General features: G+C 40.9%; 5 protein-coding genes, 1 long non-coding RNA gene and 1 other non-coding gene across 13 annotated transcripts in view; 6 read left to right on the forward strand and 1 right to left on the reverse strand.

The window, feature by feature from the left end:
* The window catches only part of LHX8 (LIM homeobox 8), a 12,685-nt gene extending 11,162 nt beyond the window's left edge, over nucleotides 1–1,523 (forward strand). Inside the window, exons 8-9 of the mRNA XM_064429268.1 lie at nucleotides 12–195; nucleotides 928–1,523. Coding sequence (XP_064285338.1) covers nucleotides 12–195; nucleotides 928–1,004 — 261 coding nt within the window. The 3' untranslated portion in view covers nucleotides 1,005–1,523. The remainder of the gene's footprint in view (nucleotides 1–11; nucleotides 196–927) is intronic.
* A 10,191-nt stretch (nucleotides 1,524–11,714) lies between these two features.
* On the reverse strand, nucleotides 11,715–75,727 carry SLC44A5 (solute carrier family 44 member 5). Of its 6 annotated transcripts, XM_064429262.1 has the most exons (24): nucleotides 74,546–74,658; nucleotides 69,583–69,616; nucleotides 68,984–69,026; nucleotides 45,434–45,482; nucleotides 43,923–43,996; nucleotides 42,049–42,133; nucleotides 38,044–38,128; nucleotides 35,534–35,662; nucleotides 34,712–34,772; nucleotides 32,972–33,095; nucleotides 32,001–32,084; nucleotides 29,324–29,436; nucleotides 28,375–28,506; nucleotides 25,518–25,617; nucleotides 22,609–22,701; nucleotides 21,598–21,685; nucleotides 19,701–19,963; nucleotides 18,573–18,667; nucleotides 18,094–18,197; nucleotides 16,786–16,859; nucleotides 14,862–14,932; nucleotides 14,216–14,304; nucleotides 13,502–13,586; nucleotides 11,715–11,909 (listed from the first exon to the last, which is right to left on the reverse strand). In XM_064429262.1, exons 1-24 carry the CDS (start codon nucleotides 74,641–74,643, stop codon nucleotides 11,797–11,799), a joined length of 2,286 nt encoding a protein of 761 aa, XP_064285332.1. In that variant the 5' UTR covers nucleotides 74,644–74,658; the 3' UTR covers nucleotides 11,715–11,796. The 6 variants fall into 6 exon arrangements, with proteins under 6 accessions (XP_064285332.1, XP_064285337.1, XP_064285336.1 ...); XM_064429267.1 differs by lacking the exons at nucleotides 68,984–69,026; nucleotides 69,583–69,616; nucleotides 74,546–74,658 and adding an exon at nucleotides 75,551–75,727; XM_064429266.1 differs by lacking the exons at nucleotides 68,984–69,026; nucleotides 69,583–69,616; nucleotides 74,546–74,658 and adding an exon at nucleotides 75,126–75,333.
* On the forward strand, nucleotides 39,274–40,436 carry LOC135305505 (uncharacterized). Its single transcript, XR_010366639.1, has 3 exons — nucleotides 39,274–39,800; nucleotides 39,994–40,070; nucleotides 40,324–40,436. It is a non-coding gene; the product is annotated as an uncharacterized LOC135305505 (long non-coding RNA).
* A 10,519-nt stretch (nucleotides 75,728–86,246) lies between the features above and the next one.
* Nucleotides 86,247–101,148, forward strand: ACADM (acyl-CoA dehydrogenase medium chain). The gene is made up of 12 exons (XM_064429270.1): nucleotides 86,247–86,564; nucleotides 89,850–89,949; nucleotides 90,770–90,867; nucleotides 90,990–91,059; nucleotides 92,974–93,074; nucleotides 93,163–93,243; nucleotides 94,068–94,198; nucleotides 95,286–95,394; nucleotides 96,249–96,389; nucleotides 96,468–96,563; nucleotides 97,239–97,487; nucleotides 100,849–101,148. The coding sequence occupies exons 1-12, from the start codon at nucleotides 86,262–86,264 to the stop codon at nucleotides 100,918–100,920; spliced, it is 1,551 nt and encodes a 516-aa protein (XP_064285340.1). The 5' UTR covers nucleotides 86,247–86,261; the 3' UTR covers nucleotides 100,921–101,148.
* A 2,219-nt stretch (nucleotides 101,149–103,367) lies between these two features.
* Nucleotides 103,368–116,985, forward strand: RABGGTB (Rab geranylgeranyltransferase subunit beta). Its single transcript, XM_064429271.1, has 9 exons — nucleotides 103,368–103,403; nucleotides 103,881–103,988; nucleotides 104,979–105,176; nucleotides 107,779–107,884; nucleotides 109,285–109,337; nucleotides 109,465–109,575; nucleotides 112,635–112,760; nucleotides 113,539–113,688; nucleotides 115,998–116,985. The coding sequence occupies exons 1-9, from the start codon at nucleotides 103,401–103,403 to the stop codon at nucleotides 116,136–116,138; spliced, it is 996 nt and encodes a 331-aa protein (XP_064285341.1). The 5' UTR covers nucleotides 103,368–103,400; the 3' UTR covers nucleotides 116,139–116,985.
* On the forward strand, nucleotides 104,147–104,229 carry LOC135305537 (small nucleolar RNA SNORD45). The gene has a single exon (XR_010366656.1). It is a non-coding gene; the product is annotated as a small nucleolar RNA SNORD45 (small nucleolar RNA).
* Nucleotides 116,986–118,828: 1,843 nt separating the features above from the next.
* NAA20 (N-alpha-acetyltransferase 20, NatB catalytic subunit) lies at nucleotides 118,829–123,493 on the forward strand. Of its 2 annotated transcripts, XM_064429273.1 has the most exons (6): nucleotides 118,843–119,155; nucleotides 119,291–119,315; nucleotides 119,404–119,494; nucleotides 120,710–120,845; nucleotides 121,735–121,880; nucleotides 123,168–123,493. In XM_064429273.1, the coding sequence occupies exons 1-6, from the start codon at nucleotides 119,103–119,105 to the stop codon at nucleotides 123,251–123,253; spliced, it is 537 nt and encodes a 178-aa protein (XP_064285343.1). In that variant the 5' UTR covers nucleotides 118,843–119,102; the 3' UTR covers nucleotides 123,254–123,493. The 2 variants fall into 2 exon arrangements, with proteins under 2 accessions (XP_064285342.1, XP_064285343.1); XM_064429272.1 differs by having other exon boundaries at nucleotides 118,829–119,155; nucleotides 121,735–123,493.
* Nucleotides 123,494–144,179: the final 20,686 nt, after the last annotated feature.

Consider the following 144,179-nt stretch of genomic DNA (forward strand, 5'->3'; position numbering starts at 1 on the left):
CTCTTTTTCAGGTGTGGTTTCAGAATTGCAGAGCACGCCATAAGAAACATGTTAGTCCTAATCACTCATCTACTGCTCCTGTCACAGCAGTTCAGCCCTCCAGGTTGTCTCCACCCATGTTAGAAGAAATGGCATACTCTGCATATGTACCCCAGGATGGGACTATGCTCACTGCTCTGCACAGCTACATGGATGGTAGGTATAACAGTGTTGCTGTTTTTCTCCTCATAAAATCATTCTCAACTATAGCAAGACCAGTTTACCAAGTTCTGATTAAAGAAACCTAATGGATATATCAATACTGTACTTGCTATCTACACCTCATTAAGAAAGCAGTAGCCCTTCACTGCAATAGCATGGCTGAAGATCTGAGTATGAAGACCACTATTTGTGCTTCTTCTAGACTATTAAAACAAGAAATTAAATACTTATTTAAATATCTACTTAACATATTTTAATAATACTTAATTTTAATGAAATCTGTTTGCCACCTGCTTCCTGGCTTTTGTCCCATGGGCAGTGAGCATGCTCAATCCAGCAAATTCTCTGAAAGCTTCAGCTTTCCTCTCATTAACACACAATGGAGGGAGGGGGAGAGGCTGGTGGTCAAAAGTGCTTCAGTCTTTGTTTGTCTTATGACCCAGCAAGTCAACAACCTTGGCTCCAGTTTGTGATTAGGAGGGACTGTGAAGGTTTTGGGAGAAGAAGGCTGAGCCACATTTGTGGCCTGAGCTTGTTTTCCTCCTGAGCAGTGGTGTTAAGGGTAGCTTGTGGGTGGAGGAGTGCAGATGCTGGGTTAGGAAAAACACAACATGCTGCATGCTGCAGGATGGGGACAGTGAACTGTCATTACCCAGTAGATTTACTGACTTGTGATTTTTTGCTGCTTTCAATGAAATTGACTGGTAAATATTTCTGTTTTTGTAGCTCATTCACCTACAGCTCTCGGACTTCAGCCATTGCTACCCCATTCAATGACACAACTGCCACTAAGTCACACCTAATTCCTTTTCATCAGGGATCTAAACTATTAAAGATGTAACCTTATGTCATAGTGTATTGAAAATATCATTGGAAAGCTATTAATGTTAACTTTTTATTTAACACCCAGAGCATTTTCAAGAAAATTTTCACCCAGGTATGTCCACCTATTTAGCCTGCAAGATACTTTTATGGATTCTGCTTAAGTAACTATTACGTTGTTTACAAGCCTTATTAAACACTTTTTTGTATTGTCTGGAAGTAGTCTGCTCTAGTTATGTGTGTGTTAATTTATTTGTCATCAAAAGAGCACTTTGCCTAAAAGAAAGGACTGACAATTGTGCAAAATGTTTACAATTTTGTGAAATTGTTGCTTATCATTAGGTTTGTATTTGTAAGTTATTGCTAAAAGTATTATCTGTATTTGAGTTGTATACAGCCTATATGTTAAAACTTATTTCTGTGAGTTTACAAAAATTTTGGTTGCGAATATTTTCAAAAAGAACTGAATAAAGTTTCTGCTGCAGCATGCCAAGCAAAAATGTTGCTGTGTCTATGACTGAACTGTGATCATTTGTCAAGTGCTTAAATTGAATCTTAAATTTTTAGAGAAGGTCCCTGGTATACTGAGGAAAATTACACTGAAGTCCTTCAGGAGGGCTCATATCTATTTTCATTGATAGTAAAAATCATTTAATGGACTTATATGGGTTTTGAAACTCCAAATATGAAGTTTCAATATCTTGAAACACTTGCTATACAAGTGGGTACATGCAAAGCGGTGTTGCTTCTGAGGATGCACACCTGGGGAGGGAAGGGAAACTGGGGATGTGTAGGACAGATTTTAAACTGTGATTTAGCAAGCAGAGAACCTGAAGTCACATTTGCTTTAACATTTTGAATCTTTCTTACTTCAGCTTTTGTTTCCTTCCATGATTTTGTCTTGTGATTTTGTTAAGCAGGGCAATAAATGAGAGGCAATACTTAAATAATCTGCTTTTTAAAAGTAAAATCTAGTTTGCCTTTTAACTGACCAATATCAAAATGCATATGAACAATGACTGGAAGTCAGTCAAATGCACTACAGTCCACTGTGTTTAGAGCTGTTAATGTGCTAAGACTTACTAGTGGAGCATGTTTTGATATATTAATTTGATGCACAAAGGTTACTACAAATTCAACAGGTTTTTGTCTTTAAAGACTAGTTTCCTTCAATGACTTAAGACCGTTACATCCCCCTTGCTCACTCAAACTTTATTTGCATCAGAAGGAAACCATACTTTGGAAGGGTGTATGTGTCCTTATCCCTTTTTTTTCTCTCCCAACTATGTATTAGTGTCTACTCTGTGAAATTCCTTAATGATGCTGGTCAAACCATTTCAATTTGGAAAAGGTAGTGTTCTCTGTTGATTACTTTTGCGAGCAGAACTTTGATGGCAAGCTCTGAATTAATAAAGTTCTGTAAGTTACAAGCTGGCACTGTTTTAAGTGCTGCTCATAGATGTCTGAGCTAATCTGAGTAGCCAAAACAATCTCCAGTGGTTTAAGGCTTTTATTATCCTGCATTTTTTTAAACTTTTTTTCCCACAAAACACTCAATCTTGGGGCTGTAGTGGAACTTGACTGACCTCACATTTTATTTGAGCATACATAACTTCTAAGTTAAATGCCCTGGGTAGAATTATGAATTCCAGATGCCATTTTCAGTACCTAAGCTAGCTCCAGATATCTGCATGCTACCAAAGTATGTGTGTAGCAGTAGACAAACTACTTTTTGTTCATTTGTCTGATATGCTGAAGTTTTACCAGTTAAATGCTAAATAATGTTAATTTAGATGTTAATATAAATTGGTAATTTGAAATGCAACTTGGGCACTTGCACTGAGCCCCTTTAAGGAAAAGTAATTATCAATCTCATTTGAAGAACTGAGTAGCTTCAGGTTGCCTGAAACAAAAGCAAGTTTAAGCTTATTTATGAAACATCTCTTTCTGTCCAGTTCCAAAGTCAGAACAGGATTGAAGTACATGGGGGAGCAATTTTCCTATTTCCATATGAAAATGGGAAGAAGGAGCATTGATCTTTTGCTACTGTTGAGTGCGTGAGCAGATATTTGTTCATTAAAAATCATGTGAGATATTTGTGGGTGGGCCTGGGAAAATGCAGACTGCATTGAAAATAGGAGAATGCAGCAGAGAATCTGGTCTTTGAGTCTTCCTTTGCCAGTGCCATCAGCAGCTGGTGTTGGGCTGACAGAGGTTTTTTAAAACTCTGCCATACTGCAACTGAAACCAATCCCCTTTCTGAATGATGTAACAGCTGCCATCACAAATTGCACCAATATTATTTCCCAAGTTAATCTCATGGGAGAAAGATATCTCCTGCTCCAAGTCTCCCAAAACCAAAGGTTATTACCAAAATAGGGGAAACTTAGGACAAGTAACAGTACACTAGTATATAAACAAATACACATTTTTTAATTTTAAAACTAGGCCATTGTATGTTTAAGACAGCTACTCCATTAAAAAAAAAAAATCACACAGGGAAGAGTTTGAGTTTTGTTCGATATAGGTTAGCAGGTCATTCAAGTAAATTAATCATAAAAATATAATTTAAATACTATGTAAGCTGCAATATGCTGAATACAGGAATCCATAGCAGCCACTTTTCTTTATTATTTTCAGAAACAATCAGCAGAAATACTAGCATTCCTGTAATATGGATACAGGCGTTTAGCCAAAATCTGATTTTAAGATCAAAGAAGTGTACATCTATGTTATGCACAGTTAAATGCATAAAAATGTTACCTTTCAACATGCACTTTGATCTTCAGTGTCTCTGCAGGTATTTGTACAGGTGACTGGGTGGGCTGGGATGCTCAGATATGCTCCACTGATCCATTCAAATATGCCAGTGCAGGTTTATCACAACATCAGTTAGAAAGAGTTGCCACCGCAATACAAGAGCCACTAATATAAAACTTGCAAGAGTTTAACAACAATTTTTTTAAGCTCTGGTGACCCAGAATCACCACAGCTGACTGTTATACTTTGACTTGTTGTCTATTTCGGACCATTGTTAGTGTTCTCAAAAAAGCAGCCCACTTGTGAATTAAAACATACCAATGTCATAACTGTTCAAATTGTCAGTATTTCTGTAAGAAAATGGAACTTTGTAAATGAAAACAAACAAACAAAAAGTAAAATAAAAGCTATAAAACCCTTATGACATTATCATTTGGAGCAAAATAAGTACAAACCCTTCTCCTGGGAGGACTGAGTCTTTTCCAAACTTAGCCTCTTTCAGACCCTAAAATTAAAACAGATTGCCCAGAGAGCCCAGCCAAACCAACAGAAATGAGAACCTGGGACTTAATGGAAGTTGATTCAAGACAGGAAATTGAGTTGGTCAGATGTGTTGAAAATGATGGCAACCAGAAACTACATTACAAAGCTCCATATAAAGCAATCCTTTCCTTCTTGAAGCCATCTGCAGATGTGTGGATTTGCAAAGGAACATGCCAGGTTATTGCAGAAATGCACCAAAAGCAACAGTCATCTGCAAAGTCAAACCGCAGAGATGGTACATATCAGATGCTGGCTCAGACAAAACCAGAAATATTTTCATCCTGTATTTATGACCAGTGTCTGTTTCACTGTAACAGGTCAGTTACGTTACTATTTCCTTCTTTAGCAGAAATTTCAGTCAGACCATACCACTGCTGTACTGTTACTGTGGCCCAGAGTAACTGCAGCACAATGACAACTCGTGGTGCCAGAGCAGAGTGAGGCAGCCTCTTTTCCCCTCTCCCTGAGCAGCTGGCACCAGTGCTGAGGAAGGCACCTCCATGAGTGAGGTACTCAGAACATAGGTGCTTCCCAAAACAAGCCTACTGACTGAAAATGAGTAACCGTGCTGCATTCCATCAGGTGGTGGCACAGGTCACTGGTCCACGTTCCGGAGCTGCCAGGGAGACTTGCACCATATGACATTCCTCTTGGCTAACCAAAAAGAACAAACTGTGGAAAAGTAGGATCCCTGGAAAAGACTGGAGAGCAGACTGCTGGTGCATGAGAAAAAGCTCCAGGTAGGCTTTGAATTAATCTGGATGTGGATTAAAGTTTCTATGGCATGCAGCCAACATTAGATTTAAATGCAATGTGAATAGCAAGAAAACCATGTGAGATAAAAAAACCCCATCAGCCTGAAAACAAATTTTAAAAGAGGCAAGAAAGTAATTTGGTTAGTAAACCTGACATTTTCTGAAGGAGGACAACTCTGCTTGGAATAGCTGCAGTCAGTTCCAACAGGCTGCATGTGTTAACAGGGGACACTGATGTTAGTTCAAAAAATAAAAATGTCCAGATTTTAATCAAAATAACAACATACATATGAGACACATACTAAAGGTCCTCTGTGCTCCAGAATCCCCTTCCAGTGTCTGGGGACACTATGTTAGATTCTGCAAAGCTATCATAATCACTTGAACTCAATATTCTTTAACCTACAAAATGCTTTACTGCTATCGTTACTTTCTGGCATGAAAAAAAAAATTGAGCTTTACAGCAATGCTTAACAGAACAAAATGCATGCAGGTTTTGTTTGGCAAATTTGTATCTGATTTAATGTTAAAAAGAAAAAACACCCAGAACAAATAAAAGGGAAACAAAAGTAAATACGCTTTCATGGAGATTTACCATAGACCAGTAGTGTCTTTTATCTCTTCCAAGCAACTGTAATGTACGTCTTCCCATGTAGCATGGCCTCAGTCAATCTAGCTGCTAACCTGGGCTCAGGGAACACCAATATTCCTCTAAAGATCACTTTTGCTTGTTCACCTTTCACTGTCTAGTTTGGACTGAACTGGCCCACATCTAAACCTCCTAGGCTGTGTCATTCTCCTCACCATAAGCATTTGTTTTCACAGAATCACAGAATATTCTGAGTTGGAAAGGACCTTCAAAGATCATCAAATCTAACTCCTAGGTGGAGAGCCCATACAGGGATCAAACCCACAACTTCGTAACAAGTTTTCTTTTCCAGCAGCTGCCTACTACCCCTTGTGGCAGAAAGTACAAGGGCTGAACAAGTACTGCAACTCATGGCCAGTGACTGGACAGCACAAACCAACCAGTCTTCCCACCAACGCTGATAGCATTTAACCCTTGCTAAAAAATAGCATCATATAGTGTAAGCCTCATACACACTCATTTTCCCTTAAATGATATATGCTGCAACTATGTGTACACAGAGTCTATGTCTGCATGTATTCACTATTTGGCCACTGAATCCCAAACACACAGCCATACCAGCTTTCTTTGCTAACTCAAAAACTTGTTTTGCTAATTCAAGGTCTCATTGCAGGGAATGCTGAATGCCAGAAGCAACTTCAGACAAGGTTCCCCACATGTGGAATGGCTTAAGTCCAAATTCTTCCCTTTTCCCCACTCCAAATAAGTGTTCCACTGCTACGTCTGCTGAAATCTATCCCCATCCCTGAAAAGCTTTTGCACGGGGTTTGTTGCTGGCCTTTTCCCCTTCCTGTCCTCCAGAAAAACATATGCAACAAGGCCCTGGCCAGATTTGGAGTCATCTGCCACAGGTCATCTGCCCGTGATGCGCAGCCAACTCATGGCGTACAGTAAAGGTTTCTTCATTTCTCACAAAGACAGGGGAAAATACGACTGTGATCCTCCTAAACTCCAAAGTTTTCTACTGAGTTCTATGGTATCATTTCAGCCATACACCTTGCTTCATAGATCTCAATTCAGGTTCAGACAAAACTCAGTATGGTTTATTATTACATTGCTTAAAAAAATTAAATTTAAATGATAAAAGGTAACAAACAGTCCTCCATCCTTTATAAATAAACCCGAATTCCCTCCAACCGCGGCAGCGCTCGGCCCGCCTGCCCCCGGCACCAAAAGCGCCCCGCGCCCCGCGCAGCCCCGCGTACAGCCCGGCGCAGACGCACTCCGGCTTGTATCGAAATCTTTATTAGAACAATCCCCAAGAACTGTAAAACGGTGAAGTAACAACAAGAATTAAGCACTTCTGTTATCAAAGATATTTAAACAACAGGATTCTATTTCTGCATAGCAGAAGCAATAGGATTTAGAGCTCAAAACATCATGCTCGTGTTAATTCGGTTTTGACAAAACAATACAATCTTAAGAATCATATTAATGAAACCTACCTTTCATTTCTCAAACCTCAAACAGGTTTAAAGCCATTTTTATGGCTTTAAAACTCTTTATTTGGGACAAATGCATGTGGACATTTTGTAGCATAGAGTAACAATTTTAATACTAATAGCACTAGTGTTACTTGAACATGATGAAACACTCATTTTCTAATTGTTTACAGTGCAGTACAAATTACAAATTATCCCAAAAATCATTGCCTGTATCAAAAGTTTAAAAATGTAGAACTATTTATAAAATGGTTCCAGAATAGGAAATTATCAGTCTTGAAATGGAGAAGGAACCTTATGCTTATAAACACACGAATAAATGCATTACAGTAATATATATGTAATTTTTAGCTTTATTCCTTCTGTTGTAAGTAGCAAGAGCCCAGTTCTACCCACAGTTACACAGGTACAATACACATGATCATTGTAAACAGAAAGCAGAATAGGCCCTACTCAGAAGTCCAATATACCACAAATTAAAGCTAATTTTAAAATCTACTGTATAAAAATGGAACAGTCTTGCATTGTTTTCATTTATTTGCAACACTATTGTCACATTTTCTCCTGGACCACACCATCAATTTTCATAATCTCTCAACAGCAACAGTGTGCTGCATCACACAGTGCAAACACATCTAATATCCTTACTACAGTTGATTTTTTGTTAGTCAATTTGAAATGAAGTGTTGGTTTTCCTCTCTAGCCTTTTCTGTTTTATAGTCTACGCAGTATAAATGAATTTTAAAATGTATGCCAGGTAAAGTAACAGCCAGTAAGGCACTTTGTCTGCAAGGATACAGCTGTCCAGGCTGAGCAACTGGTCAAAGGGAGACATTCTGGGTTACTAAAAACAGTCAGCTTATTCTTCATAACCACTTCTCTGACAGCCCACTTGTGGAAGAACACTTACTGACAATTGAAGAATCAGCCTGACATTGCATCCACCAAAATATTTTTCCTGTTCTACAGCAGAACATGCAATAGTAAAATATTTCATAAAATACTAACGTTTAAAAGAATATTCAGCATTCTTGGATCACCCAAGAATCATCTGCTGAATACTGTTTGGAAAAAAAAAAAGTCCTCATCAGAAGAAATGATCCTATCTTCTTGTTTCTGTGTTTTGTTTCCATGGGTTTTTTTGTTTGTTTTGTTTTGATGGTTGTGTGTGTGTGTGTGTATGTAGTGGTTTTTTGTGGTTTTTTGTTTGTTTGTTTGTTTTGTTTTTACAAAATTTGAAGGCTTGACATTAAAACTTTGGTATAAAACATGTAAATGAAAGCCATTCAGTAATATGCTTTAGGGAGATACAATGAATCCAAACCAAACTAAAAAATGTGAACACATGGATGTGATAGCAAGTGTTTTCTACTGTCTTGGTTTCTACATTCTGCTTGTTTGTGATCTTGAGATTAGTTTTTTTTCTACTCATGTAAAAGGGTCTTTCTTCAGATCCACCTGCTTTTCCACAGCTCCTCCCAGGGAGAAGGTGCCTGGCATGACCCTGAGTCATGCCCCTGACCCTGGCATGCCCTGGGCAGCTCAGGAGCCTGCTGGTTCTGGGGTCTCCCATGCCCTGCATCCATTGGCACCACAAGCACAGACCCAGTGCAACTGGTGGCACTGTGGGCACTGTGTCACCAGCCCTGGCGGGCTCAGCAAAGCAAGCTCATACTAAAGCAAGCAACAAAGTAAAAGTCCAAATCCAAAAATATCAATATTAGTACCTCCTCTGTGGTGCGCATCTGCACACTCTGGCACACAGGATTAATTAGGAACCATTATAATAAGATAGTCTTGAAACATCTTAGGTGAACCTTTCCCAAGTAAATATTTGCATAAATTTTGACTAATTATTAGCAATTTATTTCTAAAAAGCCAATTTTAATATTAAATAGTTAGTACTTACTGAATTTATTGATTATAAAATCTACATGGTATTGCTTTGTATTTTCACAGTTCTCATAATTACATAGTAAGAAAATGGCTTTTAAATTTTCTTCTCAGAAATCATGATCAGTTACATTCTAAATACTTTCACAAAATAGTGAGAGGAGAAAATTTATACATATATATAATTTTTACCATATATAAATAATAATACAATTTAAAACTTTCACTTTTAGAAATTCCTTTAGTAAATGCATAGGTTTGTTACAAAAGTTTTCTAATCAAATAACTGTATACTATTTCTATTATTATGTTTTATTCCTAGTAAACTCTGTGGTTACATTCATATGATAAAAAAGCAAGCTATATTCAGAAATATGTTCTTTCAATTGAGCTCCCAGTAAGACACTCAAGTCCAGTAGAAATATAGATTATGTAATGCAGTTTCTTTAGCTGAAAATTAGTCAGTAGTATTAAAAAAAAAAAAAAAGCTTTAGAACATGGATTGTAACAAGATCAACAGTTTCTTTAATCACAGAATGGTTACACATACCCCCAAAAGTTAATGACTTAATTCTCATAAAATATTAGAATCATGGTGAGGATTGTGTAATCCATTCCATGCACATAATGAGAAAGGAATGATGATGATGATGATGATGATGATGAAAAACTTAATCTCTCAGGAGTCCTTTTCTTCCCAAAGGTGGGATTCTCAGTCCTTTCTAAAAGCCAAGTTTCCTCTAGGGTATCTCAGGAGGGGTTACCAAAATCTAAAGGTGTCTATAACCAGTAGCTACATTTGAAACCATATGCCTTTATTTTACATTATTGGAGTCCTAAACTGAACCCCTTATTTTTGCTCCAGGGAAAAGGGCTCTAGCATACATTGGACCAAACAGAAAGCTTACAAGGATACTCCCACCTGCACCTCAGGTCACTGAATTTCAAGATCTTACCATGCAGACGACTGGGTGGATGGTGGTTGCTTGTGCATCAACATGACCCCAGACCCATGGCATGAAGGACAGTATTACTGCCTTTGCAGTGATCACAGACATCACAAACCAGAGTAAAGTAAGTTAGAGAGCAAAATCCCATTTGGATGTAGATGGTCAGTAAACTTTCCCCAGAAACTTGCCTTCAAATCATCTGGAAAAGAATTTGCACTTCTTTTTGTGACACCAATGGACAACTAGGGTTAGAAAAGTATTTCCAGGTGCTCAACTCCTGTCACAGAACTGGCAAATGTATGGCACATGCCACTCCTGGAAAATGCTGGAATAACTTCTTCAATGCACTGGAATCCATGAAAACCAGGGGCAGGCCGCAGTATGGCTGGGTCCATGGCTCCCCCGGGAGACTAATAAATTAAAATCTTTCTAGCTCTGTCTTGGCAGTAACAGACTTGATAAACTCTCCAGTGTTAAGACCTTTTCCTTCAGCAGAGCTGTTACTTAATGGCAGTGACAGTTCCACTACTGGGAGGGTCATAAACCACACCGACTGTTAATGTGCTTTCTACCAACACGTGTATTAATGACATTGTACTAATGACTGGGCAAATTTAACAATTAAAAAGCAAACTAAATCTTTCAGAGCATCTCTCAGTAGTTGAATAATTCATCCTGTACCATAAGAAGATTTGAGTTCAATGTCCTAGTAGCTTACTGCGTGAACCACTGGGACCATGGAGACATTGAGGATATGCAGCCCTCTGCACCTGCACAGTCATTCCCAATGGCTTGGCAGGAGCCCTTCTAAGCTAGGCAGAGGTAATGGAACTCCTTGTGAACACATACAGAGCAAAGACTTTCATTCAATGCAAAAAAAGGGCTGCATTTAGTTTTTCTTTCAGTGAAGCTCAACTTCCTTGTAACACAGAATGCAATCAGAGACTTGTCAGGGATAGGGGGATATTAACACATGTGCATCTCTCTTAGACATCAGCTAAAAATTATACATTCACCATCTTGTACCAGATGAAACCTCATTTGTGTAAACCACAAATCACTTCAGCCACAGTGGGACCTTCTCCAAGTTATATAATCTTTTAAGCACAACTCCCAGAAAACTTCACTTTAAGCAGTATCAACTTAAGTATTTTCTGACTACCTTCTCTGGGATCTGCAGGGTACCATCATGTCTTAAAAGATGCAGTTGTGGATGTGATTAAAATATCACTACATTTTTCAGTGTAGGGAATCATTAATGCATGTATAATCACAGTTTAAATAGCTGTGAACCAGCTTGTACAAAAAAATACAATCATAGCACCATATTTACAAATTTAGTACCATCTCCTCATTAACTGGAGTCTCAAACTATCTTTTTTTATGGCTAATTAGGTTATATGTTAGTGCTTTCAAAAAATTGCCTGAATTTCTTTTACAAATATACACTTATAAGAAACATTATCAAAACTGCTGTCATCTAAGGCAGCAACTTGTATTACAAAAGTTATTAAAACATCATTATACATTTATAAAAGTTTCAAATTTACATTTTCCTTTTCATAGGCACTATATAAACTAAAATGTGGCCTTGTTTTCACAGCTGTTAGTTTAACATTTAAACTGGTTAAATGTTACCAATGTTGCTCTTTTTCTTTATATAAGCAAAAGGAAAAAAGAATCACCCATTAACCAGAAGCATCATTTACAGTTTTTACTTTGCCTACTTTATACACGTTTTGCTTAAAGTGACACTTTTTGATGTTGAGGTTTAGTGTTCATTATCCTGATGCCTTCTTAGGGCTTAGTTTCTTCTTCCCTAGAATTCGGTGGAGGCTAGCTGACATGAAGTAGGGTTTTGCTGTAGATCCATCATTTCTTTCCAGATCTTCACCTGAATTTACACAGCAAAACCAGTTAAAAAAGGAAACAGTGGTACAACCACACAGACAGAGATACAAATAGAATTGAAAAAAGGAGAGAGCAATAGACCCAACATTAAAAGAAACGCAATCAAGGTAATTTAGCTTTATTATTAAGTTGATGAAGGACATTATGAAATTTCCATTTTCCTAGACCACACGAGGTTTTACATGATGCAGAGACACAAACATCTTGCCATTTTTTAATGATAGCAATATATCCCTTTTATTCTCCAGATCTTTGGTTTGTCAATATATGTAGAAATTTTCAGAAACTCTCATTCCTTCACTGAACCCTGGAATTTTGGAAATCTCTTGCTAGAAAATGTGTCACAAAAACAGCCATAGAGTTAAGCACTTTCTAAAACTGGACCATTTTTTACTGCCTAGGATAAACTTCATTTGAGAACCTGTTGCCGTGAATTAATAATATTCTATCTGATCTATTGTTCATTACTTAAAGGGAGCATGGGAAGCAGAACAGAACATGAATTTAAAACAACAAGGCAGACATTACTTTTTTCCCTACAGAAAAGTAGGAGTTGAGTGTTATTCATGCTATGTCTGCCTGTGATCATGTTTGCTTAGAACCAAAGTCCATAAAATGAGATAAATAGGATGTAGCTCTCAACTAAATACCAATTTTGAGTTTTCTAACTGATCTTGTTCCTGTGATTCTTTGGCAACCCTGTTTTTCAGAATCCCTGCTAACCTTAGTTTCTATGGAAGTGAGGTTAAAGTGAGTGTTTAAAGAATCAGTATTACCATGTTTGCCTCACTTCAGTAACCCATGGTGCATATTTATGAAAGATGAAGCCTGCGACTATTTCCCTCAGTATTATCAAATAATTTGCACATTGCAAGAACAATCACTGCCATGTAACCAACTTCTACTTGTGTCCTGCCACGTGGCAACATACTTGGACCTACCAGAATGGCTTTCATTACAGAAAAATACAACACATGGAAAGTACTACATGCTAAGGATATCTGCTTCTTATAATCATATCCTAATTCAAGAACAACAGATTTCTTTTGTGATTTTAGCATTCTCACTGGACAGCCTGAACAGTAGTCCCTTTGACAGGGCCTATGATTGTTTGCCATTGGGAGTCCAAGGGACAGTTAGCTTCAAGTGGTATTTCACAGAATGTTTGAGGTAATTCAGCATAATACTTTGTTCAGTTATTAAACTGAAAACAAAGTACCACCTATATACCAAAGAATGTATTTGTTACTGTTAAGACACTTAAGCAAATCAATACTATACAGGTCTCTTCACAAAGCACCCAGAAGTAAACTTAATGAAATTTAAGGAACATCTGAAAAACAAAAGCCAGATATTTCCATAAACCATAAAGCTACCTTACACTTCTTAAAGTAATTAAATTTGAAGCATGGAAAACCGTATCACAGATCCAATATGAAAAGAAGAAGCTGCTATTTTTTCATACAGTTTGCTAGTATGTCACCTGACTTCTGTGTCTGGAAGGATGGATAAGGTGATTTCTTACTCCTCTTTCCATGACTTGCAGGAATTACTGAAAGAAAACGTAGTACTTACAAAAGCAGAGGAAGAGCGTGTCGACGCACATTGCATAGACGCTGAAGAACCCATGTGCAACTAGGTAGGAGCCAATGATGACCGTCTACAAAAAACAAACCACAATAAACCCTCAAATTTCTTTCAGCACCACTGTGGTAGTATTAAAATAAGTCAGAAGCCCAGTCTGCTATGCAAATTTAGAAGAATTTAATGTCAGCCCTGTATTTCTACCAAAGGTTACTACTGCTGTGGACAGGGATCACAGGTTCAAGACACTGCATCCTAACATGTAGTAGCTTCTAGTTTTCCAGCTGGAAATAGCTCCAAACTGCAACTATTTCAATCTGTGAGGAGAATATATGCCAAGAATATTCTGAACTCCTTCAAGAACCACTCAGCTTAGAGATGTTCTGAAGTGTAAGGGGGGCCGACGAAAGGAGAGAGATACGCATTCCAAGTCCCTTCCGTTAGAAGCCATACTGTCATCAGGGTCTTGCTGTCTGGGAAGTCTGAGGAGACGTGAAGCCTAATTTTTCTGAAGATTCAGAGTCACTGCAGTGCCACTTCTGCCTGAAGGATCCCAAGGACTGGAGTGCAGCAGCTCAGGCCTCACTTGAGTGGATACCGTGCCGCTGAGACACTGACCAAAGAAGCTGTTACCAGACCATGCCCTGAGTAGTCTGAGCACCTCAAACTAGCCCAAGCATTCAGGAAATTAAATGGTTGCCTTACCAACAATGGTACCCAGTAGTAATTTAGCATTGGCACTTCCTGTGCAAAGACTGGTATTCTCTGTGTGAAGAAAAAGAATGCAAGAACACCTGCAAGAAACACAGGCAATTAGTTATTCCCATGCTAGCTCTGATTTCCCAGGATCTAAAGAATGTATAACACAGACAACAGATCCAAGGCTAGTTTTAATAAAAGTTTGCAAACAATACATTCTTCAATAATAATTATCTAACAGAAGATATTTGCAGGCAACTGTCTGTCACCAGGTGAATCTCATTTACAATTCTGTTCAGTTCTTACAAAAGGAGAACTGACTGTGGCTGACTTATTGGACATGAATTTGGTTTGATTCAACTATGATGCTGTAGCTGCAGAAGTCCTTGCACCAGCCATACATTCAAAAGCTGTAAAAGCAACTATGGAAAATACATTGTCAAGGCAAACCAAGTGCTGGGTAGGGACCAGAAAGGGAAAAAAAAAGGTTTCAGATCAATCTAGCAAATCCTAGAAACACAGAAACAGATTTCCAAATAGTCAGACTGATGAGAACCTCCAGCTGCTAACTAAGGCCATATGAATATGGCAGGCATGCTTGTGGGTACCAGAAAATAGAGCATAGAATTTAGAAAACAAACAACCAGCTTACCTACACCACCAGCGACAAGGATTTTCCCCAGAAACAGAAGAAAGTCTGTAACTTTGTCCAGAACTGCAACCCTGTTTAGCAAAGGACAAATGAGACATAATCATCACAAACCAGACATTCGTATTCTTTCTCCTTAAAAGTATGGATAATTGCAAAACATGACCAGAAGCTGTCTTCTGCTGGTTTTACAGGCTGACAACACAGCACCACAGACAGGCAGTGCTGAGATGGGTGTTGCTACAGCATAATCTCAGAAGGCAAAAAAGAACTGAGCCCTGGTTGGGCAGGGCCTTAATGTAGCAGTGCTGCTACAGGACTGACATGAAGACTATTTATTCCTCAAGTTGCTTAAAAAAAAATCAACTAACCCCAAACTTCAAAATAGTTTTATTTCAGCCTTACTTCTAGGGGCGCAGATAAGCCAGGCCAGAATAGGAGAAGTACACATCAAAACAAAAAGCCATCTTTATGTAGATTGCTGGTAGGCCTCCTTTTCACTTGGTCCTATTTGGCCATCTTTCATGACCTCATAATATGCCAAGTCTATCTATTTTAAGATATCATGGTACAACACGGAAGGCAGGAAACCTCACAAGTGGGAAGATAATCAGAGATGAAAGAAGGTAGACAGAAAAGCTGACAATAAATCTGCAGCTCTCATTGAAGCATAGCAAGGAGTTTTTGCTCAATGTTCTGCCAGCCTGTCTTATCAGAAACTGCAGATAAATAATGAGATGAAAAATGAACTTTGTATCATCAACCTCTTGACAGCACTGAGTGCCATATTACCATTATGGATATGGTAATACACAGTACTGGCTACTGCAAAAAATAAACATTAAGAACTACTGAAGAGACAAATCATAATTAACCTGTCAGAATTCAGACTTAGCAAAATACACAAGATAAAAACATCTTTATTTGAAACAACAGAATTATATGTCTAGCTTTTAACTATTCTTACTGATTAAGAGCAAAATCATAAAGGGCAGAGAGGTGATATTCTGTAAGGAAATGATGGCAGCTTCTCTTTTCTATTGCACAGGCATTACTCAGTATGGACATCACTGTCCTGATATTAGTGCAGGGTAACACAATGAAGATATTCCATCTCCCAACTCCAGTCCTTTCCTTGTCTTTCTTAAGCGTCATTTCCACTTTCCTCTTTCAGCCTTCACCTCCATTTCCCTCCTCCTCCAGTCCTTCACTTAATGCTTTTAAACCACCTAACCAGTTTTCCTGAGTCTCTTGCTTGGTAATTAGATTGTGTTCTATTGCATCAATATGGCCTGCTCCTAAGTTATTCTCCCATTACATTTTGATCTCACAATAGCAAAGCAGGAGCCAGGAGCAATGAAGGGAAAGTATGATGAGAACAGGGAGCTTGGAAACACATTCGGTAGTGGAGAAAAGAGCCAGGAAATTTCCAAGCATCAGAGGATATCTGGCTATGTTAAAGAGAACCTTTTTGAAAGGAAAGTATTCTGTCTTCTTTACTTCCACTCTCTGACAACCTCATAAGATTTCTGAATGAATCTGAAGACTTAGGTTTTTCTGCTTTCCCTTTCTCATACCATGTGGACCAAAGCTCAAAAAACAAACATGACAAATGATGAGCACCCCATTCCCATGTATCTGCAGATCTCCTCTCAGGGCTCCACTTGTTTCTTAGAGGACAATGTACCAGGTATTTGGAATTTAAAGGACCAATAACAACAAAACCATGAGATTGCAACAACTCTGCATAGGTTACTATACTGGCCAGCCTGCTGTTACACACTGAGTGTAAGAAGTGAGGGCCATGTTTGAGGATAGAAGCAGCATTCAACATTTGGAGAAGATATGGGAGAGGAAAGAAGTGTGCCTACAGAGTGCAACAGTAGGAACTCCTGACATTTCCAAGGACTGGGAGATAGTCCCTTACCTCACCACATTCCGCATGAGCAAAAAAAATGCTTCCTTTGCCGAGGTGCAGAAGTTTTTACCATATATGGCAATCTGTAAAATAATAGTGGCTGTTAAGTAATTTAAATAATTAGGATAACTTCTCATATGCCAGGATCTATCTGCATAGTTCTCCCTAATATGTGGCTGTGAAACTCAGATGAACATAAAACACTTTCCTCAGTCACCTGCTGCTTCTCAATGTTTCCCATCAGGCTCAGACAGAATATTATCCATTTTTCCCTTTCAAATCACCTGGCGATGAGCATGACACCCCTTGTGATTTCACAGGTAGTAGACTAAGTACTTAGTTTGCCAAGCAGAGCAAAAAAGTTACTCATCGAGGGCTTCTTCTCCCTTTACTAGTTACCTAAACTAGATTTATAGTCAGTGGAAAAGAACAGGCACTTGTAGAGCTGAAGTGAGCTGAACCCTGTAGTTATCTCCTTGGACCTGATGCTGCTTTCCCTGAAGAAGAAATCTGCATAAAATAAAGCAACTAAAGTTATTCAGGAACAAACCCACTTCTTCCTGGAATAGTGTCCACCAGGGTAAGATATGCTAGAACAGCTCTCAGCTCAGACAGTTTATGAACTGTAAAGAAGATTGTCGAAAATGCTTCAAGATGGCAAAAATTTGAAACGTCAATTGCATCAACACAGGTTGTAATGGACCCACTACGGCCACCACCTTTGAGACAAGAAGGCTGTGACTGTACCACTCAATCACTAAAACTGCTTCCAGCCAGAATATCCTAGGCTGAAATCTGTGTATGTTAATTTATGTGAAGATTTCAAACATCTCTTATCTGGAAGTTAAGAAGGCTTATTTGGGAGAAATATCACTGCTTCTGCTAGTAGAATTTGTGCTTTTAACTTCCAGGTGGAAATACAATCATCACATGCCTTCTGACCTCCTTATTCAAATATTGCCTCCAAAGAGAAATGTCATCAATATGCAATATGAAATAAGCTAATATTCCTGTTGAAATCAGGATATCAATTACTGAATTACAGGGGCAGTTAACCAGTTATTCCATCCCTTCCCACTTACTTTGTCCATCACAAAGTAAGTGGGAAGGGATGATAGAGACAGGGAAAAAAAGAGGTTGAAATCAGAAGGGAAAAAAAATCTTACTTTTTCATAGTAGAACCACATGTACGTACTGAAACTCCTGTAAATCCCATTATCAGCAGATTCAAGTACTGCTAGCTTTTGATGAACTAGTGGTGTCTAGGATATTTTAATGTCCTAGATAGGGGAGAAAACATGCAGACATGGCACATACCATGATGTAGGCATTTCTGTTTATAAATTTTAAGAATTTTTCCAAACACCAGAAACAGCACTTGAGGCAGCAGAGTAGGAATCTAGTGAAGGAGTTCTGAGTACCTGAAAAGAGCAGGAGAGAGTACATCATACACAGAACTCATTAATAGCCTTCAGAATGTAGAAAACTGTTCAGAAGAAGACCTTAAATTGTGACATTATTTTTTTATTTCTGGGTATGGACTCTCTCTCTCAATCTAATTTAACTCACTAGCTTTCAATTAGATCGGACTCAGATCCCATCTGAACTTAGCATTAGGTTCCCAAGAACATAGACTCAGCTTGAGTAAATGAACACAAATTTACCCACCTCAAAAGAAACTACAATGGATAATGTGGCATTAGTCTCTCTTCCTTGCTAAAAAAAAGCTTGGGAAAGTAAGGAAGTAATTTAGCAAGGAAGGTCTTAACAACTTAGGTCAGATTAGTAAATCTCACCTTTCAGTTTGTGATCCAGGTATTCCAGTATTACTCTAATAAGCTGGACAATTGCAAGAATTAAGGCTCCAAATGCCAGCGAACCTGTATGGTATCTAAAAACAAAATATTTGATTGTTATGTCACACGTGTGCCTAGGTACATGGATATATGTATGCATACATATATAAAATCAGAAGTGAAGGAAGGTCTATTAGTGGGAGTTACATAAAACGAACGGACCTTCATCCCGATCCACCACAGAGGAACAGGATGAAGCCATTGGTGCTGTTGGTGTTTGTGAGTGCTGTGTCTGTATCTCAATCTGTGTACATGTGTTACGTACATGTATTCCGTGTGTGTGTCTACTGGGAGTACCTGCTCAGCATTACAACTGGTTGGATCTAGGGGCAGGGAACTGTAGGGCTACAGGATACAGCCTTCCTCATATAACTACATCTTCCCAATTGTGCTGGCTGGATGGACTAGAGTTAGTTTTTTTCATAGTAGCTTGTGCTATGCTAAGTTTTGGATTTCTGACCAGGACAATTATGGTAACACACTCATGTTTTAGCCATTGTTGAGCAGCACTTGCACAGCACCAAGAACGTCTCTGCTCCTCAGCCTGTCCCACTGATAAGCAGGTTGGGGATGCATGAGGAGCTGGGAAGGAAGATGGCCAGGACAGCTGATGCCAAATGACCCCAGGGCACATCACACCATACTGTGCTGTGCTTGGCAGTAACAGCTGGCGGAAGGAAGGGTAAGAGGAGGGCATTTGAATTTAGGGAGTTTATTGTTCCAAGACACTGCTATACATGAAGAAGCCCTTATGTACTGGGGATATGGCTGCCTGTGGGAAATGGGGAATGAATTCCTTGCTTTGCTTTGCTTGTGCATGCAGCTTTCTTTTACCTATTAGACTGTCTTCATCTCAACCCACGTGCTTTTGCATTTTCACCCGTCAGATTCTCTCCCCTACCCCACTGTGGGGGAACAAGCAGGCAGCTGTGGGGGGTTTGACAGCCACCGAGATTAAACCATAATGCTGACTAATCATTTTCTGATGATATTCTGAGATTGGCTTCCCTAGATGGAAAAAGAGCATTTGTCAGATACATGACAAGGCTTACCCAGCTCCAGTCTTACCGTATTGCTCGTCCAAATGAAGAGAAGAGTGGCCACAGTGGAATATCAGCTGGTTTTCGATAGGCCCAGTAATAAGAGGCAAAGGCACCAGCAAGGGTACACTGACCCAGTGCAATTGCAAAGTTCACCAGCCAGAGAAAGACAAAGGCATTGGCTAACTGGAAGATGAAGATGTACTTATGGTACAGGCTTTCTCCTCCATAAAAAGCAAAAGTACACTGAGCGCCTGGGCACAATTTAGTCACATTGGTTGTGTTAAAAGTCTAAATAGAAAGAAAAATTAATAATAAGCAATGAATTCTATACATACATAGCCTCTGAAGTTTAGCAGGCTAATACAAATAACATAACTTTGCTTGATGTTCCATTACCTCATTCAAAACTACAACACTACGTCACCTGTTTACATACAGAAGGATTCAAATCAAGGATTTATGCAGTCTTCAGCAAAGACTTAACTTCAAACTAGGTATTTGCAAACTAGGTATGTGGCTAGTCACCACATCCCTGAAACTTGAATAAATGAAATTTGAATTTCAGGAAGCTACTTTTAAGATATATAAATGCTTTGTTGAAGAAAATCTGCTCAATTAAAACAAAAATAGAATTAGTTGAAAACTACAGGCAAAATTGGATGTTCAGGTAAATTGCCGTGGTTGAAATGAAAAACGGAGCTACACAATTTAATAGAAACTGTGGATGTAGTCACAACTTAGCTTATGTATCTCAGACTATTAAAAAAAGGAGTCATCTTAACATTGAATTACTTGTCCCTATTTCTAGTCTTCATTTCATGTATTTGCTTGGTTTGGACATGAAGTGAAAGCAGATCAATTCTAATTCCTTTCTTTTGTAGTGTTTAGACATCAGCAGGGTGTGCATCACCACTGCAATACAATGAAATTTAATGCATCAGTCTCTGCTCATTGCCTCTTGTCTCACTGCTGGGCCCCCAGAGCAGAGCCTGGTTCATGCTCTGACCCTCCCTGCACACAGGGACAGCCAGGGCTGAGGCCCCTCTCAGCTGGGCTCCTCTCCCGGCTGAGCAGCCCCAGCTCCCTCAGCCTTTCCTGGGCACGGAGCTGCTCCAGGCCCTTCCCCAGCTCCAGGAGCTCCTGTCCCTGCTGTGCTGAGGAGCCAGAGCTGGGCACAGCAGCCAGAGGTGCCTCCAGGGCTGGGCACAGGGGCAGGGTCACCCCTGACCTGCTGGGAATGCTCTTCCTCTTAGCCCCCAGGACAAACTGCTGGCTCAGGGACAGCTTGTTGCCCACCAAGATCCCCAGGTCCTTCTCCACAGAGCTGCCCTCCAGCAGCAGGGCACCTGCAGCCCGTGCTGGTGTGCAGGGTTATTCTTCCCTTGGTGCACAACATTTCATAAGTATTTCTAGCTTTTAAGGAATCCTTAAATTCAAGCCCACAGCCAAGTAAAAAAAAAATTGACTGAAGGAAAAATTTAAAAAAACCCAAGACAAATATTTTTGGAGCTTCATAAAGGTAATTACTGTGCCAGAAGAAGCTAAGCTTCTGCTTCAAACCATGGCTAGTCCCAGAGCAACTTTGAGGTGCAGCTTTCAAAGTTTACCATTGCCTTCAGAAGACCAAAAAACAGATTCCTCACAAATTCAAGAACATCTTTCCTATAAAATTTTATTTTTGTCTCTTCCTTTCTCACTCTGTAAATTAGAATGCTAACATTTACAGGATAGTTTAGCAGAAAAACTAGTTTATGTCTGTAAAATAAAAAAGTGTTACCTGAACATTAGGTAATATTTTCAGATTTAACATGAGGACTCATTACTTAAAATATGCACATTTTTTTACTAGAAGTGCATTAAATAGTGATTAAGAAATACAGTTAGTATAGCTTTCCTTATAAGAAAATATTTGTTACACTTACCTCCGGATCACAAGTCAGGTTTGCATACTTGCACAGTGTTTGATTAGCCATTACTTTATACACAGGTTCTCCTGATGTGGCCAAAAAACTGAATGGAATATTTTAAGGAGGAATCATAGAACTGTGGGTTCTTAGGATTCTGCAGTGGGTAACCACTAGCTCTAAAGAACTTGTGTAGATAACAGAAAAATTGCTCTTGCTCTGCAGAGATATAGCTGAAGGATGACAGGCAAGACCAAGTACTCTCATTACTTAGAGAACTACTGCAAACTCATACCTGGAGCTGTAATCACCCCTGACCAGAATAGGCAGGGGGCATAACACTGAAAACCATCCCTATCTCTCCTCCACATCTATCTCTGACAAGGCAGATTACGCAGTAGTTCTTGTATTTTGGCAGAAGTAGATACAGAGCATAAGGATGAATTAACACTGTGCTGAACAGCAACAACTGACTTTCTTTGCATATGAAATAACAGCTGGTTTTAAATCATCAATTTTCCCCATTTTTAATCCTTACCAAATCCTTGTTGTTGAGGAACAAACAGTGATTTCTGTTAGGCAATTAAGAGGAGATAGTGCACTGTATATTCTCTCACTCTTTTCTCATATTTTTCTGAACAAAACACACACATAACCCATTCCACCTCCAGTTAACTAAGAAACCATTAACACCAAGCCAGCACATTAAAGGCCGTATTCACTTCACTGAGGGCCCTTTTCACCCCCAAGAGTCAACCTCATGCAGTACACAAGGCTTTGCACGATCCCCCTGCCTTGGCCTGACTTTTAGTCCAGTTTTTTGGTTTTTTTTTTACTTCTAATAAAATCACTGTCTGGTTTGTGCATCACATGTAGATGTGCAGTGCAGAAGACCGCATCAGAAGAGTAAGTGCTAAGTGACCAAATAGCCCTCTTAATATTGGTTTAATTAACGTGAAATAGCAGAAAATTATTTAGTCTTGCAGACCAGAAGACTTGCTCCAGATAGGTACACACACAGAAGGATACACAGCTGTCACAGCCCAGTAGGAAATACAAATGGCAATGAGTAAGAAGGTGACGATTGGGTAGAACAGTGTAGACATTATATAGCCAATTGCCCTATAAAAGAAACAAAATATATCAATAAGCTGTAACAATTCGAGAAACTAGCTTTTTATCAGTCCTCTTCTAGCAATTTTGCTTTGAGAACCTTGTTGACACTCATAGCATAACCTAGTACTGGGATCACAGAATACTGCAGGAATTTTTTTCTTATGTGTTCAAACCTTGACTTTGTCATTTCTACCACTCCTCTTTTATCAATGGTACTAGAGAACTTTTTCCACTTGCCATGTTCCAGCCTGTCTTCTACTTTCTCTGTCTACTTTCTCTGATTGCTTCAGAGATCTGTCTCTTTCCAGGCCATTACCTTATTTCCATGACATCTTCTTGCCAATTGCTGCAGACCCTTTACGTCCTTATCCCACTCTGCTCATCCTGTGTTCTTCCTTCACTCCTACAGACCTTATTCTATTTTGTATTTGACAACTCTGTTCCCAGCAACTTTCCTGCCTTAAGTGCCAGCTATGTGGGGGCAGAGACAGTCAACTTGTCTTTGCAATGCCAGGACAGACTGACACCTTCCTGCAACTATGTGACTTTCCTTGCATGTGCTGTAGATAAGTGGTGCTCACCTATCACGAATGGAAGGCAAAATGAGTAACTGCCTTTTCCTGCTGACAGCTTAGAAAGCTTCTTTTAATATCAAGGCATATGTAGGCTGGTATTCTACTGCTAATTCCTGTGGCTAGAATGTGACTAGTGGCAGGAACTTGAGCATGCTAGCTCCCACCCTGCCAGGGACTCATTCTCTGGAAGTGGGAGTTGATACCAGCCCTCCTGGTAAACCTGCTGCTATCCCAGAAGTGAACATCTCCAGCTGGGTATCCCACTGGATGTAAATTCAGAAAGCATGTGCTTTGTTTACTGAAACTTACAGGCTGTCTCTCTTTATCACAAGCCTTTCTGTCTAGTACTATTTCCTACAGTATTTCTCCTATAACTTAGGGCACCTCTGATGCTATTTGTTTTATAGGATGCAGTTTCCAGACAGCAAAAGGAGAAAAATTTACTCAGTTTCTAAAGGTAAAGTAGTAAATGCTGGGGGAAATGCAAGAAAACTGTCATGTGCAATCCAGAGGTTTTGAGCCAAACATCAATTGCTGTCTGACCACAAAGACAAAAAAGTCTATTACGAGTCACACAGGAGGACACAGCTTATGCTGTCTGAGAAATAATCACAACAAATTAGCTGTGTTCAGCAGTTATTGGAAGGCCTCTTAGTTACCATTAAGAACATGCCCTATTATTCCAAAATACTGATTAAGAACTCTTGTTTCTAACTATGGATTTCAAGTCAATTATTGGCATTATAACTGTAATATTTTTGAAAATGTACCTAAAAGGTATTGAAAAACATAATTTGATTTCCAATCATTAGCACCTTATTTTTTATCTTCCTAAATACATGACCTGGTCTGTTAGGTTTAGTAATTACATACAGTGTTTCATCCATTACGCATGAGAGCAAAAAGTTCACCTTCAAGTGACCTTTCCATGCTGCTGGAAAACTACAGAATGTTATTACTAATCAGCAAGAAGTTTATGAACTTTCTAAAATCCTTCCACCTGTCAAGGCTGTGAACAAAGGTTTTGAAGAATGTTAAAAGTGTTCCTGGATTTTAATGTATGGGAATTAAAGAGTATAATTTAGTGCTGCTTAAATTAATTGCTATGCTCTAATTGCATCTGGGAAACAGATACCTGGCTAAATGCAGAACTTCAGTATTTCTTAAACCCATGAAAAAAAATCCCAAATCATGACTCCTGGGAACCACAATGGCAATAAAGATGGCAGAAAACCACAAGCAAGTGCATACAGATGAACTCAGAGGTAACGCTATGTGCTCTGAGAACACATGCTTGCTTTCAGGACCTATGAGACCATAGCCTATTTGCAATGAAACCCAAGGGCCTGACATTTTAAGTCAGTCAGTTTTAAGTTCATTTATCCTTTCTAATACTCCCAATACTCCAAAAAAATCTAAATTTCAAACTAAACCAAAAACAAAAAAAAACCCCAAACCAAACAAAAAACAAACAAGCAAACAAAAAAACCCAAACAAAAGGGAAAAAAAAAAACAAAAAACCACCAAACAGCCCAAAAAAAAACCCCACTAAGTGTTCTGTGTAAAACTATGCAAAACAGTAACCACTGTGAACAAAGCCTATGCAGATTTCAGGAAACACACTACGAAGAGGTCCCTTAGGCCCTAAACTCCCATATCCTGCTTTGCTTTGCTTTCTTTACTCATAGCTAAAAAAACCATATTTTAGACTACACCCTCTTACAATGTCTGCAGATTTATGCCTGTCCACACAGAAGTTCGACTGGACCCAGTAGAATCTCCTAGTCTTTCCCAAATAGAAGCCGCAGCCAAAACAACACCAATCCTCTACCACTAGTATATGACTCCAGGGACAATCCAATGACAGAGAAAAGTTGGCACTTACAGGTCCCAGGCTCCTATAAATAGTGTACCACTCTTATATTTTCTGCTGAGACATCTTCTTTGCACTAAAGGCATATGGTAACATTAACAGTGTATGTATTCTTAAGGCAAGAATGTAAAGGTAAGAAATACCTTATTTGAAAAGAGAAAGTGCTATTAAGCACAACCTCATTAAAAGGTAACTGATATTGCTTGAATGCTTCCCATTAATTCCTTGTTGAACCTGTTTCATTAAAAAAATGCATTTTTTGTATTTTCAACCCCAATTTTCTGCCCTTGGTAGTGCAAGATGGAGTTCAAGAAGAGTGTACTCTAGAGATCATTTAACAAAATTCAACATATATTAAAATCAGACAAACATACCTACTACCTTCCTTCAACAGTGCAATAGCAATCCGAATCCGATTTCTTAGGAAGATCAGCATCAGTATGATTATGACCTCAACAACACAAAGTATTATCACTGTAAACAAGCAAATAAAGAAATTAGATTTATCAAGAACCAAACTGATATGCTGCTTTTGTAATTTTCGACTTGTAATTTGAACTACTGTTCATGAACTCTGTAAAATTCTCTGCCTGAGCAGTTCTTTCTCCAACTGCACCTGCCAAACTTCAATCCCATTTCATAGGCTTTTAAGTCCCATTGAAAAAAAATTCTATATGCAGTGAGTTAGTCAAAATGTATACGACCCTGATATTTATATTTTTAACAGAAAAATGGAACATATAATTCTCAGAAAAAGATAAAAAATTACTTCAATGTGATTGCAGTATCTAGCCTTAATTCAGTTCATCCTTTACAAATTGTACTTTCCATAAACAAGAAATTTGCTCATAATACAAGCATTTGTTCATGCTATACTGTTGCTCATTTGTAGTATTTAGATAATAAAAAATAGGAGATGAAGAGTCAAGTTTTTCATGGAGAGCGCATATTTCTGACCTACATGGTTCTAAAATGTAGTGTACTAAAATCAAAAGGTTTGTTTGAGTATTAACTTGGCATGAGCTCCTTTCACCTCATTTGAGTTAAAACCAAAAAAAAAAAACCAAAACAAAGACTAAGATAGGACCATCCTGGTCAAATTACTTTCACCTTCCAATTGTGTTGCTAGAACCATGCTCTGATACTAGAGAACTGAGAGCTCTTAGTTATAAGCAGTATTTGAATCATAACTCTGATTTCAGTAGTCTGCTTCTGTCTGCTTTCTATTCATGTTGGTTCTAAACCTACTTCTGCAGTAGAAAGTAAGAAAATTCTGGGAACTTCACCTAGAGAAGACTGAGTCTTTAATGCCTGAAGCACACATCCTCCGACTCTGACACATATCCATTTATTTTTGGTGCTTCAGATCATTAGACAACACTTAAACCAGCCCAGTAGGGGCAGGCTGTTGTACGCAGCAGGACCTGTGTCCTCCAGCTGAAACCAAGAAGTTCTGTGGAGGGAGAGGAAGACAGAATGGACAGTACCCTTAAGTATCCAAAAACTTATATGAAGGTTTGCAAAGGAAGATGACATTTGGCTTTAGGTCCCACAGCTTAGACATAGTCTCAGAATATCAGACCAAATAGTCACAGATGATGTTGAATTGCAATCCCAAATATTACCCCAGCAACAGAACTGCAGGTGGCAAGTGACTGCTGTGGTGCTAAGAGCCACAGACCTTGTTCAGAACAAAGTTTTTGTTAAATACATTTCAATGCCATTTTCCCATGAAGGAATACATAAACAGGTTTCTTTAAAGTTGGTCTCATTCCAATTTGGCTCTGTTAGATTAATGTACTTGTCCAAAACATTGCGAAAAAGGCAAGCAACATCAGTACATGAATTCTAGACTAGGACTCCGACTATGTTTTCTTCAAGGATATGTAACTATTTACTTTGCTGTGTGATTTTGGAAAAGCAATTTAATTCCTGAGTACTGAAATTTACTCTTGTGAAAGTGACACTAAACTCTAGGTAAACTATGCACTGGCTATTAAGAATCAGGCAGGGGAAGAGCCTGAAGAGTTACAGGAAAAAAAAACCACATAATAATATTCTCTAGGGAGAGCACACTAAAAAGCTTTGCCTTAACAATATATATATAGAAGATGCCTCATAAGCTCAATGATCCAATACAGAAGTAAATGAAGACATAAAGAAGAGACAGGAGATTTAAGCAGCAAGCTACTGTTCTATTAATTTAGCTACCAATAGGGAGAGGCAGTGTTTTGGTTATGATCCATTCATCATCAGTTACAAGTCTGTGTGTCTTCAAACAGAGCAGTAACAGGAGTGCAAGTAATATTAGAGGGTTTTTTTCCCCTCTTCTGTTCCTGCTTTCTTGCGGGGTGAAATGTATGCTGCAGGTTGTCTTGTTCCAGTAGGATTTTGTTTAAAATAGTTCACTCCACAGTCTTAGATCAGATGCCAAGAAAATTCAGTGACATAAGTGTAAACCGACAGGAGACCTCATTGTGGTCTTCAACATCCTCACAAGAGCAACTGTAAGGGCAGGTACCAATCTCTTAATTCTCATGACCAGTGACAGGACTTGAGGGAACAGTTGGAGCAGGGTCAGGGGATTTAGGTGGAAAATCAGGAAAAGGTTCTTCCCCAGGAGTCAGGCACTGAACAGACTCCCCAGGGAATGGTGATGGCCCCAAGGCTGCCAGAGCCCAAGGTACATTTGGACAATACGCTCAGACGCAGGGTGGGATTGTTGGAGTGTCCTGTGCAGAGCCAGGAGCTGGACTTGATCACCCTGATGGGCCTCTTCCCATAAACTCGGCATATTTTATGATTCTGAGACACAAAAGAAATGTAGTTATTAACGTGACTTATTAATCTCATTTGTGGGACTCTCAAAGAGGGAGAAAAAATAATTTGAGAGAGAAAAGTACCCTTCATCGCGCAACTTCATCATGATGAACTTAATTATTGCCTTCTGCTTTCCCCATGGTGAAGACTGAACACACAGGAAGCAGAATGCTCATAACAAAAGATTTTTTCATTCTTATCACTAGTGTGATTGCTTTATCTCCCCTTACAAATACACTAGTCTCCTTAAAAAAAGCGTATTTTTACACAATACAGAGAAAGGAAATTCTGCTTTCTCCTCTGAGCAACATGTGTAGAGGAGGAGATTTAACAAGGAAGAAAGTGTATTAAGACACTGACTGATTTTCCTGAATATCCATTAACAGATACCAAATGTAAAAGGGCACTTACTAAATGCTAACCATGTTTGCCTCAGTTGCAGGTACACTTTGAAGTCTGTCTGGAATCCAATATCATAAACAGTGAGGTCAGATCCAGGTATTCCTTTAAGATGATCATACTCCCAGTAACAATGCCAGATGCCTTTTAAAAAACAATCAATAAAACAGTAGTGTGTCTGAAAAGGGCAAAGACAAATTTTTTCAAAGAGTCTTACTGTTGAGGTGGACCATCCAAGTGTGGGGACACACGGTTTGACTCCATTTTTCTCAGAAGGCTGATTTATTATGTTATATATTATATTAAAATACTACATTAAAACTATACTAAAGAACAGAGAGAGAAGAAAGATCAGAAGGCTACAAAGAACAAGAATAGAATAGAATAGAATGCATAACAAAATCCTGTGACTGCTCACAGCCTTGGCACAGGTGGCTGTGATTGGTCACTAATTGAAAACAATCCACATGGACCAATGGAAGATGCACCTGTTGCATTCCACAGCAGCACACAGTTATTGTTTGTGTTTCTTTCCTGAGGCTCTCAGCTCCTCAGGAGGGGAAAAATCCTAGCAGAGGATTTTTCATAAAACATCATGGCTACACTTACAAGCCAAATGTTTTGCTTTTGTATAAGCCTGTCAGGTAAGCAAAACCCAAAAATGCATCACTGTGAGACTAACAATTATGATATCATATATATGGGAAAGAAATATCAGTACAAGTGATTACAGACTAAGCATACTGTGCATAGGTAATGCAGGTTACTACATCTGCTGCTAAGTATCAGCACAGCTGGATTCTTACTGCATTTTGCTGCCATTTATGTCCTTCTCACTTAATTGTGTCTAAAACTAGGCATTAATTCACCCAACTGTATCATTTAATTGAAGTAACTACTGATTTTCTAGACTTAAGCAGTAAGAAAAAAATAGTGTCAGAGGCTAGAAAATTACACCTACCATAACCTATAATTCCAATCACACCAAAGATGAAAATCCAGAAGAGAACCCCAGCTGTGAACCTCAATAACACAAGGAACAGCAGACTCAGCATCATTGCAATGAACAGTCCACTAGAAAGTGAAGAAACAGAAACACAGGGAAAATGAGTGTAAGAATCTATTCACTTTCTTGCATTCCTCGTATTCCAAATGAGGTTCACTTCATCTCACATAACAGCATGATTTGTAAAAAAGTATTTCAAAATCTTCATTATGAAATACATTCTCATGTCTGTTATCTGCCATTACAAACAAACGGCTTATATATGATGATCTCACAGGGCAGAGCTTGAAATGTTTATGTGTATTAGGTACTCAGGCTGGTTGAACGGGATTAATAGAATCACTTTTTTTGTCACTTACACCAGCTGAAAAACTCACTGCCTTTTTCAGGCCACAGTCTAATCTACAGTACAGAAAGTTAAATTGGAGGAATACCTATGTGTGGGGAAGTTGCTGGTTTATGTCCTCCACAGAAAATCCCTGCTTGCAAAGAAACAATGTTAGTAAACAACATCATAGAAGCTTCCTAGGAAAAAAAAATTAAATTTAGGAGAAAAACCATCAGGAGGTTAGGAGGACATAATTTCTACTCATCACTGCTTCTACAAATGATCAGGGCACTATGATGCATAGAAAGAAACTGTTAAGAGTCTTTCTATGGAGTCCCTAGGAAAGACATCAACAGTGCCTTCTCTTCATCAAGGTAATAATATAATGTAATGTAATGCAATGTAATGTCATGTAATGTAATATTTGTTTTCATTTCACTCCTAGAAAGAAAGTCAGAAAGGAAAAAAAATTGCAAAAGGCTTTTTCAGTCTGCATGGCTTTCTAAACAATTATGAAGAAAGCAATATGGTTATTAATCCCATCAAACAAATAAGCTCAGATGCTTCAAAGAACATTTCATGTCTCATTATTTTTAGTAGGTGTTACATGCAAATTTTGTATTAATACAGACTCCAAAAAAATTAAACCCCCTTCTCGCCTGTGTTCAGTAACTTTTCCTCTCAATGTTCCCAGCTTATTTAGTCAATAACCAAAGCTAAAAAATGGGGTAGCCTGATCATAAAAAAAATCACATCAGCTTATTTAGTTAAACCTTTGTAAGTTTGCCTTAAGTCCTACCTCTTTAATGGCTTCCTAGCCTGATGTATTTTCTCTTTCTGAATGATTTACTGAAATTCAGAATGTATTCCTCAAGAAAAGTTGTAGTTTTGGAGCTCCATCTTGAAAGCAGTAAATTACCTTTATCTAAAGTTATCTTTAGCTATACATGAGTCCTAGTAACACCAAAACTGAGTACACAGTAGCAACTGTCTTCAGCAGACTAGTTCCGTTAAACCAAGGCTCAAAGCAGTAGTTCGTTTGGGGCATGCTAAAAAGACTACAGCAATTCCATATTTAAATTTTAATCCAGCCTCCCTTCAGTGTCAAGCCTTCACTATCAAAACCTTCACCCAAACTCTGGCACTTAAATATATTTGTCCAGAAATCATTTGATCTTTGTATTAATTTGGTGAAAAGTGTAAAGAAAATTCCATCGAACTACTCTGAAGTGGCAACACTTCCTTACAAAAAAATACCATATTTGAAATGTGGAAACTTGTTCCAATATTTAGAATTTCTGTTCAAAACAATGGTCAGTTCTCTGTCCAGTGTGTTCAGCGGTATCTCCTTTGAAAGAATGTGCACCACAAGCCTGATTTCAGTAAGAGACAGAAAGACCCAAGCTTGCTGAATATCTGTGAGTTATCTAAGTATTGTGAGCTGAGTATCCGAGTATGAGAAACCTGTCTTTCCACCAATGACTGAACACCTTTAAATGCTGACAACTTGTATTTCTGAACTGACTAAATCTCCACATTATTATCTAAAGTATGTATTAAATGCTGCGGATTTGCATTCAGGATTGACTAATGTATGCTTAACATGTGCATGTTAAAGGTTCTCACCTGGCGATGATTTCTGCTCCTGTTTAAATAGATCAACACATCAAAACCAATATTAATAGGCTAGGAGTTCACAAATACTTACATATTTGCTTCAGCAAAGTAGCTACTTCTCTTGTTTTGGTGCTGCATTTTAATTAATTGGTGATTAATTAATATTAATTGCAAGATAAAGTTAATACTGTTCAATAATTTTTGTTCTTGATGTTGCTTTGCCTGCTGCATTGGAGTTATGGATTTATATTGAACTTAGGGATTATAATCGGTTTAACTGTATAGTGCTTGCACAAATCTAGAAACTCTCTCTTTTATATATGTACTAGTGACATTTGGCAACTGCAACTGGCTTGAAAGTTACTTAATTAAGATTTTTCAGGTTTGGAATTGCTACACACATGGGTGCTGCAACAGAACACTGCTCCTCCTGATTTTCTGACTGGCAAGACATTAAAAAGCTATTCCAGATCAAGCGACACTCTATGTATGTATGCTGTACTGTCCTTACCTCATCCACAGAACCATAACAACCTTAATATCATGTGTGATGAAAGGAAATTACAGTTGTTCATTGAGTTTTAAAGTAGAATATGTACCAAATACATACACAATCTATTTTTTTTTATTTCCCGCACATTTCAAAATGAGTTTGGAAACACTAAAAGTACCAAAAAAAATCCTTACATTAAAATCCAATACCAAGAAATGGCATAGTCTTCAAAAATTTTCATTCCAACTGATCTTGCATCCAGGACATTATTGATGCCACTGAGAAAAGAAAAATCAAATAAAAGGTTGCTTCAGGTAGAAAAGGAGAACTTATTTAAACAGCAAATACAATCAGTGAAAGAATTTGAAATATCTTTGGTAGTGATAAGAGTATATTACAATTCTTCAGCTCCAGTTCTGTCACCAAGCCAATATCAATCACAGCTACAGCAAAGAAAAAATTTGCATAAGAATGTCTCTACAAGTCCTGAAAAAAATTAATTAAAAAGGCTTTATCATCAGATTGCTTATTATGTCACAAGACAAGTGTATACTATGAATATCTGCAATGTACCAAGGGACAAATGGTAGTGACTCTAGAACTGCTAACAGCATAGAACCAGAAAACAGGTCAGTAAAGCAACTTCATGGAACTGTTTTTCTATCCTGCAGAATGCTTGCGTGTATAATAGTTTTCTGAAGAACAGCCCAATACAATTCTTTTTACCAGAAGCAGGAGCACTCAGATGAGGTGAGATGCCCAAAGTACTAGGCCAGCCCATGGTGGTAGAAAGGTCATCACAGAACAGTACAGCCAAGGCCATTCCTGGCTAGCCTGAATCCTGCAGCACGAGGATTGCTTTTAGAAACCCATGCAACTTTCCTCGCAAAATTTATTTTTGCTAGGAAAAACAAGAATTATTTCAAAAAATGACTGAGACCATCAAACTTAAGCTTTTTGCACTTTTTTGCTCCTTTCTGCATATCACAGTTCTGGATTTCCTTAATGGAACTTTGGAAGTGCTCAGGCACAGAGAGACCATTTACTACCCAAGTCTTGCTTGGGTACCCTCAGTCATTTGCTACAACAGATTCTGATTTTTTTAAATTACTAAATTATTGTGAATCTCAGAATCCAACAAACACTGAAGAAGGGTAAAACCTACTTTGCAGCTTCCCTGAGATCAGTTACATTTCTTGTTTTCCCTCTTCCATCTTTGAATGTAGTCTGATTTGCCACGGTCAACACACCATTCTTCGTGGAGAAGTCTGGGAAGCATCTCTTCAGAACTATTCAAAATATCAAAACAAAGCCTGCATATTACATCTCATGTCAAGCTCTGCTTTTATCATGTGTGTTTTGCAACATATTTAAATAATTTCAGATTCACAGTCAATTGTTTTTCAACTGATTATCTAGCAATATGTTGACTTTGACAAATCTTGGAAGAGCTATTGCATTCAAGATTATTATTTTTATGCTCTGAGGCTTTTTGTCTAAGCTCAGGCAGGGTGGGATCATAAATTTCAACTGGAGATTCTAGGTCGTACCAAATAACAACAGTACTATACATAGGAGTTTAAGAATTTGTAATAAATGTGGAACTTACTCACTTTCAGTATCTGGGCAGCTTATAAAAAACTACAGCTTCTCAAATATGCCATTTTATGGTAATAATCAGACCAGCCTCCAAGACAGATTCAACTTGACTGGTCATATTAGCCCCAAACCAATAGAAAACAGCAAGTGTCATTTTCCTTATATGCCAGATGAGCTCCAGTACCAGCCACTATCACTAGATATTCTTGGAAATGAAGCAATGGAAAAAAGACAGAAACAACTGGTCAGAGAGAGGGAAGAGGAGATTATAAAAAAACGAGAAAAGGAGATGTTTGCATACTCATTTACTGTGCCCTGTTCTTTGCTGCAAAACAACCTTGGTTTCATTCCAAAGAGAAGAGCAGGTGAGTCCTCCTTCAGAAGTGTACTTCACATAGCCATTTAGTGCTTTCCTTACCAGATTCCAACAAATACTGATGCCAGGGCTCAATATTCAGTCTGATGTATCTCCCCCAGCAATTATTCTGACTAAGTTATTAAGCAACATATCTTAACATATCTTTTCCTCCTGCTGTAATCTTTGCCCATTGATGTAGTCTAAAAGAATATAAGAGCTTCTTTGCAAATTATTTATTTTATGTCTTTTGGGTCAGTACTTCAGTTTTCATACAAATTCAGACTATGTTTTAAAAATTTAATCTGTATCTTCTCCTTTTAATGTCTAATGTTTACAGGATCCCTACTTTAAAGTATGGCAAAAATAAACAGCAATTTCTTATTCTGTAAGAATCTGGGTCAATACTACACTTGTGCAGCTGAGATGAGCTCTGAGATCAGTAGTTATATACTCAGAAACACTTGCTGACCATAGTGACATGTTTTGCTCCTGAATTCCTCTGTATGTCCTGCATAGCCAGCATTGCACTGAAAAGAGAGCTGCATTGTAACTGGGCTGAAGTACCATTTAAATTTCAACACCTGACCATATGATCCTTCCAACATTCGTAGCATTTTCTTTATGCCAATGGCATCACTTGCTCTTGTTTTGGCAGGTACAATTTAAGTTGAAGAGCTTTTGCTATCAGTCATGATTCAAGAGCAAGAAAGAGCTCAGCTTGACCTGATCACACGCTGAATATTCCCAGATGACTGTTAGAAAAAATATTGATAAATATTTATATTTTCAAATTGAATTGATTTATACTTTAAAACTGAATGGATGTGAATGTCAGATAACAAACAGCTCCTCGTGATGTTGCTGCAAAACACATTTCAGACTGGAGTTGAGCTTTAATATGAATGCTCACAATCTGCTAAAATGTGTATAAGAGGTAGAACCACTCACAAGGCCTGCTTGGAATGATCATCGAAGGACAATCTTCATCACGTAGGACTTGAGCAACAGACTAAAAAGAGGAAAAACAGAAACTCTGAATAACAGTATAACAGTATGTTTGTTTTTCACCCAGTCTGAAGGAATGCCTCAAACTGGGCTTTGTAGCCTCCTCCCCTAATTTCACTGATGGAGCTGCAAGATACACTTATATCTAAGTCAGAATCCAAACTGTCATTGTGATTTGGGAAAAGACTATTCTTTTCTTTTCTAGTGACATAAAAGGCCTTTGGATTAGCATCTAAGCCAGAACTGACTGGACAATTGTTCCTTGCCTACCCTTCACCTTTTCTCTAAAAGAAAAGTAAGAATTTAACCCAATTAATATAGCTGAATTGCAAGATGTTTTAAAGATGGTAAAAGTAATGCAGTACATTTGAGTGCAAAGTCAGTTATATGAAGGACAGATTCATTTTCTTGGCTAACTTTCCAAGTAACTACAGATGACTTAGGAGCCTTAAGAATTGATTTGATACACTCTGCTGCTATAGGGTACTTCAGTACTAAAGGATACTGCTTGCCACAGTACTGCAACTGCATGAGTAGCTGTGGGTAGTCTTTTAAGCTAACAGCAATCATTTGAAGAGTGGAGGTTTAGTGTGCATTCAAGACCTTCAGCCTGGATTAAACAACTGTCAAATCATACAAATGGGACATCTCCTTACATGTTGACATCAGAATAATTCAAATCTTAGATGCGGCTCAGTAAAATCACGCATATTAAATACTGCTTGAAGAAAAAATGTACTTTATCATCTACAGATACATACACACCTTGCGAGGATTGTTAAAACCAGGTTTGCAGAACTGTCTGAAGTAATTCCACTGATCTGGTCTATATCTGTAGGAAGCCTGAACATCAATGTAGGTTGCAAACCTGTCTGGGCACTTTGAGACACACAGCTGCAAGAAAAGAAAAAAGTAAGTAAAGACACACTCTGGGTAGAGAAGGGTAAGAATAGTTGGTGTAATGAAACAGAAAGAAAAATGCCACTGCCTTCACTAATGTTTACTGCAGGATTTAGAAAAGATATGTTGTCCTTTTGATTCCCTAAATGAATACTTCTAGAATTCTTTGATAGAAAACACTTTCAAAGTGTGTTCTCCTCATATCTGCCATATCAAACCCCTCTCTGTATCTTCTTGTATTCTACACATTCTGATAGGCAAGAAGAGCTTTCAGTCTGTTGAAAAGAGTATTTTTTTGGGGGGGGGGGGGGGGGCAAGAAAAAAACCTCTCAGGTCCTCCTCTACATCTATCGGCAGCAGTATATATAAGTAAGGTGGTGTGACAGCTACTTCCACAGGATACATGCAATTTCTTTCTACTACATGTATAAGGAGAACTTTACTTAAAGAAAGTCTCACTAAAATCCGAAGTCTCTGGTACTGTTACTCCATCCTTCTACATAACCTCTTCAGTCAATTGCATCTATACAAATATTGTCAAGTTAGGTGTTAATCACTCAAAAGTGACTTTTAACTGTAGACTAAGCATGGAGTTACAAAGCCAGGGGATGCCTATGCCAAGAATGATGCTCACATGACTCAAGGTATAGCTGTTATAAGCTGGATTTATGTGAGAAATCAGGTGAGGACTAGGGTTTATTGAATGCATCCATTGAGAAGTTGTGATTTAAATGTAGAATATGGAGAAGTGGCTGCCCCGATGAACAGACTCTGAAGGTACTGCTGGTCCCTGGAATCACACTAAGGACAGACATTCTGACTCCTCAGCGTTAAGACTGTGAGGTGGTTTGAATTCCATCTTTACAGCAAGTTTCAGCCTTTTCTAGAAGGCATTTTGTTTCCAAAGCTGTGCTATCCAAACACCCTTTGCAAAGCTCTGCTGTCCAAGTACCAGAGAGACATCATGCACCAAAACGTACTTTCATGTCAAGGGCATTCCATCATAAGTAATTCAACAAAAATAATTTTGGGAAGAGGTCTGGTAGAACATGGCAGATACTGCAAGAGGGTCTTTCTATACGAGTATTTAAGTCCTATGGACTACCCACAGGCCAAGGAACAAAGAAAGAAGAGTTTTGTCCTTGCTGGGGCAACAGGTGACTAGCAAGTACACACTTTACTATAAACTGTTTGCTATCTATGAAACAGGCAGTGAAATGTGCTGTCTATGGATCCAACGGACTGTAATAACAGTTTTCAAATCCAGTATTATTCAAGAACTGATGCTCTTCTCATGTTAGTTTATTGGGGGTTCTCTCTCCTAATATTTATAGGTCAGGAATGAAGGACCCTGTTTGCAGTTCAAAAGAGGAATGATAAAAAAAATTTCTTCAGCATTTTTCAGGAAGACCAGTTATTTAACTATCTGCAGTAACAAACAGAATTCAAAACCAGCATTCTTAGTTTTGGAGCTGTTACATATTTGAAAATGAACAAAATAACTACTCTGCTCCCAAAAACTCTCCTTCAACAAGTATTTCACCCTATTTGATTCATGGCCATTGCCAATTTGACCACAGCACCAGTCAAATCTCACACAATGACCTCATATTTCTGAACAGACTGAACTGTTCTAGTAAAAGATTTTAAAGACTGCAGGGGAACAGTGTCAATGTCTGCATGGGGACAGATGGAGATTCCTGAAGCAAATCTGCAGCTGATGGAGCAAGTTTTCATTCTGACAGCAACTAGCCAGTGTTAAGAGAGTTCTTGCTCTTTCTTGTTGAAGATTTCCATGTTTTAAGATCAGGAAAATTGTCTTGCAAGAAAGATCAGGAGGTTAATCTTAACCCACACAAATGCAGTGACTAGGTTTATTTCATAACTTCATGAGGAGCCACAGCACAACAAACAGAGTACAAACTGTGACATAAGGCAAGAACAAGCTTTCAAAATCTTCACTTTTGAAATTGCCACAGGCTCTAATCACACCCAGATACTCCTGTCACTGGCAATATGCAGTTTCTTGAACATGTTTAGCTTTGAAAACCTTAGGTGTACTTTCGGCATGCACTGAATACTACTGGATAGCTGCCTGTGATGAATTCATAAATAAAAAAATTGTTGTATTCAAGTCAGCAGACTTTTTTTGTCTGCTCTTACCCAAAATATACAATCTCATGCATTTCCATTTCATTTTTCTGACTGTCACACACTTCAAAGAGTGTGCTTGCTACAAGTCATTTATAAAACAACCATGTTGTATTTTGAAGGAAATGAACAACAATTTTCAAATCCAAACAAATACATGTCTCATTTTTAAGCACCATGACAAAGATGCAGGGGAAATATTTTATCTCTACATTTACACTCACCTGTGTTGTAGGGCACTGTAGGTTTATTAACACTGCAGGGCTGGCACATTTCAGAATGTTGAAGTAAAACAAAATGGTCTTGTTCCTATGGAAATGGATATTAGATAATAATAATCATAAATATAGGTGCTTATACATCCTACCATTCCAAAATTTGTAGCATACATTGATATTTAAGTTATATTACTGTGAACATCCATATTGCAAACACAAGACAAAAAAGTATCCCAAGTAGACCTTGAATGTTTCACATCAAAACATCTATGAAACCAGAAGTACTTGTTCTAAAGAATGATAATTTGGACAAGTTTTTCTCCGCAGCATGATTTTAAGCTGAAACAATCCATGTACCTGTAGTCCTGCCTTGAGAGGATAAGCTTTGTAAAATAACCCTGCAAAAACATCAGTCTCTGTGCCACCAACATCCTGTGTAGGCAGTGCATGCAAACTCACCATCAGCAAATGCTTCAGTGTAAAAGCTGCCTAATTCTTGTTGATCAGAAGGTGGCACCAAAATCAATCAGAAGCTTTTTATGGTTGGAAAACAAAAGCAGTTGTCCAGAAAACAGGATATAATAGCATCTACTAATAACACTGACAAGATGCCCCTTGATATAAATAAGGGTCAGTCAGTCCCACATATTTGACATCTACTGGAACTTGGAGCCTTGTGGCAGCTGTCACTTAAGTCTGGATTTGTTGGAAACTTAGGACCCCAAGATTTCTTGATTTTAAGGCTTGGGTTTTGAAGACAGCAAAAAGTGATGTTAGTCTTTGTTATGTCAGAAAATTATCAGATAGCTCTAGTGAAGATAATATGGCAGTAGACCTGCTCTTTTTAAACAAGACTTCAAAGCCAGCTAGTCAGGGTTATGCAGTATCCCTGCATATGCACCCCATGAAATGGTGCATGTGCCCCCCCTATGCACTATGAAGGGCTACCAAGCTGATCAGAGATGGAGCACCTCTCCTATGAGGAATGACTGAGAGATTTGGGATTGTCCAGCCTGGAGAAGAAGAGAAGGCTTCAGTGGTGTCCCAACTGTGACTTTCCCTGAAGGGAGCCTACAAAACCTTTAACCTGAAGGGAACCTACAAAAAATATGGAGTTGCTACTTACAAGGGCCTGGAGAGATAGGACAACAGGGAATGCTTCCCACTGACAGAGAGTAGGTTCATATGGAATATTGGGAAGAAATTCTTGGCTGTGAGGGTGGTGAGGCCCTGACACAGGCTGCCCAGAGCAGCTGTGGCTACCCCATCCCTGGAAGTCTTCAAGGCCAGGCTGAACAGGGCAACCTGGTCTAGTGGAAGGTGTCCCTGGCCATGGAATGAGGGTTGGAACGAGATGAGCTTTAAAGTCCCTTCCAACACAGGCTATTCTATGCTTCTGTGATGTGCAAGAGACTCCACAAAGCAGTTTGAGCCCCCACTGACCTTCACCATGGCATTGCAGCACAGTGGGAGCTCTGTCGTGTGAGCAGGATGGCAATACTAACAATGAAGGGTGCTTGGGCTAACAAGGCTGCCCCTCTTCTATCTCTCCTGCTTCAACATCAGCCCTGCTTCTACATCTCACTGTATCCCCAGTCTGGGGATGTATCCTCTGTTCTCCCACCAGCATGTGGCTCCCACCAATTGCTGAATAGGGCTATACCACCAAAGACACTATACAGCACCACTGCACATTCAAACTCCATTTAAGACTGGGATTAACTCAACAGCCTGATATTTTTTACAAGGTTGTTTTCACTAAGGTATATTCTGCTATGCACTGTTTAAGAAAAGATGCATCCTGGCAAAACCAATTCACCACCACTAGTTGTTCTTTCTTTAAATTAGTAGAATACAATTTTGGACTGAAATGTCATCATTCAATAGTTTCTTGATGGTATTTAGGATCTGTGAGCTGCTCAAAAACATTAATGAATTTATTTTTTTTTTCCTTAGGCCACTTGCTGGTATTGACGACAGAAAAGAAAGTTTAAATATATACATAACACACGAAAACACCCACGGAGAATTAGGTCTGTATTCTGTATAATGAAACTGTGTTTATACCATTAGTACATTATGAGCTGTAGCATGCAAAACAAGTTCAGAGATTACACATCAACTAATGGACAGATTACAAGAAGACATGAAGAGGTCTAACAGAGACCTTCATGATGATACAAGAAGAATTTATTTGACTGCATGGCATTCACTGGAGTTCAAATGGGTTTTTGCGCAAGCTGTGAGTGTTAGCTTTGTTTCTAACTTGCCTTTTCTACTCCTCAGTGAGATTGCTGAAAATACTTGTTACAAGGACAAGATTCAAAACACGAAGATTGTGATTACTTTCCAAGAAAAATGTCTCAGACTAAACCCTTGGGGACTTCGGAATACCACAGCTCTGTGTTAGTCTTTCACACTGCTTACTTTCAGGGAATCTGAAAAACAATGGCATTGAGAAAAGCATCACAAGCACATCCTCAGCCCCACTCCAGGGACTAGAGGGTACTCTTTCAGAGGGGTATCCTGGCCTACTGACATAAACACTCTTGCTTTTCTGGTAGATTGTATTATGTGTCCTCTGATTTATATTTTTATAAGAATCTCCTCAATGTACCAAATAAATGCCAAAATGCAGTCTTGGTAGCTGTATTATTTTCCAGCAATCCTATATAGGGAGGGTCATTTGTAATTACAAACCGAAAATCACAGTGTAAGAAATAACTAAAGACTCAAGTAACAAACAGAAAGATGGAATGGGAATGAATGGTAAGAAGCAGAGAGAAACACCTGGCTTCACACTACACAGGATATTGAAGCTGTGTGTCTGAGACCCCCAAAGCCATTTGTCCACTACCTCCTACTGGCAACGGAGGGGACAAGGACAAATTGGCAGTGAGGCAGGGAGCAGAGAAGTAGTGCAGTGAGGGGAGCACACATGCCACTACAATTTTTTCCTCCTTGTTTTTCCTCTTAAGGAAGTTTGACTCTCCAACAATTGCTGTGAAGAGTAGTCTGAACAGGGTAGAACAGGTTTTCTTTCACTAGCCTGTTTCCCCAGTAAAAAAAACTTGAGAGGATATACAGCCCTAGCTCTACTTCTGTTCCAGTCTCTATTTCCTGCTCCTCCCCTTCCGAACTGCCCTTTGGACAGTGGCTTCCTAATTTTTTTTCCACAGAAAACTAAATGGAGAAAGAAAGAAGCAGCAAAGAGTTGTTATCAAACACTAGCATAGCATCCAGCTTCTTGACAGGAACAAGGGCATAAAGCATGCCTAAAACTTACCTTTTGAAAGGAAGACGGTGAGTGAAAAAGCAAACCTTTTTAAAATTCTGTTTCATAAACCATTTAGATTTTCAAAGAAAACATAGATGCAACATCTTTCTTCCCTGAGCAACTATTTTCATGTGTAAGTACTCTGTTGGTATCAACTAACTAATTTAACTCTTACAATTCAAAATGTAAAATGACTGAAAAACAGAGACAAGTAAATGGAGCCACTACCTCCTGTTTATCCAAGGAGGATGTAGTTACAGCTGCCTGTCTCCCAGACTACTTAGTCTCCTTTCTACTGGCACAGGAAAAAAACAAGAGCCTTTCACTACAGAATTTTCTGTTATGTGGTGCACGTTGAGAAAAACTATAGACCAGGCTACAATGCCTTAAGACTTCTCTTATCCCAAGGTGGATGAAGAATTACTCAACAGGTTATGAACTACCCAAACTTTGGCAGCTAGAAGCGGTGCCAGCTAGTCACTTTCTATGCAACTGCTGACACAATCTTTAAGTTATATTGATACCTTACAAAAAACATTCTCTACATGACATAAACAACTGCATTACAGTAATAATTTGGATCTGGATTTGCACTGGGAAACTAATACATTTCTGAGCTTTATTTGGAATAAATACAGTAAGAGTGTCACTGTCTCTTTGACAGAGATTTGAAACCTCACATCTTATTCACAGTGCATCAGTAATAAAGATATGTGAATGGATTTAGTACTCACTGATTGAGGGTATCTCTCTGACCACAGAACTGCCCATAGCTGTCAGTTGGATAAATCACTTTCCTGGGGTCCCCGTGCACCCAAGCTGCAAAATATACAATACCTCTTAAGATATTAGTCAAGTGATCACAGTTAATGATTAAAATTAGCTACCATGAAAATGCATCACTTCTAAAGTACCATTTTATACTTTGCAGATAACATTGAAGAGTACTGATTAGTAGATTTCCTAATGAAATATTAAAATGCAAAGCACAGTAAGTTCTACTGAGATATGGATTAAACTGTAAGAAAGCAATCCAATGCTCCAAGTCCCTTCCAGCCTGACCTTGAACACTTCCAGGGATGGGGTAGCCACAGCTTCTCTGGGCAACCAGGGCCAGGGCCTCACCACTCTCACAGGAAAAAATTTCTTCCTAATCTCTAACCTAACTCTGCCCTCTGTCAGTTTAGAAGCCATTTCCCCATGTCCTGTCATTCCGGTCCTTGTACAAAGTCCCTCTCCAGCTCTCTTGGAGACCATGTAGGCACTGGAAGGAGCTCTAAGGTCTCTCAGAGCCTTCCCTTCTCCACACTGAAGAACCCCAACTTGTCAGCCTGCCTCCACAGCAGAGGTGCTCCAGCCCTCAGAGCACTTCTCCTCTGGAGTCACTCCAATATGTCAATGTCCTTCTTGTGCTAGGGGCTCCAGAGCTGGATGCAGGAGTGCAGATGGGGTCTGACAAGAGCGGAGCAGAGCAGCAGAATCCCCTCCTTTGACCTGCTGACCACACTTCTTTCAACACAGCCGAGGATATGTTTAGCTTTCTGGGCTGCAAGTGTACATGGCTGGCTCATACCCAAACCTTATCAATCCACATTGCCAATTCCTTCTCCTCAGGAATCCTCTCAATGCAAATTGTTTTTCTCTAACTTCTGCTACCTGAAATTTTCCATCACAGTTACTTTAGGATTGCAAACTTTTCAAACAGTTTAATTTTTTTGAACACACTTAATTTTGAGGATTTTTTTTTATCAGTGAACACATGGCTTTGAATTTCTCCCTAATTACCTGCAGAACAGCAGCTCTTCAGAGAAAGACCTTGGGGCCCTAGGGGACAACAAGCTTTCCCTGAGCCAGCAGTTTATCCTTGGGACCAAGAGGCCAATGGTATCCTGCGGTGCATCAGGAAGAGCATTTCCAGCAGGTCAGGGAGGGATCCTGCCCCTCTGTTTAGTCCTGTGAGGCACCTCTAGAGTGCGGGCTCTGGGCTCATAAGGACAAGAGGAACATGGAACCCCTGGAGCGGGGTCAGTGGAGCTGGGGAATGGCCTGGAGCATCTCTGTGCCCAGGAAAGGCTGAAGGAGCTAGGGCTATTCAACGTGGACAGGAGCCCCAGCTGAGAGGGCCCCTCGGCCCTGTCTGTCAGCATCTGCAGGGAGGGGGAAGAGGATGAACCAGGCTCTGCTCCGGGGCCCAGCAATGGCACCAGAGTCATGGGCAGGGACTGAGTCTAGGAAGTTCCACCTGAACATGAGGAAGAACTTCTTCCCTGTGCAGTGATTGTGCACTTGAACAGATTGCCCAGATAGGGGTGGAGTCTCCTTCACAGGGGATATTCAGAACCATCTGGACACAATCCTGTGCCATATGCTCTGAGATGACCCTTCCGTGCAAGGATGTTGAACCAGATAACCCACTGCGGTCTCTTCCAGCCTTACCCAGTCTGTGGTTATGTGAATTCATTATTTGCTTCTATGAAAGGCATTACTTATTGATTGGAAAGCTTTGCACTAATATAAGCAAAAGGGACATTTCAATCAAAAATTCTAACATTCATAAAGCTGCTTCCCCTCTATATGAAAAGGCATTACTATACCTCTATTTACTTACCCACAACTCCTAATGCAATGTAACCCAGAATGACAACTATGAAGATCACACAGCAAATAATGTCTGTGCAGTGCCTAGGGGCAAGAAGAAATTCTTTTTAAAAATAAGGTGTTTAATATGACCCTTCAAAACCACTGGCTGTCATATGGTATTTTAACATCTGAATAATAACAACCAGTTTTAGTCACAAACTCACATTTGAGGTGTAAGGTCCTGTTTTGCAGCAAGACCATCAAATAAATGTGTATGCTTTTTTTCACTGTAGACAACGGAACATATTGAGGAACAGATTTAAACATTGTTGAAACAAGTAATACCTTACAACACTGAACCCATGAGATCGCTTATCATACAAGTGATCATATAAGTGGGGCAAGACATACTACAGGACATCTGCCTCAGAATTTATTTTTAGCATCTGCCATTCTTTCTGTTTTCCAATCTATGTTTCCTCTTACACAGAAAGATTTTTAACATAAAAGAGATAAAGGGAGCAGATTTCTTCAACAATTGGAGTACTTGAAATGTATTTCCAAGCGTGGACACTTCTTTACAGAGGAACAGCTTTATCATCTCACTGAAATAAACTTTTGGTGAGGCCAAGGTGGTACAGGATCCATGGTCAATATGACAGTAACCTAAGATAGCACAATTGCTCAAAATTGAAGAAGCAATGCTAAAACATTGCTTCTCATTTTCTCATCCTCCATTCAGAAGCAGTTCTGACACCACTCAAGCTTGGCTTGATACACTGGCAATATCATAAAGATACTTCACAAATTAGGACAAACTCCCTAAACAAGTATTTCTATTTATTTCTAAAATGATTAGCTTTCAGAGAGGAAGAACTACATCCTGCATAGAAAAGGATAGTGTGTTTGTGTTCAAATGATAGTATGACAAGTCTGCAGTGCTCTTCTCGGTCATGAATTTTCTCCTGAGAATGGTAAACCTGAAATAACTTGTGGTTCTCTAATTTGTTCTTCTCAGTAAGGGCAGTAAATGCTAGTTTAGAACTTAGCTATCTACATCTGGAAAAAACACTGAAAAATTGTCCATGATTAAAAGTTGGACTTGATGATCTTGGAGGTATTTTTCAACCTTAATGACTCTATGATTTTCTTAGATGCTTTCTGAGTAATTTCACTCTGCTTGTAAACTAATGAACCTTCTAAGTGGTAACATGCTTTCATCTGCATTTCATAAAACTAAGTGGAGTCAAGCCAGATTGTTCTGTTAGGTGGCTCTGTTGCAAAGAGGTGTATCAGAACTACTACACATGTTAGACGGCAGATACTAGCCAATGCAAGGCACACAGAATTGGCATTCAAACTAAAAGGACTTAAGAGAACACAGCTTCATACTCTCTAGTAATCATCCATCCTCAAGGGTAGCAAAGATGGTGGCCTGGATTTAGAAGACTTGCAGAATCAAATTCACAAGTTTTGCTAACAAAAATTTTTAACCCCTGTTCACCAAAAAAATTTAACAGAGTAAGTTATGATATTTACCTGTTATGAATAGGTCCTCTGAACTTCGGGTCAAATTTCCTTGGTTCACCTGCATTTAAAATAAGACAGTATAAAAGCATGTTCTTATTTAAAATAAAATTTGCAGAGAGGGGTGTTAACACCAGCTTTTGAAGAGCATCTTCCATATATTCATATTTAATCAGTTTTGTTAAAATCATTTCATATGGGCAATACCAGTAATTCACCAATAAAATTACCTAGGTTTTGTGTATGAGATTAAAGCTTTTTTTCTTCTAACTTAAAAATATTGAGGGCCCCACATTTACCACATAATAAGTTACCTTTAATGTATATCCTATGACTATGCTTATGCACAGGTTCACAATGTGTTTGAGAGACAAGGATTATGCCTCCCACTCACAGGCTAAGTGTGTCTGACAGAGAGTAAATGAACCCACCTCTCTGCAGCTACAGACTATGCGCTTCTGATTTTTCTCCAGAATCACAGAATGTTAAAAGTTACAAGGGACCTTAAATATAATCTAGTGCCACAGGCAGAGACACCTCCTCCTACACCAGGTTGTTCAGAGCCTCATCCAACCCCCCCTTCAGCACTGCAAGGGTTGGGGCATCCACAGCCTCTATGGGCAATCTGTTTTTCATGTGGCTATCCTGGTTAGCACAGTTCCAACTGAATCACTCTACACATTAAAAAACCCCTATATTAAAAGCCTACCAAATACTAGCCCACCAACCTGTGCTTCCCATGTGGACCTGAATAAGAAAAATTAAAGTATGATCTCACTTGGCAAAGAGTAATAAAAAAATATGGTCAAATTAAAATTTTCAAGTTTAGGTTACTGTATGAAGAGAAACAAGCAGCTTTTCATTCAGCAGACCAGAATTTGGATTTTTCCTTTTTAAGCTAGCTATTCAGCTTTAGGGGACTTTTTCCTTACAAAGTTCAGTGATTATGAAAATTTACTGAACAAAACTCTGTGCAATGAAAAATTACTCCCTCATTCAAATGTCAAAGCTACAATACAAATTACTGCTTTAGAGTGCTTTTTCACTGCTTTCTTAAGGATCTCCTCCTCTGAATATCCCTGATATTACATGGTGCTACCAGCCTAAATTTCCTCCCCTGGGCCCCAAAGAAAAATACTTATTTTTATCAATTAGAGAACAATTCAGCAACTTCTCAAAAGCAGAACTTGCTTATTAACTACATGCCAGACTTTGTTCTTGGTTTGTATCAGAAAACCCTTATCAAAATACACACAGTACAACAAACACAGCAGCTAATAAAAGCCTATTTGTCCTTCATCTGAGGTACTCAGATCCACCTTAGCAAGCTCCTGCAACAAAAATATCTTAATACAGAAGAGACCAAAAAATTACATCTTTAGAGAAGTGATGTATGACATCAATGCTGGGGAGGGGAAGAAGCTATGCTGTGATATGTGGTCAGGAAAGCAAATGTACCATACACAATACATAATGTTGGGCCAAGCCCTGAATAATGAATGAACCTTTTTGAACAGAAATTCCTACAAAATAAATATTTCTACCACAAAATAATTTACCACCAGAACAAAACCATATGTAACATCATGCCCTATACACAAGTTCTGGCTTTGAGGCACACTGAAGCTGAACTTCTGTTCTTTGCCCTTACAGGACCTGTTGAGCATATAAGAACAGCCACACCAGATCACACAAAACAATCTACTGAATGCACACCCTGAATGTTGTAAGGGGCCACATCTGAGGAGCAATGCAACACCATAGCAAACTCTGTAGTATTTCCCCAACACTGATATTACAGAGATTTTCAACTGCATTTTTATTAACTAAAAGTACTGACTTTGCATTTAATAGCTGTGAGTGAATTTCTTTTTCATTCATTGAAAAACTGAGATTCAAGGAATCTATATTTATCTTGCATATACTTTAACAATCTGCAATGCTCTACATCACAGAGTACTACAAGTCAATCAAACATTGAAGTATTACGTCCTTTTATCTGTTTTAAGCTTGCAATCAATCACTTTATTACTGTACTGTGTAACATGGCAGCACATTATGCTAACAAAAATGTTACAAATTATTATACTCAAATGTCCTCATCTGCTCAAATGTTTCTTGTACACAAGCCATTTCACAGTTTTGGTCATGCTTATATTCCTTTTCTTAGCCTTTACAGTGCTACTACAGATCTCTAGAAAAGGAGGGGCCAGAACGGCACAGGATATTCACCACAAACATTGGACGTGATTTATATAATCCCATAATGACTCTTTCTATCTGACTTCAGTCCATTCCTAACAATTCTAATGGTCTACTTGCTTTTATGGGCAAACCTTTTTACTGAGTCACCCATTAAGACCCCAAGTTCTCACTCTTGAATTTTAGTAGTTAGCTCAATCCCACTATTGGAGGAGCCTAGTCTCCAAAGCTATTCAATGTTCTCCTTAAAAATTAGTACAATGAAGTAGAATGAACACTTTGAAACTGTGCAGGTGACAAGTGCTAAAATACTTCTGTAGATAGAAGTATCTATCAAAAAGGATTTTTATAAACACTTCAAAGTGATTTTTGTAAAGTAACAAAAGTTGTAAAAACAAACTCTATTCAGGAATCCATACAGAACAACTGATTTCAAAAACAGTGTTGAGAAGAATCCTAAAAGATTACAGCACACTACAAAGAGAGAATGAGTCAGTCAAGCCATGTCTGCAAAAAAAGCACCACTCTTTCAAGCTGTACAAGCATGACTGAAAAAGTCACTGTTCCTTGTGCTTGGGGACACATGAGGCCCCAAATGAATAACTATTTCTAGATCATGGCACTAGAATTTCAAAAGATACAAACAAATTAGAGAGAGTAGAGGGACTTATTAATAAGAAGATACTAGACGGTTTACAGAAAGAAATAAATGAATGCAACTTCAATGCCTGTGATAAGCAAAGGAGGACAAAGTAAGAGTCTGCAGTCACCATACAAAATTTACAATGATCAGTAGTTCTGTTTCCTCTCCCAGTTCAATAAGCTAACCTCATTTGCATCAAGGATAGTTTACATTAGGCATCAGGAAATCTTTCAGGACACAATTATATACTGAAACACACACTGGAATTTTCATCACACTAGGTTTTCATGAAAAGATTATACAAATATCACTTGAGAAGACAACAGGAAAACGTAACATCTCAGCACACAGAGAGCCAAACAAATCTAATAAATAAGATGATAAAAACAAAGCACTAGAGAAAGGGAGCTCTAATTCAAATGGAGACTCTCATCTCCAACAAGCCAGAAGACAGATGCTGTGAAATAGAAGTAACAGCCACTAACAGCTGTATTATTGCAGTACTGCAAACTACTTCCAAGAACTGTTCCTCATACCAGAAGTCTGTATGCTTATGGTGGCACGGTACAGGGCAACATGGCTCAAATTACCCCCTCTGTCACTGAGTTCTTGGTATAAATTCATTACAGAATATGGTAAGAAAAAGTAATAACATTCTAAGTTCAAAATACACTAGAATTCACTGTCAGAAGTAGTCTGGATCCCTGGAACACTCATTACAGCTGATCACAACTGTGATCAGTTTTATGGAACAACAGAAAAAAAAAAGAAAAATGCCTTTTGTTTAATCTAATTTTTCTAACTTAATTCTAAATTAAATTCAAACTCCCTACTTTATTACTACTATTCTTTAAAAATTCAGAAGATTTTTTGGGGGGGTGAGGTGGGAATTATTTATGTTTCTAATATCTACATTGCTCCTGGTAAAAGCAAACCACTTCCTCAGCTATAAAAGCCCAAATATATTTAGAAAGCAAATTCCAAGCTTTAGGAGTTTGGTAGGCATAATGAAGAAAGCAGTGGTGAGGGGGGACTTGCACCTTTTGCGAAGATTAAAAACTGGGATTATATTTTTTCTTTGCAGATGAGACAGATCTATTTTACAGGCTGCCTTATAATACGAAACTTGTGTATGTTGAAGTAAAACATCATTACCGGAAATAACTGACAAGTTATTTACAAATTCTGACTCCAAACAGCATATTACGTTAATTATTACACTTTATCACTATAATAATTTTGAAGAGCAACTTACCTAAAGTAAAAATCGACAATATACACATGTAAAACTTACCTTTGATGTGCGGTTTAAATAAACTAGCAAATGACATGCAGGAAATAATTATAATATTGCTAATAATTGAAGAAGTTACAGGAAACCATTTGAGTCTGCATTCAAGCCCATTTAAGTCAACTGAAATAACACTGTTGAAATAAGTGAGATTTAGATTGGGTGTTTTGAATTGTTCTAAGAAAGCAAGTAAATTACCGTATTTTCCATAGTAGTTTTCCTCATCTCTATCCATGTTACTGTACCTGGATGAATTGAGTAAGCTGTCTGTGTGAGATACCAACTGTGTACTTCTGTGTTGCTGGCTAGCACACTTTCCCCAGCAAGCAAAGATACATAAAAATACTACCTAAATAGATTTAAAAATAAAGATGATTGTCAAGGACTTCTCCAACCAGAACAGAAATTCACAAAGTAGGCAGGCCTTTCTGTGAATAGAAAGTTATCACTCAGTGCCTTGTCCACCTACCCAAGCCAGTCTGTACAAAGAGGAATGACTCTTATCAGCTTGTATTAACCTACACTGCACATGCAGAAAGGGAAACAGCTGCACCTGAATACCATTAATGAAATAAACATATGGAAGTCAATAAAACCGAAAAAAGATTCCTGATGATTTGGGAATTGAAAATAAGGTTAAACACTCTTAGCTGCATTTTTGTAACCTGTGCTACTGTGACAGTAAATCGTCTTTACATGCAACAGATGGCCACATCTTTCCTCCTCTATACATATGACTAGCTCCCCAAAGTTCAAGTCATATAAGTCTAAAATGTAAACTGTCTGCTGTATACTGCATTTCCAGTCTTGTCAAGTAGAAATCGATCTGGAGAAGCAGTCATCATTTACTCAATTATTTCTTAGTAGAATATACTTTTTGTATTTCTGCACAGCACAAAAGTGCAGAACAGAAGAGGTAACGCTAGAAGGTCTCAGCATTGTTACATTGATACTGTAATGTTTTTATAGTGAAACGAAGCACAAGGCATTACACTCAGTAGGTGAATCTGAAAGCCTGAGGCAATCTCTCCTTTGAAGCCACAAAGGAACAGAATCTATATGGGGTGATCCTGAGCAGAATGAAATTTCCATTCTCTGTGGAATATGATTAAAACACCAATTGCAGAATTTTGCAATGAGAAATGTGTACTCTTGTATACGCACTCCTAAGATACTGTACAAGACACGGCTGAGCTACATGCTGGAACAACAAAAACAACACTTTTAAGTCAGCCCTGTCACTGCATAGTACACAATGACAAAGAATAATCTCATATGATGTTTAACCAATGATGCCTGTGATATGAAGTCAAAGCCCATTTTGTTATTAGAGAACTCAGCAGCAATGTTCTAATGTTTACCGAATTAGATATTTAGCATAACCAGTAACATGCTGAAGATGTAGATTGATCTCCTGCAAAATATTGACTGAACCCTGGTACTTAACCACTTCCCAAGACCTCCTGTCATTCTTAGGCATATAGGAAAAAAAAAAAAAAGAAACTAAGTGAGGCTAAATGACTGATTTTACTGTGCTCCTATTCAAGTTTGCACCTCTGTGAAAGGCTGCTTCACTAAATCTCAATATAGTAAAGGAAGAGAAGGCACTGAACAGACAGTGTTCAGTGCAAGCAAAAATGTACACTAACTAGCATCCATTTGGTCAGCAATATGTTACTCAACTCCAATAAAATGCTATTTCTGGTTTGATAACTATTAGTTTCTTCAGGTTTCTTCCCTAGTGTTTGGTCAACAACTACACGTGCCAGTGACTAGAATTGCTACCACTTTTAAAGAGAACAGTGTTTTTATCAGCAAGCTGTTGGATCTGCTTGTGTAGGCACTGCTCCCCTCTACTGGAGCACATCAGTCAGTTCAAGTAATTCAAAATATTGCTAGAAAAGGCCTCAGCAACAGTAAGACCTCCGCGTACTCAAGCTGCTAATTGAACGCTCAAAGATGCAAGTGCACAAGACAAGAAATTAGGCTGCTAACAAATGCATGGAGTGTAGCAGGACTGAAAGACGTTCATCCCAGTTATGTTTCTCCAAAAAAAAATCACATGAAGATTTTGATGTTTCTGCCAATCTGTTCTCAATAGGATTATAAAAAAATCCCAACGCAAGTTCCTGCAAAACTGATCTATCCCTTTCAGAAGCAGAAACTTCTTGAACATACATAAAAGCCTAAAATTTTCAAAGTCTTAATTTTGCAAAGAATCCAAATAAATATTTGAAATGTACTGCTGTTTAGTGGTAGTCAATTTAATTGTACTTAGAAGATTTTTTAAGGCAAACTCAAGGTACACTTTAAGCTCAATGCAATACTCCTTATGCAGACACAGCCTAATAATCCTAGTAATGTAAAATAATACATTTTTACTGTAAGACATACAAGCGTTGAAGTAGTCTAATAAGTCAAAAGGTTGACATTAATACAAAACCAATTCTTTCAGTAAGTCTTGTACCTGATTTACTGGCATACTGGGGCTTTTTTCCTCTTTGAAAGATACAGGTATAACATTTCTTATAATATCATGTGTTGCATATAGGTAAAACCTTATAAAATAAGGGCCCTGTTACCTTTGTAAAATCATGGCTCAGGCCTGCTATTTTGGCTAAGAAACAAAGGACTACAGGAAAGCGACTCAGCTGAAATGGAGGTAGAAAAATAAGTTATATAACCATTATGTGTTCACATCACGGTTTATAGCAGTTGGTTGGATTATGTTTGTTACATTTGAAAACTATGTAACTGACAATGGGGTAACTGCTTAAAAAGGTCTGGTTTTTGCAATAAAGAGACTCCTTTGCACCTGCCTGGGGACCCTGCGTCGCTTTGCTTCATATGATCGCGCACACATAAATTGCAACTATAATAAAAACACACTTATGATTCCTCTCCTGTGTAACAAATCACACTAAATGGTAGCTGCCTTTGAAATATCTTTTATATGCCAGCATAAGTTTCTGGACTGCCATTATACTACTGATACTGCCTCATCACTTGCAAAAAATGGAAAGGTGAAGAGGGAAGAAGAGTGGTAGACAAGATAAACAAGTCACCTCATCACTTAGGTGTCCTTTTCTTTACAAAGCTGCAAAGACACAGATCTCAACGTGCAAGTCAGTTTCCACCCACACTTAGTCCAAATTTCAAAAGTGACTGCTGCTGACTTATGGAGAAGCTGAGGGCATTCAGCACTGCTCACAAACCAAGTGCCACTGCTGCAAGTCTTACCACACGACAGAATAAAGGAAGAGGGGGTAAAAAACACAACACAGTGAAAGGCAAGGGTTTAAGGTTTCAAGCAGACCAAACCACAGTGTACTATTTAGTTTTACCCATCATTCAGACTCCTTTGTTTCCCAAGAAGTTCAGGGCATGTGCACAACATACAGAGAATTGCTCAGGAATCTTGACTGTTCAGTGGAGAAGGCTGACCGTTTTTCTACTGTGGTTCAAAAACCAAGCACTAAAAAATCAAACTCTAATAATAAAATTATCACTGCAGTCTCCTAATTAGCCATGTAGCTGAAAAAGTATGATGTATTCCATGTCATAGCACAAGACAAAGTGAACAACAACACATCATATTCCCAGATGACTATCAGTCCAAAGACTGTGCAATATTTTTTCCTGGTGGTGACTGTACAATTAACATGCTGTTAGCATGTTCATTTAACATTAGAAAAAAACTTCATCAGCATGATATAATCTCATGCCAAAGATCCACATCTAATTCTCCTAATATTAGTGACAGCATAGACTATTAGGCTAGTATTGAAACATACAACTTGTCAAACAATTATCCTCAGAAAGGGGACTGAAAATGTATACAGTTAATGTATGACAAGCAAATTATCAATGAACTACAATTCTGCCATGCAATCAAAAACACTAACAGCTAGTGGAACTTTTACAGTTCTCTGAACAACAAACAAAATATTCCCAGCAGTTTGGGTCACATACAGAGTTTTATTACGGTTTCCATTTCAATGTGTTTATTAGCTGTTCCCCCAAATTCTTCTCTAGAGCTGAAAATGTCCGTTTGTTTTTTTTTTTCCCCAACTTCCATTTCTTTTTCTTGTTCTGCAGCTAATGCAGCAACAAGTTTCATGGAATATCCAAGCAAAGACACAGCTACCAAGATACTTCTGAAATGATATGATGTGTGGGAAGAGTACTTGTCTGCAAACTCAACTATTCTGCAAAATATTTTTTTCAAAGTGAGGCTGGGCCCAGGAGACTGGGTGAACTCTAGAACAAAGCAAGTTCTGTCTGTTAGTTATGTTTGATGTAACTGTTTTGTTAAATATTTCCTTTCCCCCATGCTTTGATGTATTAATCCAGCTAGAAAGGGCTCTCGATCTTGCAACACACTCTCATGCTTTAGAAAAACCAGCACCTAAAATACAGCCTTGATGATGCTTTACCCAGAAAAAGGAGTCTTTTGAAATAATCAGATGCTTCCTACCAAGGATCAGAAAATGCCAGTTTTCTGTTTCTAGTCTGCTTTACTCCAGCTGATCTAGAATGACAGATGGCAGTTTACGATAATTTCTCCAAGCAGAGTCTCTAACCCCAAATACTTTATACCATGACATATCATTGCAAACTTTTCTAGTTATTCTTATGCAGTAAAATGCTGCATGCAGATACCATACCAAGACTTTTTCTATAAATCACTAAAATAGCACTTTTATAATCTCAGAGGGAGGGTGTTAACATCAGCATCTACCATTTATAATCACAACACAGCACTGTTGCTACTGGGAAAAGAAGTGCAACTATACATGGTTTTTTTACATATAAAAATGCCAGGTGGATGAAACAAGAGCTGGATTATTCTGGACTTTGTGTACACCATCTATCTGCCACTATTTTATTTGTACAAATGCATTCAACTACTTTGGAAGGAAGAGAACAGCCAGACTCACAACCTTATGAATAAACTAGTGTCTAATTCACAAAAGCCATGTTGAAACTGCTGTAATCAGAGCCTTGACCGCAATGCATAATTTTGAAGATGTGTCTTTCTCTGTATACCAGGCCTTTTCTAATAGCTGCGTATTAAACCAAGAATGGTCAATGGTTGCCTATAGTAGTTTAATGAGCTGGCTTTTTTTTTTTTTGGAAAGTTAGATATCAAAATCCTAATGCAACATGTTAGTGAAATGTCCAATATAAAATTAACATAGCTGTCACATGTCTCAAGTTGTTCCATAATTCCAAAATTTGCCAGTCAGTATTACTGACACAATTCGCAGAATGCTAAGATAAGTTTCTATCCTTTCCCTTCCCTCCTCCCTGCACAGCCTTTTTAAACATTTAAAAATGCAGCTTGTGTCTTGAAGACAATGAATTGTCAAGTGTCCAAATTTTAAAGACAATTTCCTCTGTTTTATTTCCCCTTATGGTTCTTCATATCTCGGGGACTCTGCCTGGTGTGTACTACCATGTTACTGATGTAGCAAGGATGTACGACACTTCCACTTCAGCAGGAAGTGCCTGCTGAGCACATTCAGAAACTGGCAAATTCACTTTTACAATTAGGACCCCACTTTTAAGGAACTGTATTCCTGCAGGTAAACATAGGAATTTGAACATAATTTTTCAAATTCTGTACACAATTAAAAAATGTATTGGAAGGGACCCTCAAGGATCATCGAGTCCAACACCCAGTCCTACATAGCATCATCCCCAAGGGTCATACCACGTGCCCAAGAGTATTGTACAAATGTTTCACGAACTTTGTCAGGCTTGGTGCTGTGAACCTTTTCCTAATACCCACCCTAAACCTCCCCTAACACGACTTCAGACCATTCTTTCAGATCCTGTCACTGGATATCAAAGAGAAGAGATCAGTGTCTGCCCCTCGTCTTCCCTGCACGAGGAAGTTGTAGACTGCAATGAAATCTCCCCTCACTCTCCTCTTCTCCAGGCTGAACAGACCAAGTGACCTCAGCAGCCCTTCATACAGCTTCACCATCTCTGATGCCCTTTGTATGCTCTCTAAGAGCTTAATATCTTTCTCATATTGTGGTGATCTAAACACACAATAGTCAAGATGAAGCCGACCAAGTGCAAAGCAGAATAGTACAATCCCTTCCCTTGCTCAGCTGGTGATGCTGGGCCTGATGTGCCCAGGCACTGCTGGCCTCCCTGGCTCCAGGGCACTGCTGACTCATACTTCAACTTTCTGTCAATCAGGATCCCAGGATGCTTTCCATAGCACTGCTTTCCAGCATCTCATTCCCTAGTCTGTCCCTACACCCAGGGTTGCCCATTCCTGGTGCAGAATCCGGCACTTGCCTTTGTCAAACTTCATATGGTTGGTGATTGCCCAGTCCTCTAGCTTGTCTTCTGGTTTTTCATTAACAACAACAAAACCCCCATCACTACTATTACAAAATTAAATGAGTCTGGTACCACAATCAAATGGAAGGTGTAAAATAAGTAAGATAACATTTTGCTCCAGTACCAGTTATGATTTATTGTTAAGGGTAAAGCAGACTATTAATAGCCTTTCACAATTCATTTTTGGGACTAAGAAAATTTATACCACTAAACCTTTAGCACAAGGTTCAAATTCCACAAAAAGTTTACATCTCATGGACTTTGGCCTTTGGTAACTATAATTTTTGGTAAGATGGACTCTTGGTCCTACATCATTAATTACTCCAAAGTGCAGACTATTCATAGATTTGTCAATATTTTCCATTAAGAACTAAAAACAAATAACAATTTTAAATTGTTCTTTTTCTTCCTATTGATTCTTATACTAAGAAGCTTTTACTAGAAAACAACTATTCTAACAATCTATTTAGACAACAATCTATTTAGAACCTTCAATTTAAAACTTATATTGCAAATTTAGATTTCTTTTAGATGCAAACAGAATACTGGAAGTGGCATTACAAATTATGTTTTTCCTTCTAGTGAAATAGAAGCATTTGAGTATGAGCTTTGTAGCATAGGTCAGTTCAAAACCAAAAAAAAAATTAAATGAGAGTATTCTGTAAAAGAAGTATATACACAAAGTTCTGGTTTTAAATATAACATTAAGAAATTACTTTTTTTTTTTATCGTAAGCCAGATATACTGATCCACTCAAGACAAACTACCGTCTCTCACCATTTGTTTTTCAATAGAATATACAATATATCCACTCCCACAGTCCTTTATTCTGAGGGAAAGGGGGCCACAAATTTACGAAGCATGGTCTTACAAAGTAGCACAAAGTCTCTGGGAAAATTGTCCCAACATTTAAATGCACAGCTTTCAGAAACTCTTAGCCCTATGGTCTATGAGAATCTGGCATGGGAACTGCACCCAGCTATGATGGCTGATTACTAGAGAAGACAGAAAACCATCAAGAAAATATCCCACATATAGCTTGGCGAATTAGAAAAATTTTAATCAGTTTCTTTAACAAGTCCCTAGATGCCATTATTGTATGACAAGCTGTTGCAACACGTTTTCTGTGGGTGTCACCACCATTCTCCTTACATCCCGTATTTGAAATAAAACCATCCTTTTGCTTAGAGAGATTGAAAAACTGGAAGTAAACCAAGACATTTTCTGCCCTAGTTCAGGTCTACGCCTCAGGCATCCCCTTTTGGTGCACATCCGAAGTGAGAGAAGCGCTAATGCCAAGCCCTACGAGCTCTCTGTTCTGCCCCAGGCCTGGGCTCAGCACGGCCGCGGGACGTCCTCCGTTAGCCGTCTCTGGAGAAGCTCCGGAGCAGCGCCGGGGAGGCCTCAGCCGGAGCTGATCCCCGAGCCGCAGCTCGGCCGCTTCGCGCTCCGAGGCCACGGAGCCGTCTGACCCTACTCAGCCCACGCGGCCCCTGACTGCTCTGCCCGCAGCACCGGCCCAGCCCCAGCTCTGCCTGCCGGCCTCGGGCTGGCGCAGCCCCGGGCTCGCTCGGACCTGCTGGCGTTGGTGAGCACCATACGACAGGCCCTGCCTGCCAGCCCAACCCCGGCACTGGCGGCCTAGCTTCCAAGGCAAACCTTGATCTGGCAGCAGGACGGTTACATAGAGAGTGAACAATTCATATTTATTAAACAACAATGTCACACAAGTCCAAGCATATTTAACATTAGTAAAATATTTTACCTCAAAAGAATATTCTCCACAACAGCTGAAGGGTTGTTTCACCCAAACATTACTGAATACCAATAGATCATGTCTGCAAAGCAGTGTCTGGTAAATTACACTACATAAAGCTGCACAATTTAACATATGACATGTGGATAGTTCAAGGCATTTCCAAAGCTTGAAAATGTCTTATTTTGCCTTTAAAAAGGGCATTCTTTGAAGCAAGCACCCACAGTTTCACTCAAAGTCCCGCTGCTCAAATGTGACCAACTTTTGCACTTCGTTACTAGTATTCAGTATGATATTAGAATACAGAAATAAAATGGGGATTTGGTGACTCATGACTATTGCTACTGTAACAGGTTAAATTTTATGTTTATTTAACATTGTACATAAAATGCATTACTATTATGAATGCCTGTCTTTTTGTACAGTCTCTGTACAGCATACTGTCTGATATAATGAACAAAGCACCAGCTCTCCCTGGTTGTTTCTGAACCATTAGATATGCACTGACAATTAAGAGTTTGTAAGGCTATGTTAATTAGATGCAGTATTTTAACATGCAGACACATTTTCATTTATTTTTCCTTCATTTCTGAGACTTCTGCCACTTACTGTAGGATGTGCTCTGTAGTCTTAGCAGTGTTAACAATGGCTGTGTGTCTGAAACAGTGAATATATTCTCTAAATTATAATACAGGCAGATGCAATTTAATAATATATTTGAGCAAATAAAGTTGCTTAGAAAGGGTCAGAAGCCACCCTTTATTCCAATTTTTTCACTTATTAATAGAAACAGACTTCTACTGTATTCTCTATTTTGTCTTCATAAAAGATAATACTTCATAAAGAAAATACTCTGGAATCAAAAGCTTGACTTTACACAAAGCCTACTGTGTTCTTAGACAAAAGAAGAGGACTGTGACTATTCATGTTTTCTGTTTCTATAGGCTTCTAAAGGAACAACATATTATGCTAAGTTGATCTGCATATTTGGAGCCAGGTTCTATTCCTAGGACTGTTAGCAAATAAACAATCCACTGTAAGTTACAGGCTTTTATTCCGCAAAGGGACTTCTTGCCATTTCCAACATACACAATTAATGAGAGATTTTTACACACTAAAGCAGAAAACAACGTCTCCATACATTTCGTTATTAGGTATTACAAAAAAGACATTATTAATTGAATGCTGATCTGAAAACTGTTTGAATAATTTTGTATGTAAGAGGACTAAGTCTGGAAAATTTCAAATTAGCTAGATATCTGTAAAAACTGATACACAGCGACTTCTAAACTTGTACACAGACTGACTTGCAATGCTACTATACCAAGCGCTATGCATTATGAGAAAAGTCTTTCTAGGAAACAACCCATTTCTTGCAGAAGCAGGTGTCAAGTGAGTGTCTAAAGCACAGAACTGGCTCAGATTTCCCCTCCATTTCAACAGAAAAATACATTATATGCTCATTTAATAAGACTAGATTTATTATAACTTGTTTGAAGATTTTCCATTTTGTGATGGGTAACCTAAACCTAATTTGGAACTTGTCTTCTATTGCTGTTGGTGTATCAATTTAGAACAAAACCACCGAAAGTATAATCCTAGATGTAAATCCACAGACATAGTAGCATAAATAACAGTCCTGAATGCTCAGTCTAGACTGAAATTATTATATGACTAAAGCCCATAGATATGTGAATCATTAGATGTGTACCAGCTATATGCAGAATTAATGAAGATGTGACCACAAAAGATAAAATCCTCTGGGAACGCTTCTTGTTGCTCAAAAGAAAGGGTACTCAGTGATAACCAAGCCCACTATCTGCTTCATTATAGGAATGGACCATGGGCCTTCTTTGCATCTTAACAAGTGCTCAGAATCTAAAAACTGGGCATTTGGTTAAATACAGATGCTGAATCAGACCCTCACTGTTTTCTAAGAGGGAGGAGATATTGTTACAGACTTCACAGCAGCTCCAGAATACGACACACTTGTTATACATAAACAACATGAAAAGTGCATTCCACCTGCTGGAGGGAGAGAGAGGGAGGAAGGAAGGAGAGAATCACAGCCCACTGTAGATACAAACATTTAATGTGAATGTTTCACACATGAATATTTAACAGACTGACAAGTAACTTGTGTAGAAGAAACATCTCAGACAAATCAAAAGCAGACCAAAATAGGAGGCAAAAATTAGAGTTGTGAAAAAATATGAGAAGATGGAAGCCGTATGAATAAGAATTTGGTTTACTCTGATGAAAGATCAGAAAATTCCTTCCCAGTCTCAGAAGTAGAACAAGTCTCACCTCCTTACAAAAAGTCATAAAGTCTCACAAAACGCGAGCATTTTACAGTCCTAGACTCAGCTTTATGCACTGCAGATGTACCTTAACATCTTGAGAATAACAGTAAGCAATAAAATCATAATGTACACAAGAACTTGCTGACTGGAAGTTCTGGTACTATTTTCTCAGCTAAAACGGCTTAATATTAGGCCCAGATTCCTAGAAGTTAATCGATGGTTTAATCTCCCACTCATTCCTAGAAATTGATGTCATATATTTGGTAAATATTAATAATCACATAAATTTTAACTGGAAATTAGTTTCTGCTCTTATATGTAACAAGATTGTAATATCCTGTGAAAACTGTGAAATCCTAGGAACTGGAAGCAAAGTAAATTTTGAAAATTGAGCTTTTAGCTTTACAATTTTATTGCTGAATCAACTCCAGTGCTTTTTTCTTAGGGTCATCTGGCACTGTAAAGAATAATCAAGAAATAGTATGCTACTAATAAACAACTAATACATTGTTATTATTGCTGTTGTTGTTACACATCTCCATTAAAACTGCAATTTTTGAAGTGGCACACATTAACACCCAAGTTACTTACACTTTTCTTTTCAATGTATGAAGCCAGTTGCTAGTACACAGATACCAAAGAGATGGACTGAAAACACGTAAGCTTAACACTCAGCTATGAAGGTACTGCTAACATGCTTTTGCCACATGGAATTTATAGCAGTAAGGTTTCTGTGGCTAGTGCTCTTGGTGCCATGAAGAATTCTACTCTGTCTTTCGCAATGGTGTTCTAAGCAAATGCCCTCAGGATGCCATGTACCTGGAGCCAGTGCAGGTCACAGCACTCTTTTTATGGCCTTCAGATACCGTGCTTAAACTATGTAGGTAATGCCTACAGAAGGCATCACCACAGGACACCTAATCTCACCTCTTGAGACCTTGAGGGAGTTGCACATCAACAGAAATGTTATGGTCTGCAGTCTGAATTTTCTTTCTCCAATGAGACACCACAACATAGTATTCATTGTGATGAACCTCTGGTTGATGCAAACAAAAGGTGTTACAAAACCGAAGTGGCAGTTTGTAGAGGGAAGATTTCACAGTGCATGCTTGTACCCTACTTTTTCCTATGTTTCGTTAATCCACCTATCTCTTTAAAGAATGGAAAGTGAGGAGAAAGACATTATAGCTGTACTATATTATGTATAAATGCAAAATATGTGAATTTATTATGAGCACTCACTAAATATTCCAGATCTCTAGAGACGCTAAAACACCCCAAATTATTAACTAGCAATTTTGCAACAATTTAATTTTACCTACTGTTTGTTTCCATGTGTGGACTGTGAGCATACACATACATAGATTTTAAATTTTAATTGGAAGGATTTTTTTCTCTGTGACTCTAAAATGCAAGATTTTAACACTCCAAGGTGACATGTGTTCACATGCTATTGCATAATAACACTTTTTGTCACCTATATTTAGCCAGCAGGCTACACATATCCTTTCCAGTTGAGCAGAAGTGACTGCTCTGTTAAGAGAGCAATCCCTTTGTAATAGGGACATCTTCCTGGAATTCTTCTGGCTAAAAAATAAGTAGAATACGTTCAAGGATTTGTAAGTGCTATTTCCACTATCTGTAACCTCCAATGTTCCAGGTCCTGTAATCTGTTTCCTTCTGTTCTGTCAATGTCCTTCAACCCTCATTTCCTAGTTCACATTCTTAAGTAATTCTCCATCCTGAATCCCAAATTATTCTCCTTTCTCTTTCTAACCACATTTTTATTACCATTCTGCTGCCATATATGAAATGAGACTGCTCCTGAATGACAGGCTTCCATTCTGTTCACCCTTAGAGATAAAAATGTTTTATACATTTTTAATGTGAAGAGCTGGTCCAAAATCAAAAGGCCATATAAAAAGGTACATAAAGACCAATCAAATAAAGGGACTGCTGCATACTAAATCTGCTTTCTATATCTGAATACATAGCACTAATTAAATATCTCAGTGAGCAGAAGCATTTGGCTAGCCTCGTCTGAAGTGGTGTCATTTACACTACACCATTGCCCATTAAAACAAAATCAGCTCTTCATGTCCCCTAAAACATTTTGCCAGCCAAGAATCAATGCGTTTTGAAGCCTGTCACAAAAAATAACTATGAAGAGTGACATCAACATTCCAACAATACTGTAAATTATAAACCAACCAGAAACTAATTTGAAAAAAGAGATATTTTATAGAAAGAACCCTATGTTGACAGAGAGATCAATAAAGGGAAATGCCAAAAAAAACCAGACTTTATGTTACAAGAAGAAAAATACTCGATATACATTCCTTTCCTGTGTATAATACAGCATTACGAATTTGAAACTTGAGATTCTAAATCTTGCAAATCTTTTTTAACTTCCACAATTAAAGACAGGTATCTGCATGTATTCCACAGGAAAGGGCCCAGGTTATGTTTTTCCTGTAAGTCGAATGAGATTTGAACTAGTCTGAAATAATGGTTCAGAAACTCCATCTTTCTCTACTGCTTCTAAATTGTACCTTCTCTTTTTTTTTTATAAGACAGATGGGGTTCTTAAAGAGCAACCTAAATTCGTGTGGCAATTACTACAGAATTCCAAGAAAAGCAGCAAACATATGCATTAAAAATAGCAAGAAATTTTGAATTTTTCTCATGCTTTAAGCAGAGAAATTCTCTCATGCATTCACCTCATGCCAGAGAAACTGATGCCAAAGTATCAGAAGTTTTTTTACTGCCCTTTTACTATTTTCTAGAAGGTTTTCTTTACTCTAGTAAACCAGTTTGGGCTCACCTAAGGTGAAGAGAGTAATCTATAAACTGGACTAGAGGCGTAAATAAAATGAAAAGAAGCAGTTGTATGGGATCCTGTTACAAGCAAACCACATGGACAGTAATTCAAAAGTTGAGATCACTGTCAATAAGCCAAGAGGAAAACAGGACTGGTTGACAGATACACTTGCCTGGTGGGAGAAGCTCGGTTTCCAATCTCAGAGTACTGACTTCATGCTAAAGAGCTCTCAGAAAAAACAAAACAATCAAATAAACAAAAAACCCCACACAAAAACCCAAACACACAAACAAAACCAAAAAAAAAACCCCAAAACCAACTTATTCAGGACTTTCCTTGGCCTCTTAGCCAGAGCATCCTCATACAGGAACCACTCTGTTGAAATTTTTACAGCAGTAGAGCTCTTCCGAATGTTTGCCTGTTCAGACTCCCCAGTCACCTAAACAAGACATGTTATTGCCAAGACAGTATGTGGTCTGTGCAATGGCAGTGTTTATTTTTTTTGTGAGTGCTACTTCCAGGATGGAAGGACTGGTTGTTTTTTTTTTTTTTTTTTTTTTTTTTTTGTTTTGTTTTGTTTTGTTTTTGTTTTTTTTTTTTTTGTTTGGTGCTGGTTTTTTTGGTTTCTTGGGTATTAAAACAGGGCTGATCAAATGTTTTAGAATGCTAATGTTTACAACTTCTCAGACTTCCTTCCCTGTCAATGCAGCAATAGCAATATTTGTTCTTCAGCTTAAAAGGCACAATACCAGATGTCCATCTAAACTGTGATTACTGGGGCTTGATTAATGATTCAGTGGAATAAAAAAATCCTCTGGAGGAGAAAAAATGAAGTAATGAAAAAAATTGAATAGAAGGCAAGTGGAAATGGAAACAATCAGGTAAGCAAGGGAAACAGGAACAAGATGATGCAGAAGGATAAACTGAAGAACAATCTGTAGCATAAGTGTAGGAGAGTTTATAAGCCTGATCAAGTATCCAAGAACAGGAACAAATTACCCATATGTCCTTCACTGAAGACAGGTCCACCACGAGTTGCATTTAGTAGGCAATCTAAAAGCATTGAGTTAAAATGGGACTTTGGTTATCCTGACAGCTGCAGAATTTAATAAACTATTCAAAAAATCAATTTCTGAATCAAAATTTTGAATCTAAAGCACAGCAATTTTGTAATTAAGAAGCGTGAACTGAAAGAAGTTCAAATCCTAGCACGTTTTCAAGATATAATTAATATTATGACTTACAAAGAGTTGTTTCTTGAATCTTAACCATCAGCAATAATTTCTTTTAATGCACTTAAACATTTTCTAGTTAATAGTACACTCCCGTCCATTGAATCTATTTAAGTCAAACTATAACTGTAGTAAACTGTGCATAAATGAGAATTTGATAGTCACAATAAGTTATTACTTGGTCTTGATTTCTGGATAATACACTAATGAAATTATTCCTGAGTGCTAACAACAAAGACAAAACCCTAAAGATAATGAGCATGTACTGGTAAAGTGCAGAATGAGATGACAGTACATATATACCCTGAATGCTTTAGGAAATGCAATAAGGAACTTGAACAAAAGAAAATTACCTGAAACACAACCATGTGTTTTCCTATTATTAATAGACAAAATGAAGGTTAACAAATACTTTTCTTCTTGGAGTACCTTTTGTAAGAGATCTCAATCACTAAACCTAATCAAAGCTTCTATAAAAACTGAAGGGATTAATACAGATTAAATGGGACAAGTTGGGAATACTAGGACACAGAAGACTGACTTTCTAGTCTCACATGCCAGAAGGCTGCTCCAAATTGCTATTCTATTCTAAGGATGGAAGCCAATGCTTTTCAATCCCAGGCTTTTTTTGACATACCAATAGTTATCCTCAGCCTCTCTTCCTGCTTCACTACAGGCTAGGAAAAGAAGTAAAAAAATGCTTGACTTGCGGATTACTGTCCTAAAAATCTGAAAATTAAATCAGTTTGCCAGTGACTCTACAGTCTTGCAAAACGCTTTTGATATTATTTTGTGCCAAGACATAAAATAAGTCCCCATTTCCCTCACTCTGATTTGGATACCTACCCTACTAAGCCCTACTTTGATAAGCAACTTGTGCTGGAACACTGAAGCAGCTATGTGTCTTCACAGAACATATAAAAGCCATCATTCAGACTTAAAGAAAAAAAAAAATATGGCAGTGGATTGGCCCCCCACTCTTCAAATACTTCCCACCCACTAGAGAATTCAAACAAAAAAACTGTTCTACAGCGCACATTCCATCCTACTGGTATTCCCAGAATAGAAGTGTTTCAATTGTTTGGCACAGTGCATCACCAGGAATAAATACATCAAGCCAACCAGAGCTTGCATTAGGTATTAAGACCTATTATTTCTGGGATACTCTGACATTTTGTCACAATATCAATACAATTACATTTTCAATTGCTTTGAGTGCTACTGGGAAATGGTCCTGAAGCATGAACAACTTCTCACACATTCTGCAAGTCTCTCATCTTGAGCAACACACAAGCATTAAACCCTAACAAACAAGAGGCTTCCTTTACCCTATTAACATTTCCTCATCTTTTTCTAATGTGATAGTACCTGGCAACATTTTTCTTACTCAGTACTTCCCACAGAAGATTTTCTTATGGCCAAAATATTTCTTTTATTACAGATTCAGTACGTTAACTCAGCATAAGATTTGGAAAAGATTTGCAAACAACTTTCAGCTGTACAGAAAATCTGCTGGAAACTACTTTCTACCTAGTTCTATAAAACCTGCAAAACAAATTAACAGAAACACCTCCAACAACTTATTGATCAATGTTTATCTCTACTGAGGTGTTGTCAAAGAAAATGGCAGGTTTGCTTCAGGGGTCCATCATGCATTACAGAGGATTCACAGCTGCAAGTCAAGTACAAACTCCTCCTGAGAGAAATCTTATGTTCTAAATAAGATTATATTTTGGCAATCTGCAATTACCTAAAAAAAAAAAAAAAAGTTCCAATGGTGAAATATGCTGCAAATATAACACAGAAAAAAGCTTCAGATTCCTTGCTTTTTACTCATATTTATTTTGACGTAGAATTGAAACCAACAGAGTGAGAACAGGAAAACCATAAAATTCCTCTAAAACAGAGGACAACAATGAAGAAGCATGTGATAAACTAAAACTGTATTTTTGTAACAAGAAGACAGATTGATAGAACAGAGAGAAAGACAGCAATAATGAAAGACAAAGCAGATACTCCAGATGCAGGGATGATGTCAAAACTGATGCGTGTGGTGACAACAACTATACTACAAGAACTCGACATCTATACTAATAATGTGCATAAACTTTCTTTACCCTCAGAGGCAACTACATTAGCAACATTAGCAGCATTTGGTTGAGGGATTGTGTGAAATGGTCAGGAGGAAGCTGTGAGTAACCACAACATAACAACTTACCACAGCTTTTGTAGTGCAGCCAAAGCAGCAGAGAAAGACAACGTAATATATAGCTGTCATCAAATATAAACATAGCCCACAAAAATAAAAGCACATAATTTGATCTTCTGATCAAATATTTAGCTTTAATCTATCTTTGGAAAAGAAAAGGTAAGGACATGTGAAAAGTAAACCAATCCCAGTTTACTCCGCTTACTTCCCTGTAAGTGGAAATCCTGTACAAGACCATGGCAAGGAAAAGCAAACATATATGGCTTTGCCCTTTATTACACTAATCATGACTGATATCAAAGTTAAAATGCCCTACCATCAGGAAAACATGTTTTAAGATAGCGCCCAGCTATGCCAAGGGTTTGCAAGTGCTCATCAGGTCTGGGTGAGAGGATGAGCAGACAGGCCAAGACAGTGCAAGCTTTTCTGAAAGGTCAAAAAAAGCACAGCTATACCGACTAGAGTCCTACCCTTCCCCAAGTGCTCTTGGGGTCACACAGTGAGAACAGAAGCTACTTCCTCTTTCATTTATTATGCAGGCTACAAGCAGAATGTTACCCATAAATAAGTGAATCTTTCCAAATGCAGAGCAGTCTATATTAAGGACCACTGTCATTCAGTTGCCCTTGTTTGGTCGAGCAACTACAACTTATTATTTTAAAGGCAAAATCAATACAGGCCAATTCAATTCTTTAAAGCAAATTCACTGCAGGATGCCTTTTAAAGATAATCCTTGGTACAGACATAAAAGTATGATACTTTGTCTTAAAGTATGACAGAAAATGGTTAGACAACACATTTCAGCGCAAGCCTATTAAGACTAGTCAAAATGTAACAAACTTTAATTCCCACATTAAGTGTAATACTATCATTAACTGATCCCACTAACTGAACTGACCCAACAGCTTAAAACAAGTCAAAAAACAGTGACCAAAAATACATTAATTGACCATCCACATCCCCCAAGAGTCACTCTGTGGGGAAAAAAAAGAAACACTTCCCCACACAGTTGCTTTATCATGCCATCCTTTCTTACAATATTTTTCTTACACTTTTGAGGGAGACAGAACATAAATAAACAAGATTTGTAGGATTTCTCATATATCTTATTCTGCCAGTGGTTACAGTGTACATAACAGGGAGGAGTCTTGGAAAAAAAGTTGGGGGGGTTTATTGTTTTCTGCTTGCAGAGCCACAATTCCAGGTGTACTATACAACTTCATTGATTGTCATTGGCTCAGAATTCTAGTGCACTTGTTTATTTGTTTTCCATCTCCACTTATAGATTCACTTGATTAGGGGTTACTTTCACTTTGTTAAGAAATTTTCTCTTCCTATTCTGCTTGTCAGTATCCCTAACCACTCATTCACTACCAACAGATTTTTGATTCCCTCAGTTGAAAGGAAAACCTTTCATTATTAAAGGATTGGAAGAAAAGGCCAAGTTTCCAGTAGCTGAGCTCTCTTTATTATCCTCTCTACATTTCCAAAATAAGCTTCCAGACAGCTGCCAAGATGGTTGTTTTCCCTCAGACTGGAGACCAAAATGGTGGCTAACCTCAAGCTTGTGGACTGGTGTTACATGGCTCTTGCCACAACACTCAGTCATTTGGGAAAAACCTATCAGTATAAATTAGAAAGGATCTGCTCTGCATGAACTGCATAACTACAAAGAGAATATAATGTAACATTATGTTACTTGCTTTCCAAATGAAATTATGTATTCCTAGTTATAATAATTCTGTTAGCAATATATATATACATATTATATACATATTTACTTAAATACTCACACACACATATATATGTGTGTGAAAGAACTGTATTATCTCACAAACCCTACACAAACCTTTAAATTACTTATGGGGGTAAATATTATAAGAGTTCAAGAGTATTGGTCACAGGGCACATCACTTCCCTGTTTATAGCAGTTGCTTAGATGCTAGCACAGATATTGCATTGTACTGAAACCAACAAAAAGGCACATTCATAGATACAGCTTATTGCCTTTTGTCTGACAGAATAAAGCAACACAGCATAGGAATTATTTCTCATTCTGCCAGGGGGGCGGGGGGAATCTAAAAATAAATACTGTATTTTGCTACACTTAGCTAGTTTTTAGCAACCTGATCACATCCAAGAAATCATTACTCTTATAGAAAAATATTAATTATGAAAAAAGTTAATTTTAATGTAATATCCCGTAAAATAATCTTATATAATAAATACGAGAGTTATTATTCCACATATTCATTTATTTTAAAGTATACTGACTATAAAGGACACTTACTCAGCTACCAAATTTCACAGCACATCAGCTTGTACAAGTCCAGATCATCTGCATGCAATAGATACTCACTTTCTTCTTGATACAATCAACTGTGCAGAAGAGATAATTATGTGGTATCCCCACCCACTCATGTTAGAGCTCCTCTTTCTGGTGAAACATATTCCTAAAGTACAAATGGGTTCCCACTCTTACCACATCAGAAGTACACACTAAATAATCTATTTTAACAGATTATCTATTGATTTAAAGGAGGTACAAGCATGGGACTTCCTGCTGAAGAAGTAACCCACCAAACATCTTTTGGGAAGCTTAATAAGTAGTGCTCTTTATGGAGAGGATCATTTTAAGCAAAACTTCTTTTTCTTGGCAGATGTCAGAGGTCAAGCAAAGACATCATTACAGGTTTTAGTAAAACAGAAGACCTTTGACATCAAAGTGACGGCTCAACAGAGTACCTTCAAAGAGTACAGTCACTTCTGCAGCTCTATTCGGCACAATCTAGGAGGGAAAGGATTATTTCATTTAGGTGAAATTAGGCTGGAAAAATGCAAATATCCCTTAGTTAGAAGGAACAGTCAGATGTATCCCATCTCTGCCCATGAAAAGTTGCCCATAATTTGTATGGACATGTGGACAGCACTGAATTTCTACATCAGCAGTAGACTCTGTGGGATTATCCCACAAGAGAGAGATTCCCTCCTGGCTACTTTTATTTCTGGGTGCTTATAGCATCCCAGCTGCTGCAAAGTGCCACAGCAGATTAATTTGATAAAAACTCTTGATGCTTCATATGGATTGCAGCTCTATTATTTGGAATGGCAGGTATGAAGCTATTTATATCTATACCTGGAGAGAACTGAATTCCAGAGACTGGAATTCCAGTACCATAAAAGCTTGGTATCAACAAATTTAGACTGACAATATGAAAAGGGGGGGAAAAAAAGCAGAAGCATTCACATAAAGTTTAAGTTACACAGGTCTTTTGTCCAAAATTATACTCACTGCTGGGATCTGTTGCCTAAGAATACTTAGATATCAAAGACATCCACTTAACTCTAACAGTCACCAGGCATTTATTTCTTGTCATCCTAGCAAAAATAAAACACAGGTTTATTATAAACTTTTTTTCCCCCACAGTTACTTATTAGACTTGTCACCACTTTCCCACACCATCTTCATGGACTTTGAGTCCTGTGTATCACACCACCTCCCAAGTAAGTGCTCACAGAAAATAAAGTTGAAAGGAACTTTGAAAGGTTCTTCTGTTAGTCTTCTTCCAGGATTTCTTGGGTACTTCTTCACTGTTTCTTCAACCTCTGACTGAAACACCTTCTTCAAAGTCCCAAATGATTCAGTACAAGTTCCACATATGGAAATCTAAACATTCAGGTTCACTTATATGTTGTACAGTGCATAGACATCATATTTTCCCTACCTTCACTGTAACAAAGTAAGGTTGTTAACAAATTTGGGTATTTATCTTCCCTGTATTAAACAAATCAGAGTATTATTCCATAAAACACACCTTGTTCCTAACCTCATAGGAAAGCTCTTACATTTATGTGCTTTAATAGTCCTAAGTTAATGTAATTTACACTATCCCTAGATGCTTCTGTATTATTTTATTAGACAACAATATTATGTCAGACTCCCTGACATAATATCCAAATGCTAAGGAATCACATTAGCAGATTTTGTAAGTCTGACTGCCTCTGAGCCAGATACTAGTAACAGGAAATTCAAATAAACACAGTTAAGCAACTGTGAATGCGATGTGCCTTTACATTTCAGGAGTGAATGCAAACACATTTTCTCATATCCAAGTGAAGATCAGTTACTGAATTTACTAAATCACCTCCACATTTCTGTGTGTTTAACAACATTTTTTCTTCTGACCAGATGATTATGGCCAATTTATTTTATTTTTGCTTATTATATAACAGTAACAACTAATTAACCTTTGCAGAATGAGATATTTATGACTCTAATATAAGGATACAGCATAGAGAAATACAGGCCTAGTAGAACAGGAGAGACAGAGAAGCAGAGATGCCAGATTGGATGATAATACACTATACAGGCTTGGGATGGTAGTAGAGAGAATTTCTCCTCAACTATGTTTTAGTATCCTGTTGTTAAAATATATAACCAAGTTTAATTAGTCAACAAGAAGCCTAGCTTATTAAACCCTTTCTAGATAATGTTCAGTGACAGTTATACATAACCCACTCAATAGAGTATAACTATGCATAACAGTTCCATTAATCTCCTTAATTTAGGTGTTCTGATTGTATCATCCTTCTTCATGGCTGAGCCAATACCTTCCTACCAAGAATGGCTCAGCTTAAGTCAAAAAACTAAAAGATGTACAAAGCTCAAGTGCTCAGTTCTACTCAGTGTAGAACCTGGATACTTTCAGATACTCTAGAATCTTAATTGGACTTGAAAATGCAGTAATTAATTTGCCTCAAGAAATACAAAAAAGTGCTAGACCACTAGGTGAGGAAAAAATGTATTACCTAAATCCTACCAGTTTTATTGCCTATTCACTTACTGAACAAACCATCTCTGGTATGGAGTACTTTTCATATTTTCACAGAACCACAAAATGGTTTGAGTTGGAAGTGACCTTAAAGCTCATCTCATTCCAACCCTTTGTCATGGGAATGGACACCTTCCACTTGACCAGGTTACTCAGAGTCCCTTTCAACCTGGCCTTAGACACTTCCAGTGATGGCGCAGCCACAGCTTTTCTAGGCAACCTGTTTCAGCACCTAATCACCCTTGGAATAAAAAACTTCTTCCTTACATCCAACCAAAATCCTCTTTCAGTTAAAACTGAACAATCTCAACTCTTTTGGCCTTTCCTCATAGGAGAGGTACTCCAGCCTGTTAACCATCTTTGTGGCCCACCTATGGACCTGCTCCAAGATCCCTGCCTTGCTTGCATTGGGAATGCTGGAGACAGATGCAGTACCTTCAGGTGGCGTCTCACCAGAGTGGAGTAGATGGGCAGAATTACCTCCCTCATCCTGGTGTACCACTTCTTTTCATGCAGCCCAGGACACAACTGGCTTTCTGGGTTGCAGGTGCACATTGCCAGTCCAGCATCCCAAGTCCTTCTTCTGCAGCCTTGCTCTCAAACCATTCATCCCCCAGCTTGTGCTGAAAATGGGGATCACCTCACTCAGGTGTAGGACCTTGCACTTGGCCTTGCTTGACTTCAAGCAGCTTGCAGATCCTCAAGCTTGTCATGCTCCCCACCACAAATGGCATCCCTTCCTTTTAGTGTATCAACTGAACCACTCACCTTGGCGTCATCTGCAGCTGTGCTGAGGGTGCACTTGATCTCATTTATTTCGTTGATGTACATACTGAATAGCACTGGTTTCAATATGAACACCACTCATTACTGATTCTCACATGGATACTGAACTAGTGACTGTAATTCCTGGGACAAGGATGTTGTGGAGAACATTACCACAGAACCAGACAAAAAATGAAGCAGCATGCTGAGAGAGAAATTTCACTCAAAATGACCTGTGTGCAGTAAAAAACAATAGAGAATATACTACAAAGTGTTTAAAATTCTTAAAATTCTGCCCAGCCTCCCAAGTTTATTCCACAGTGAATAATTTTATGTAAAGCTAGGATGCTGGCAAAATCAGGTATGTCTGAAGCTCTCTAACTACGTTCAGTAGATCCACCCAAAGAGTAAATGATTTATCCCACCTAAAACATGCACAACAAAGCCTAGATGAAGTCAACCAAACTTATGTCAGAGAAGAAAGGTATAAGCCATATGAGTCTGCACTTCACCATTTGCAACACTTCTGAGTATATTAAAATATTAATAAAGTATTAAATTGAGTTTCATTTTTAATATGAACCTACCCCACTGGTATGAAATTTGAACCTCAGAAGGCAAAATGAATTACATACCACATGCACAAGGATTTACCAGCAGTAGCTAGGGAAGCTTTATTTGCAGTAGTGTCACAGCCAATAGCTTCCACAGAGTATGACACTGCTGTGGCTAAATAGCCCATTTTCCTCAGTTTGAGGATGCCCTTCCTGTATGGCACACATACATAACTGGAGGAAATTAAGAACAGTAAATGCAGGCCAAGTGACAAGAATGACATCTTGATAGTGTCACAGTTCCTCAAAACCTGTCCCAAGTGAAACAGAACTTCCTCAGCTTGGAAACATAAAAAATATAATTCTTCTCAGGAGAAACCTAACATGATCACTTCACAGCAGTAACTAGGAAATCACAATTAAAAACTCAAGTTTTGGTTGCATCCATTACTGCCAAAAAAAAAAATCAGGGGTAGTTCTTCCTAGGGAAGATCTAAAAACACAGATATAAAAAAGCTTGATGAATCTGAGATGGAAATAATAAATTTGGCCGTCTCAATGTTTCTTAAAATAGTGATAGAAGTTTTTGTTAAAGATGTCATCATCCCTTTGGTCTTCAGTGTCCATTTGTAAGGTAAAACTGAACTGCAGTTCACTGATACAGGAAATTGTTTAAGGGACAATCACTGATTCTACAATGAAGTAAACAATAATTTCAACATTCATTTCAACAGTCACATGACAGCATTTAATACTGCAGTCACATGAAAGAATAGTACTGCTTCCCTTAGAAAATAAAACTCCACTCACTCCTAAACCATGCACTTGACTAATCTCTTCTAAAGAATCAGATTGATGACACAAGTTAAAAAACTTTATATGAGAAGTATTTGCCTTTGTGATTTATAAATGCTGTGAGGAATCCTTGAGATTCCAAGGAAAGAAGTTTAGCACATCTATGCCTCTGAAAAAAATGCAGGCTAATAAATAACTAGCTGCAGACAAAGACAACAAAGTCAAGAGAGTAACTATTACAGCAATCTAATTTAAAAGGAAAACTATATTACATATCCTCAATTTGAAAATGCTACACTTTCCGTTAGATCCTGAACATTATGGTATCTAATAAGGGAAAGAACCTTGCTTCCCAACACAAGAGTATAGTAATTGCTGAGAATTTATGCAAATGTAGTAACACAATAAGCATTACTACTATTAATATCCATACATGTAAATGAACTAAAACGAAGTAAACCCACTGAGGAAACAGCTCAAATAGCAAAAAATCTACAATTCTTCAGAATGCTGCCTTCCTCCCTAAAGGTGAATGAAAAGATTCAACCTTTCTTACCCATGTAACATGATTTCAAAATGAAGTTTAAAAGATTACTGTATTATGACAGTAAAACACCTGGTATCACTCATCATGACTTTACTAGAGGGTTCTTGCTTACAGACAGCAAATGAGAAAGCATACATAGCACTTATTGAACTCTATTCAAAAGCTATTTTTCCCTTCCTGAATACTGTGTTCCCACTCTTCTTCCAGAATAATACTTCCACTCTTTCTGCCATCAGTGCTGAGTATCTATGATCCTAGGCCTACACTCTCTCTGCAGTAACCTGCAAAACCATTTGAATTCCATAGGAGTAGAAAAAGGTTCTCTCCTAAGTTAAATTATTTCAGACTCACCAATTTTTATTTCACCTTAGCTTTGTGGCTTGTCTTCCCTCCCTAAAGGCTTTTTTTTTTCATTTCCCTTTTCAAAGGAAGCCAAGCCATGGATTTCCGTTTAGTCAGATCAAGGTTCAGACCATGGCAGTGAATTAAAAAAAAAGATTTTTCCAAGGTGTAAACATGTCACACAGCATGCCTGTGGTACTGAGGCAAAGGCTGCTTTACCAAGCCACGTTTACGCTTTTGCGTAACTCGGCTCATTGCTGGAGGCCTTCGGGGCTCCTGGAGCAGCAGACTAGTCCTAAAGGGGTTTGCTCATTCTGCATGTTTGTTTTGCCACGGAAATATCGCGCACACTGGAAGAGGAAATCAGCTTTGTAGCAACACCTTCAAAGAAGCTAAGCAGCTTTGCAAACCCCGTGTCCCCCATCGCAAATACATCGCCTTCCAAGGAGCAGTTAAAGCAGAGCCCAAATACCCAGATGAAGCTCTGCCCCCGGTGACCTTCCCGCGGCGCCGGTTAGCAGGACCAGCGGGAAGCTCCCGCTGCACGCGCCGCGAACACCGACAGCCCATAGGTACCACCGCTCAACGGGCTCCGCCCCCGCACACCGCTCCGGGCACCCCCCGGCCCCGCACAACGCTTCAGGCATCCCACGGTCGAGTCGGCTCAGCTCGGCCCGGCGTGTGCACCTGCCGCCCGGCCCCTCTCTGCCCCAGATCGCGGACAAAGCGGCCACAACGCACCTGCTCCCGCGGCGAGGGCGGCGGCGGAAGCTCCAGGTCTGCCCGCCCCCATCTCTGCGCCCACCGGCTCTTTCCCTGAACCCATCGTCCTGCTCTGCTCCAGGCCGAGCCAGGCGCTCCGGCGTCCCGGGGTCTACCTCCGACACAGGGAACCCTGCGGCCACCGCACCCCCACATTCGCCAAGGGACACAAACTCCGTCTCATCTGGTCGCCGCTGTCCGGCCGGGCTGTAAGCAGGCCGGAGGGCAGTACAGGCGCCGACCGCCCCCGCCCCAGCACCGGCGCTCGCCCCGCCGTGCCCCGCGCTCACCGTAGAGATGTGCGGAGGCTTCGCCCTTCCTCGCCATCGTCTCTCGGTGCCCTCCGCGCCGGCACTGCCGGGGTACAGCCAGGGGCCCGGCGCCTTCCCCCGCCGCTCAGAGCGTTCTTTGTTGCCGTGAAGGCATGAGAGGCGGCGGCGGCCGGGCAGCCTCCCGCTCCGCTCAGCCGCGGCCGCCCGCAGCACCGCCCGCACCCCACGCCCACCCTCCCGTCCCGCCGGCTCCGCGGCGACGCCTGCGCCGACCCGCGGGGGCGGTGCCGGTGCCCGGGTCGCGAGGAGGGGGAGTGCGGGCGGAGCGGCCGCGCCGAGGGCCGGCGAGGCGTGCCGGGACGGGTCGCGCGTCGCCAACTTCGCGTGGGCCCGGCGGCAACTTCGGCATCGGGGAGAGCGGGGCCGGACCCGGCGGGCCGTACCTGGCAGGGAGGTTTCCATCCTCCCGCACCAACCGCCGCTGACCGCAGCCGGGTGCGCTACCCGTCTGTGCCCGTGCCCTGCGCAGAGGCCGGAGGTGTTTCCGCTGGTGGGAAGCGGCCGGCCGGCCCCGAAGCCGCTCGCCGCCCGCCCGGGCCCGCCGGGAAGCACTTCCCTTGGCGGAGCTGTCCGTGCCGCCCGTGCTGAGCGCCGGGCCGGCCGGGCCGCCCTCGGGCAGCAGTCTCGTGCCCAGCAGCCGGCACGGGCTCCCGGGGCTGTAGGAGGGCGAAGCGTTCTTACGAGCTCACCGACAGCCGTCCGTCTGTCCCCCACGGGGGAAGTGTGGTGGTCCTGGGTTGGGGCATGTTCATGATTCAGTCAAAAAACGTCCTCAATGCTGAGAAATACGCATTTCTGGTCATAAAATTTGCTTCAGTTGACATCCTCCTCCATGCGTTTTATCTGAATGGTACAAAGGCCACTTACGAGCAATTAGTCTGATTGCTGAGAGTCTTTTACAGTCATGACAGCACAAATCACTACAGCAAAAGGCCACTATACACAGATGTCATGATGTTATTAGTCTGTTGTCACTAAGTCCAAGATACAGAGTATTTTCTATGAGAAAACATTTTGAAATGACTGAAGTGCACCTATCAGCCATTACTTATATTTTCATACATAAGCTTTGGAGGAAAAGGTATTTTTCCAAGGATTGCAAATAAAAGTACCCTTTAAAAAAATGGCTTAAGACCTCAAAAGCACATGGCTCATTTATTTATGAGTAAATTGATGTCCACAGATCATGGAAGCTGTTGCTCTGCTTGTATGGAAATGTAAACCAATCATCTGTGCATTAGTGAGGGTACATGTCTCTTACATACATGGTCTGTGCATCATCAGGTCTTGTAGAGGTAGCTGCCTTGGCTAGTTTCAAGAAAACTAAATCATATTTACAACGTTATCCACCCTCCTAGCGGTCTCAGTTCAGGCCACTCACTCCAATAATTACTGAATTTCACATATGTAGTTTTGTCTGGTAGTAGTGGAAATACTGGGGGCAGTCACTCCTCCTTCCCCCATCCCCCCCTATATATTGAATTGTTAAAATTTATACTTTTAAATATTATATTTTAAAATGGGTACTTGCTTCCTTCAGTCATTCCACTTTATCAGAGTGGGCAGAGATTTATGATCCCCATTTATGATCATAAACCTGGGCAGAGGTTTATGATTCTGTGCACTGCTCATGGACTACAAATTTAATGAGAGTTCCTTCTTAACCTCATCTTCCTATCCTCTAGGCCATTTACCTAGCCTAGCTACCTGAGATGCCTGTCTGTGTTCCAGGAAATGGACCTCAAGTAAATACCTGATATGGAAAAGGGTTGACATACTTTGCTATCTAAGAAGAAATTATTTCATCTCTGATGTTGACTGGGAAAACAATTCAGACAATCTCACCTGCAGAAGAAAGATCTTGTGTCAAAGACTGAGTCAAACATGAGAAAAGCGGCGTAGGACAGCTTTGTAAGAAGGAAGGAGGTGTATTAATGTCTTTTGGCTCATTCTGATAAGGCATGGCAACCTAAAGGTAGCAGGGCATGACCGGATTTGATAGTCAGAGCTTAAGTAGCATGCTTGAGGAAGTTTCAGATATTATTCTTCAGTGTTCTTCTGTTCCCCTTGTGCAGGGGAATGTATCTATTTATAGCTGTATTGGTTTGGCATGGCCTCGTGTGTGCCTGGCATTGGGCCACTGTCAAACCACAATAGCCTACATTCAAGAATGAATATTGGAATCTCAACAATAAAAAACATAGGTAATATAGCCTCTTCTACAAATAAATATCTAAGATACATGAGTTTCACATATTGTATATTGCATATATATATGTTAAATATATATAATACACAGCTTACACAATGTCTATATTGTGTCTATACTATACAGTTTATATAATATAGTGTTTATATCCTCCAGGAGAAGTACCTTTTTACTTCTACTACTGAGCTTCTACTGCTACTGACTACCAGAACCAAGGAACAACTTAAAAATACACTAAAATGTAAGAGAAAACTTGCTAAAAAGCATTCAAAAGGTTAGAATAGTGCTAAAAACTACAAGATAGCTATTCAGATAGATAGAAGGCCATGTAAGGAGGCCATTTTGAGACAGAGCAGATAATTTTTGTATATTCATGTTTCTCTGAAGGGCCTGAGATATAGCAGAAGGAAGTCACCAGGACTAGATAGAATGAAAAGGACAGTAGCTACAAACAAGGAGTAATATTCCTGTATTCCTATAACCTATCAAAATAGGGAACAATTGTGTTCAAGTGAGTAAATCATAAAGGATCACAAAATTTGGCATGTTAAGTGTGAAAGAACAGAAAGGCAGGCCAAAAAAAGAGTTTGACCATTAATTTGCAAAATGGATGCCAAAAAGAATATTTTGTCTAAAGGCCAAGAGGAGGAACAGAATAGGTAGAGTTAATAGGATATTTTCCTTAAGTCTTCTATGCACATATAGACTTGAAGGTGATAAGCATTTTCACAATTTTTTGAAAATACTTCCGATGAAAATCCATAAAACTGCTGACCTTGCCTCTGAATGTTGCAAATCCTGAAAACTACAATAATGCAGACAGATTTGGAATATGTGATATATTGGAAAGTATAATTTTTGTGAAGAGAAGTCAAGGCTCAGAGAACTACTGAAGACTTCCCAAGGAGCCAGAAAACATGAAAAGGAGGGCATACAGCTGATTTTCAACTTATTTGGATTTCTGAAAACATTCCACAAGGCTCCTCATGAAAAAAGTTTTAAACAAAATAAGCCACCATAGAGGGAAAACTTCTTTTATGGCTGAAAATTGTTAAAGGGTGTTAGAATGGTCTATCATTTCTTGCAGCTCCAGGACCCTTCCTGTCCTGCCCTGCCACTGGAGCCCACGCTGGTGCCTGGGAATGCAGGGTCCCTGCCAGGCAGAGTGACATGGCTGCTGCTGCCTTCCTGTTTGTGGTACACAGTTTTCAATAGCACCTACATGCAGAACTCACCCTCAGCTCCAGCACAGAGCACAGGCAGCCATGTCCTCTCCTTTTCCTGGGCTGGCAGAGACAAAAGGTCACTAGTGCAGGCACACACTCCCTGGATGCCCAAGCACATGCCCAAGCACATTCACCCGGTACCCCTGGCCAGATCCCAGCCTCCTTACCTGCCTCAGGAGTGCCTATTTCCAGGCTAGTTCAGCTTGATGCTTGCTGCAAACATATTGCATTCACATATCCCATAGGCACTCAACACTCACAGGTTGCCGTGGAGGAAAGGATGGATCCCTGCCTACCTGATGTCTCCTACTCATTGGTAAGTCCAGCTTGAAGTTTGCCAGGAAATGAGGAACACATACCCAGAAGATAATGGCACCCTCAGCATCCAGCACTAGGCACACAAGCTGTGACTTGTGGTCATGCTCCAGCTACTGGTGCTGAACCCCTCTCTCACCTCACCCACAGCAGTCCCTCCCAGTAGAAGATTTTCAGGACACACACTCACTGTACCCACCTCAGCAGCTGGCAGCTAAGATCTCCAATTGCTCCAGTAGCAGATAATGAGACCTCCCCAACACCAGCAGCACCAGTGGGCACCTTACATTCCCAAATGTAACCTTGGTACTAAATCCACTCATGGAGGACCCTTAGTTACCACTTTATCCTTACAACACACATACACATGGGAGAGTGAGATTGGGCTCAGTCAGACAAGTGTACCTACTGCCCTTTTTAGTATTGACTGGTCCATTTAATGGTCCATTCTTTATTTTCTCCTCTGTTCTTCTAGGTGCACTTCCCCTGCACATTCCTTCATTAGTTTCAATAGCTCCATATGTCCATTTCCAACATTATGGACCCTCACATTTGCATCTTATCAGGTGCAAAGTCCCAGTTTGCCTGCAGTTTATTGAGAGGCAGTTTGTTTCTTGTCTTTGTCACTGTTATCTTTGACTGCCAAGTGTGTGTCTACATATTTTGTTTATTGCTTTCCATCTTTTCTTGTTATCTCACTTGTCAAGACCTTTGATCAGATAGTCGTACTGAAATAAACATTCCTCATCAGTTAGTACAACTGATTTGTGTGTCATCCCTGACACCCTTACCATTTGTCAGTCAGGTCTTTCATGTTCTTGTTTATGGCTTCCTCCATTTCAGCACTGAAAAGGTTCATGACCAGATATCCTTAAAGAAGCACACATTTTCCTTCCACATAACCTTATGAAAAATATATTTTTTTTAAATCTGAAGACTAATCAAAACATTTTTAATTGGTGAGGTCACCCATAGACTCTCGAAGGCTTGTATGTTGAGACTCTTGTTCCAGATACCCGTCAAAGATTTAAAAAAGGAGAGGAATACTGAAGTGGGAAAATCTGATGCCAATGGTTATGGGGCTGAAAGAATTTCAGATAAGCTCAGGAAAAAAAAAAGTAAAATGGCATGGACAAGGGGTGCAGAGAAATAGGTACATACAAAGATGAGCTTTGAGTTGACCATTACATTCCACATCCTCTTATCACAGATAATACATGAAATTTTTCACTTTGGTGTTCAGAGGAATTTTAAAAAAAAGGGTAACAGGAAATCACACAAAAAGACCACAGAAGTTATACTCTTTATCTTTTTGCAAGAACATGAGTGACTTTATGATTCTGATTCTTTGACACAAAGCTAAGACATTGTGGAAAGTACTCAAAGATGTTATTCACCTTGGAAAAGGAATTGTTCTTTGGATATCAACACATTTTTTATCAAATCTTAGACCCAAAGAGGATGACTGCCCCAAAGATGTTATGCTTGAATGTGCCTGTTTGAATTCAAGTAGTAGGGACCACAAATGAATTTATCAGATGTCTGATTAAAAAGAAGCAACTTGAAGTAGTTCTTCATACTGTAGAAACTAAGTTGTGGTTCCCAACGCATTCAAAAAGCAATCAGTCAAGTTAATGGAAGAGACATCTATGAAGGATTATTAAACACAAGGGCATCACCTCCAGCTCAGGAAACTTATAAATCGAAAAATTTTTGGAGGGTAGAAAAAATTTAGAAAAAAATTTGTAAGATCACTACATTATTGGTAAATGACCTGAAACCATTTCCTTACCATTCTACATTGCACTACCATAAACTGGATACTATGCAAAATGGATATTTGGCCTGACAAGTCTTGTTAATCCCATGGCAAAATGAGCTTCAGCTATTCATGTTGCAAACGGCGTCACTGTCACATGAATATTAGTTGAAAATCTCAATTGCCACCTTCTTGTGCTTGTATTCTCAATCCCACTATTCTTCTTCCAGAATCTCCAACCCAAGAAGTCTCCCCCTCTTTACTTTTGCACTGCATGTGCCTCAATAGGGCTATTATCTCAGCTAGTGTTTCTAAACTCTACCTTATACAATTCAACAACAAGCAACAGTTACAATCATTATTGAATTCTGTCTTTATTACGCAGGCATAAGTTCTGTCAGCTGTTATGAAAACTGAACTCTTGTGATTTAAGGCATGTTTTACTTCATGTTTTGTCATTTGCTGCACTTACTAAAGTCTTACTATAAAATTAGTCTCTACATTGTATCAATACACATTTACATGGTTAGGTTCTTGTATACTATTAAATGTTAGCATTGGTATGGTCTTGCAGAGCCACAAACGGAGTTTTACAATATAAATGTTTCTTAAAATCCCACCCACCATAGTATCACGGTGGTGCTTATGTGGTACCTCACCTTTAGTCAGCTTGGGCTAGCAGAGTTGTACCTTCACTGTTCTGGGCTCTAACCTACAAGAGTTAAATTCATTTGCGAGAGGTATGTTCACTACAACTGGACTTTTATTAATATCTGATTCTACAAGAAGAAATGTACCAAACAGTATATCTTGAAGATTTTTAGGCTACTAAAGTGCCAGCTGCAGCATGTTTAGTGCAAAAATGTCCTAGTTACTTCCTTTACACATGACTAGGCCTACCTCTCTTTCTTAATGTTCAACCTGTTTTCATATTTCATGCAAGCAAAATCCATGCTTGTCTAACTAAGCACTTGTTTCTTAAAACAGTGCTGAAAAAGTCTCACCATACTTTAAAAAAAAATCAGGACAGGTGATTTTTACATTAAGGCGAGGTTCAAAACTGTTCTTCTCTGGTTTCTACTGACTTTCTGTTTCTTCAGAAAGTCAATAGAGAGCAAAATTATTACAGGATGCCACTGATTGTTTTTTATTTTTTCTCAAGCTCTGTACATCTGTCCCTTCTCCTTCCTTACAATTCCAGTTTGATAGTCGCATAAATGTAATCCAGTGTGGTTTGATGCCATTAAGGAAAAAATATTTGGTTTGTATACATATAATAGTTAAATAAAAAATTTTCAAGACTTAGAGCAGCTATGACTTTGTGATTAAATAAGACTGAAAATTTGACATTAAGTACTGTTTGTGATACCCAGGAATTAAACAATCTAAAAATATAATTGAAAATATTTTATTTCAAGTATCACATTATCTTGATTTTAAGTCATTCAGAGTTTTCCATAGAGATGCTGCTTTCCTTTTTTATTTTTTTTTCCTTTCAATAAATTTATTGTTTTAAAAACCATGAAAAATCTGGGGAAAAAAACCTAACCACACACCCTGAGGCCCTACAACTAAATCCTAAGACAACCCAAGACAAACTAAAAAAATCACAGGAGCTTGCAACAGAAATTTAGAAAAAAAATGTTGGGTTTAAAATGTTTTAAGTTACTGTTGTATCAGGGATCAAAGAAAAGCAAAACAGGTCATAATTCTACTACGAAGTTGCCATGCTTGTTATATTGCACTACATCAAAAATTATTCTCCTTTAGAGATTGTGAATTCAGGACCTACACACTAAATTTTACTATGTTTGTTTTGTGCAGTAACTTCAGTAACTCTTAATACATAAATCACTGCAGAAAATTTCCTTTGCTTTCCATTTCTAAAGCAAAAGTTCATTAACAAATGGTAAAATCCTGTTTGTTGTTAACAATTTAAGAAACCCCAAACCTGTAAAACACTTAAAATTACTAATAAAAAATAACAATTCAGCCTAGAATACAGTTGCTAACTTTAAGGGATAAGCATCCTGGCTCTGGCCAGGACCAGGTTAATTTTTGCAGTTGCCAGAAGGCACACGGCCAGGACCCAGAGGTTATTCTTTATCACCTCACCATTGTTAGGGTGGGAGGAAGGGGCTGCTTCTGGTTGGAGTAGTCAGGATAAATAAGCATTTTGCATATGAATCACTCTCTCTCTTTTGCATACTTTTATTATTATTGTTACAGTTATTGGTTATTTTTTCTTATCTCATTGCTGTTTCCAGTAAATTGTTCTTATCTCAACTCATGACCTTTTGTGTCTCCAGTTCTCCTCTCCAGCCTACCATAGGGGGAGTGAGAGTGATTTGAAGAGTCACAGTGGGAACTCTAAATCAGGGAGTACCATTTCTAAACTACAACATTACAAAACAACCCTCTATCTAACATTACATAATGTTTATTTATACTTTTGTATGTTTAGTGGAGGAGCATGGAAAAATATTAATTTGCAGAAATGAAATTCAGAGATCACGTTATTAACTGACTGCACAAACTCAGATTACAACTAAGCAGGGTCAAATCTTGTGCACATAATCCATTTAGCTTGCTCCTGTAAGAATGTGTCTCCCTCCACGTTTCATCATTGGATTTATAGCCCTGAATACCCTTCCATGAAACAGATGCTGAATTCTTCTCTTCAGCCTGCCATAGGAGGAGGGGAAGAAGGAACTAGTGAGTGGCAGCATAGTTTGGAGAGTCTCAGCATCAGCAATATATTGGGGAATACCATTCCCAAACCATGATGATGAGCAGTAGTTTGTAATGTAATAATCTTACTGTGTTTACTGTAAACACTTACTGTGCTTACATTTACTTACTGAAATGCTAAGTTATGCATTTCAGAAATAAGCATCATGCATTCTGCTGGTTAATATATAAGAGAGTATTCTAGGTTAATAAAGCAACATACTGCGCAGTATAAAATTCTTACTGTAGTAAAAGTTATCAGAGTAATATTAATTAAGAAATATGACACAGTATTAAGCATTTGAAAAATGAAAGGCAGATGCTGTATTTCCTGCTTCAGAGAGACATGCAAAAAACTCTACGTACACCTTGCGGAAATTTCTATCTATTCTCACTCCTTATGTAAGTAAGTTTGAACCTCAAAGTTCTACTATTTCAGGCTTTGACAATAACTTTGCCATCCTTCATACCCCCCTAATCCCAAGCACTTAGTAGACATGGACTATCTGGGCTTTAAATTTTCTCCTCCAGATTGGCTTTGGGAAAACTATGTTGACAACATATTGTTAAAAGAATTCTCATTTGTTTATCCAAGGAGATGTGAAGAGAGGTAGCAAGAAGGAGAGAAGGAGAGGAGGAAGGTAAGCAAGGGTAAGTGAAAGCTGCATACTGAGCAGCTGATTTTAAAACCCTAATCTACTTGTTCCTTCATTTAGTGGAAATGTCCTGGAATACCTTTGTCTTGGCTCTATGCACTCTTTCCTTTCTTTTTCTAGAACAATTTCTGTTCTTTAACGTCTACAACCCTGCAGGAGATCACAGATGGTTAGCAGCTTTTTACTATAGAAGCTTGCTTCCAGGAAGTACTGACATCTGTCTTCAGAAGCAAGTAGCAAATTTCATATGCAAAGATGTTTCTAGTGTAAGGCAAACCAGGATGACATCAAATGTCATGATGTATTGATGACTCAATTTCTTCAATTTGACAGTTTCAGACAACAACCTTCTCAGTCTTTGTCTACATGAACAGTTCAGTTCAGGTGAGGAGTGTAGTTTTGAGGGGAGTTTCCAAATTGTCCCTACTTACAGTGTCTTACTTGATTCAGAGAGATCTCAAAGCACATGAACTGATTTTTGGATGAAATTTACTCGAAGACATGGTCTCAGTGCACCTAAAGTATTCCAACCCCTTACTAGGGAACACTCAGTCAAGCCAGAAGTAAAAACACTGTAAAATGTTCTTGAGGTCTTGAATACAACATTTCACTTTATAAACCAAATAGCATTGTTCTGCATTACTTCCTGATGTCAACATTCTCTCAGTGTACTAATGTATTCAATCTCCCTGCCTTAGGGATGTCCTCAACCCCATTCAAAGCTGTCTCTTCACCTCAAAAAAGACCTTATTTACTACTGAAGGGCTATGGATCCTAAAGCATCTCAAAAGCATCTAGAAAAATATTTCATTTCTGATCACTGTAAGATTTGAGCCACTTCCTGCAGCTAGCAATTATGTTTAGTATATAGCATTCTTACAGGTGTTAATCATGATCAGTCAGCTGAAGTTGCTTGTTACATGACAGGATGTATTACATACAACATCAGTTTTTTATACATACTCTGAACCCATCTATGCATCTTAAGAATTTTGATATGTGCCATTTTAGAATACACACAGTATAATCCATGCCACAAATAAAAAATTAAAACTTTAAAGCTTTCAAATGAGATTAGTGCATTTCCTTATATATTATCCCAACACAGTGTTGCGATGATAAATAAACTGAGGAATGCAAAGATATTGCATACACACAAACCACACAAATAGTTAAATAATATATAGACAGAAAATGTACTGCTCAGTAATGAAATTCCCTCACTATATTCAGAACCATGACCTATGGAAGAGAACCCTATATAAAATGGAATACAAAATGCAGACTTTGAGTGCTGGTATTTTAAAGACTCACTGCAGCTTTACATTCAAAAAATATGGTGTACTTGAAACAGGAACATACAAAATCTTCAAAAATACTTAAGCAGCACAGAGTTTTAAATTATGCTTATGTCTTTTACTCCATTGCCCTTAAGGTACAGGGGAAAAAAAAAATCTCCTAATATTAGAGTGAAAAAGCAGCAGCCTATGCACTGAATCAAAGCTGCCCACATGCCTCCCTTAGGTAATCAACTTCAATCACAACAGTATGAAGTCTATAAAACATTACAATCATCTCCTTTCAGACAGTTGATAAATATGTCTGTAAATAACTTTTATATTGCTAATTTTCTATCAAACTGTTTCTTTGGTATTAACTACAAAATCAATACTCTCAACTGTCAGAAACAAAACAAGCAACTAAGAGCCAAATATAAAAAGGCAATAATGATGCAAAAAGATTTGTTGCATACTATTTCGTATTATTATGCAAAATAAAATGTTATTCAAAATCTAGCTTCCAGAAAAATAGATCATTTTGTTAATTTTGTTGAAATTTCACACCAAATAAGAAATTCACAGAGAAGTCAATGGCTGCCATTTTTTTTGGAATCCTTGTTTTAATAAACCCCTAAATAACACTGCTGTGAAACAGTGAACCAGTACTGTTCAAAAGCATATATTTTATGCACCACAGATAATTTCCAAAAGCATTGTTTTCCTTTAAAATACAACCGGAATTAAGAGCACTTATAAGTACATTTTATGTAAGTATCAACACAGTTGATAGTTACAACTCCCGCGCGCCAGGCCCAGTCACTCTCCAGCTCCCGGCACACCTCCGAAACATGAGTTTACGACTCCCTGAGGCGCAAATTACAGTAGAACTGCCTACACGGGCTTTTCTGCTAACAGATGGATGGTGTACGCGACTGGAGCCAGCCTAGGACACTCAGCAAACAGGCAGCGAAGCGGCCACGCACACTGCCCGGGTTGGGCGCACGGGCCGGCCAGCCACAGCGGCCGAACTGCAGCGCGCCACAGGCCGCCGCGCGGCAGCGGAGCAAGGCGGGGCGGGGCGGTGGAACCCAGGGCTTCCCCAGCCCCTCGGCTCAACGGGCGGCCCGCGTGGCACCGCCCCGGGCGCCCGAGCACCGCCCCGCTGAAGCGGCTGTGCCTGCCGGGCTTTCCCGCAGAGATGGCTGCGCTGAGGGCAACGCGGGTGAGCGGCCGGGGGGGTGAACGCTTGGGGGACACAAGAGCCAGGGAGAGGCACGGGACGGACCGGACCAGACCGGACTGAAGCGAACCGAACCGAGGCGCTGCCGGTGCTGGCGGCCGGGGGAGCCCGGGCGGCGGGGAAGGGCCGCGGGACCGCAGAGGGCGAAGGGCGGAAGAGGCAGGGCCAGCCCGCCTTCCGCCTGCCGTGACCGTCCGGACAGCTGCAGGCATAGGGGCTACCCCGGTGGGGAGAGCCGGCGAGGCTGGAATCCACCCGCCGTGCTGCTTTTCCTGCCTCGCAGTATTTCCTGAGTTTATGGCCGTAATCCTCAAGGTTCGAATGGGAATCGCCATTTGATGTTCTTCACTGGAGATAATGCACAGCCCTGGGGTTCCTCATGTGGCAAAGGCCGCGTCGTGCCAGGTGTGACTGGCACCTCTCAATTTAATGGTGGAGACTGCTCAAAACACCGGGATTAGTGTTCAGGGTGTTTTATCCAATGCATTTCCTTTAGCGTATGTAGCTGTACTACCTATGAGAATTTTTTAAAAAAATGTGTGCAAAATATAATAGTTGCTTTTCTAAAGTACAAACTTTCTACTGTATTGAACCACCAATAACCTCACAGCCTCAAACTAGGAAATAGAAACTATTCAAAACACATCCACCATTACACATGGCTTTTTCTGGATTCCCCATTTCCAGAGGCATTCATGAGTGAATTATTTGAAAGGCCCTTCACAGCCTCCTAGCAGCAGTATTAGTTTGCCCCAATTTGATGCAACTTGGCCGCAGGTCCTAAGTGTGGCTGTGAGAGTGAGGGAAGTCAGTGAGGGAAGAAGTCTCCATCTGAAGTTGGTATCTTATGGCTCAAAAGTAATGCTTTAGGCAAAGGAAGCCCGTAGGGAGGAAATTATTCTTTCAAGTTCAGCCTCTTGACATGTTACCCCAGCAACAAAATGCTCTTGATAATTCTTTTCCTTTTTGCTCTGAGATATGTGAGGCAGAATCAAGGATAGCAACCCTTAGCTTATTGTTGTCCCACTGTTTTCTGTGATCAGAAACATGGGACAACACGTGCATCTTTTCAAACAGGTTCTATAGTTCTTTCGTCATCAAGGTAATAAAGAGATCGCATCACTTTTGTGAGTAGCCTTGTCATACCCTTTTCCTGGCAGCACATTCTTCCAGTGTTAGTCTCACTACACTCATGGTCATATTTGTAATTGCGAGAGAGTTTATACAGTAGTGCAAGGAAACGCAGTAGAAGTTGTATCTGAACATCACTAGCAGTAGTTTGTCACTGAATCCAACTGTTCCTCAGAGTTAAGAAGCAGGAAAGCTGACAAGTAGATAGATGGTCATCCAAATTTTTACATGTAGCAAACCCTCATCCTATGTCATCTGATCAGTCATGCATCTTCCAGGTATGAGTCCCATCTGTCCATATTTCCTTGTGGGGATATTGTTGAGTTTTTCCAGAGTAATCTTCAGTGTTACCTTGCATACTATACCACAATAGACATAATTTCACTTGTTTAAATTTTGCAGCTTCTTCCAAATAGGGTATCACTTCTAGCATTAGTTTGAATCCAGCACTTTTCCAAGTGTGGACAAAAACTTTTGGTTGCAAAGCTATGCATTAGTCTATTCCTAATAGACTAATTAGGGATATTAGTCTAGCCCTATTTAAGGGCTAGTCCTTAAAAAAAGAAAAAAAAAACCAAATTCAGTAATCTGACTTTTTTTCAACCTCATCCTGTCTTTTTTCCAGATAAAATAAGGCATAAATAATGCTGAAGAATCAAGGTCTATCTAGATTTTTGTGATATTGTTTTGGCTTTTAATATGAGAGGTAGCAGTAACAGAAAACTTACCAAGATACTCTTTCGCAATGTCTATTGTTTCTAAAAACTTGAAATTGATATTACCTACAGCAAAATGCAATAATGAACAATTAATAAATTGACATTACCAGCACAGTATGCAAATATGTCATAACCTGCCCCTCTTCCCTGCCTAGAAGAGGTCCTTCTGCATTTCTTCACCTTTGAACTTTATAGATGGTTTCAGTATCCTCTGGAAATACTTTTTCCACTATGTTGATACTTATTATTGGCAGTATTCATCATGCTTCTTGTGCTGTGTTATAACCATCTATCATGTAGCATTATTATTAATATCACAGTTTATCTACCATAACTTTTTTGAAGGTACTTGTTGCCTCCCTAGCTGTGTAACTTTCTGTAATGTCCTTGTCTTCTAGAGTTCCCAGTAAAATGTCTGTAATATTTTTTCCATTACTATTAATAATTCATTTTTTTTTTAATGCTAGGAACTAAGTGACTGCTCTGATCACAATTATAAAAAAGAAGTCTACATTTTCACAGAAGAAAATCAAGAAGAAGCCTTTCCTTAGTGTTCAGGCAAATTTGGTTTTGCAATATTGATTTGGGTCATCCTAAAAAATTATCCAATTTCATATTTTTCACTAATTTTCAAACATTTCAGAGATTCATAGCTCTTGAAGAGAGTAAACCATCCTTTTAAAACAAATTCAGACATGTTTTTTCACAGTATTAAGACATTCTGAAAATACCTGTAGCAACAGTATTGGGGCTCTAAACTTGAAAAGCAGATAAAGTATTTACAATGAAAAAGAATAAATTTGTGGCAAGTATTAGGAGGAAAACTAAACTCAAGATAGTCTGCTGTCTCTCCTATTGGAAGACAATAATAATCACCAAGTGTCAGTGACAGCAGCTTATTAAAAGAAAGCAGAGATTAGTGTAGGACATTATCAGAATATTCTGATATATTGGCTAATAGGTAGGTTGTTTTTAAAATCTTGCTAAATCTGCATGTAGGTAAGCATTGAGTAATAGGATATTCACTACAGGGCCAGAAAATGAAGTTTGAAGCGTGTGTGTATAAAGGAAAGAAATATATATTATTGTGTCTCTGTGAACATAAATTTTAATTATGCTTAATAATTTTTAAATACTCAATTGCACAATACTTAAAAGTGCATACAGCAGTTCACTTGCCCTTGGTCCTGTTAAAGCCTGAGATTCCTGGTAGAGGTGTCAGTTCATGTAAGTGCTGCTTGCCACAGGAGGAAAACACAATGTAGCCAGTAATTCTTTTATCACTGTAGTAATTGTATTATACTTGATGTGACACCGTTTCCAGAGAGGGAGTCTAGAGTTGTGCTGCAGATAGGTTACAAGCTTTAGGAGGCTTGAACTGTAAAGATCTTACACCTCATGTTCTTTTCCTCTTTAGCAAATGCTTCAGACCATCACAGGGAATGGATGGAGGTCCTATTCTGGTAAACCTGCTCAAAACTTACATGTAGGCAAACCTGGAGCTGGCTTTAGCTTTGGTAAGTAGTACAGTTTTTGAAAGAAATGTAACAATAATGGACAAATTGTAGAGTTAAAAAGAAATCATATCCTATATTGTAGTTCACCATGATTTTAAAATGAAGGTGTTTTTCCAAATATATTTCTAGTAAAAAAATAGTTTGAAAACCAAAGTAACTTTATCTGTAACTGAGACAAGGCAGATATTTGTATAGTGTTCTTAAGATTTTCTTCTTTTTTTAACTCATGTCTATGATAAGTTTGGTTTTTTTTTATTTTTATTGCCAGAGTGTCTTAGCTTTGAATACTTACCTCATATTGCTGTTTTCAATGTTACAGTACCTAAATGTAGTCATAGTTGAACTAGGTTATCAAGAAATGTAAAAAAAGAAATTTGTCTTCATTTTGGCATATTATATATAATATATACATATACAAGCAAATTGAGAGGATCAGAGCTAGATGTTTGAAATTGAAGAGTCAGGATCTTTGGGCAACCTCTGTCTTTTTATGCTTTTAATTAGCACAGCATTCTTCTTATTTCTTTTGGTAATACATTTTATGTTACACAGTCCTTTCTGCTTAGTTTTCAATATTTCGTGGAAAATCTCATCAGACATAAGTAAGTGCACGTAGGGGTTGATCAGAGAACAACAGAAGTTTTCTCCCAGGAGGAAGAGGAACCTGAACATTTTTGCTTCCTGGAGAGCCCCAAATAGTGGTGGTTTGGATTGTCCTGGAAGGATGCTCTTGTTTTCTTTTTTATCGCAGTCTTGACAATTAGCAAAATAAAAGATAGCAGAGGATTTATGATCTTTTTCTCTTCCTTTTCTAAAACAGAACTTACTGATGAACAGAAAGAGTTTCAAGCTACTGCTCGTAAATTTGCTGTGGAGGAAATTATTCCTGTTGCTGCACAATATGACAAAACTGGAGAGGTAAATTCTACCATAGTGTAAGAGAAAAATTGGGAAAAAACAGACTTTTAATCTTAACCTGCATAAAATTTAAAGTTTTGGTTGTGATGCATCAGAAGGTGATTTTTCCATGTCTGTTTCAGTATCCTGTTCCACTTATAAAGAGAGCTTGGGAGCTTGGTCTTATGAATTCACACATACCGGAAAGCTGTGGTAAGTAAATATTCTTTTTAATCTGTAAAATGAAACAACAAAAAGACATTAGATGATAATCCTCTGTGTAATTATGGATTCTGTACCGTTGCATAAATAGTCACATACTTGCATAATCTAAATTTAATTAGTAGGCAGGTTGACACATACAGGTGGTACTAAGTGTGGGTGTAATCAGGAGACAAATTACGTAGATTATGGTTTAGTAATTTATGACCAGATTTTTCTACCATGATTACAGCTGATAATGTTTCCCTGGTGCAGAGTCAGCTGATTAGGCAGAGAAATTAGAAGGTCATGTTTTGTTCTAGTCTCTGACACAGGCTGGAGCAATTTAAGAGCTTATCCCAGAAGGACTGTTTTTCAGTTTAGATTAAGTGCAGTACAGCAAAGTCTTGACTCATAAGATGTATGAGTGATACAGACAAACATGATATGCTAGAAAAGGGTTTTAGTGAAAGGAACTTATGCCTCATAAAATCACTGAAGTTCTCTGAAGTAGCTACTAAATGTGTGAGCAGGGGATAGACAATGTCTGAATTTCCAAAATTAGTTTTAAAAATCATCAGCTTTCATACTGGCAAAATTAGCAGCACAGCCTTGCTAGGTCTTGTGTTATTTGGGATGTCTGTAAATAAACGGAGAAGGGCGTAAATGCAAAGGTGATAGAGTTTGCTGATAATACTAAGTTATTTGGCATAGAAAAGATGATCTGGTTCAGAGAGCTGCAGGAAAAGATCACAGAAGAGAGTTAAAATGGCAATGTGATTCAAAAAGAAAAAGTGATGCACATGTGAAGGGAAAGAATCAATCTGAACTTCACAGAGGAAAGGTATGCTCTAGATACTGCCTCTCAGGAAAGACATCTTTGGATCCTGTGAACATGAGCATAATGCTCAGAAGTGGTCAAAACTGTAAAATCTAAGGTCAAGAGGGATTCTTAAGGGAAAGAATTAAAAAGCAGAAGGCATAATTATGCTGCCTCTTGAATCCAAATTGCACTTGCCTCTTTAACTCATTGTATAGTCAGATCCTTCTATCTCAAGAGGGTATTAGGGAAATAGAGAAGGTTTCTAAAACCTGCCCAGAATATAGAAATTTTATCTTCTGTGTGAGATGTAAATTCTATAGAAGAAATTACTAAAATGTCAGTGTCATGAGAGAGTGTGAAAAGGGATTGATGGTTCACTGTCCCTTTCAATATAACTAGAAGGTATCAAATTATGTCAGCAGATGCTAGATTCAAAACAAGTGAATGAGATGGTTCTGCATGCATTGTGGAGTTAATTTGCAACTTATTGCCTCTGTACAATATACGTGCTAAAATCTGACACAGATTCAAAAAGACACCGGATAAATTCATGTAACAGATGTCTGTCAGGGGTTGGCATATCAAAGATACCAAAGAGAATTATTTCTTTTGACCAAGGAAGTCACCTGAAAGTTCAGGAAAATATGTTTGAGGTAGTTGTTATTGTACTTGCAACTTGTACTGTTGGGAAGCATAGTGTTGGCTTCTGTCAGAAACAGATTACTGTGTTGGCTGTCTACTAATATGCAGACTTTTTTTGTTCTCAAATGCTTTTGGCTCTTTTCTCTGCTTCCTGTGAACTCTTAATTCTTGAATGTACAGTAGTAAAAAAATGTGAGTGGTACGTTCTTGCCACTTTGTGCAAGTTATCTCTCATTAATCAAACAATAACTCTGGGCACATGATACGTAATTTTCAAATCACCTGTTACTCTTCTGATGAAGATTTATTTAAAAAGTTTGCCTGAGAATGCCTAACCAAACACAGTACACAATCAAATGTATGTGGAATAATACATTTTTGTTAATTATGTTGTGTACATCATTAATATTAATACATTATAATTTATATCCCCTTGAGTAAGTTAAATACTTCAACCATAGGTGGCCTTGGCCTTGGCAGTTTTGAAGCGTGCCTTATTACAGAAGAGTTAGCTTATGGGTGTACAGGGGTTCAAACTGCCATTGAAGCCAACTCCCTAGGGGTAAGTTCTGCCTTTTCTTACATCCCTTAAACTACAATCTCTGCCCTTGAAAGAGCTGGATTAATGGTCTAAATATTTTTTTTTTCAGCAAATGCCAGTTATCATTGCGGGAAACGAGCATCAGCAGAAAAAATACTTAGGAAGAATGACAGAAGAACCAATAATGTGTGTAAGTATAACTGCTATACTGCAGAATGTTTCTAAACCACATTAATTGTATTACTCCTTTTTTTTCCCTCCTTTTTTGTGATTTTTTCCCCCTGAACACTTATATGTACTCACAACTTAGCCCTCTTTGATTTATATGTAAACAGTGACATTTACTGAAAGTTGGCAAATACCTAATGAGATATATCCTGTAAGTAACCAGAAGATATTACTTGGAAAATTATCCTCATCCTAAGTCACTTACCAAAAATTATAGGGTTTTTTCCCTTTCAAGAGGGGTTGTAGATGTTTAAGAAAAATACAAGGTTTATGTAACAAACTTAAATGGGAATGACACTCTTATTTGTGATCTCAAATATTACATAAACAGTACTGGTTACATAGAAAGCAGTAAAGATTCATGTGCAGTGTATGTAAATTTACAACTTCGCCTCCTAAATTGAAGGACTCAGTGCTCCTGTTTTCAGACTTTAAAGATCCTCAGCTTTCACATCAGAATTTTTGAATCCTGGAAGTACTAACTTAAGGATTATAGAATGTTTATAGAATGTTTCTGTTTGATTAAAAGCCAATTTTATGTATTATTATGGATTTATAAAGAAAATTAACCCTTACTCGGCCAGCTGTTTGCAGGGGGGAGAGGGCCATGTGTAGGTTTGTTTTGGGGTTTTATTGGGGAGTTTTGTTTATTTGGTGTTTGGATATTACCATGCAGTTCACTTAAACCTTCAACAACTAGTTTGATGCACATAATCTGCATGAATTTGTAGTTGACTAAAGACAGAACTTTTATTCTGCAAGATTTTGCATCTTAATTTCTTTTAGGCTTACTGTGTAACAGAGCCTGGAGCAGGCTCTGATGTGGCTGGTATAAAAACAAAGGCTGAGAAGAAAGGAGATGAATATGTTATTAATGGTCAGAAGATGTGGATCACAAATGGGGGGAAAGCAAACTGGTATGTTAACTGGCGTCATAGGTTTATACTGTCATGTAGTAGCTTTACCCCACCCCTCCAACCTCAGTTAAAGTCTTTAAAGATCAATCCTTTAAAAACCTATTCTTCAGACACAAATCTGAATGTTCTCTGTTTCAGCAGACTACATTTTAATCTCTGCCCAGTTTATGAGGATAGCTATCAGGATAGCATATACAAATGCAGTCTTGAGTGCTATGCAAAGCCTAAAAAGAAAAATGAGTGATGACATTATGACTCCACACTCAATAATAGCCTTTTGAATCTTTCAGCTATCAAAATTAAATGTGATTCTACTAGAAACACCTCTGACTCCTAGTGAAGCTAGAAACACTGTTAGATTGTAGTGTTACTTTTTCTTTTCTGAAAAGAAGACATTTTCCCTCTGTCAAAGATTGCAGATATGGCTGTGTTGTCTGGAGTATGCTTTTACAATGTAAACCTCTTAAATCATGTCTTACATCACACTGATTCACAACATAGACATTTCCCTGAATTCAAGTGGAAGAAACTTCCTAGACTTACCCAAAAGCTGAATTTTCTAGTTACTTTCTTGTTGAAGGCAGACCCACCAAAGACAATCTATCAGATTTCTTTTGACCTTACTGAATACCATAGAAGTGATTTACAGCTATGTAATTTTTAAGAGAAATACTTAGTTATAACTTACACTTAAAAAAATAAAATCAAGATCTTTGAAATCAGGTTATAACTTTTACATCCAAGAAAGTATGTCCTAAGCATTAATTTTTATGTACATGCTATGAATAGGTTTCTTTTGTACTATTTGGGAAGCCGTTAATATCATAAAGACTTACAATACATGGAAAAGGTAGGGAATATTTGCATGTTGATCTGAGTAACTTTATGAAATCTTTAATCTTTTAAACTTCTACTCTCTTTCTCCCTCTTATTTTATTTTCAGGATGGGCAGGAAAGAAAGGTTGTGAACTCATAGACAGAACTTATTATGTGGTAGAAATGCACATAAAAATATTTAAAGTGCTAGATAAATATATCTTGTTAATTGTGAAGATTAACTGCATCCATCTACTTTGTTTTATGCTAGGTATTTTTTGCTAGCACGTACAAATCCAGATCCAAAAGCTCCTGCAAGCAAAGCCTTTACTGGATTCATTGTGGAAGCAGATAGCCCAGGGATCCAAATTGGAAGAAAGGTGAAGACTGTATTTCTTGTTTGACAAGCCAGGAATTGTTGTACAGCTCTAAACCAATAATAAAACAAATGTACCACTAAAGAAAAAAGACTGTTACACAATTGAACAGTTTCATATGCTTATGTACAACCATCTTTTCATTTTCACAACATAGAGGAACTATTCATGAAACATAATTTTAAAGCTATTACTTCAGAAAAGGAATTATTCAGAATGGTCTAAAGTAAGATGACTACTTTGACCATCTGGAAAGAGTCTTTGAGAATGACTATATTGGTAGGTGCCAATAAATGAGAAGTAGTATGCCTTGAAAAAATAAGAAGCAAGCTGGATAATTTTGACCACAAATACACACAATAGTGAGTTTTAATTTTAGCTAGTGCTGGTCAAAGAAGAGGCCTTGGTGATACTGAGGCTACTTCTCTCTTTACAGAAAGCACTATTTTTAATAGTAGGTAAAACTAAATGTGGAACATTAGGCAAGAAATCTGAAAACTTGAAAATCTCATTTATTTATTCACTTGTATATATAGTATACCTGTACTTCCTGCATATTAGATGCTTTTCTTTTTCCACTTGCATCTCAAAGATAGTTGAACTAGAAGAACACAAGAAGACTGATTACAGTGATAGAACTAATTTCATATGAGGAGAAAGTAAGCTGCCCAGCTTAGACAAGTTAAGGGCATGCTGGTCTGAAAATACAAAACTAGTATTTGTCTTGCATGTGGTAATTTTTAGATTAAGTGTTTTGGGGAAAAAAAACCTATGCTTTGAGTCAACAAAAGAATGAAAACATGATGTACCTTTGAATAATCCAAATTAGTAGCACATCTGTAAATTTCCCACTTCAGGAAATGAATATGGGTCAACGCTGCTCAGATACAAGAGGCATTGTCTTTGAAGATGTGAGAGTCCCAACAGAAAATGTATTGATAGCTGAAGGAGCTGGCTTTAAAATCGCAATGGGAGCTTTTGATAAGACCAGACCACCCGTAAGTATCAGAAAAAATGAGGTTATAAAATATAGCAGGAATTTCTGATTTTTTTATTCTGGCCTGTATTCAATTTAGGTAGCAGCTGGTGCTGTTGGATTAGCCAAAAGAGCCCTTGATGAAGCTACTAGGTACGCTTTGGAGAGAAAAACCTTTGGGAAACCAATTGTTGAAGTAAGTGTGGGGGCAGACAATGTAATAAAAGCTTATGTTTTCACACCAGACGTACTGGTACTGATTTTTCAAGGTTATTCCTTGATATTTATATTTCCTTAGTTTTTATATTATACCTCTGACATTTTGTGGTTTCCAAGTATATAGGTGCACTATAAGTAAACTTAGCTGTGTGGTATCTTCAAGAATTTTTGGTAATTTATCAATGATAGTAGGAAAAGCAGAAAAAAAACCTCTGTCCCAAAGCTCAGAACTTACATAACACCTGGACATACTTAAGTTCTTCAGCGCTAATAAAGAGGGATTTTCAGGAAAGAAGAAAACATCTGAGGTATGTGAAACAAGATATATAGTATTAACACCAATAGAATACATTGCCCATCATGCTGCTTATCAGTTTTGAAAAAATATGAATAAACAACAAGCTAAATACCAACAAATAGGAAAGAACAACTATTGTTTCATCAGTATTTAATCCCTATGACTAAATGAAATCGAAAACTTAAAGAGTATAATTCAACATACATATATGAGAGCGCAATGCATGTTGTGTAACTTCTCTCTCACGACTTAATGAGTTTTTTGAAAAAAATCACTGCATTAAGAAGCTTTTATCTTTCCTGCATGTCATAGAATTTTAAGCAGGCAATATTAACCTAGTTTATTTCATCACAGCACCAAGCAGTGTCTTTCTTGCTTGCTGAAATGGCAATGAAAGTTGAACTCGCTAGGATGGCTTACCAGAGAGCTGCCTGGGAAGTTGATGCTGGTCGCAGGAATACCTACTATGCTTCCATTGCGAAGGCATTTGCTGGTGACATTGCAAACCAAGTAGCTGCAGACGCAGTACAGATATTTGGAGGAAATGGATTTAATACTGAATATCCTGTAGAAAAACTAATGAGAGATGCTAAAATCTACCAGGTAAGTAAAAGAGAAAGTGATAATGCATAGATTTTATACAGAATGAAGTAATGGTTACTTACTTCAAATCATGATGCACACATATTAAAAAACTAATTTTAGAATGAAAGCAGTAATCCTTCCATTTAAAGAAACAGGGATTCAAATCAGGAAATTAGTTCAAATCAGGAAATTACTTCATACTAAAGTCATTGCACTTGACAAAAACTGAAACCACATAATAAAAAAAATTAGATTGTGTGGGTTTTGGTTTTTTTTCCCTCTAATGTGATAACTCATTGCAATTCTTGGATTGTCAATTTTGAAGTCTTTGAATTCTTAGGAAAAAAAATCTTTATCAAAATACCAATGCTTGCTTTGGTATTCTGTAAGTAGAGGTGGTTTACATATCATACCGTTCTTAAAAATCTCAAGAGATGCAAAACTTTTGACCATTGGTCTGTATCCTGGATTGATGTCTGCTTATAGTTCAGCTGTCTTCTTAGCCTGAACACTAAAGCAGTTTCTTACCCCAATGACTTATGAGGGAAGAAATGTTTTTTGTTTGGTTGGAGTTTTTGTTTTACTTCTCCATTAAACTTTCTGTTTGAAACTTTAGTATTATAAGCTGCATAGAATGCGTATCAACAGTATTGAGTATCACAGTATTGTAGTTTAAACCCAGCTGGCGACTAAGTTGCCACACAAGGAAGCTGCTCACTCCCTTCTCCTCCCTGCTCCTGAGGGATGGTGGAGAGAATTGGAAAAAAAAAGGTAAACCTCGTGTATTGAGAAAATTGAAATAAGTTTAATAATAATAAGTTTAATAATTGAAAGAAAGTAAATTATAATAAAAGAGAGAGGCAGATAGCAATAGAACCCAGGAAGAACAAGTGACGCACAATAAAGTTGTTCACCACCTGGTCTGAAACATGAATGTGTTACCAACGCTATTCTCACAAAACACAGCACTGGACCAGCTACTAAGAAAACTATTAACCCTGTCCTAGCTGGCACCATGGCATGTAAAATGATTACTTTGCATGTGTTGTATCAACAGAAGTTTGACACAACCTAGAATGATTATCCACTTTTTTAACAAGACCCTTTTGTACTCATGTATCCCCAGGTTTTTTATTGCAGTGTTACTGTCAAGAAATTATTCCATGTTGTGTTGTAATTAGTATATTGGCATATACTATACTGCAGTTCTTTGTTCAACAAGAATATTTTCATTTCATTCAGCAAAACCAGTAATCCTTATTGATATCTAACACTAACAGTGACTAGACAAAACATAACAAAGTAGATGATATCAATAAACGTACATAGACCATGACCTCTAATGATTGTTAGCTATAATAGCTGTCAATCCAAGATTCTAGGCAGTTAATATTTGTCTCACAGCTGACTTCAAAATGCAAACTATTATTGCCACTAGCCAAGAATTTATTTTTCTCAGTTTAAGGAAAGACAACTTCTATGCTGGAATCTAAAGGTCCCTATAACTAACTTCACTTCTGTGAGTGAGGAAATGAATGACTAATTGAAATTTATGATTGGGATTTTTTTCCTGTCAGACTGCATGCTTTTTAGAGAATGATGGTGCAAGGGTTAAAACTGAGATTGATTTGAAAAAATTCCATCTTTACGCAGTTTTTTCATTACAGTGATCCAAATGCATGGCTAAGTAGGCTTGTTTTTGTCATTAATCGGATTTAGTATTAAATTTTTGATGAATGTCTGTTCCATTTCATCCCCAAAAGAATTCAGGAGAGGGTTTTGTCTTGCAATTATTTTGTCCATATCTCTTGATTATATCTTACACTTCACTGTGCTTTACTGTATTACTGTTCAATTCCATATGGTATATACTTTTGGCCATATGTTGCATGCAGAAAAACTTGATTTTTCAAATTATCTTTCATATGTTTGATCTTTTTTGGTATTCCACAATCCTTTTATTGTGTTTACTGATAACATTTTTACATGTCCTTACTGTGCCCTAGTTTTTGTCTGGCTAGAAATCTTGGCTACTTTGGTAGAAACTCTTAGGTTTTGAAACTCTTAAATTTGGAAAACTTCCTTTCTTTAATTGTCAGAGAGTCTTGAAACTATTTCCATCAGCTTATAAACCAAAACCTTTCCTGCAATTACCTAATGAGATTGTGAGTTGTGATGTCTTTACACTTGATTTCCATGGCTGTGTTCATCAGCAAGTGCAAATTTAGTGCAATAGGAGCAGTTTGGTAGATTTCAGGAACGGCTGCTGAGACCCTGAGAGCTACACTCTAAGCAGTTTGAGCAGGCTGAGTTCATAGCAAGCCTGTTTGGTCCCTTGGAATATATGTCCCTGATAGGCATCCAACTGTCAGGGTCCAGGTGTAGGCTTGTACCATTATGGCTTTTCTAGGGATCGATGAATGTTTAGTATAGAGAGAAAGCAAAGCTTCTGTTTCAGTTGGTTTCAGAAGGCACCTAGTACTCACAAAACACAGTCTGCTCTGTGGACTGGATCAACATGGGATAAGCAGCAGCAGAGAATTCACTTTGGGAATCAACAGCCTGTTCTGAACCAGAACATTAATATGAACACAGTTTATAGAGTTCTTAATTTTAAAATGCTCTTTAAGGTTCCTAGGAAGATTATTCCTGTAAGTGAATTTGCATGATTTTCAGCGTTTTGCCAAGCCACGTTCTGGCAGAACTGGGAGCTGAAACATAAAAACCTCTAGACTATGTTGCCTCAGCCCCTGCATTACATTGCAGTATGCCTGTGGAGCATACATCCTGCTTTGGCATTAGAACTTCATAGGTGCTTTTTTGTTTATTTTTGACTTTGCTGCTAGCAAACAAACAGAACAGAGGCATGATGCAGGCTGTTTTTAGAAGAAAATACAAGAATAAAGAAAACCACAAACAAAACTGTGTGGGAGACAGTACTAGTTAACAAGAAGCAATGGAAAGAAATGGATCAAAGACAACATATGGTAGGACCTTGAAAGGCTACTTAAAGAAAACACTTAAGGACAAGTCATCTCTTCTCTTCTACCCATGATTTCAGATCCTGCTTTGAAAAATCTAAATAATGTATTTTCTTCTATAGGGAATAAGAGGAATGTTGTCACCTATTTTCATGAGAGCCCTACTGACTTTAGATAGGAGCAGCTGAGAGAACAAGACTTTCTCAATATCTTGTATGAGTTACATTTAATTTAGCCCACTGTAATTACTCTGGCACACTGGAATGTTCTCTATTTTTTTCTGTCTTCCTGCATTTCCTAATCCACACTGGATTAGTGCCAGGGAGGTGTACAAATGTATACCTGTTAAAACCTTTTTAAAAATCACCCAGTAACATTATTGCAATTCTTCTTTTCAGATTTATGAGGGAACTGCTCAGATTCAAAGGATGATCATAGCTCGTGAACATGTTGGCAAATTTAAGGCTTAAAGAAATGTATAAAGTGTGTCTGGTGCTGCTTTAGTGCTCTGTGTTCTTATAGAAGAAGATTTTAGTGTGTTTCTGAATAGAATTAAAAAGGGATGAAAAAAATTCCTTCAAAATATTTTTATTCTGTTCATTATTAAGCACTGATTCTGTTCTCATTATAAAATAAGATAATCAAGAGTGTAATTTTTGACAGTCAATGCTGCATTTGAATAAAATATTTTTATGACAGGTGTGGTTTGTTTGTATTAATTTTGTCATATCACTTTCACTGGACAACTAAGCCAAAATACTATTTCTGAAGTACGTTAAGAGCTGTATTTCAGTTTCTCTATGCTCTTGCCCCAAGCAGCTGAACAGCCATTCCAGCTGAGCAGCAGGAAGGCCTGCATTGCTGTTGTCTGTGTGCGTCTGTGCTGGGGATTTATATACTAGTCAGCAGTAGAGTCTGGCCTTTACACTCTGAAGCATGTACATTTTAAATGAGGATGAGTCACTTCAAGTGAGAATGTGTAGCTTTCCCTTAACAATGACTTACAATATGTTTTTTATTTAAAATCCAGTATATTTAAACACAGAATCAGAGAGTATGCTAAGTTGGGAGGCACCTGCAAGAATTATTAAGTCCAGCTCCTGGCCCTGCACAAAAATCCCACTCTGTGCCCAAGAGCATGGTCCAAATGTTGCTTGAGCTCTGGCTGCCTTAGAGCTGTGACCATTGCCCTGGTGAGCCTGTTCAGTGCCTGATCATCCTCTGGGGGAAAAACCTTCCCGTAATACCAAGCCTAAACCTCCTGACTCAGTTCCAACCATTCCTTCAGGTTCTGTCACTGAGCACCAGAGATGAGATCAGTGTCTGCCCCTCTTCCCCTCACAAGGAAGTTGTAGACTGTGATTAGTGTCCCCTCCAACTCTTCTTCAGGTTGAACAGACCAAGTGACCTCTGCTGCTCCTCATACAGCTTCCCCACAAGGTCTTTCACCATTCTCATTAACCTCCTTTGCATGCTGTCTAATAGCTTAATGTCTTGTATATGTAAACCTATTATTCCTTTCCATCAATGTATATACTTAACTATGCCTGCAGCGAGAACAGCCAAGAAGAAGGAATTAGGAGATTATTTATTTTTTAACCTTGGATAGACCTTTCTTGGCAATGCTGGCAGAATGGACATTCCCTGGAGTTCTTGGACAAATTACTGGACATGTGAGGCTGTATTGCATCCAGTTCTAGGCTCCCCTGTATAAGAAAGATGGGGACTTAAAGGAGGGGATCTAGCACATGGCCACACAAATATATAAGGACCTGAAGCATCTGTCATGTGAGAAGAGGTTAACTTTTTAGCCTGGACAAGAGAAAGCTTGGGTAATTTTATCTATGTGCATTAATACCTGATGGGACATAATGAAGAGGAGGGAGCCAGCCTCACAGGACCCATTAACAAGACAAGAGGCAATGGGGACAAATTAAAATACATGAGATTCCAGTGGAACACAACTTATTTTTTTACTGTGAGGGATGTCATATGCTGGCAGAGGTGGCAGAGTCTCCATTTGACACTCAAAACTCAACAGGCAGTAGTCTCGAACAACCTGCTCTAGCTAAGCCTACTTGGTGTAGATGGGTTGTGCTCCATGATTTCAAGAGGTATCTTCAAACCTCAGTAATTTTATAAGTAATTGCCAATTTTACTCCAAAATGTCCTTGCCTGTGTCTGTCTCTTTCATGTCTCATCTGAATTTACTGGATGGTACTACTACTATCATCAGGTATAAGCTCTGCAATCCTTACTTCTTGGGTAAGCTACCTGGAAAAATCAGTTCTTTAAAGAAAGCATTTACTCTCTCAAAATTACTGACTTTCCTCCAGGAAGAGTCATAATGCAACACCTCTGGTAACTATTTGATGTATGTAAGAAGCAGACCTTATTTTTGATGTCCTACGCAACACAGCATTATACATAGTACTACTTCTTTGATGTTCCTGCCTGGTATAGTTCAGGGAGAACATGTGCTAGAATCAAGAGCTGGTAATGATGAGCAGAATCACCCAAGATAGTTTTAAATAGGAAGCAAGAGGGACGGTTTTGAGCAAAAGGACAATTATCTTTACCCATTTTACCTGCGACTAAATTCTTGGATTTGCTTTTCCATAGAGCTGAGGAAGGAAACCGAAGTTACTTCTAAACGCTGTCTTATTTGCGGTGATGCAAGGAAGTGCACAGCTGGAGTTAGTGTACTTTAAATTTACTACCTGTTTCATAGCAGACTTCATCTGCGGCAACTCAGCAGGCCACACCGCCGCTGCCCGCTGAAGGGCACAGTACAGCGCAGCGCCGCCGAGCCCCGGCGCTCCGTGCCGCTCCGTGCCGCTCCGCTCTGCGCAGCCACCGGCGGGCGGGGCCCGGGCGCGGCCGGGCGGGCACAGCGAGGCCCCGCGGGCCAGCGCCTTCCGCTGTACCTCTTCCGGTGCGCGCGGAGGACATGGTGGGTGCAGGGCTCTGCGTTGCCGTTCGCTTCGCCTGCGGGAAGGCTTTGTTTTCTAGCGCGCGGTTGTATCGGCCTTGGAGAGACGCGAGTCGCACGGGGTCCGCGCGGGGGCACGGCGGTGGCACTCGTCTCTCCAGCGGCCCCGGGAGCACGCGGGCTGGGCCGGGCCTCGCGGGGCCGTGGGGGCGCGGGGCGGCGCGGCCGGGCTCGGGGAAGGGCTCCCGCGTCCGGCACTTCAGGTTATTCTTGGCGAGTTGGTGTTACTTCTTAGCTTTATTGCAAGGTTCGGTTCGTAGCCTTTCCTGGGGAAGGGTTTAGCCAGGCTGGACAGTGATGGCGTGAGATGCACAACCTGTCCTAGGCTCAAAATAGCTAGAGATGTTTTTTTCCCAGAGTCACAGTCACCGGTGTTGGCTATTTTATACCAAGCTGCTAAACCTGACATTGCAACTGACTTGTTGGTGCTTTTTGCAGGGGACACCGCAAAAGGATGTTATAATAAAACCCGATGCCCCAAGCACATTACTTTCCGAAAAACATGCGGACTATATAGCTTCATATGGAACAAAGAAAGATGATTATGTAGGTATCAGTTTGTTACAGTACAGCTGTGGTTTTGTTAACAGTAATAACCTTTATTGGCTCAGAGTTAAGGGTTAGATGCATATTATTAACAAGCTAATTGTTTTTTACCTTGCAATCCAAAGTATAAAATAAAGTTGCCCTTGTTAATTTCTCTAGGTCTGCGATGAGTTTTGGCATGTGTTATCTGACTATAAATTTAAAGATTATAATTTTAGCTCTATAATTACTTTGAGACCTGAGAAACAAGCTACTAGCTTCTTTATCCACTAGAATGCACAAGTAGAGTTGCATTTGCATGTTACTCTTTTGATGGGACAACTTAACGTCAATTTTACAGTCATAGGTGATTGGATGTAGTCCACAACAATGGGATTCCACTTCTGGCAGGTAAAAATTGTCAATAACTTCTTATGTAAAGAAAAGTTGCGGTTACCTTTACTGTTCACAAAAGGATGCCAAGCACTGTTGCTTTCAATTGTAGTGCATGTAAAAAATAATGTTTATATAGTGCAGGTGAGTAATCAATGTAAGAGAATTCAGTATGAAATTTCATTCTCTAGGGCAACTTAAATTGTGAGAGTTTTGGCACTTGGAAATAGACTTGTTATTTTTTGAGACACTAGTTGGGATGGTAATTTGAGGGCTTCTTTGAATGTCAAGATGATAAGTGATCTGAAGTGAATTGGTGTGCAACTGTTTGTTTGTGGCTAATTTGACATTGAGCTTGACGGTTTGAACTAGGAAAATACAGGAAGGAAGGGAGTCTAGTACGTGTTGGTAACTACATGTGCATTTTCCCATATTTATGAGTGTGTATATACACATGTGCATATGTACAGAATATCTGTGAGTGGCTGATGCGTAATTGCTAAATGGCTGGAAAATGGTTGGCTAGAAGCTATTTGTGAAAGTTAACTAACGTATTTTCATTGTGCTATAGTGATGGTGTGCTTATCTGATTAAAAACTAAAATAATGCACTGTTTAGGAGTACTGTATGTCGGAGTATTTGAGGATGAGTGGTGTGTACTGGGGACTGACAGCAATGGATCTCATGGGCCAGCTGCACCGAATGAACAAAGAAGAAATTCTGTCATTCATCAAATCGTGCCAACATGAGTGTGGTGGAATAAGTGCCAGCATAGGTCATGATCCTCATCTTCTGTATACCCTCAGTGCTGTCCAGGTAAATGTAGGAGGGTAATTTTAGAAAAAAAGTGTTTGTGATTAAGATTTTGATGATTGCAGATTTACAAACCAGTTACTGTTGGAGGCCCATGACAAAAATTATTTCAGTGTCTTAATAAAAAAAAAATTGATGGAAAGAACGGTAGGATTTAGATATATCACTTTCTAAAAATTGTCATATTCAGGAATGTTTTACTTCTAATAGTCATTAATGGTTACTGCATTGTTGCCAGTTTTGTAAGTTACCTTGGAATACTCCTTAGCTACAGGTTTTACTGGAGCATTTTATGGATAATTTTTGATTTTATAAATTCTTCTTAGTGTACATTGAGGTGACAGATATGTATGACCAGAACAAGAGGTTTTTTTTTTATTTTTATATGAGTTTTTTGGGGGTGTGTAATTTAAAAATTGTACTAGTGTGTTGAGCATTTTAATTTATTTGGTATGTATGCTCCCCCTAATAAGAAGTAACTCTCAATCTTATTTTTTCACTGCAGCTATCTCCATTATAAACTTATTTTCTCACTATTGCTCACAATATGCCTTTATTTTGTTCTGCTTTTTGTTTTGGCTTGTTCCACTGATGCAAACCATTGTGTGAAAAAGTACTGAAAAGGCTCAAACACTTCTGAACAATTAGCTTGATTGCTTGCAGTGTGCATCTCTCATAGAATCCTATGGATGAAGTATTTTAATGGCATTACAAAAAAACAATACAGCATTTTTTTCTAGGCAGAAACTGTGTGGGATTTAAGATACTGCGTTTGAGCCCCTTAGGTAGGACAGAATGCTATAAGGTTGATCATTAGTACCACCACTTTAGCACTAGAATTACTCTGAGTACTATGAGAACCAGGGCAGTAAAGTTTTTCCAGGCTGTGATGTCTGAACTTTTCCAAACTGTCCAATCCTGCTTCTTTCACAAATTCCAATTCAGTATAAGGGGGGGTACAATTTGAGGTTGTTACCTTTACATATTAGATATGTTAGTTCTTAAATATGTACTTGATATTACTAGGAGATATTTTCATGTTAACTAAATTCAGTTGTAGCTATCTGTTGAGAGCTTTGTAACAAGCTGGCTCCGAGCTAAAGGTCACAGTGAGATTAATTTGACCGAGATAGAGAATGAGGGGAGTTGCCATTCCAATTAAACTGTGTGTCCTTGGCCCACAGATGAAGAAATGCACAGAAACAGGTGGTAAAGCAAAACAGCTTGGGAAAAGTAGTGATAGTTACACCAAAACAGCACGTAGATAGCTGATAACTAATTGGCCAATGGTGAGCTGGGATTTTGCACTATGCATGAGCTAATTAAAGGGTGTATAATAATTGGTGATTTGGGAATAAAGACAAGACTTGTAGATCATCATCTGGTGAACGAGTCTTCCTTCTCCATCAGCTATCCAAACTGAAAAAGTGTTCACAAATGCTGATGTAAAATTTCTGTGGTAAACTTAACCAGCATACCTTAATGCATATGCGTGGTCTTAGAGAACAAACACCGTTTAGTCCTGTCTGTGTATTTGGGATGTTTAAAGGGTCAAATCAGATGTTCTTGTAATCACAGTTAATAGTAATTTGTTCAGATTTGCATTTAGGGTCCATGTTGTGATTATATATTTTCTGTTGGAGTTGTACATTCTTGTTTTTTTTTTTTTTTAATTTTCCGTGAGACTTATATTTTATTTGATTTCAATTTTATCTAGCAATTGAAAGGTTCCAGCTAACTAGATTTAAAGTCATAGTGTCCGGTGTTTTTCAGATTGGTACTATAATATTGCTTTGTTTCAGATGGGTTTTTTTTCCATTTTGTGATATATAATAAATTCTTATTTACTCTCTACTGATTATACAAGGTATGAGTAAAACCTATAAGTCAGATAGGGCTCAGAAACAGTTGTTTTCACACGACATTGTGTCATGCTGATTTGCTGGTTTAAATCAGCAGTGGTTTGGAAAATTGTATTCCCTACTATAACCTTTATTTTTCTTCCAGAATATATTCACTGGACAGTTGGTGCATAATCATATTGTTCATACTTTTTCTTAAATTATTACATTTTGGTTCTATTTGTTATATTTAAAATTTTAATGTAAATAAAAATCTAATAATTTGAAATGAGTAATTGTTGACAAGTTTTACTCCACCGTAAGTGGAGTTAGTAATTTAACATACACATATCCAAGTAGTCGCAGTGCAGAACTTCACATTGGTACATCTAAGGTGTCATTGTGCCATTACAATATTAACCATAATCAAATCTCTATTCTACATATTGCTAACGTAAAATAAATAAACCTGGTTGTGCTTTTGAAAGAAGATCTCAATGCTAGAAAGTGACAAAGCATGAAAGAGTTCAGTTTGAATTGTTTGTATCTCCTTTTGAGGATGTCCTAAAAGTTTTAGACGAAGATAATCTACAGTGTAGAGATTAACTACTAAAGTGGAAAAAAATTTTAATAAACATCACCAAATTGTATTCAGAGTTAATTAAATAAAATCTTTTATAAATCCTCTTTTTTCTGTTAAGAAATAAATTTTTAAAATTTTTGCTTCTCTTTGATTGTTACTGTGTCTTTTTTTCCCTCCCCAGATTCTTATTTTATATGATAGTCTCCATGTAGTTGATGTAAATAAAATTGTTGAATATATACAGAGCTTGCAGAAAGAAGATGGATCGTTTGCTGGAGATGAATGGGGTAATTTTTAGATCTTTTAAATGTAGTGTCTAGGTTGACTTGTGTAAGTCTGTAAACTTAAATTTCCTTGGATGGTCTTTTTGAATATGTATTAAATGTGAACACTTTTACTTTCTAAGTCATGAAAAAGAAGAGTTTGTGAAGGACAGAATTATGTTTCATTCCTTTCATAAATATTCTCAAGTTCAGTTCCATTCTTGTATTAAGAGTAAAGTGTCTTGAGGAAGAAGACTTTCAGGCATTTTTAACTTAACAGTACTTTGAAATACTAGATACACTGTTTCATAAGGAACATTTTATACTTGCTATTTGATGGTAGTTAGTAATGACCTATATCCATGTCAAATGTGAAAGGATTTTTCACTATGTGGGAGTGAGAAAAACTGGGTTTGTACTCATGAACTGCTCTTAATAATGGTTTTGTTTCTGCATATAAATTCTTATGAACAAACACAGCATTTTTAAGCTGTGACATAAATATTTAGTCACTCTAAAAGTATCACCAGTGAAGACCTAAACTTTAAGCAAATCTATTGCATATCACTCTTATTCAGGTAAAATTCAGCAACTGAAATCTTAGTATATGTATGCTACTGTAAAGGTAGATTATATGCTGTGTGCTAAATTGGTTCATAGGTTGCTGTGCCCTTTTGGTTGAAGTATTCCAAGAGGCACGGCTGAGGGAGTGTGATCCCTGATGTAGGACAGAGCAGCAGATGTTTGGTTTATGTGTTTCAGCTTGTGAATTTCTTAAGAACAGAAGTCTTGCAAAAGTTCAACCAAGAAACAGAATGTTTGCAGCTCAGTTAAATTTTAAATTGTGACTTCAAGTATTAATTGCCTGGAGTTTGTGCTACAAGAGTTATATTGGACTTGACAAGCAATCATTCTGTTATAGGTGTAGGGGATTTGGTTTTTCTTCCAGGTACAAATATGCAAAAGAAGGCTTGTAACTTTAATTAGATTTCCCCTAAAACAAGAAATGGCTTCTACTTCCAGCTGGATTTAAGACAGAGAAAGAGATGTCTGATTATTTATTATTTCCATTGCTCTGCCACTCTCTGTAGAGGACTACAGATAAACTCTAAAATCAAACAGTCCTTTGTAAATTACCACTAGCTGAATTGATTTGGATATGTAGCTGTCCAGCTCTAAATGATTTGTTGACTTTTATGGACAGTAAAACATACATATCGCTTAAATGGTAACATATTTTCTAAATTATTGGGAAAATAGTTGGTAAGCTGGAAAATTAAATTGTATGGGGGATTTTTTTAGCTGATTTGTTTTTTGATGTAGAACTAGGATTTTAACATTTTGTTCTGTATTTTCAGTAGTGATTTAAATGTATATTTGTTGAAAAAATAATCTGATTTCATTCCTTATCCCCCATATTATAGGAGAAATAGATACAAGGTTCTCTTTCTGTGCTGCAGCAACTCTTGCACTTCTGGTAAGTCCTAAACCATCACTTGCACAAGTAGAGAATTGCTTGGTACAGCTCTTTGGTACTGCTGAAGTTTCTGCAGAAGATCAGCTTGGTAGAATATCAAGTGCATTAGTTATTTTCTTACTTGCAGGGAAAGCTGGATGCTATTGATGTGGGAAAAGCAGTAGAATTCGTTTTGTCGTGTATGAACTTTGATGGAGGATTTGGTTGTAGACCAGGTTCCGAATCACATGCAGGACAGGTGAGTTTCTCTTTATATGGAAATACTTTAAATTAGCAAGCATCACATACTGCCTATACATGGTTTTTTTTTTACAGCATGTATCAGTGATGAAAATGGATGTACCTCTTGTTTCCCAAATGTCTGATTCTAGTGTCTTAGTTAAAATAAATGAATGGGTATGTAACCTAATCTGGGAAGGCGAGTTGAGACTTGAGAGTTTAGGTAGGAAAAAAGACAATAACGGAACAGCTTTTAAGACTGAATTTGAGCCTTCACATAGTGATTTTGAAATCGCTAGCATGAGGATTTTTAGAGAATTTGAAATGGGTGTCAGTGGAGACGGTGAACAAGATTTATCACTGTGTTTCTGACGCAGGTCATAATGAGACATAAACGTCAATTGTATAGTCTGTTTGAGATTTATCAGCCAATTAACCCAAATAAAAACAAGACATGAAGCCTGTCAAGAATTACTTAATTTTTTTAGGAAAGTCAGTTTTTAGAGGACATACCTAACTTAGTAATGGGCGTATTTATCAGCTAGAATCAGTAGTTGTTATACACTGTTATTGGTGACAGTGAATTCTGAAAAAAGCTCAGTAAAATGTACTTGAGAAGAAAATGCAGTATAATTAGAAAAAATTAAGGGATCTCCCGAGAAAGGCAATCTAAATAACTTCTTTCAACAGGAGATTTACTTAAGGGAAATAATTTTAAATTTAAATTTACCTTTCATATTTTTTTTCTTTTCATGGAAAAGTTTAGTGCACTTAACCTGAATGTGTGAAAAAAATAAACTTTTTATGCTGTTGCAGTTACCTGTTTATTTTGCATAATTATGGTAAGTAATGCCATAGCTAGGATTCACCTCATCACATGAAAATACTAAAGGCATTTTGTTGACGAGTGTTGGCTTTCCTGCCCCTTCTGTGTTTAAAATCAGGAAAAAAAGTTAAATCTGTTACATGTACTTACCTTATAGTTTTAATGTACAATAGCATTGCCCATATAGTCTAAATGGCTGGACCATGTTCTAGTGTTCCAGGAAGTCAGTTCAATAGCTGAACCCACTCAGTTTGCAGCTGGCATTTTCTGTGAGGATAAGATCTGTTGTGCTTATTCACATACCCCTTAAAAAGCTCTCTCTTTCATCTCTGTGGAAGTTCAGTATTTTTCTGGGAATGTTGCCAAACCTGATGTCCTTTTATGAGCAGGTGACTTGCCTAGTAGATGAGAGAAAGGCAGTGGATATGTCTACCCAGACTTGAGTAAAAGTTTTTGACATGCTTTCCCACAGAATTCTCCTGCACCTGAGGCTGCAGCTCATGGCTTGGACAAGTGCAGTTTTGGCTGCATGGCTGGACCCAGCGAGTAGTGGGGAATGGTGTTAAATCCAAAGGGTCACAAATGGGATTCTCCAGGGCTCAGTTTTGTGACCAGTCCTACTTGATATCCTCATCAGTAGTCTGGACAAAGTAATCAAGTGCATTTTCAGTAAGGTCACAGGAAGGACCAGTTTGTATGAGAGTTTTGATTAATGGGCAGAAGGCTCTGCAAAGCCTGGATCCAGGGGCCAAGGCCAACAAGGCCAAGTGCTGGGTCCTGCACTAGTGTCACAACAACCTCGTGGAATGTTCCAGGTTTGGGGAGGAGTGGCTGGAAAGCTGCCCAGCACAAAAGGACCTAGGGGTGCTGGTCAGCAGGAGCTGACTATCAGCCCAGGCGTGCACAGGTGGGCAAGAAGGCCATTGGCACCTGTACCAGCCACAGTGTGGCCACTGGACCAGGGCAGTTGGTGTCCCTTGTGCTGGCACTGCTGGGTCACCTCCAATCCTGAGGGCAGTTCTGGGCCCATCACTTCCAAAAGAACATTATGGTGCTGGAGCATGTTTAGAGAAGGGTAATAGAGCTGAGGAAGGGTCTGGAACATAAGGCCTGTGAGGAGCAGCTGAGGGTACTGGGGTGTTTAGTCCTGAGAAAAGAAGTTTCAGGAGAGACTACTTGGAAAGAGGTTGTGGCAAGGTGGGAGTCAGCCTCTTCTCCCAGTCAGTTAGTTACAGGACAAGGGGAAATGACCTCACGTTGTACTGCAGGAGATTCAAGTTGCATGTTAGGAAGAATTTCTTCACTGAAGGAGTGGTTAAGCATTGGAGCAGACTCCCTAGGAAAGTAGTGGAGCTTCCATCTCTGAAAGTGTGCAAAAAATGAGTAGATGTGGCACTTCCTGATATAGTGTAGTGTTATTTGGTGGTATTAAGTTAAAGGTTGGACTTGATGATTTTAGAGGCCTTTTTCAGCCTTAATAGTTCTATGATTCTTGGCTTTTTGCGCTTTGCTGCTTTCTTAGTGACCACATGAAATGTGACCAAAGTATGCTGTTCCACCATAAATGCTATCTTCCAGGGAAAAAAATATTAATTTAAAAATTAATATTAAAGGGGGATTGAATTAAAATTAATAAAAATAATTGTATTAATTAATTTTATTAACTTATTATTTTAGGGGATTAATAAAATTAAAAGGGGATTCATTAATGCAGATATATTACATGGCACTTTGAAAGTAAGCGTGACATGACCAAACACAGAGGGAATTGCCAAGATAGTTAATGATCTGAGTGAGCCTGTTTCTGTTAGGGAATTCATTTGGTCTTTTGTTTGCTGTTTGCAAACGTTAGGGTAAAAGGCAGGTACAGGAGCAAACCATAGACTGGATGCAAAATTTTTATAAAGGCCATATCCAGCCTGCAGAAGTCAGTTTGACTACTCTGGCTTGAGACTCTGTTTTTAAAATATGTCTCTCTCAGATCTCCTGCAATTACTTTCCAAACCTTGCATTAGTGTCTTATATTAGTGTAATATTACAGATTCTGCTACTGGTACTTTTTTACAAAAGGAACTATAACAATAATATGGTTTTCTGAAGTAAAAGTCTTTGAGACTAAAAGTTGAAATGTGTGTGAGCTTATTTTGCATTGTTTATATGACTGTATTGCTGCTTTGAGGTCTTCCTGCATTTAGTCTGCTAAACTATATTTAGTTATTAAATACACAAAAAATTTATGTCTGTAATTTTAGATCTATTGTTGCACAGGATTTCTGGCTATAACAGACCAATTGCATCAAGTAAATGTGGACTTGCTGGGTTGGTGGCTTTGTGAACGTCAGTTACCTTCTGGAGGTCTCAACGGGCGACCAGAGAAGGTATTGTGTGTCTCCTTTTCTTTGTTCAAATCTCAATAGAGATTGCTTTTTCTGAAGCTGAACTACTGGAAAATGTCATGACTTCTATAAAACATTTAGTGAACTTTTCAAAGTCAGGCCTTCATCCTGATTCTTTCTTTTGTTACTAACACCTGTCATGCAGTCCTTAGCTATGCTTTGTTTGAGTCCTCAATACTGCAAAGTACACATATGGAAGGATGTCTTGCTGACACCATTATCCTGTTAAACTGAGTCTTTAATATTTTCTGACTTGGGGAATGATCTTTTCTATATGATTTGTATAGAAATTACTGCTCTACTGGATGTAAATCCTGAGTGTCATAGTGTTCCACATCACACTAGAGATTTGTGTAACCTAGAATAATCTCTGGCAAATAGATAATCAACCAACAGATTTCCCTGCTTCCTCCCTTGCCCCCAAAATACAAATAGTTGATGCGAACTTCTTTGTATTTCCTCTTGAATGAAGAGCTGTGGTTTTTCAGCATCTCTCACAGAAGGTGAAGTCTTTAAAATCACATTCTTGTGGTCTTGTTTCTTGAAGAAGTTTGAAAAAGATAGTTTCCTTCCCTGAAAACAGAAGTCCGCTGAAAAGAGACTGTCAAGAAATTCTTTTACTCCAACGACACTCTTAAGTGTTGTGTCTCCGCAAGAGTATTAGGATAGCACACCTGTTAATGTGCAGACTTACCAGTAAAATTTGCAGCATTATGTTTAAAACCCAAGCAAATATTTAATCTGCCTCTCTGCTTGCCAGTTACCTGATGTATGTTATTCGTGGTGGGTGCTAGCTTCTTTGAAGATGATTGGTAGAATACAGTGGATTGACAGAGAGAAACTGCGCTGCTTTATTTTGGCGTGCCAGGATGAGGAGACTGGAGGATTTGCTGACAGACCGGGAGATATGGTAAGTGATATTTTTTCAAAACAAAATGCACATGAAAATTTCAACTAGAAATTTCAACTTTTGTTTGAGTATGACTCAACTCATGGTCTTGGTGGGTTTTGCAGAGGCTGCAGTTTACTCTGAAGGAAGAATAGTGTAGAATTGCCATTGATGGCATACTTGGGGAGCACATTCTTTATAACGCACATGTATCCCCCAGTGAAGTCAGTTGCCATTCCTTACAAAATCTGGTTTGATCCCCCATAACACACGCAACACAAACCATTTCTCACAAGACCATTTGGAAGATCTGTGTAAAAAGGCTCTGTTTGGTGGTGGGTTTTCCAGTGTATGTGTGGATTCTTTGGGTTTATTACTTTGTTTTGTGAAATGATCTGCAAGCTAAAGTCTGGTGTAGGTTAAATAGTCTTCAACTCTCTTGGTGGTTTTGTCTGGTCTAATTAAATCATGAGTTTTTAATAAGAATCCCTATACACTAACTTTCATTCTTTGCGAGCCCAGCCACTGAATAAATCTTGTTGCTGACATTTGTCTAGCTGAAGGAGGAAGAAGCTTTTGTGATAACAACATCAAGGGGCTGGTGCTATGGATTTTTTGCTTGTTGAGAGAGCAGTTATGATTTAGCTGGTCTGTTCTCTTTGGTTTCAAGTGGAAGTAATTGATATTGTCCCAGTGAAATGGCAAAATAAGTTTTTATCTTTTTATCTTTCTTTTTATCTTTTATCTGCTGAACAGATAAAAAGTTATGTGAGACTGCATTCCTGTTGAACACCTGGCTTATTTGTTAATGGTCTGGAAAGGTATTAGCTGTTTTTATTGCAGCTGCCCATGTCTGCTCCTTCTCCACAAATGCATTAAAAAATAAAGTAACTTCTAATTTTTTTGCAAGCAGCTACTTTATTCCCAGTTGGGGGAGAAATCTATTAACTCCGATCTGTCATTTGGAAAGTGTTTTTGTGTTCTTAAAATAGGAAGAGTTTTGTATTTCTAAGGACCTTACAGGAAGACCTTTTCCCTTTTCAGAATTCTTGAAGCCCAGAACTTGACATCTAAATGCTTTTCTAGCTTTGAGTAATGAAATATTTGTGTCTTCTTGGAAGAGCAGCTCTGAAGAGCCTTTTCTCTATATCTAACGAGAGCACCTTTGGGACAGCTTTCCTATGTTACATTAGCAGTCATTTAATATTAGTTTTACCTGTCTTTGATTGCTGAAGTGTAGAAATTTCTACTCCTGTAGAAATGTTGACTCCCAGGTTTTTGCTTTATCCCTGCAGAAACTCAGTCCTAACAACCTTGTTGTTTGGGGGTATTTTGTGTTTGGGTTGTTTTTCATTTGTTTGTTTTGTAGAGGGGAGAGGGGTGGTGATTGTTGCGGTGGATGCTCCAAGTGTGGGGACACGAGGCTTGACTCCATTTTTCTCAGAAGGCTGATTTATTATGTTATATATTATATTAAAATACTACATTAAAACTATACTAAAGAACAGAGAGAGAAGAAAGATTAGAAGGCTACAAAGGACAAGAATAGAATAGAATGCATAACAAAATCCTGTGACTGCTCACAGCCTTGGCACAGGTGGCTGTGGTTGATCACTAATTGAAAATAATCCACATGGACCAATGGAAGATGCACCTGTTGCATTCCACAGCAGCAGATAGTTATTGTTTGCGTTTCTTTCCTGAGGCTCTCAGCTCCTCAGGAAGGGAAAAATCCTAGCAGAGGATTTTTCATAAAATATCATGGCTACAGGTGATTGTGTAGTTTTAGGAATAGATGGTTTTTGCGGGGGCTGGGGTTTGTTTTTATTTATAGTTCCAGGAGGTTTTCTAGCAAAATAGGTTGCTGCTTCCCTCTCAAGGTTTTACAGCACAGCTCTGCATTTGGAGACCAATAAAGAGCATTATGATGTTTCTCAAGAACAAATGGGGAATATATGGAAGTGGTACCTGTAGATAATGCAGTTTACTTTTAAAACGTTAATTGTCTTTGCTTCTACCACCCTGTGATATTGCATGCTAATAGACAAATGTGATTGCTTTCTGTCTAATTCAGAGTTGAAAATCGTCTTAGCAGCAGATAATTGACAAGCATGCTTGAGTAAATCACAGTATTGTAAATGCCTGCTATGGAAATGTCTTGCCTATCAACACATGTTGGCATAAATGAAAATTTATTCAGTTGTATTGTCTTTCCCACAGAAGCCATGGAGATTTTCCATTCTCTTGCTGGCAAATGAAAATTTCATTCTATACAAGTGAAAAACCAGCTGACTTTTGGAATCAGACACAAGCTTTCTTTTTTCTTCCAGGTGGATCCATTTCACACCTTATTTGGTATTGCTGGACTATCTTTATTAGGAGAAGAACAAATTAAGGCCGTCAATCCTGTCTTTTGTATGCCAGAAGATGTCCTTCAAAGAATAAATGTACAGCCTGAGCTTGTAAGCTAAGCCTTGTAAGGGACAAAAGCTTTGTATGACCAATTGCTTTAGTTTTACTAATTTATAATCTCATCTGTGAAACTCTCAGTATATTCTTCTTTCAGATGTGTTTACATTATGGAAGTAAAGCAATAGCTTTGCTGTGGACTTTGTCACTTTATAAATTGTTTCAGAACAGGCAGGTTCTCATAATCTGAGTGTAATATGTTATTTGGTTGTATTCTAAGATGTGTGGAAACATTTCAATTCGGTATCTAAATGTATGGGCCTTGGCTTTTTTTTTTAAATACAATATTCAAATCAGAGCTTGACTATGTTAATGCTTAACTTTTCTGTTCCTGTAATATGAACAGTGTTAGGTCTTCATACAGGCCTCTTTTGATGGTGGATCATGCAAAGCACTTTAAAAAAAAATCCAAAAAAACCCCAAACCAAACAAGGTTTCCTACCTAAGGCATGCACTTAATACCACACACTTATATATTTAATTATTCCTGTTCACATTTGCCATCACTTTTCTATACTGAGAAACAGCTGCTTCTTCTCAAAGTAATTGATACCAATAATACCGTAATTATGGTTATTTTAAATATACAAATGTCTTCATTTATTGATGAGTCCCTTAGACAGAATTCCACTGATACTTGAGATACAGCATACCTTGTGTATGTAGAGTGAAACTTGCTAACATTAAACACTCTAGAGAGGGTCTCTGTTGGATGGTGATTTGTAATTGAACATAGAATTGATTCTAAATCTCTTGCTGGGTTGAAATCCTGCTTTTGTAGCTTTTAAGACACTAATTGTCAACACTTGATTATGGTGTAATTGAAAATAAAATTAGCTGTGGAAAATACTTGTTCTCTGAAGGGTGAAATCCTCTTTGTCTTCATAGAAGTGCAAAACTTGCCTCTTAATTTACATTCCACGCATCCTAGCTGAGACTGAATGATACTCCACTTGTAATATACTGTAAAAGGTAATTGAGAAGTGGAGGAAGTCTGATAATCTCTGTACTTACGTTTAAGTAAGGCCTAAAGTTGTTTCACCTGTACTTCATTCAGCAGAGATAGCCACCCAAGATTTGGCCTGCACAGTTTTCATACTAGCAGAACTATATATTGATGTCTAGTCATTTAAAATAAAAACCCAAACTCACTGAGTAGAAAATACTGCCTTAGGCTACAGTATTGGGAATTAATTTGATAGTAGTAAAGACTACTCTAGCCATGACCAGCTTTTGAACCAAGTTCAGTCACAGTAACAAAAGTGCCTTTTTGCACTTCTTAGTGCCTTTTTGAGCACTTCAGAAGCAAAGGCTTTATCTTGAGTACAGCAAAGTAGCCCAAGGTCCGGTTTGGCTGGAGAGAGTGCCTTAAGTCACGGCAGTCAAGTGAATGGCTGAGCTTTTTCTATTCTTAAGTGTGTGTCATTATATCATTCTTGTGGTTCTGCAGTAAAAGAGAGGGGGCGCCTCAAGCAGGAGAGGGCTATAAAGCTATAAATTTCCTAACACCTCAAAAGGATCAAGAACCGGCCTTAAAATCATCTATTCCTTCTCCCAAGTTTCATATTCCTCCTCACACCTCCACCACCGTCCTGAAAAGTGTAGTCTCTTCCTGCTTCTGGCAACTCTGAAATCCCACATCACTGTTGCACCACAACTACAGACCTTGAATCAACTTTCTCCTACCAAAATGTTGACCCTTAAATTATCAGAAATCTGACAGATATCGACTCTGACAGGCTGTGCTCTCTCTGGCATAGCCTTGTCAGGATCTCCTGATTCCAAATTCCAGGTCAAGAAAGGCCTTTTTCATTGTCCCAAATCTTGTACCCAAACTCCATTCACTGCATCTCATGCAGAAATTTCAAGGACAAAAATCAAACCCACAGTATAGCATCCAACTTTGGGGCAAATCTTCCTTCAGAATAACTAGAGTGATCTGGGTCTCTTACAGTGGTAACTTTTTTCAGAAATAGCTCAGCATTTGAATGGAAGTGAGAGGAATGGTGCAACAGGCCGTGTGGAGTAGGTGAATGCTTATGGGCATAGTAGACATCTTGTTTCTTTATTTTTTTGGGTGCCACAGCGAAGTGTGCTGTGGCAAAGTTGCATGCTGTGCAACAGGTGAGTGAAGTATAGTCCACTACTGAGGACAGTATTTTTGTGGAAGAGGTCCGTGTTGGCTGGCATGACCTCCAGCCCTGTGTTTTGGCAAATCATGAAGAGGAATCTACTGCTGATGGCAGCAGCATCTCAGTTATATAGATTTTCTTTTTGAGGATGGATTCTGACTTGCAGCCCTCTGAAAGCGAAGTTGAAGTGCCAATGGTCTGAGAGGGTAAGGTGGAAAGATTGCAGAATGGGATGAGCGAGGTGCGTAAATCACTGCAGTGGTGAGGAGTGCTCAGGATCAGTGATGTTTTGGTGCTGAAAGCAGCTGTGGGATTCATTCCACATGAGGCAAGCATATGCTGGGCACGGCAGTTCCAATGTGTGTCCGACCTCTTCCGGCGGCAGTTCCAGTGTGTACCCTCTGCCTTTCCAGAGGCAGAGTTTTTTCTGCATTCGGTAGTCTCGCATACTACCGTCACGTCTTGTTACGTGTAGCTTCTGAGGGCTCGGGGTGGAGCTGCACAAGCTCAGAGCACTCCCGCTCCTGCGGCCCCACGGGGCCCCGCCCCACCGTGCCCCACGCCAGTACGGGCCGGCTCAGCCGTGCCAGCCGCCCGCCCGCTGCTCTCGGTCAGGGATGCCGCGCCCGCCCCCCTTCTCAGCAGGGCCCGCTGCGGCAGGCCTCCGGGCGGGCAGGGCCGGGCCGCTTCTGCGGGGCGGGGCACGGCTGCGGGGGGGGCGGGGCGCCGCGCCTGCCGCCTTTCCGTGCTGAAAGTGGCCCTGGGGCGCGCGAGCGTTTCCGGGGCAGCGTCGTCACCGTCACGCTCAGCGTCGGCGTCGTGGTCACCATCATCATGACAACGCTCCGCGCCTTCACCTGCGACGACCTCTTCCGATTCAACAATATGTGAGCGCCGGCTGTCCCTCTTCCTGCCCCCGAGCCCCTGCGCGCTTCCCCACCCCGCGGGGTCCTCGCGGCGCCCCGCCGGCCGGCCGGCCGGGCCCGGGCCCGTGCTGAGCGCCGCACTCTCTTCCCCCGCAGCAATCTGGACCCGCTGACCGAGACCGTATCCTTCCCGCCGGGGCAGGGGCGCGGGGTCGGGCGCGGGCGGCGCACCCGTGGCGGCCGCACTTGCTCCTTAACCGAGCGCCCAGTACGGGATTCCCTTCTACTTGCAGTACCTCGCCCACTGGCCCGAGTATTTCATCGTCGCCGAGGCGCCCGGCGGGGAGCTGATGGGTTACAGTGAGTGCCGGGTGTTCCGGCGGTAACGTCTCCCTTCGTTACCTATTTCGGGGATTATAACGCGGGAGCTTTTCTTACTCTTCGCGTTTACCAAATGTCCAACGTGGAAGAGAACCCTGCGTTGCATCTTCCTGTTTTTTAAATGTCTTACGGTATTATGCAGGACTCATGGCCATAGCTTCCACTTTGATCTTCCTAGCGCAGCGAGGAGCCTTGGCTGTGGTAACATCCACACGTATTTGGTGAATGGGTATTTCTGTAATCTGAAAGATTTAAGTCTCTATCCACAGTCAGTAAAAGCGCTGGGCTTGCGTTTTGCATTGCCCTGTAAGGGAAGGCTTTGGGCCTGGATGTCATTTGCTAATTTGATGTGGAATATTTTTGTTTTTCAGAAATCATGCCAAAGAGAACTGCCGGGAGATGGGGTGGGGCAGAGTAATGGTTTTTGCAGGGATCCAGGAACTAAAAGTATTTGACATACTAAAGCTGAAAGTATATGTGCTGCATAGGACATTTCTGTGTATTCACCACACTTGTTGCTTATTAGCAGTGACTATGATATCTATAAAAGCACAGGGTGGAAGTGTGATTGTTCATTAATAAACTAACACTGGATTGGCCCAGTGTAGAAAGGAGAGCAACTAGAAAAAAGCCCCCCAAAACACCATCCCCACCTCCACTTCTTGGTGGTGGTTTTTTTTTGGGGGGGGGGGTTTCTTTTTTTTTTTTTTTTTTTTTTTTTCCTTAAACCCATCATGTTGGCAGGGCCTTATATTTCTATTGCCAGACTGGCTAAGCTTCCCAAGCTCTATTCCCCCATAATCTCCAAAAGTCTCAAATAGTTGCTGGGGTGGTAATTTTGGGTTTCTAGCCCTCTGGTCCTCCTTTATTTCAGTCAGATCTTAATTTTGGTTTGGTGAGACTTGTGAGAATTGCTTAAAATTTGCATTTAGAAGTCACCTCAAGCAAGGAATTTGCAATCTTGTTTGGCATTTTTTTACATTAGTCAAGAAACTGCTGTAAGATTTGAGCAAAATGATATTTTTGGTGGCTGCTGAATCATAGAGTGAAAAGGTGGACATCCCTGTTTTAGCCTTTATGACAACCACTGTAACATGTATTTATCCATGGCTTATTCCTCTTGTGAAGTTGTCTGGCTGCAGGCAGTGCATTACCCCAAAGGTGCTGCTGCGCTGATGCTCTGTATGTTCACAGTCATGGGCAAAGCTGAAGGCTCTGTGGCTAGGGAAGAATGGCATGGACACGTTACTGCTCTCTCTGTTGCACCAGAATTCCGACGGCTGGGTTTGGCTGCTAAATTGATGGAGCTCCTGGAAGAAATTTCAGAAAAGTGAGTAGTATGTCTGTCTTTATCTTTTAAAATAACATTTAAAAGTAGTATTTCTACAGAAAATCGACCCTGTTTTACATGGCAGAATTTTGCTTTATGTGTTTTGATTTTCTGAAATTCCTCATAGTTGGAAGAAAAAGTTAGGAAAATTGCCTAGCAGTTTAAAATCTCAAGGTTTCTCTGAAAGCTAACTTGCCAGAATGAGGAGGACATAGCCTGAATTCCAGTAGAGATACTGTATAAAAGAACATTCCTTGACAGGAAAAGAGCTTTGTGCAGTGCCCTCAGGCACAATCCTGAACAAATTTTGTACTGTGGAGAGTATCTTGGTTTACTTGCCATCCCATGCTTGGTTACTTTTACCTGAGAATATTTAATTTAGTGTCAGATGAACCCACTGGGAAATGTCCTTAACTGATTCTGGTAGGGCAACCCCTCTATGGTTGGTAAAACTGGAAAGTAGTATGATATTTTGAAAAATTTGCCTTGTGGAATTAAGGGTCTATCATCTCCTGTTAGGCAACTGAATTTTGTGACTGATTCCAGTCCTCCTAATTCAAGCAATCTAAAATGTGGATACTTTTAAAATTTGATTTAGGGCTGTGGGAGAATTTAACTTGTCTTGTTCTTTCTGGTCAAATTTCTGAACCCATTGACTGGTGAAAAATAGCCATGTGATAAAAACAAAATTAAATCTGTGTCTATGATTGAATTTTCCCTTGGTAAAGGAGTGTATCTGTTATTACATTGGGAAAGATGTTTAATTAGCATACTACGTTGGACTTGCTTTGGTTTCATTGCAATTTATGGGTTGTTACTTAGAAATACATTTACCTACTATTCCTTAATGTGGTTTTGTTTGTTTGTTTCTTTTCCTCCCCTGCTAAAGAAAGGGTGGATTTTTTGTCGATCTCTTTGTGAGAGTATCAAATCAGGTTGCTGTAAATATGTATAAGCAACTAGGCTACAGTGTATACCGGACAGTCTTAGAGTACTACTCAGCTAGCAGTGGGGAGCCAGATGAAGATGCTTATGGTAAGTTCTTGTTTGGTCTCAAATTGAATGGAACTATTCTCATGTTGAGGGTTCCTGGGCATGTTTGTAAGAGTGTTACAGTGTTCTATATGAAACACATAAAAAACATTATACAATTTGAAACAATTATATGAAACTATTTCAGATAGTTACTGACTAATGGGATTTTTGTATTTTTGTAACTTTTCCTACCTAAGATTATATTAGGTACAAAACTTAATCTTGCCATTTATACATTTTGTATCATCTCTGGCAAAATCGACCACAGAACAAGAATAAATGAGAAGGAATGTCAGTGCTTTCTTCCTTTCATCCCATAACAGAGACCTGAAACTTTGTTTTTCTCAGATGTCTACCTATAAATTAACAATTGTCAGCATTCAGCAATGGCAAAGAATTGGGTAACATTTTCAATTTAAAAGGGAAGGAACATGGAAATTCAAGTATGTAAATGTTAATTATGTTAACAAAAGTGAACTGCAAAGTGCTTCCTCTTTCTAGGTCCTTTTTTAAATTATCCTTCCAAAGGGTTACATGGCCAGGCTATGTATCGTTTCTGTTCTTGCACTATAGGGGAGCACTGTGAAATACAAGGGCTCAGATAGACACCTAGCATTGCCGCATGTGACTTAAGTGATATATTTGTCACTTTAACTTGTTATTTCCTTTCCATTTGGCTGAGTTTCATGCAGTGTTTTATATCAGTTGATATTATTGCCATTGAGCAACATTAAGGACAGCAGTGTGTCCTGGGGAGAGCAACCAAGATGGTGAGAGCCTCAAGAGCAAGATTTAGGAGGAGCAGCTGATGTCCATGACTTTGTGCCGCTTTGAGAAGAGAAAGCTGTTGCATGCCCTTGTCACACTCTGTAACTTCCAAGGAAAGCAGAGGGGGGGTCTTGATCTCCTCCCTCCAGTGACGAGTGACAGGAACTGAGGAGACGAAGCAAAGCTGTGTCAGGGAATGTTCAGACTGAACGTTAGAAGGCTCTTCACTGAGAGGGTGGTTGGTAACTGCAGTGGTCTCTCCAGGGAAAGGGTCATGACACCAAGCCCATCAGAGTTCAAGGAATATCTGCACAATGCTCCTAATCATATGGTATAATTTTAGGTATTACTGTGTGGAGCAGGGAGTTGCATCCTTATGGGTACTTTTGAACTTGAGGTAGTCTTATGATTCTAGGAAATTTTCTTGATTAAAAATGATTTATTTTAATGCAGAATTCACTTAATATGGCTTTGTACAATGACTGCAGTACTGTAATAACATTTTTCTTGTTGCTATAGATATGAGAAAAGCTCTTTCCAGAGATACAGAAAAGAAATCAGTTATACCTCTGCCTCATCCTGTGAGACCAGAAGACATCGAGTGACTTTAAGCTGTGGTTCTCATGCAATTTACTAAGGGTCAGGTTCCATCTCCTATAACCCCCAACAATTCATGCATAAGAAGTTTTAGGCCAAATGTTTTTCCCATAAAATACTTAAAAGCAACGTTGAGAAGCTGACTAACACTGCTTCTATTGGTAATGGCTGTATACTGCTACACTTTTTTATTTTTCCTTTCACATGTTGGAGATTTGGAGACTATTAAAAAGGAATTACTTCCTGTATTGTCTTTTCTTGGTTTTCTTGTTGCAGCTAGAATTTATTTCTGTTTCAGGAAGCATCTCATTGTATAGTCTGTGATTTAACAGTTCCCATGTCAGGTTAATTGTTATGGAAGAAGGCAAATGAAGCCAGGACACTCAACTAGGATGCCCCAAACCCCTGCCAATCACAGGTTGCCAAATGAAAAAAACAGGTTACAAAAGTACTAGAAGCTCAGGTACAAAAATGCCAAAAATTCCCCCTGCAAAAAACTAGATTCCAAAATACAACCCTAGTGTATTTTTGTTTAAAACCCTAGTTTTGAGCCCTAGTTTCAAAATAATGGAAAACCAAATTCCAAAATACCAAAGAAAACCAGATCTCAAAATCACAGATTTTAAATACCAGAATTTTAACCTAACCCAAGTTCCAAAATACAAAAGTAACCCAATTTAAAATACCTGAACAGCACGTTCAGAAATATCAAAATAACACAGTTTGAAAACACTAGAATATCAAGTTCCAAAATATCAAAATGGCCCAATTGAAAATATCAAACTGCAAAATACCAACTTTCAGATCTCATATGGTCAGGATTCCCAAACCCAAAAGAACGCAATATTGTCAAAATTGAATCTGTGCTACCAAAATTGATATTTTCTCATCTGAAAAGCTTTCCTCTGGTGACCATCAATACATGTATTTATTCTAATTGTACAGCCAGATGCAATAAGAATTTTACTTTAAAGGCAAACACTTGTAGTAGCTGTCTGCTTAGTTTGTGTCTGTGAGAATTGGCATTTGGGTCGGAGAGCTGCAGTTGGGATCAAAGGATGGAGTACATCTGTTCCCTGAAGATGCACAAAGAAAGACTGCGGAGCAGGCAAAGGGAGCATTTATATATTTCACTGAAATTCAGGGCATAGCAGCGATGGGGGTGCTCAGGTTCATCAGGAATAGCCATTAACAACACAGCCAAACCCATGACCTCTCAAGGGACGTGTCAAACACTTCAACAGAAAGAGAGGTCAGTAATGATTACAGAAGAAAAATTACCAGTAATCACTTACGGTCTATGGAAAATTTCCTCGGTAATGACAAAGCTAGGATGTACGGAATTTCAGAGGCAGGATCCCACTTTTGGCCATGGGCACCTGGAGGATAAGTGTGGTTCTTTTCCACGGAAAGAAAAGCCCAGCACCCTGGTGTTTCAGGGGCAGACAAGGGGCCATGTAGGGGAGGTAACGACAACCGGGACCTCTCTCCACCTCACCCCCCCCCGCTCCAAGCTGCAGCAGCCCCAGATGTGACCAGTGAGCATGAGAAGGGGGCAGCTCCTGCCTCAGGTTGCTTTCAGAGGGTTGCGTGGGCACACCTGCCGCAGAGTCCGTCTTTGCGAGCCGACAGCACTCCCGACCTACGCCCCTCCCCGCCCCCTGCCCCGAGTGCCGAAGGGGCGCTCCGGTCGGGGCTCTGCGGGGGTCTTTTCGCCGGGACCTGGACACGAGAGAGGGCCGGAGAAGGGGACGGGGGGCGGGTCTCGCGAGCGGGACCCAGGGCGCCCGCGGGCCCTTCGAGCAGCCCGGGCTCCGCCCCACGCTCCCACGGGCCGCAGCCTCACGGCTCCCAAGCCTGCCAATCCCAGCCCGCCTTTCTCCGCCCCGTCCAATCACAGCCGCCCTTTCAATCCGGGGGCGGTCCCGCCAATCTCAGCCCGCTCAGTCGCGGCTCGGCCCCTCAGCCCGGCGCCGCTCCGCCGCCACCGGCCGCACTCCGCCCCTGCCGCCACTTGCCGCTTTGGGAGCGGGCGGAGCTGCGTCCCCGCTGCCGCAGCTCGGCAGGCGCTGTTGGGGCCGGAAAGGGCGGGCGGGAGCTTCCCGTTCAGGTCCTGGCCGGGATTTCTCCCAGGGAAACGGGCAGACGGCGGGGAGCGGGCGGACTCGGCCCCTGCAATGGCGGCGGTGGGAGCAGGGCTTGAGGGGACCAGGATGGGAAGGTGGGGGGGGGACGCGCGCGCGGAGCCGAGCGCGGCGGGAACGGGCGGGCTGGGATTGGTGGGGCCGGCGCTGCCTCGGGTTGTGATTGGCTGGGTGGTCCGGCTTGGGGCATAAATAGCGTGCGTTGAGGCGCTCCTGGCGTCAGTTCGGCGGCGGAGTCGGGAGGCGTGGAATGTGCGGGTGCGCGATCCGAGGAGCGCTGCTGCGCCGGGATGGGAACCCCGCGGCTGCTGATCCGGGGAGCGCCGGTGAGCACGGACGCGACTCCCGCGTCTGCCTTGCGCCGCTACTGGGGGAGCCGGCGGCTGGTGCGGGGGCTGGAGTTGTGCCGGGGGGACTGGCTGCTGTTACCGGGATCCGGGAAGGAGCTGTTTGCGGTGTCTGTATTTAATGTAACGTTCAGAATACCGGGAATAAAGCTGGTTTTTTTCTTTTTTCTTTATTCTTTTATTTGTAGTAAGAATGGTTTCTGCCTTTGTTGTATTATTTCATTGCTCTGCTTATTTAATTCTATTTTATATTTTTTTGGTTTGGCTTTTTCTTTACTGGATACCTGATGTTAATTCAGTAAGGGTTGTGGGTATTGGGGCTGAAACACCAGTTGTGAGACCAGTGGAGAAATCAAGCCCCAGGGTGCGGAACAAGGAGCCAGGCCCAAAACAATAGGGAGTGGTGGAAATCCTGGGGCTGGATAAATGCCGTGGGAGAAGGGCACAGAGCTGCAGCGCAGGGCCTGCAGGACATGCCCAGAGTATCCCAGCCCCTGCCCTGTGGTACCAAGCAGAGGCTGGGGGTGTGGGGGCTCAGAGGGTTCCAGGGCCCAAGAACCAGCCCAAGGGCACCTTTTGGGATGGGGGACCAGGGGCCTGGCGGCTATTCCTAGCCCCTGGGGCTGCCTGAGGGAGGTGAGGGGCGTCTCTGGGCAGGTGCTGGGCTGAGACACAGTGGGAGGGGGAGGGTAGATGTTGGCCTTCAGGCCTCAAGTGTCCCCAAAGTTGGGATCCCATGAGGGAGGGTGGGTGGGACAGCTACTGGAGACATTGAAATGACGACAGTAACTGATTTGTGGCCTTATCAACAGCCCCAAACTGCAGTGACAAGCAGAAGCAGCTTTTAGCAGCAGGCAGTAGGAAGCTGAGGAGCTGGAGCTGAGGCAGAAGAGCTGGAGGAGACAGAAATATGGTAGGGTTTGGGGTACAACCCCTGTGGGGCTGGGATAGGGAATGTGGTGCTGGGGTGTGAACTGAATGGTCACAGCTGAAATTGCTGTAAGGGCTACTATAGGGACTACAGAGTTATTGCTGCAGGAGGGGTTGTCGTGTTGGGGCTCAAGAACATAGGCTCAAGAGCTGAGCTGAAACCACACAGAGAGCTAGCGTTAAAACAAAGAGCCTGCCCTGAGAAGCAAAAGTAGCATTGTGTGGCACTGCTGGGAAGATGTTGAACAGAAAGTGAAACGAGAGCTGGCAGTGAAATAAAGCTTGTGGGACTGGAGCTGAAATCACTGGGGGCACGGTAGGGACTGCAGTGCTGCAGCATCGATCACTGCTCAAAGGGATACTTAGGGTAGATCTAGAGAGTAACCATAAAATGGGACACAAAATGACAAGCTGGAGACAGAATAGTGACTGCTGGAATGGGGGTGAGAATGGTGTTTCTAGACTTGGAGGTGCAGCCTCAAAATTGGAGCCAAAGCCAAGGCCCTCATGTTTAGGTCGGGAGCAGTTTCACCTGACACAGCTGGAGAATTGAACAGCGGGAGCTCCAAGAACGGAGAAAAAAAGCTTGTGGGTCAAGAGCTGAAATCACCAGGGATGGGAAAGGGGTCCTGTGGGGCGGCAGGTATGGGAACTGTACGATTGACATGGGGAATGTAGGATTTGCGCCCTGAACTCACTGTAGGCCTATGATAACAGCTACGGCTGAGTATTGTGACTGCAACTAGAACACAATGTGTGCAGTGGAAAACGGGGCGGAACTATTGCACAAGAAAATCATGGCAATGCTGGGATATTCCCTGAGTCTGTGATGGCACTTCCAGGGATGGAGACAAAGTCACTCTGGGGCGGGCAAGTGCATGGCAAGGCTGGGATTCTGAATAAAAAGGGAAAAAGAAATGTAGTGCTGAGAACAAGGCTCTGGGCATCCGGTTGAAATGAGGCAGGGGCTGGCACAGTGACTGGGCATTGCTGGGTGGCAGCTGAAATCACACTGGGGCTGGGATATTGATGGTGCGGTGGGCTTACTGCCTCACGGGCAGGAGCTGAAGTGTTGCACAGCTGGGGCCCAGACCAAGATGCAGCCCTTAGAAGCCACAGAAGAGCAGAGCTGGAGCTGCAAGAACAGAGCTGCCTGTCAAATAAAGCTTGTGGGTCAAGAGCTGAAAGAGCTGAAATCACTGGGCATCAGGCTCTACTTATTGCACGGCTGGGACCGGGACAGCACAGGGGAACGAACCATAGGATCGGTACACAGACTCTAGCATTCTTGCGCCAAAATGACTCTAGGCCTGTGACATGGATGCAGGGGCTTGGTATTGGGACTGTAAGTAGACCAGGATGTGTGGAGTAGAAAAGTGGGCTGCAGAAGGTGCCTTAAAAAACCGTCAATGCTGGGATAGTGCCTGGGTCTGTGATGGCACTTCTAGAGATGGAGCCATAAAAACTGTGGGGCTGGGAGTGTGGGTGGAAACCTAAAGGACCAAGATGCTGCCCTTTGAAGAGGAAGGAGCGCAGATCTGGAGCTGCATGAACAGAGCTGGCAGTCAAATAAAGCTTGTGGGTCAAGAGCTGAAAGGGCTGAAATCACTGGGCATCAGGCTCTACTTATTGCACGGCTGGGACCGGGACAGCACAGGGGAATGAACCATAGGATCAGTACACAGACTCTAGCGTTCTTGCGCCAAAACGACTCCAGGCCTGTGACATGGATGCAGGGGTTTGGTATTGGGACTGTAAGTAGAACAGGATGTGCGGAGGGGAAAATGGGGCTGCAGCAATATGCCTAAATCCCCCGCCGATATTGGGATGTTACCTGGGTCTGTGATGGCACTTCCAGGGATGGAGACAAAGTCACTCTGGGGCTGGCAAGTGCATGGCAAGGCTAGGATTGTGCATGAAAAAGGGAAACAGAAATGCAGAGCTGAGAACAAGGCTGTGGGCATCTGATTGAAATGAGGCAGGGGCTGGCATAGTGGCTAGGGATTGCTGGGTGGCAGCTGAAATCACACGGAGGCTGGGATATTGATGGTGGGGTGGGCTTACAGCCCCATGGGCAGGAGCTGAAGTGTTCCAGAGCTGGGGCCCAGACCAAGATGCTGCCCTTAGAAGCCGCAGAAGAGTGGAGCTGGAGCTGCAAGAACAGAGCTGCCTGTCAAATAAAGCTTGTGGGTCAAGAGCTGAAAGGGCTGAAATCACTGGGCATCAGGCTCTACTTATTGCACGGCTGGGACCGGGACAGCACAGGGGAACGAACCATAGGATCGGTACACAGACTCTAGCATTCTTGCACCAAAATGACTCTAGGCCTGTGACATGGATGCAGGGGCTTGGTATTGGGACTGTAAGTAGACCAGGATGTGTGGAGTAGAAAAGTGGGCTGCAGAAGGTGCCTTAAAAAACCGTCAATGCTGGGATAGTGCCTGGGTCTGTGACGGCACTTCTAGAGATGGAGCCGTAAAAACTGTGGGGCTGGAGTGTGGGTGGAAACCTAAAGGACCAAGATGCTGCCCTTTGAAGAGGAAGGAGCGCAGATCTGGAGCTGCATGAACAGAGCTGGCAGTCAAATAAAGCTTGTGGGTCAAGAGCTGAAAGGGCTGAAATCACTGGGCATCAGGCTCTACTTATTGCACGGCTGGGACCGGGACAGCACAGGGGAATGAACCATAGGATCAGTACACAGACTCTAGCGTTCTTGCGCCAAAATGACTCCAGGCCTGTGACATGGATGCAGGGGTTTGGTATTGGGACTGTAAGTAGAACAGGATGTGCGGAGGGGAAAATGGGGCTGCAGCAATATGCCTAAATCCCCCGCCGATATTGGGATGTTACCTGGGTCTGTGATGGCACTTCCAGGGATGGAGACAAAGTCACTCTGGGGCTGGCAAGTGCATGGCAAGGCTAGGATTGTGCATGAAAAAGGGAAACAGAAATGCAGAGCTGAGAACAAGGCTGTGGGCATCTGATTGAAATGAGGCAGGGGCTGGCATAGTGGCTAGGGATTGCTGGGTGGCAGCTGAAATCACACGGAGGCTGGGATATTGATGGTGGGGTGGGCTTACAGCCCCATGGGCAGGAGCTGAAGTGTTCCAGAGCTGGGGCCCAGACCAAGATGCTGCCCTTAGAAGCCGCAGAACAGTGGAGCTGGAGCTGCAAGAACAGAGCTGCCTGTCAAATAAAGCTTGTGGGTCAAGAGCTGAAAGGGCTGACATCACTGGGCATCAGGCTCTACTTATTGCACGGCTGGGACCGGGACAGCACAGGGGAACGAACCATAGGATCGGTACACAGACTCTAGCATTCTTGCGCCAAAATGACTCTAGGCCTGTGACATGGATGCAGGGGCTTGGTATTGGGACTGTAAGTAGACCAGGATGTGTGGAGTAGAAAAGTGGGCTGCAGAAGGTGCCTTAAAAAACCGTCAATGCTGGGATAGTGCCTGGGTCTGTGACGGCACTTCTAGAGATGGAGCCGTAAAAACTGTGGGGCTGGGAGTGTGGGTGGAAACCTAAAGGACCAAGATGCTGCCCTTTGAAGAGGAAGGAGCGCAGATCTGGAGCTGGAAGAACAGAGCTGGCAGTCAAATAAAGCTTGTGGGTCAAGAGCTGAAAGGGCTGAAATCACTGGGCATCAGGCCCTACTTATTGCACGGCTGGGACCGGGACAGCACAGGGCCATGAACCATAGGATCAGTACACAGACTCTAGCGTTCTTGCGCCAAAACGACTTCAGGCCTGTGACATGGATGCAGGGGTTTGGTATTGGGACTGTAAGTAGAACAGGATGTGCGGAGGGGAAAATGGGGCTGCAGCAATATGCCTAAATCCCCCGCCGATATTGGGATGTTACCTGGGTCTGTGATGGCACTTCCAGGGATGGAGACAAAGTCACTCTGGGGCTGGCAAGTGCATGGCAAGGCTAGGATTGTGCATGAAAAAGGGAAACAGAAATGCAGAGCTGAGAACAAGGCTCTGGGCATCTGATTGAAATGAGGCAGGAGCTGGCATAGTGGCTAGGGATTGCTGGGTGGCAGCTGAAATCACACTGGGGCTGGGATATTGATGGTGCGGTGGGCTTACTGCCTCATGGGCAGGAGCTGAAGTGTTCCAGAGCTGGGGCCCAGACCAAGATGCTGCCCTTAGAAGCCGCAGAAGAGCGGAGCTGGAGCTGCAAGAACAGAGCTGCCTGTCAAATAAAGCTTGTGGGTCAAGAGCTGAAAGAGCTGAAATCACTGGGCATCACGCTGTACTTATTGCACGGCTGGGAGCGGGACAGCACAGGGCCATGAACCATAGGATCCGTACACAGACTCTAGCATTCTTGCACCAAAATGACGCTAGGCCTGTGACATGGATGCAGGCGCAGGGTATTGGGACTGTTAGTAGAACAGCATGTGTGGAGGGGAAAAGTGCGCTGCAGCAATATGCCTAAAACCCCCGCCGATATTGGGATGTTACCTGGGTCTGCGATGGCACTTCCAGGGATGGAGACAAAGTCACTCTGGGGCTGGCAAGTGCATGGCAAGGCTGGGATTCTGAATAAAAAGGGAAAAAGAAATGCAGCGCTGAGAACAAGGCTCTGGGCATCTGGTTGATATGAGGCAGGGGCTGGCACAGTGACTGGGCATTGCTGGGTGGCAGCTGAAATCACACTGGGGCTGGGATATTGATGGTGCGGTGGGCTTACAGCCCCACGGGCAGGAGCTGAAGTGTTCCAGAGCTGGGGCCCAGACCAAGATGCTGCCCTTAGAAGCCGCAGAAGAGCGGAGCTGGAGCTGCAAGAACAGAGCTGCCTGTCAAATAAAGCTTGTGGGTCAAGAGCTGAAAGAGCTGAAATCACTGGGCATCACGCTGTACTTATTGCACGGCTGGGAGCGGGACAGCACAGGGCCATGAACCATAGGATCCGTACACAGACTCTAGCATTCTTGCACCAAAATGACGCTAGGCCTGTGACATGGATGCAGGCGCAGGGTATTGGGACTGTTAGTAGAACAGGATGTGTGGAGGGGAAAAGTGCGCTGCAGCAATATGCCTAAAACCCCCGCCGATATTGGGATGTTACCTGGGTCTGCGATGGCACTTCCAGGGATGGAGACAAAGTCACTCTGGGGCTGGCAAGTGCATGGCAAGGCTGGGATTCTGAATAAAAAGGGAAAAAGAAATGTAGCGCTGAGAATAAGGCTCTGGGCATCTGGTTGAAATGAGGCAGGGGCTGGCACAGTGACTGGGCATTGCTGGGTGGCAGCTGAAATCACACTGGGGCTGGGATATTGATGGTGCGGTGGGCTTACTGCCTCACGGGCAGGAGCTGAAGTGTTGCACAGCTGGGGCCCAGACCAAGATGCTGCCCTTAGAAGCCGCAGAAGAGGGGACCTGGAGCTGCAAGAACAGAGCTGCCTGTCAAATAAAGCTTGTGGGTCAAGAGCTGAAAGAGCTGTAATCGCTGGGCCTGGACCTGTCATTACTGCACGGCTGGGACCGGGACTGCACAGGGCCATGAACTGTAGGCCTGGCACACAGACTCTAGGATTCCTGCGCCATAATAACTCTAGGTCTGTGACATGGATGCAGGGGCTTGGTATTGGGACTGTTAGTGGAACAGGATGTGCGGAGGGGAAAAGTGCGCTGCAGAAGGTGCCTTAAAAAACCGTCAATGCTGGGATAGTGCCTGGGTCTGTGACGGCACTTCTAGAGATGGAGCCGTAAAAACTGTGGGGCTGGGAGTGTGGGTGGAAACCTAAAGGACCAAGATGCTGCCCTTTGAAGAGGAAGGAGCGCAGATCTGGAGCTGGAAGAACAGAGCTGGCAGTCAAATAAAGCTTGTGGGTCAAGAGCTGAAAGGGCTGAAATCACTGGGCATCAGGCCCTACTTATTGCACGGCTGGGACCGGGACAGCACAGGGCCATGAACCATAGGATCAGTACACAGACTCTAGCGTTCTTGCGCCAAAACGACTCCAGGCCTGTGATATGGATGCAGGGGTTTGGTATTGGGACTGTAAGTAGAACAGGATGTGCGGAGGGGAAAATGGGGCTGCAGCAATATGCCTAAATCCCCCGCCGATATTGGGATGTTACCTGGGTCTGTGATGGCACTTCCAGGGATGGAGACAAAGTCACTCTGGGGCTGGCAAGTGCATGGCAAGGCTAGGATTGTGCATGAAAAAGGGAAACAGAAATGCAGAGCTGAGAACAAGGCTCTGGGCATCTGATTGAAATGAGGCAGGAGCTGGCATAGTGGCTAGGGATTGCTGGGTGGTAGCTGAAATCACACTGGGGCTGGGATATTGATGGTGGGGTGGGCTTACAGCCCCATGGGCAGGAGCTGAAGTGTTCCAGCGTTGGGGCCCAGACCAAGATGCAGCCCTTAGAAGCCGCAGAAGAGCGGAGCTGGAGCTGCAAGAACAGAGCTGCCTGTCAAATAAAGCTTGTGGGTCAAGAGCTGAAAGAGCTGAAATCACTGGGCATCACGCTGTACTTATTGCACGGCTGGGAGCGGGACAGCACAGGGCCATGAACAGTAGGCCTGGCACACAGACTCTAGCATTCTTGCACCAAAATGACGCTAGGCCTGTGATATGGATGCAGGCGCAGGGTATTGGGACTGTTAGTAGAACAGGATGTGTGGAGGGGAAAAGTGCGCTGCAGCAATATGCCTAAAACCCCCGCCGATATTGGGATGTTACCTGGGTCTGCGATGGCACTTCCAGGGATGGAGACAAAGTCACTCTGGGGCTGGCAAGTGCATGGCAAGGCTGGGATTCTGAATAAAAAGGGAAAAAGAAATGCAGCGCTGAGAACAAGGCTCTGGGCATCTGGTTGAAATGAGGCAGGGGCTGGCACAGTGACTGGGCATTGCTGGGTGGCAGCTGAAATCACACTGGGGCTGGGATATTGATGGTGCGGTGGGCTTACAGCCCCACGGGCAGGAGCTGAAGTGTTCCAGAGCTGGTGCCCAGACCAAGATGCTGCCCTTAGAAGCCGCAGAAGAGCAGAGCTGGAGCTGCAAGAACAGAGCTGCCTGTCAAATAAAGCTTGTGGGTCAAGAGCTGAAAGAGCTGAAATCACGCTGTACTTATTGCACGGCTGGGAGCGGGACAGCACAGGGCCATGAACAGTAGGCCTGGCACACAGACTCTAGCATTCTTGCGCCAAAATGACTCTAGGCCTGTGACATGGATGCAGGCGCAGGGTATTGGGACTGTTAGTAGAACAGGATGTGTGGAGGGGAAAAGTGCGCTGCAGCAATATGCCTAAAACCCCCGCCGATATTGGGATGTTACCTGGGTCTGCGATGGCACTTCCAGGGATGGAGACAAAGTCACTCTGGGGCTGGCAAGTGCATGGCAAGGCTGGGATTCTGAATAAAAAGGGAAAAAGAAATGTAGCGCTGAGAACAAGGCTCTGGGCATTCGGTTGAAATGAGGCAGGGGCTGGCACAGTGACTGGGCATTGCTGGGTGGCAGCTGAAATCACACTGGGGCTGGGATATTGATGGTGCGGTGGGCTTACTGCCTCACGGGCAGGAGCTGAAGTGTTGCACAGCTGGGGCCCAGACCAAGATGCAGCCCTTAGAAGCCGCAGAAGAGCAGAGCTGGAGCTGCAAGAACATAGCTGCCTGTCAAATAAAGCTTGTGGGTCAAGAGCTGAAAGAGCTGAAATCACTGGGCATCACGCTGTACTTATTGCACGGCTGGGAGCGGGACAGCACAGGGCCATGAACCATAGGATCCGTACACAGACTCTAGCATTCTTGCACCAAAATGACGCTAGGCCTGTGACATGGATGCAGGCGCAGGGTATTGGGACTGTTAGTAGAACAGCATGTGTGGAGGGGAAAAGTGCGCTGCAGCAATATGCCTAAAACCCCCGCCGATATTGGGATGTTACCTGGGTCTGCGATGGCACTTCCAGGGATGGAGACAAAGTCACTCTGGGGCTGGCAAGTGCATGGCAAGGCTGGGATTCTGAATAAAAAGGGAAAAAGAAATGCAGCGCTGAGAACAAGGCTCTGGGCATCTGGTTGAAATGAGGCAGGGGCTGGCACAGTGACTGGGCATTGCTGGGTGGCAGCTGAAATCACACTGGGGCTGGGATATTGATGGTGCGGTGGGCTTACAGCCCCACGGGCAGGAGCTGAAGTGTTCCAGAGCTGGTGCCCAGACCAAGATGCTGCCCTTAGAAGCCGCAGAAGAGCAGAGCTGGAGCTGCAAGAACAGAGCTGCCTGTCAAATAAAGCTTGTGGGTCAAGAGCTGAAAGAGCTGAAATCACGCTGTACTTATTGCACGGCTGGGAGCGGGACAGCACAGGGCCATGAACAGTAGGCCTGGCACACAGACTCTAGCATTCTTGCGCCAAAATGACTCTAGGCCTGTGACATGGATGCAGGCGCAGGGTATTGGGACTGTTAGTAGAACAGGATGTGTGGAGGGGAAAAGTGCGCTGCAGCAATATGCCTAAAACCCCCGCCGATATTGGGATGTTACCTGGGTCTGCGATGGCACTTCCAGGGATGGAGACAAAGTCACTCTGGGGCTGGCAAGTGCATGGCAAGGCTGGGATTCTGAATAAAAAGGGAAAAAGAAATGTAGCGCTGAGAACAAGGCTCTGGGCATTCGGTTGAAATGAGGCAGGGGCTGGCACAGTGACTGGGCATTGCTGGGTGGCAGCTGAAATCACACTGGGGCTGGGATATTGATGGTGCGGTGGGCTTACTGCCTCATGGGCAGGAGCTGAAGTGTTCCAGAGCTGGGGCCCAGACCAAGATGCAGCCCGTAGAAACCGCAGAAGAGCAGAGCTAGAGCTGCAAGAACAGAGCTGCCTGTCAAATAAAGCTTGTGGGTCAAGAGCTGAAAGAGCTGAAATCACTGGGCATCACGCTGTACTTATTGCACAGCTGGGAGCGGGACAGCACAGGGCCATGAACAGTAGGCCTGGCACACAGACTCTAGCATTCTTGCGCCAAAATGACTCTAGGCCTGTGACATGGATGCAGGCGCAGGGTATTGGGACTGTTAGTAGAACAGCATGTGTGGAGGGGAAAAGTGCGCTGCAGCAATATGCCTAAAACCCCCGCCGATATTGGGATGTTACCTGGGTCTGCGATGGCACTTCCAGGGATGGAGACAAAGTCACTCTGGGGCTGGCAAGTGCATGGCAAGGCTGGGATTCTGAATAAAAAGGGAAAAAGAAATGTAGCGCTGAGAACAAGGCTCTGGGCATTCGGTTGAAATGAGGCAGGGGCTGGCACAGTGACTGGGCATTGCTGGGTGGCAGCTGAAATCACACTGGGGCTGGGATATTGATGGTGCGGTGGGCTTACAGCCCCACGGGCAGGAGCTGAAGTGTTGCACAGCTGGGGCCCAGACCAAGATGCAGCCCTTAGAAGCCGCAGAAGAGCAGAGCTGGAGCTGCAAGAACATAGCTGCCTGTCAAATAAAGCTTGTGGGTCAAGAGCTGAAAGAGCTGAAATCACTGGGCATCACGCTGTACTTATTGCACGGCTGGGAGCGGGACAGCACAGGGCCATGAACCATAGGATCCGTACACAGACTCTAGCATTCTTGCACCAAAATGACGCTAGGCCTGTGACATGGATGCAGGCGCAGGGTATTGGGACTGTTAGTAGAACAGCATGTGTGGAGGGGAAAAGTGCGCTGCAGCAATATGCCTAAAACCCCCGCCGATAGTGGGATGTTACCTGGGTCTGCGATGGCACTTCCAGGGATGGAGACAAAGTCACTCTGGGGCTGGCAAGTGCATGGCAAGGCTGGGATTCTGAATAAAAAGGGAAAAAGAAATGCAGCGCTGAGAACAAGGCTCTGGGCATCTGGTTGAAATGAGGCAGGGGCTGGCACAGTGACTGGGCATTGCTGGGTGGCAGCTGAAATCACACTGGGGCTGGGATATTGATGGTGCGGTGGGCTTACAGCCCCACGGGCAGGAGCTGAAGTGTTCCAGAGCTGGTGCCCAGACCAAGATGCTGCCCTTAGAAGCCGCAGAAGAGCGGAGCTGGAGCTGCAAGAACAGAGCTGCCTGTCAAATAAAGCTTGTGGGTCAAGAGCTGAAAGAGCTGAAATCACGCTGTACTTATTGCACGGCTGGGAGCGGGACAGCACAGGGCCATGAACAGTAGGCCTGGCACACAGACTCTAGCATTCTTGCGCCAAAATGACTCTAGGCCTGTGACATGGATGCAGGCGCAGGGTATTGGGACTGTTAGTAGAACAGGATGTGTGGAGGGGAAAAGTGCGCTGCAGCAATATGCCTAAAACCCCCGCCGATATTGGGATGTTACCTGGGTCTGCGATGGCACTTCCAGGGATGGAGACAAAGTCACTCTGGGGCTGGCAAGTGCATGGCAAGGCTGGGATTCTGAATAAAAAGGGAAAAAGAAATGTAGCGCTGAGAACAAGGCTCTGGGCATTCGGTTGAAATGAGGCAGGGGCTGGCACAGTGACTGGGCATTGCTGGGTGGCAGCTGAAATCACACTGGGGCTGGGATATTGATGGTGCGGTGGGCTTACTGCCTCACGGGCAGGAGCTGAAGTGTTGCACAGCTGGGGCCCAGACCAAGATGCAGCCCTTAGAAGCCGCAGAAGAGCAGAGCTGGAGCTGCAAGAACATAGCTGCCTGTCAAATAAAGCTTGTGGGTCAATAGCTGAAAGAGCTGAAATCACTGGGCATCACGCTGTACTTATTGCACGGCTGGGAGCGGGACAGCACAGGGCCATGAACCATAGGATCCGTACACAGACTCTAGCATTCTTGCACCAAAATGACGCTAGGCCTGTGACATGGATGCAGGCGCAGGGTATTGGGACTGTTAGTAGAACAGCATGTGTGGAGGGGAAAAGTGCGCTGCAGCAATATGCCTAAAACCCCCGCCGATATTGGGATGTTACCTGGGTCTGCGATGGCACTTCCAGGGATGGAGACAAAGTCACTCTGGGGCTGGCAAGTGCATGGCAAGGCTGGGATTCTGAATAAAAAGGGAAAAAGAAATGTAGCGCTGAGAATAAGGCTCTGGGCATCTGGTTGAAATGAGGCAGGGGCTGGCACAGTGACTGGGCATTGCTGGGTGGCAGCTGAAATCACACTGGGGCTGGGATATTGATGGTGCGGTGGGCTTACTGCCTCATGGGCAGGAGCTGAAGTGTTCCAGAGCTGGGGCCCAGACCAAGATGCAGCCCGTAGAAACCGCAGAAGAGCAGAGCTAGAGCTGCAAGAACAGAGCTGCCTGTCAAATAAAGCTTGTGGGTCAAGAGCTGAAAGAGCTGAAATCACTGGGCATCACGCTGTACTTATTGCACGGCTGGGAGCGGGACAGCACAGGGCCATGAACAGTAGGCCTGGCACACAGACTCTAGCATTCTTGCGCCAAAATGACTCTAGGCCTGAGACATGGATGCAGGCGCAGGGTATTGGGACTGTTAGTAGAACAGGATGTGTGGAGGGGAAAAGTGCGCTGCAGCAATATGCCTAAAACCCCCGCCGATATTGGGATGTTACCTGGGTCTGCGATGGCACTTCCAGGGATGGAGACAAAGTCACTCTGGGGCTGGCAAGTGCATGGCAAGGCTGGGATTCTGAATAAAAAGGGAAAAAGAAATGCAGCGCTGAGAACAAGGCTCTGGGCATCTGGTTGAAATGAGGCAGGGGCTGGCACAGTGACTGGGCATTGCTGGGTGGCAGCTGAAATCACACTGGGGCTGGGATATTGATGGTGCGGTGGGCTTACAGCCCCACGGGCAGGAGCTGAAGTGTTCCAGAGCTGGGGCCAAGACCAAGATGCAGCCCTTAGAAGCCGCAGAAGAGCAGAGCTGGAGCTGCAAGAACAGAGCTGCCTGTCAAATAAAGCTTGTGGGTCAAGAGCTGAAAGAGCTGAAATCACTGGGCATCACGCTGTACTTATTGCACGGCTGGGAGCGGGACAGCACAGGGCCATGAACAGTAGGCCTGGCACACAGACTCTAGCATTCTTGCGCCAAAATGACTCTAGGCCTGTGATATGGATGCATGCGCAGGGTATTGGGACTGTTAGTAGAACAGCATGTGTGGAGGGGAAAAGTGCGCTGCAGCAATATGCCTAAAACCCCCGCCGATATTGGGATGTTACCTGGGTCTGCGATGGCACTTCCAGGGATGGAGACAAAGTCACTCTGGGGCTGGCAAGTGCATGGCAAGGCTGGGATTCTGAATAAAAAGGGAAAAAGAAATGCAGCGCTGAGAACAAGGCTCTGGGCATCTGGTTGAAATGAGGCAGGGGCTGGCACAGTGACTGGGCATTGCTGGGTGGCAGCTGAAATCACACTGGGGCTGGGATATTGATGGTGCGGTGGGCTTACAGCCCCACGGGCAGGAGCTGAAGTGTTCCAGAGCTGGGGCCCAGACCAAGATGCTGCCCTTAGAAGCCGCAGAAGAGCGGAGCTGGAGCTGCAAGAACAGAGCTGCCTGTCAAATAAAGCTTGTGGGTCAAGAGCTGAAATCACTGGGCATCACGCTGTACTTATTGCACGGCTGGGAGCGGGACAGCACCGGGCCATGAACCATAGGATCCGTACATAGACTCTAGCATTCTTGCACCAAAATGACGCTAGGCCTGTGACATGGATGCAGGCGCAGGGTATTGGGACTGTTAGTAGAACAGCATGTGTGGAGGGGAAAAGTGCGCTGCAGCAATATGCCTAAAACCCCCGCCGATATTGGGATGTTACCTGGGTCTGCGATGGCACTTCCAGGGATGGAGACAAAGTCACTCTGGGGCTGGCAAGTGCATGGCAAGGCTGGGATTCTGAATAAAAAGGGAAAAAGAAATGTAGCGCTGATAACAAGGCTCTGGGCATCCGGTTGATATGAGGCAGGGGCTGGCACAGTGACTGGGCATTGCTGGGTGGCAGCTGAAATCACACTGGGGCTGGGATATTGATGGTGCGGTGGGCTTACTGCCTCACGGGCAGGAGCTGAAGTGTTCCAGAGCTGGGGCCCAGACCAAGATGCAGCCCTTAGAAGCCGCAGAAGAGCAGAGCTGGAGCTGCAAGAACAGAGCTGCCTGTCAAATAAAGCTTGTGGGTCAAGAGCTGAAAGAGCTGAAATCGCTGGGCCTGGACCTGTCATTACTGCACGGCTGGGACCGGGACTGCACAGGGCCATGAACTGTAGGCCTGGCACACAGACTCTAGGATTCCTGCGCCATAATCACTCTAGGTCTGTGACATGGATGCAGGGGCTTGGTATTGGGACTGTTAGTGGAACAGGATGTGCGGAGGGGAAAAGTGCGCTGCAGCAATATGCCTAAAACCCCCACCGATGTTGGGATTTTACCTGGGTCTGCGGTGGCACTTCCAGGGATGGAGACAAAATCACTGAGGGTTTGGCAGGTGGATGGCAAGCCTAGGATTGTGCATGAAAAAGGAAATAGAAATGCAGAGCTGAGAACAAGGCTGTGGTCATCCAGGTGAAATGAGGCAGGGGCTGGCATAGTGGCTAGGGATTGCTGGGTTGCAGCTGAAATCACTGTGGGGCTGGGATATTCATGGTGGGGTGGGCTTACAGCGCCTCGGGCAGGAGCTGAAGTGTTGCAGAGCAGGAGTTATGCCTAAGATCCTGCCCTTTAAATCTGGAGTAGTTTTCTCTGGCAGAGCTGGAGAAATACGCTGCTGGAGGTGGAAGAACAGATAAGGTATTGAAGTATAGCTTGCGGGTCAAGAGCTAAAATCATTTGGGCTTGGAAAGGGTCCTGTACATTGCTTGTGGTATGTATTCAACTTTTGGGGGTTAAAAAACATAGGATGAAAGTGAGGAATTGCTTCTATATGTAAATAGTCTTATCCTAAAGGAGCCATCTCAGGTGTGTCTCGAGACTGGAGTTAAAATTACACCCCTCCCATGTTGCCCTGTCCACCGGGGACCCCTCCACCCCCGGCAGCACTCGGAGAAGGCTGCCTGCAAAACCTCAAACTTTTACTCACACAGGGTTGAGGCCATGCACTCATTTGCAACCCAGATTCACTTTTTCCGACGGTGGGGGCCTCCTCTTCAGCTTGGATCCTTGCATTCCTTTCTAAGTGGCCTTAAACTTTCTTTGTTCTCTCTGCAGGCCTTTTTGCAAGCACACAAGCTAACAGACTACACAAGCTTAACCAGCAGACTTCAGCTATATCCAAAACTGGTTTCTACCCCAAGTTAAATTTCCAACTCTGTCTCACCTGAGCTGTTTGGAATTTTAGCAGGTGACAGCCCACTCGGGACCAAAGGTCCTGGGCAGGGCACAGGCCCATACACACAAATGCCGGCCCTTTTCCAGGGGAAACAAAACTCACCATGCCAGTCTCCTTACATCAGTTTGCCGAAGGCGTGTGGCCCTCCCAGGTCACTCAGGGTTCTCACTGTCTGCAGATTTGGTCTCGGAGTTATGGGGTGCTTCCTCCCAACCCTTACCTCCTCCCCTCAGCCCCCTACTGCTGTGTCCCCTCCTCCGCCACTAACCCCTACTCTGTTTCCCAGCCCGCCCTGGCTCCATCCTTCACTCCGCCCTTAACCCCTCCCCACCACGCTGTGCTCCCTCCATTACTGCACTCACCGCCCACGTGCCAGTCCCGTCCAGCAGCACGTGGGAACCTGAGCCCTCGGAGGACGGTGCAGCTCCCGCAGCAGGACAGCACCCAAAGACGACAGGCAGGGACAAGGTCGCTGGGCTGCAGGGTGTCACAAGGGGCTGAGGGGAGGGGGGTGGAGGGTGACACAGAGGATGGGGGCAGCTGAGAGGCAGAAGGGGTCTTTAGGAGCAACTGGGGGGCTCCAGGGTGTCACAGACAAGCTGAGGCTACTCTAGGGAACTTGAGGGTGACAAGAAGGGGCTGAGGGGGAGCAGGTGCCTGAGGGTGACAGGTGAACCAGCCCTCACACCACCCCTAACCTCACCCTAGAAACCACCCCTACCCGGGTGGAGAGTGTACGGTGGAAGTTAGGGGGCCAAGGGACAGTTTCAGTGGGCTTAGGGTGACACATAGACATTGTGGGCTGAGGGGCAAAGAGGGGAGGGCTTGACAGGGGGAGAGCTGACACTGAGGGTTAGGGGTACAAAGGACAGGACACAGGATACCAGGTAGGGTTAGGGTACAGTTGCAGCAGCCCTTACCCCAACTGTAAGCTCACCCTAAACAGCACCTGTAGCACACCAGTTTTCCCCAACAGCAGCTCAAGGCAGCAACCCTAATGCTGGGACAGTCCCAGAGCTCTCCCAGTGGCCACAGGCAGCGACCCTAATAAAAAGGTAACAATGATCTTTGTGGGCTAGAGAGTGACAGGTAGGAGTTTGGGGCTGAGCAGTTTTTAGGGTTTTTTTGATATTTTCTTTTCTTCAGAGCTTTAAGAGGATATTTCAGGGGATTTTTGCAGGAGTTTTTTTAGGAATTTTTGGGGAATGTTTAGGATACTTTTAGGGCTTTTTCAGGGCTTTTAAAAGATTGTTAGGGTATTTAAGGGCTTCCTTAGTACTTTTTAGAATTTTTTTGGGGAGGTTGGTTGTTCTTGGGGCTTTTTTAGGACTATTGAGGGTATGTGGAGGACTTTTTTAGGACTAGGGTATTTTTAGGGCATTGGAGGGAATTTTTAGGTTTTTTTAGGGTCTTATTAAGGCATTTTAAGGGTTTTTGGGGTATTTTTAGAGCTCTTTTAGGACCATTTAGGGTATATTTAGGGATTTCTAAAAGTTCTTTGGGGAATTTTAGGGGTTTTTAAGAGTAGGGTATTTTTAATGTATTTTAAGGGTATTCTGAGGCTATTTTTAGGTTTTTGTGGGGGTTTTAGGACACTTTGACAACTAGGGGTCTTTTAGGGAATTTTTAGGGTCTTTTCATGGTACGACACATGGAGGCTGAGGGGTAGCTTGAGGGGCACTATGGGGGCTTGAGGGTGACAGACTGGGAGCCTAGGGAGGAACAGTGAGAGGGGACAGCGGGTGACACACAGAGATGCTGAGGGTGGCCGGGGCAGCTGGAGGGTGACACAGAGAAGCTGGGGGCTGAGGGGCAAATTAGAGGGATTAAGGGTGACACACAGGAGCTGAGGGGCAGCTGAGAGGGGGACTTGATGGTTACACACAGAGCCTGAGGGCTGGGGGGCAGAGGGAGGGGTTGAGGGGTAAAGGGAGAAGGCTTGAGGGCTGGACAGTCCAGGGGAGATCAGGGCTACAGGGTACAGCTTAAGAGACAAGTTAGGGTTCAGGTGCTGCACCCCTCAGCCCAGCCCTAGCCTCACCCTAACCAGCCCCTCTAACAACAGCCTTTTCCCCCAACAGCAGCACAACCCAGCAACCCCAACAGCGAGAGGAGAGCGGAACCCTCCCAGTGGGACGAGACAGCAACCCTCACACCAGGACAGGGACGAGCCCTCCAAGGACAAGAAGACCCACTGCAAAAAGGTAGGGACAACAACTGCAGGCTAGAGAGCAAGAGGTAGAGTTTGGAGGCTGAACATGTGTTTTTGAGGTTTTTTTCCCCGGACTTTAAAAGATATTTAGGCGATGTTGGAACATTTTCAAGGACTTCTTTGCGATTTTTTAGGGTATTGTTGGGGCTTTTTTCAAGGTATTGTAGGACTCTTGAGCATATTTTGAAGATTATGGTCAGGGTCAGAGGAAACACCCTCTGAAAAGGCAAAGTTTTAGGACTGCAGTGGAATGCTTTAGAAAGGGGCCAGTGGTGGCACAGCAGGTTGGGTCCCACGCTGCCGGTGCAAAGGCTGTAAGTTTTAGACCCAGCCAAGTTGGTTTGTTTAGGGTTAGATGCTCTCAGCTCTGGTCTGGGAGAAATTCTGCGCAGAAAAACTCACCCCCTGAGTTTCCTGATGCCAGTTTGCAGGAGGTGCTTGGCACTGCCAGGGCAGCTCTAGCTCTCAGTGGGGGCAGCTTTGCTCCTGGAGAAATCCTGCACCGGCCTTCTTTGCTGTAAAACCCAACTCACCCCTGCTGCATGCCGATGTCTGTTTGCAGAAGAACTCCAAGGGCAGCAAGAGTTCTTGGTGTTCAGCTGCAGTCTGTGAGAAATTGTTCTCTGCAATTTTGGAGGCAGAATCCCAGATTTGGCCACAGGCACACAAAGAAAAAAGACTATTAATTTCCTTGGAAAGGAAAGTCTGGCACCCCATTGTTTAAGGGGCATACAAAGGGATTTGTAGGGGAGGGAACTCCCCACAGGACCTTTCTTCACCTCAGCCCCCACTTCAAGGTCCAGCAGCCCCCACGTGTGACCAGCCGCTTTCAGAGTGCTACTTGGGCACACCCGCACAGGGAGCTGCTCATCCAGAGGAGCTAACGGGGGTATCCAAGCCTCCCTCCAGGAGCTATGATTGGAGCATTCAGCAGGGACCAGGGAGCAGCCGGACCCACCCAGGCACAGAGCATCGCTTTGAGAAAATGCCAAAGGAAGAACTCTCTTGCCAAGGGGCAGCACCTGAGCAGGCCAGGCAGCATGTGGGGTTCCAGGAGAGAG

Source organism: Passer domesticus, chromosome 7 (assembly GCF_036417665.1).
Source record: "Passer domesticus isolate bPasDom1 chromosome 7, bPasDom1.hap1, whole genome shotgun sequence".
NCBI classification, from domain to species: domain Eukaryota; kingdom Metazoa; phylum Chordata; class Aves; order Passeriformes; family Passeridae; genus Passer; species Passer domesticus.

Excerpts from the sequence above, each read along its gene's own strand:
- NAA20 (XM_064429272.1), top strand. The coding sequence starts at position 119,103 with ATGACAACGCTCCGCGCCTTCACCTGCGACGACCTCTTCCGATTCAAC. Across the intron at positions 119,156-119,290 it reads CTCTTCCGATTCAACAATAT|CAATCTGGACCCGCTGACCG; the intron begins GTGAGCGCCGGC and ends CTTCCCCCGCAG. Across the intron at positions 119,495-120,709 it reads CGGGGAGCTGATGGGTTACA|TCATGGGCAAAGCTGAAGGC; the intron begins GTGAGTGCCGGG and ends GTATGTTCACAG.
- ACADM (XM_064429270.1), top strand. The coding sequence starts at position 86,262 with ATGGTGTACGCGACTGGAGCCAGCCTAGGACACTCAGCAAACAGGCAG. Across the intron at positions 93,075-93,162 it reads TTGAAGCCAACTCCCTAGGG|CAAATGCCAGTTATCATTGC; the intron begins GTAAGTTCTGCC and ends TTTTTTTTTCAG. Across the intron at positions 96,564-97,238 it reads TTGGGAAACCAATTGTTGAA|CACCAAGCAGTGTCTTTCTT; the intron begins GTAAGTGTGGGG and ends ATTTCATCACAG.
- RABGGTB (XM_064429271.1), top strand. Across the intron at positions 103,989-104,978 it reads GAACAAAGAAAGATGATTAT|GAGTACTGTATGTCGGAGTA; the intron begins GTAGGTATCAGT and ends TGCACTGTTTAG. Across the intron at positions 107,885-109,284 it reads GTTTGCTGGAGATGAATGGG|GAGAAATAGATACAAGGTTC; the intron begins GTAATTTTTAGA and ends CCCATATTATAG.
- SLC44A5 (XM_064429261.1), bottom strand. The coding sequence starts at position 74,720 with ATGCCTGAAGCGTTGTGCGGGGCCGGGGGGTGCCCGGAGCGGTGTGCG. Across the intron at positions 38,129-42,048 it reads CAGAGAGATACCCTCAATCA|GAACAAGACCATTTTGTTTT; the intron begins GTGAGTACTAAA and ends CCATTTCCATAG. Across the intron at positions 18,668-19,700 it reads TCATTTGGACGAGCAATACG|ATACCATACAGGTTCGCTGG; the intron begins GTAAGACTGGAG and ends TTTTGTTTTTAG.